The sequence below is a fragment of the Hemibagrus wyckioides genome, linkage group LG16 (assembly GCF_019097595.1).
Source record: "Hemibagrus wyckioides isolate EC202008001 linkage group LG16, SWU_Hwy_1.0, whole genome shotgun sequence".
In the NCBI taxonomy this organism is placed as follows: domain Eukaryota; kingdom Metazoa; phylum Chordata; class Actinopteri; order Siluriformes; family Bagridae; genus Hemibagrus; species Hemibagrus wyckioides.
The window spans coordinates 8,014,630-8,158,808 of record NC_080725.1 but is presented as its reverse complement, the minus strand read 5'-3'; the positions used below and the strand labels follow the sequence as shown (position 1 = coordinate 8,158,808).

Genomic DNA, 144,179 nt, shown 5'->3' with positions numbered 1-144,179 from the left:
GATGCTCTGTGCAATGTTCTGCTAGAAAAACCTCGGATCCTGGCATTCATATGGCACAAGGGGGACCTACACAATATTGGGTGGTTGGTATTAATGTTAATGATCAGTGTATCTTTTAGAATTATGCCCAGAATATTCTACCTTCTACCTATAAAATATATGTTTTGGTAAAAATTGAGGTGGTCTTGGATTTTATTTCTTGTATGCGTACAAAGGGGCTTTCTTTTAAGTATCTTACCAACAACCCAGACCTGTGAATATAAGAGATTGCTCTCATGTGTTTCTCTTTTTTGCTCTTTTTGTTCTTGTTTTTTCATTTTTATATAAAGTTGTTATTTATATTAAAGTAAAAGTTTATTTAGTTAAAAGTTGACTTTTAAAATTTAATGTCACATCTTTATTTAAATTTGACCTGTTGTTTAAAGTTGCCTCCTTTTATTTAAATTTTACTTCTTGACCTTGACCTTTTCAGACCATACATGTCAGTGTATGTATTTGTGTTGCCTGTTTTGCTTGATTGTATCTTTTGTTATGTGCATTACTGTCTGTGTATTAATTTCTTGACTCTATATGCTTTATTCTGTTAATATTCAAAGCTGATGGAGACACCGATAAACACATTAACACTCCTTTTAGCAGTATAATTGGTTGCAGAAGCATCTTCCTGCTTCCTGAAGGACAGATTTATAAATCTTAATGCCTGTGCATTCTGAGAAAGCGAATTAAACTGTTATTAATAATATTATATAAAATGTTAATGATATTTACATATATCAAGGATTTAAAAGATCATTGATATTTAAAACACCTTTAAAGGACCCAAAAGACCTTCTGCAGAATTCATTGTGATTTTGCTTTTCTGAATGATAACTGCAGGTGGTGGGGAAATAACCTTGAAGTGTTGCAGAATTTAACCTCAAACTTATTTTTTTTTACATTTCAGAAACCCTAGCACACTATGGTTTTAGGTGTTTGTTAAATACAGTATGGCAGGGGTGTCAGGGCCAGTGTGAGTGCAGGTTTTCATTCAAATCAAGCAAAAGCTACACATGATTCCACCTGTTTAATCAGTAATCTTGGCTTTCAGTAGACTCAGGTGTGCCTTCTGCTCAGTTGGAATGCAAACCTGCTCCCACAAAAGCCCTTTCTGGATAGGATTGGACACTCCTGTAGTATGGTCTTGTTATAATAGATAATAAGGCCTTTCTTACACTGCTGAAGGTTAAGAAAATTTTCACTTTCCAGCATGAAAACAACACAAAGCACAAAGCACAAATCAACAAAGTTATGGCTTCCGAAGAAGACAACCATAGATGTTTTAAATGGCACAGTCATAGTTGGGATTGAAATCCTTTTAAAAATATGTGGAATGACATGAAGAGGGCTATACACAGACAAGCCCTTTACAATTTGATAGATTTAGATCATTTTTGCAAGGAAGAGTAGAATGCAGTGTAATCAAGATCAGTTGGTAGTCTCTTACCCCCCAAAAACTCAGTGCTCTGTGTTTCCTTTTGCTTTCAAATTAAGATACATATAATTACTTTATGATTTTTGCGATCATTATAATCTGCATTAAAAGATGTAAGGATTAAAAAGCACATATCCTAATGGACAGGTTGACCTGTGTGTGTGTGTGTGTGTATTTGCAGGGTACAGCCAGCACTGTAGAGAGAGTGTGGCTTGCATTGCTCAAATGATAATAGAGTGTAGGAGGATGAAGATTATAAGGAATTTGAGCAGATGCTGTTTTTGTTTATGAAATCCCTTACTTCTATTCTTCACCAGGTGAGTGGAATTATATACTATCCTCATTTGTAACTCACATTCTTTGTGCTTTGTTCAGCCAACTCACAATATAATAATGAAACATTTTCCACACACAAATAAACTCATTTGGGGACTGGTCTCATTATAGCAGGATTCCATTCACATAAAAAAATTCTATTGAACAGTGGCTAGATTGAACTATTCCAAATATCCTTTTAAACAAAAAAAATGTAGTCTTCAAAGGTAAAACACAGGGCTCAAACAAAGAGTAGACATTTGAATCTATAAACGTTTTAAACATTTAATCTAACAGGGCACACCTGGCCAATGAGACACTTTTCAAATATTTTTGATCATAAAAATGATGGATTCAGCAATGCTTTAATGGGTAGCTTTAGTGTATAGTAAAAAAAAAAGAATTGGCCTTGCCTGTCAGTACTTCAGCAGGGGACTGTATATTAGAACTGAGATGCATTTCAAATAAAATGCATGTTCACCATGGACTTGGTACTACGTTTGTGCATTTACCTTATGAAACAACTGAAAATGCAGCAATATAAAGTGATATTCGCTAAAACAGGTTTTTGCTTGTCATTAGGATGGGCTGAAGAGAATTACATGCATTATCATTCAGCACACAGTATCTGCCTTGTGTCTGTTGAAGGCTCCCAAGTTCTATGTGGATGTGAATGCTAGCTAATAGGTGACTACAAAGCTGTTCATTTCTTTGGGTAGCACAATGAAAAGGGGCTCCTTGTTAGACCAGTTAGATAAATTAAGTGATGATGGAAATGATTAAAATGTAAATAATGTTAGTAATAGAGGATCGTGCATTATCAAACCTAATCTAGTCTTCATTTATCCCCCTGCAGTAGACCTCCAGTACTTTCTTGGCTGTCACCTTTATATCCCTATGCAAAAAGTATAGCTATCTGGTAACTTAAACCAAGTTTTAACATTTCACTACATTCCTAGGCTTATAGGAAACAGTCCTGTTCACACCCAATTGGATTAATGGTCTTAGGACACCAAAGACACAAGCCACTTTGCTATGGGTATTCAGCATCCAAACTAGGCAAACTAGTTTTACTAGTAGTCACTAGCTCCACTCAGTTGTACAACAACAGTTAACATACTACATAAGCCCTCTGTTTAACCATGTTTAATCTCTTTTTAAAATGGAGATGTTTTATTGTATTTTTGTATTGTATAGCTCCTAAATTGTTATCCTAAAGCATTTCTGTTTTTCACAGATATTTTATGTCATGATAAAAATCTTGTGAATCCAGCAATTAAAGAGTTAACCTGCCCCTGACCTAGACACAAACAGGATTAGTGGGTCTGTGAATTTTCAGTAGCCAACTCCCAGGCAAGTATATCTGGAACTGGACTGAATGGCGTCTGTGCTGGATAGTGTGTGTGTGTGTGTGTGTCTGTGTGTGTGTGTGTGTGTGTACACCTCCCCCTGGCCCCTACTCCACTCCTCCTCCCAATTCTGTGGTTAGCCCTGCCCCTGTTCATCACATGACTTCTCTGAAAGGCCCCCTCCTGCTGCCTTCCCCCATGTTTCCAGTAAATTGCTTGAAAGGAGGGGGTGAGTCAGACCAGCTTCCCTTTAACCACAGCTTGTTAAAGAATTTGTCAACGTGGACTCCAGGGCACACATGACCCCTCCCCTTTCCTCTTTGCAAAAGATTTGAATGTTTTGCTCCTTTCTTTGGAACGGTCTTTAGATCGGATTACGTCAGGTACCCATAATCACTCTACTTCCTGTGACACACTGTAAAAAGGGTAGGCATGAAGCATAGAGAGAGGGGAGGGGTAATGAGAGAAATAAAAAAGTGTGTGTGTGTGTTTTGTGGGGGGGCACTAGAGCATGCATCTGACTAATCCAGAATTAAATGAGTTAAACAAGTTGATTGAGTGTTTAGTCAATTCTATCTTTTGTCTATATGTGTAAGTTTTGGCATCTTTCTATCTATGGCAGCCTGTTGCAAACTCACTCTTCTGCACTGCTGGGTACAACAGCTTTTGTTCAAGTAAGTACAAAAGGGACAAATTTATAGCAAATCAGATAGGAATTAAAATTCAGAGATTTTTTCACTTACATAAGGTGTTTTAAATAATACTTGAGCACCAGAAACCTTGAAGGGAGATTAAAACAAAGGAAAATAGTTGCTCCAAACTTGTATCAAACAGCTAAGACTGAATCCCATAGTGTTAAATACTAGTATGCTTTTGACAAGATATTCAGTCATAATTGCTACCCAAAGGGATGGCAGGATGGATGATGGTTGGCAGCAAAAGGTTCTTTCAAGATGAGCACAAAATAAGAGTTCATGCCTATTTTGTCAAATAAAATATGTATTACAAAAACACTGATATAATAACATTTTTGTAATAAAGCATTATTTTTCAAATAAAGCATTAAAAATAATTTAATTAATTAAATAACAAATAAGCTTATAAAGGTGTTGTAATAAAACCATTTTCTGTAAGCTAATGAATTATGCATGATCTCAAAGGCAGAGAATGTGAGACTTGTGATTGAATTGAAATAGTTTAGATTTAGTTTTAACTTTACTCAGAAATTTCTTATGGCTGCTTACTCATGTGACATTTGCAGTGAGTGCTTAATGTAGTTCATTTATAGGGCTTTTGCAGTGCATGTTTTGCCCTGATCAGTTGTTTGTACAATAGTGGTTTATTTCTTATTGGGGATATCTATCAATGTATTAGAGTGAGATAAAATCTTTAATGATTGGAAAAAACTGCTTTTTAAGATTGTCCCATCATAATAGTGCCATGTTTCCTCCATCCACCTTCCCAAAATAACTTTAATTTACTGTCCATATTAGGTTTGATTTTGTCATATCCCCTCCCACATCCAAACCAAGAGACCAGTCAAATTTCAAAGCACTTTCAGGATCTTGAAATCACAAAAGCAAAGCACAGAAATTAATTAGGTATGAATTAATGTATGATTTGCTTGTCCACACATCACTGTTGTCTTCGCTTTTCATAAATAATAATCATAATGAATTAATTTGCAATTTTCATAATTTGTAAACATTAATCATAAAATAATTTGAACGTAATTGAAAAACTGTAATGTTTGCACAAATATTCAATTACAACAACTGTTTTTTATAGTGTGCCATTTTCTTTGTCATTTTCTGTGATTTATCATAAATTATAAATAATTATATCTACCTATCTATCTAGTTTGATATGTGTACCATCTAAAAATGCAGACACAAAAAATATTATTGTACATGGTACATATTAATCATTAATTTTTTGTGAAAAATAAATCTGGATAAATATGTTGGAAATAAATCTGACATTACAAACTACTTCACAAAATAAGAAGACTACTTTAAAACTGGAAATTAGAAAATTAGAAGAGAATAAATGATAATATGTGGCAAAATATGATTTGGATCTCTGTAGAAAAAAAAACACTATTATGTATTATTTAAGAACCAACATTTTTGTCATTTAGGACAGATTTCTATGTTCCACATTTATAATGTTTTGCAAAAAATATGAAAATGCGCAATAATTAGACAAAATGACCTATCCAATTTTCTTCGGTGATCAAATTAATTGCTTATTGCTTAGTAATATATATATATATATATATATATATATATATATATATATATATATATATATATATATATATATATATACAATTTTGTATCACAGAATTAATACAGCAGTTTTGTTGTAAATCTAAAAATTCTATATATTTATAAAAATGCTTGAAAAATGGATAACAAAACTGAGAATCTTTAAGAGACAAAACTTTAAGGTTTTAAAAAGGATTTTTTACTTTAAATTGTATTGTACACAAATAATTACAATAAAAAATGGTTCTTATCAAAACTATGCTGTTGATAAACTTAAAATATAATTTTATAAATAAATAAAGTAAGAGTTATGTTTTTCTTTTCAAACTACGACTAAATATATTTATATATATATTATATATTATATATTTTTTATATTTATATGTATAAATATAATTTGCTACTAAAGCTAAACTTGCGGTGCAGAAAACTGTCCACAAAATGGATTTTTTTAATTACTTGTCCCTGTGTCTGTTATTTGTTCTTGTTAAATTCATGACATTCATAATGTCACAAAGTGTATTTACCTGTTACTAAGAACTTTAATTATGACATATTTTTCACTGTTTTCGTGTTAAAGTTTTTGTAACCTACATATTATACCTCAATATACCTGAAATATTATTTATTCAGAAATAAATTATGTTTTAAATATCATAAATGTCATAATGATAATATCATTCACATATCTGTATGTGTACTTTCCAGCAGGAATAATATATATATATATATATATATATATATATATATATATATATATATATATATATATATATATATATATATATATATAATAAGTACATATTAATATTAATATATACAGCTCTGGAAAAAAATAAGAGACCACTGCAAAATAATCAGTTTCTTATGTTTTTTTGCTTACAGGTGCATGTATTGGTGAGATGAACAGTTTTGTTTCATTTTTCGTGAACTGCTGACAATATTTTTCCTAAATTCAAAATATAACTATTTTTATTTAGAGTGTATATTTAAAGGAAATGACAACACATCAAAATAACCCAAGATCATGCAGTATTTGCAGAGCTTTAATAACTCAAATAAAACAAAATGCAAATAATTTGTAAACAAATTGTGTTAATGCTAATGCTTGTGTTAAAGCTAAATAACATTAACAAATCAGTATTTGGTGGAATAACCCCGATTTGCATGCATTTTGGCATGCTCTCCACCAGTTTTTCACATTGCTGTTGGATAACTTTATACAACTCTTTTTGCAAAAAAGCAAACAGCTCACCTTCTTCCTCTTGATGACATTGCAGAGGTTTTCAATAGGGTGTAAATCTGGAAATTGGCCAGTGGTCTCTTATTTTTTCCAGAGCTATATATATAGACTGTGTGTCAGAACTGTGTCAAAGGTTTTTTTAAAAAATATTTTGTTACTGAAATTGAGGAATTGCAACTATGCCATTAAACCTGTTGTTCAGCCTGAGGGCAAACATCTCTCATGTGAGGTAAGGGTATGTGAGGACCATAGCTGCAAGATTCACAAAATGGAGGTCAATAAAACACAAAATGGCTGCCTCCAATAATAACATAGACAAAGTTGAGAATTACCAGTTTTGCATCAATGTTCTTTATGAATTAATATATATGGTAGGATGCTAAGAATATGGTCACTGAACTCACTGTCATTTTGTCTCAACCATTTTGAGATAACTTGCTTTGTGACATTCAAATAATGGTCTACTATGACAATAAATCACCATCAGCAATAGCATGAACTGTTGACCTAAGACAGGTCCATGAATTTATGCTACTAATTCCAAATTCTGTATATAAATGTCAAACGTTGAGATTTGACCAGGTGACCAACTTTTTCAAACTTCAACTGTCCACTGTACCCTCAGAAACCATTTCTTGAAACCTGAGGAGGTCTTCTGTGGTTGTGGCCCATCTTCCTGAAGATTAGATGTGTTTCAATGCCATAACCTGATAATCAGGTTAGATAAGACATCTAATACTGTATGCAAATAAAACATTGTTTCACATACCCTCACAGTTTAATTATTATAATGTAGATTATAATAATCTACATTATAATTTGTGTTACAGAACATATCTATTTAATTTTGTGATATACAAACCAATCTAAATAGTCTAAATACATAAAAAAATCTTGTTAACAAATGTACCTCAATCAAATGTTATATATTTTTATTTGACAGATTAAAACAATTATCAGCATGGTTATTGTAATTTAAAGAGCTATATGTAGTTAATTAACTTTGATTAGCTTTTATTTTATTTCTGTTTAATACATTCCTCACAGTTTGATTAAAAAATGAATAGATAAAAGGCAAGAAATACATGAAGATACATCATTATTAGAGTGGGATCTAATCAAAAATACACATATATACCTTTAAAAAAAAATTTGCACACTCTTCTTTTAAAGTACTTATACTCAGTGACAGTGCACTAAAAGTAACTAGTGGCTAAATCTAACTACATTATTTATTCCATATTTAAAGTACACTTACTCACAGAAAGGATTCCAATAAGTGTAGAAACATCATTTCAGTTCTTATAAATAAATGATTCATTTAGTTTCATTCAGTTTCATGGGTTGCCCAGTGGTACAGCCTGATTATGTCTCTGTGTTAGGCAGATGTACAATTTAAATCAGCATGTGCAATTTAAATCTAACTAATAATCATTGCTATGTTATAAAATACTTTTATGTCTATCAACATGTATGTCTTCCCAACAGGAAACAACTGGATGCACTAGAACACTGGAAAGCTTCACACTTGAACAAATGATTCATAATGGGCCTCACTTTAACACAATGACTCAAGTGATTTGGTGAACGAGAGATGCACATGAATCACTTACCCATGGAGAACAGATCAGGTTCACCATACATGCAATTTAATAATACAAGCAAAAAAAAATAAGATAAACTGAATATATAACATAATAATGGAATGATTAATTTAAACAGTGACATGTTGAATGGAATTATAATTGTGAAGCCAGTCAGCAACATCTGAACAAAAGAAATGACTCAATGCATATCAGTGCCTAAAAACAATCCATTTATATTAGTGACACATCAAAAAAAACAGAATTATTTAGTAATGAGATAAGTCTAATTCCTTTTTTTGTAGGCAAACACAGATAATATTCATAGAGGACAATCTTATTTGATACGGTCATGGCTGTTTGCTTTGGGGAAAAAGTAATGAGAGAAAAATAAGAGATTTCAAACTTATTAAAGTCACACTAGTCCACTGCCCTCTGAAATTTCAGTCTAAACTTCAATGACTAGTTAAGGTTTAGATGGAATAAAAGTTAACTCTAATCTTGGTTTATGTAGAGCAACAATAGAAAACATAGGAGCTTGTATACAGCCATTTACATATAAACTATGGGTTAAGAATCCAATAATTATCATTTATCTATGAATAAAGTCCATGTACATTTTGGACTTCAAAAACAAATATAATCTTTACTTGACAAGAGTAAAACTGAGAAAGTGTTTTGTAATATTACATTTCAGATGTTTTGTGGAAGAACTCAAAACGCATTAATTTCATTAAATTTACAGTTTAATTTGCCAATAAGTTGTCAAATGATTTTGTACATAATTCTGATTAATGTTGGATGGTCTTACAGATAGTCACCAGGACAATCAGGACCTCAGAATCCGTGTGAAAAAAAAAATTAAAAATTAAAATAGCCGAGCAATGGCAAGTAATGGTGGGAAATTCCGACACCAGTGAACTTAAAGTACACAGAGAGTAAATTTAACATTTCATGATAAAGATTAGTAGAGTTATTCTGCTTTCTCCTTAACTCATTTGTTCATCTTCAATAACCTCCTCCTTCTTAGAATAGACAAAGACCTATTTTTCTGTTTAAACTTATCTAAAAGAAATAATGGTGTGTGTGTGTGTGTGTGTGTGTGTGTATTTGTGAGGACCAAAAATAACAAATGTCCTCACAATCATCTAAAATAAAAAATAGTATTTTCACTACTTGATTTCTTTTGATTGATTTTTGAGTGTAAAGGTAAAGAAAAAAATTAAGGGGCTAGTTATGGAACAGTTATGATAGTCAATAATTATTTGAAATGATCTTGTCAGTAATTGAACAAATTAAATTTTCAAACAAATGAAAGGTCAAATGAACAATAGAATGTACAAAGTTAAGTCAGTAACATTACATTACAGCACTACTGAAAGTTTTTAAATGCCCAGGCTATTGTTTGAGTTGTTTGTTACTCTCTTGGCAAGCTTGGATTGATTGTCTTATTGTATGGGCTGAGATGGCAGCCCGAAGCAAGAGTACTGTGCAAAAATCTTAGATACCCTTTATATTTTTAAATACATATTTTTATGTATTACGTGCCTATTTCATGACTTAAGTCATTTAAAAATAGTTCCAAACATTACTTTTCCAACAAAATGTGAACTGTAGATAAAATAAATTTGTATATCATTACAAAAAATACTATGGCAGGTTCTCCAAGATGCTTAGAAAAAATGTATCAGTCAGAATTCTCATAAAATGTACCTGTACATGGGAGTATATGCATTTTTATAGGTCTGGGCTGTCATGGCAAATATTGACTATGTTTATTTTAGTGCAGATTACTACTCTTTATTGTTGGTTTTTTAATGCGAAAATTGTTTCATTTCATTATTTTTAAAGGCATCTTTGCATTACAGCATTTATTTATGTGACTTGGACTTGCACACTACAGTGTGTAGCAAATAAATGGCACATACATGTATGCACTCACCTTTATATTATATAGTCTTTTATGTCCAGAGGGTAGTACACACATTATTATAACATTACTAAGACAAAGAAATCATAGATCACCCTCTCCGGCTTCCACAGAAGACATTCTCTGAAAAGTAATGATTGGGGGTGGGGTGGTATGCCTAGGAAGAACACAAGACAGGAAAGACACATCCTGATGACTGGCAATCCTTTTTCAGTGGGAACTGTTGCCATGTTTTTTCCAGGGCCTTTTGGCTGAGGCTTATCAGAATTTCAGGGAGATACGGTACAATGTATTCTTGTGATAGGTCAATCTACAAAACAGCAAATAAATGACCATCATGATTTCCACACTTATATAGTGCATATGATTTTGTGCACTTATGAATTTGGCTATCAAAAGGAGTATATTATTTCTGTGATCTATCTATATCATTAGTGTGATTGGGTATACAACAACAGGACAGTTTTCTTACTTATTTTTCTTATTTTCTCTTATTTTGATGTGTTGTGTGAGAGGGAGATTAACACTTTAGGGATCTAAATCCATAAATAGATTTATGTAAAGCTGCTGGGATAATGTCCATTGTTGACAACCCTCTCTGTCTCAGTCTGTGAAATCTGATATCAAGGAAGTGGATAGTGTGGTAGAGAAGCATTAACATTAACTGGTCTATAGTTTAATATATTATATTATTTATATAATATATTAATTAATTAACAAATCATAATTTTGGATTATTAAAATGTTTTTGTTGACCATGGATGTTTTTATTTAAACAGGGAAAAGCTTCATGGAAGGTTCACCTAACAACCAAGCTTGATTAGGTTCTGCAAATCAGTTATATACACCATTAAGCTCACCTTTGACTAGAGTACTCTTCTTTATTTTATATAGTCACTATTTTCTGCAATATTTTATCATCTAGCCAGTTTGTGGGTCCTGATGGCTTCCCAAGCCTTATTCAAGATGCATGTGCTTCTGTGTATGTATCAACAGAAAGCAAGCTTAAATGCAAATTTTTAAATGTATCATAAAATGTATTTTTTGTTTAATGTTTCTTGCAGCTTCAGTTTCTCTCCTTTCACATTGTCATCTTCTGGGATGAGTTTTTTGATGAGGTTGTATCAGCATTTATAATCTTGAATCTACAACAGATCATTCAATAAAGGAAATTGAGATGAAGCTAATTTATTATAAAATTTTCCTCATATGCATTGGCGGACTTAACCAATAAACGAGGTAAGCAGCCGCTTAGGGCTTAGCAGCCCTTAGGGGCCCCCAACCAATACCAAGAAGCCTATATAAATCATATAGTACTTATTACTTTTCTATCATATATTGTATGGTCTGTCTATAACCATTAAGATTTTAATGTCATTATTACATCTTTTCAAATGCGCCCCCCCCCCCATTATTCATGAATAGTGGAAAGTTCCTACCGTACTGCACATGCGCGAGATTCCCATACCTGGAATCGCTTAGGGCCCTTAAATCACTAAGTCCGCCCCTGCTCATGTGTCTATATTCATTTCACACACAAATGGTCTTAAACACAATGTTGCTTCTGCACAGACATTATGACATAGCCCATGGCTTCAATCAATACACAGTATACACAATGGCCCTTACACACTTTTTTTTCTCTCAACTTACTGACATAATTTAAAGTTCTCTTTTACACACTGCACATCATACTTGTAACATCCTCACCTAGAGTGTGTGCCAATACCTCAGGACATGTATCTGTTTAATTTCCTGTACTCCCATCAGATCATGAATATTCATGTGGTACAGTGTGTGTGTACTCTATGTATTTGTACCCTGAGTCGATTTTATTAACTATATTATTATTAAAATACATATATAAATTTCATAAGGTACTCAGTAGGTGTTTTATTGTTAATTTGTTACTTCTTTTTCTTCTTCTTATATTATTACTATTATTAATATTATTATTATTATTACTACTACTAGTAGTAGTAGTATAGAATAATGACTATAAATCACTTCCCAGTACAGTCTGAAAAAGGTCATACAGTAAAATTAACATTTTAATGTTTTTAAATGTTACAAAGACAATATTTCTATTTTTAAATATTTGTTTAAATTGATAGAATTTGTAAAGGTAAATTACAAATATGTAATGTAATATGGATACATGTTTTAAAATGTGAATATATTTGTTATGGCAAATTCTATATATTTTTAATATAATGTTTCATATAGTTCATTACATTTTTTAAATCACAGAGCTTAAATCTAAAAGGTATTAAATCAATTTTTTATTTTACAATTCTGACCTAGTCAAAACATCAACTATATATATGTTTAAGATAATGTACCGAAACTACTAATTTTCTATAATTCACTAATTTTATATTTTAAGTTTTGCATTTAATTAATCCAATATGATATATAATTATTAAAATCTGCATTTAAATCAGCTGTGTTATAATGAATATGAATATGATACTGATGGGAAGACTTTATCCAAAGTAAACTAAGATGTACATTTTGGAATTAACTGTAATTTGTGTTTGACTCTCACGCTGAAACATTGTTAATAACATGCTTAAATGAGTGATCATGATGATGTAAATAAAAGCAATAGCTTTTGGCAGAGTAAGAATAACACATTGCTCCTATAATATAATATGTATTGCAAGTCCCACAGCACCTACACTTATACTGTCTTATCTATATGTAAATATCTGAACATGAATTTGCAATATATCACAACCACAGATTTTGTTTTGTTTTTCATTATATATACTCGGTTCCAGAAAAATATTAATATAATATTATTATAATAATTTTTTTATAGACAAAACATAAATGGTGAACCTCATGTGATGGAAGCGTGTTTCAGATGGTGGTTTGAGTTTATCCCAGTTCATAGGCTCACTGTTTGGCTGCCGACTCATTGTTGCTCATATCAAACCCAGTATTTCTCCTAACCAAAGATAAAAAAAAATCCTTGGTCTAAGTTTTTCTCCTTGGGATTTTTTTTTACCCTGAACAGGGTGACAGCAAGTTTGTAGGGTATACATTTGAACTTCTTTATCTACCTTTTTCAAAGATACATAGTATAAGTTTTTGATCATTGTTTTCATTTATTAACCATTATAAAACAAGATACATAATCCATATATATATCTTAAATCATATATAATCCACTCAGTCATTCAAACCTTGTCAGGCTTCCACTGTCTTAACTGTTTCACTGTTTGACAGCATGTTATGTTATTGATCAAAGAAATAGCCAGTATGATCTCATCTATAAGCACTTACAAGGTACTGACATACGTAAAATATGCACAAAAAGATATAAAGAATATTTATGTCTTTCTAAAAGTTTTTTAAGTATGTACAACCACAAAACACATGACCTGAACGGGTAAAACAAAGGCATGCTTGTCCAGTGTAAATATTTATTTTACATAATTGCGATCATGTGGGCATTGTATATAAGCTTTAGTTTTATGCTAAAGAGAATATTGCTCAAGCTTTTTAACATGAATTTGTGAGATTTGATTGATTGCTTACTCTTAACTTACTAGCAAGGGGCCATGTCATACCATGGCAATCTTCCTTTTTTCCTCTTGCGTGTGCATGCATTTGAATGCACGTGTCTTTGGGGGTGAGGGGAGAAAAGAAGGGTGGTAGTTGGTGGCTAAATCGTGTAAAAGGGTTTTCCTAATATGGGCTGTCTCTCCTGAGACTCCTCCTCTTCCCTATAAGTGGGCAGGACTTTATACTCTTATTCAGCCAGTGATGACACAGCTACAACTCACTTCCCCATTAATTGGCTGAAACCAGTTCTTACAGGAACTGTCGGTGATAAATGTGAGAGTTCTCAGAAATCATTCATTTCTTCCTTCTTCACAGCTAAGGGACACTCCAGGGCATTTCTTAAGGACACCCTCAATTTTTAGATCATTTATTATGTATTTTTGTGATTATTTTTCTCGATCCTTTTTTTAATCTGGTAAAATTTTCTACCTGGGGAAATGTTTTATATTGCTAAGCTCACATACTGGAAGAAGTAGAGAAAGGTGTGAAGCCTTTTTTGTCTTCTTAACCTCTGTTACACAGTTTGTCACTTCTCTCTAGAAAGCATACCTTTAGGTGTTGGAGCCACACGGGCATGTGAGTATCACTACTTTTTAATTCCTTTTGTTTTACTGCTCTTTCTTTATCACTGTCTGCTAATGCATTGTACATTCATAATTTATTTACAAATTGTAGTGCTCTAGTGGTTGTTCCTGTCATTCGTTGCTGGGAGAGTGCAGTGTGGCAGCTTTTATTGTGTGTCTAGGGTTAAAATGGAGTGGTGATTGTGGCCTATTCAGGGTCTGACTCCTGAGGGATGCTGAGTCATGCTCAGCAGGTGGAGCTGCTATGACTGAAGTGTACACTCCCCCGCTTCACTCACAACCCCCACCCTCCATCCCCCATCCCCTCAGAGAACCCTGTTGAACTCGATGCAGGCTGACCTAGACAGGAGGGGCCCCCAGAGGCTGAGAGGGTGGGGGAATTCTACTCCCAATTCCTGCCACTAATAATCCCTTACAACTCTGTGGAAACAAAGACACTACACCTTTTACCTAACTGCTATTGTAGGTTGGTCTGCTTTTGACTTCTTCCATTTTTTAATCTGAATCCATTTCTTTCTTTTAAACTTAACCACCCTACTTCAAAAAGCTTTGGAGCGAAAGTTATTTAACTGGAAATAAGAAATAACAGTTTGTATCAGAAGCCTTAGGTGTCAAGCTACAAGAAAAAGGATTGGTTGCGAGAGAGAGAGAGAGAGAGAGAGAGAGAGAGAGGCAGTAATAGTGGCAGAAATATTCAGGGGTTAAATTAAAAACTTTGTGTGGGTGTTCATAAAAAGAGTGAGGAAGTGAGTGAGTGTTTGACTCACATACTACCTTAGTCTGTATTTCTCTCTTTTTTGAGACAGTTACTTTAGTCACACAGCAGAAGTGCAGGAAGGTATTGACCATAAAGGTCAACAGATTATGACACCTAGACTCATAGTCTTAATAAATGAATGTATATAAGCAGTGCCTAATTTATTAGCAACTTTATTTAGAATGACTGGACATGATACTTATATACTTGATTACATGTTTTATTAAGGGATCTAAAGTAGAGTATTTTGTCATTTTATACTATTGACTTCTGAAATAAGGTTGGTGTTAAACACTGAAACTATAGCAAGGATCAATGAACCATACTGTAGTTTGATTTAGTTTTCCGTAGTTATTGTTTACTTTCCAGAGACTGAGACATATATCATGTTGGTCAGTCCAGGGCTTCACAACCAATGCAAATGCACTAATATATGCAATCACATGAATTTTTGTCAGATATTGTGGATGAGCAGATGTTGGCTAACCTTTCTTGAGGAGTTTTGTGTCTTAATACTCCTTCATCAGAACTGTGCTATTTGTATATTGGAAGCAGAATACTGATTATTGATGTTAATGAGATTGGCTAATAGTATGTCTTAAACTGGAAGTATTTTTTATGTTTTTCTTTTGGCAATGTTAGTGTTATTCAATCAGTATTTTCTAAACAATGTGAAAGATTTTTGTTTTCTTTTATGCCTAGTCTTGGTATGTATAATACAGCTTACATTTAATGAAATATTATGTCATAAATAGATTTTTTTTGGTCCTTGATATAGCAATGGTTTCTTTCTTTCTTTCTTTCTTTCTTTCTTTCTTTCTTTCTTTCTTTCTTTCTTTCTTTCTTTCTTTCTTTCTTTCTTTCTTTCTTTCATCAATGCTTGTAAACTGTTTTCTCCCTCATCTGTGCTCTTTTGTAAGACTGCCCTGGTATGCTAGCCTGGAAGCTTCAGGCATATAAAAAAATGGAACAGTGTGGGGTTTCTTTTCTGTTACCTTAGCTGAACCCTAGGCTGAACTCAATGCACTGTACTGCTGGCAGAAAGGATATGAAGAAGAGAGAGAAAGGAGAAACAGGGAAGAAGCTTGAGCGTGTTTAACTAGCAGGCATGCTCATCAGTGAATAGGAAACACATTTTGAACTGTTATAACAGGACATATTCTGTTACCAAATAACAGAATATGGATTTTGACAACCACCTCCATTCTTGTTTTAGTAAGTATTTTTTCTTTTCTTTCCATTTTTCTTCATGTGTGAAAAAGGCATTTCCATGCATCTCTCCCAGTGTGTCAGATAGCTTATCAGACTGGTGTTGGCTGTTTCATTGCATGGCGACAACAGTCTGTAGGCTGTCTGACATTTTGGGCTTTTTCATCCAAAATTAAATCTTATTTGTAATTTCACAATTTCTTTTAGTGTTATTTGTTGTCTTATCCTTAAACAGTATTCCATGGTTCAGTTAAGTCAGCTGACATTTTCTTTGAAATTATAGGACAAGGTAATACAGTTTTAATATGTACATTGGAAATTACTGCTATATTTTACACATTTCTACACATTACACATCTTTACACACTTTCTTGCATAGAGAGAGAGAGATAATGGTTGTAGGGGTGGGGTGGGGTTTTGGGTAGATCTAGATCTTTCCTTCATCTACTTAGGTTTCCTACAAATCTAGAGCACACCTTATTGCAACATACAGTTTTATGACACACTTTTGCTGTCTGCTTTTCCCTCCCCTCTCTGTTTATTGCCTTAATGAATACTTTTTTCTTGGGTCTGCAATAATGTCTTCATTCACAGGCATATAGTCTTTTTTTCTTTTGTTTTTTTTAATCTGGTTGGCATGCAGAAAATGTATGTTTTTCTAGTTTTAACCCCCTTGCTTTGGTGTATTACTATATATATGATTTTAATTCTGTGAATAAGTAAAATAAATAAGTTTGTTTTAATACTTTGTCTCTGTTTCTTGTTGTGGCCTAATAGATCATCCATTATCAAATGTCTAAGAAATCTTTATATAATTACATCTCAGTGTCATCTCTCTCAATATACCCCCTCACAGTTACATATTAGATAAGTAATTTCTTAAGTAAAGCAAGTAATATCTTTTTTTCCCTCGAGAAATATTTAGTTTCACTAGGTTCTTAACTGAACAAATCTAATGATATCTGATGAGATAAGACTAACCTTAAAAAAGTATCTCTACTCACATAACCCATTGAGTCTGTCTTTACTCATTTCTCCAAAGTGTTTTTTTGTGACCTTTTTATTGTCATTTGTGCAACCTGCCACCTTTAAAATGACTGTTAGTAATCTTAATATTATTAAATATATGCACGTGGACAAAATTGTTGGTACCCTTCCATTAAAGAAAGAAAAATCAACAATGGTCATTGAAATAACTTTAAACTGACAACAATAATAATAAATAAAACATTACTGAAAATTGACTAATAAAAATCAGACATTGCTTTTGAATTTTGGTTCGACAGAAGCATTAAAAAAAAAAACTAATGAAACTGGCCTGGACAAAAATGATGGTACAGGACAAGAAAAGATTGAAAATAATTTGACCATAGGCACATGTTAAACTAAAGCATGTCATTTAATTAGCATGATTGTTGTCTTCAAACTTGTAATCATTCAGTCTGCCTATTTTAAGGGTGAAAATTATTCACTGTGCTATCATGTTGTGCACCACACTGAACATGGACCACAGATACCCAAGAAGAGAGTTGTCTGAGGAGATTAGATGGAAAAGTATAGACAGGCATGTTAAAGGTAAAGGCTATATGACCATCTCCAAGGAGTTTGATGTTCCTGTAACTACAGATGCACATATTATTCAGAGGTTTATGGTCCACGGGATTGTAGCTAACCTCCATGGACAGGGCTGCAAGAGGAAGAAACCGATAATATAAATGTTAACCAAAAATGCCAGAACAACCTCCAAAGTGGACTTAATGGAACACGACTGAGGAGGACTGCACTGTTGAAAGCAAATCATAAAAAAGCAAGACTGGAATTTGCCAAAATGCATATTGACAAGCCACAAAGCTTCTGGGAGGATATCCTTTGGATAGATGAGACAAAACTGGAGCTATCAGCTCTATGTTCACATGCGCAAAAATGAAGCATGCAAATAATACTGTACTTACTGTGAAACATGGAGGAGGCTCAGTTATGTTCTGTGGCTGCTTTGCTGCATCTGGCACAGGGTGTCTTGAATCTGTGCAGGGTACAATGAAATCTCAAGACTATTAAGGCATTCTGGAGTGAAATGTGCTGCCCAGTGTCAGAAAGCTTGGTCTCAGCCACAGGTCCTCCAACAGGACAATACCCAAAACACACAACTAAAAGCACCCAGGAATGGCTAAGAAAAAAACACTGAACTATTCTAAAGCGGCCTTCTATGAGCCCTGATCTAAACCCTATTGAATATCTGTGTAAGAGCTGACACATGCAGTCTGGAGAAGGCACCCTTTAAACATCTGGAGCAATTTGCTCACAAGGAGTCGGCCAATATACCTGTCGACAGGTTTTTATCAATTAACAAAATGAAAAGTAAATTAATAGAAGAGAAATCCAAATCAAATCAATATTTGGTGTGACCAACCTTTGCCTGCAAAACAGCATAAATTCTTCTAGGTACACTTGCACAGTTTTTAAAGGAACTCGGCAGGTAGGTTGTTCCAAACATCTTGGAGATCTTCTGTGGATGTAGGCTGCCTCAAATCCTTCTGTCTCTATAATGTATGGAAGCCGGCATGTAATCCCAGACAGACTACATAGATCAGGGCTCTATGGGGGCCACACATGATTTCCAGGACTCCTCATACATCTCTACACTGAAAATAGTTCTTAATGACATTGGCTGTATGTTTGGGGTCGTTGTCCTGCTACAGAATACAAGGTATTCCTAAAGGTACTGCATGATGGATAAGTATCTGCCTTTATTTCTCAGCATTAAGGACACCAATGACTAAATGACTAAATCGCTAAATCCATTTGCAGAACAGCAGCCCCAAACTTGCAAGAATGCTCCACCATGCTTCACTGTTGCCTGCAGACACTCACTATTGTACAGCTCTCCAGTCCTTTGGCAAAGAACTTGCTAAGATACTGCTATAGCCAAGTATTTCAAATTTTGACTCATCAGGCCAGAGCACCTACTGCACCTACTGTAAGCATGATGTGTCTTTCATCTGCTGCATTAAGTTTCCTTGGCCAATTTGTCTACTGTCCTCAACATTGACCATTTATTTGTACTTATTCAACATAGCTTGAACAGCACATCTTGAAACCCTTGTCTGCTTTGAAATCTTTGCTTGAGAGAGCCCTTGCTGATGCAGGTATAACTACCTTGTTGCTGTGCCTTGCCATAGTATATAACCTGTATCATGAAACTGTCTTCCACAACCTTAGTAGTGGAGTTTGGCTGTTCCTCACCCAGTTTTAAGCCTCCTACACAGATTTCTATTTCAGTTAATGACTATGTTTCAACCTACATATGAAATTGATGATCATTAGCACCTGCTTGGTATAATTGGTTAGTCATACCTGACACTGATCTTACAAAATCCCTGACTGTGTGTAAGTGTACAAAGTGTGCAAGATGCTGGTTTGAAGCCAAAGCATAGTCACACCAAATATTGATTTGATTTAGATTTGGTGTACATTAAAGTGAAAACAGGTACACTGGAAAGTGGAGAGGCAACAAGACAACCCCCAAAAAGTGAACGTTTTGATGGGGTTGCAACAAACCATTGCTCTAACCCAGGGGTAGGCAAGTTCGGTCCTAGAGAGCCGCAGTCCTGCAGATTTCAGCTCCAGCCCTGAAAAAAAAACTCACCTGCCTGTAGCCATAGTAATCCTGAAGAACTTGATTAGCTTGTTCAGGTGTGTTTGATTAGCGTTGGAGCTGAACTCTGCAGGACTGCGGCTCTCTAGGACTGAACTTGCCTACCCCTGCTCTAACCTTATCATTCCTGACTGATTTGTCTCTAGTATTGTGTTTTATCAGGGTCTTTTGTCACCTGTAGCATGAGGAACCCATACCAATCAGGTAGCACAGGTAGACCAGTTCCTCCTGGTTGGCCTATCCATACTGTTCATGCAGTTTCATGGAGGTTTAATGGGTCCTCCAGCACTGCTTGAAGAGCATGGAGGAGGTACCGGAACATGGGCATGAGGAGAGATGGACAGGATCAAAGAAGGGCAACAACTCAGCAGCAGAATCAGAATCTTTGTGTGAGGAGGAACAGAAGGAACACTGCCACAGCATATTATATATAAATATAGATTTTAGTATTAGGATCATAGAAGCCATAAGCATCAGAAAGTTAGAAGTGCAAAGAAGTGCAAAGATAATCCACAACAGTTTGAGACCATAAATAGTGGACTGATAAGACCAAGAATTAATTCTATCCAAGTGATGGAAAGTGTGGATAAAGAATATGTTCATAATGCAAAATATAGTAAGTTTGATGAACAAGCATGGAGGAAGTATGGTACGCGTATATACAGTTCAGAGATATATGCTAATGTGATGATATAATTAACATGAGGAGATATATGCTTAGTGATCTGTGCATGATTGGGTAACAAAGATTGTGTTTCAGTGAGAGGCGTGAAGAAATAAAAGCAAAAGCCACATGATGGAGATGAACTGTACTCAACACAAACACAGGTGAGTGTCAAGCTGGGTGGCAAAACCCAGGATCCTGAGAAAGATACGTTGCCATGGAGCCCTTAGCCCTCAGCAAGATCATCCCATTTACAGGCCACAGCACGACACCAGGTCCTCCCTGAGTTGCACCTAGTATTGGAGCAACCTGTCCCCAGATTTCTGGAGGGAAGAGTGAAATAGGCCCAGTGCCACCAGCAGGTATCTCTGGATCTACAACTGGCTGAAGACCAGTTGGCAACATAACTGGCTTCAGGCAGCCCAAACATACCATCATCTGTTTCTTCATCTTCTCCGTGTATATTTCCTCTCCCTGCTTAATAGAAACAAGGTTTAATTTTCCACAAAACCCATGGCTGATTTTAACACTGGGAAGACAGTGGTTGGAGTTTCTCCATGTGGATTTTCCCTGGAGATGACACAGTGAAGCACAAGTGAAATTTATTGGTATTCATCTTGTCGAGCCAAACATTGTGTTGTCCTATCCTTACCTTTCTATTATTAAGGATTATATTGATTCTTTAAAGAATCTCCTAGGCAAGTTGTGAATAATAAAGAGACTCATTGGAAAAAAACCCACATGAGCACATGTCATGTCATGCCCTTGGTTGCTGTTGTAGAAAGGAGTTAGTTACATTTACATTATTTACTGTCCAGTGTCACCAATGAGGATGGGTTCTATTCTGAGCCTGGTTCCACTCAAGGTTTCTTCTTTATATCATAACAGGGAGTACCAGTATACTCACTCTCCCTCTTCTGAACATGTCAAAACCATTTTAATCTGGCCTCCCTAACTTTGTCCTCCAAACGTCCAACATGAGCTGTCCCTCTTATGTACTCATTCCAACCTTGTCACTCCCAAAGAGAACCTCAACATCTTCAGCTCTTCTACCTCCAGCTCTGACTCCTGTCTCTTCCTCAGTGACACTGTCTCTAAACCATACAACATGGTCAGTCTCACCACTGTCATGTACACCTTCCCCTTTATTCTCACGGAAATTTTTCTAACACACAGAACTCCAGACACTTTCTCCACCCATTCCAACCTGCCTGTCCCTACCTCTTTCCCACACTCTCCATTACTCTGGACTGTTGTCTTCAAGTACTTAAACTCCTGTACTTTCTTCACTTTTTCACCCTGTAATCTTACTGTTCTACTTCCCATCCTTTCATTCACACACATGTACTCAGTCTTACTACGACTGACTTTCATTCCTCTTCTCTCCAGTGCAAACCTCCAAATCTCCACGTTTTCCTCCACCTGCTCCCTGCTCTCACTAAAGAACACAATGTCATCTGCAAAGATCATTGTTCAAAGAGACTTTTGTCTGACCTCCTCTGACAACTGGTCCATCACCATAGCAAACAGGAAGGGGCTCAGAGCCGATTCCTGATGCAGTCCCACCTCCACTTTGAACTCCTCTGTCTGACCTACAGCACACCTCACCACTGTCCTGCTCCTCTAATACATGCCCTGCACCACTCTGACATACTTCTCTGCTACTCATGACTTCCTTATACAGTACCACAGCTCTTCTCATGGCACCCTGTCATACGCTTTCTCCAAGTCTACAAACACAAAGTGCAACTTTTTCTGATGAAACCATACTGCTGCTCACAAATTTCCACTACTTTCCTTAACCTAGCTTCCACTACTCTTTTCCATAGCTTCATAGCATGGCTCATCAACTTTATCCCCCTATAGGTGCTGCAACTCTGCATGTCACCCTTATTCTTAAAGATCAACACTAATACACTTCTTCTCCATTCCTCAGGCATCTTCTCACTCTCTAAAATCTTGTTAAACAAACTAGTTAAAAATTCCAATGCTGCCTCTTCTAGACACTTCCAGACCTCCACCGGGATGTCGTCAGGACCAACTGCCTTTCCACTTTTCATCCTCTTCAAAGCCTTCCTGACTTCATCCTTTCTAATCTTATCTACTGCCTATTCCACAGAGTTCACCCCTTCTACTCCTTTTCCCCCCTCATTTTCCTTATTCATCAGCTCTTCAAAAGTACTCCTTCCATCTCCTCTGCACAATCTCTGCACCGTTCCATCTCTATCCTTAATAACTCTAATTTGCTGCACATCCTTCCCATCTCGATCCCTCTGCCTAGCTAACCTGTACAAGTCCTTCTCTCCTTCTCTAGTGTCTAACCTAGTGTACAACTTGTCATATGCCTTTTGCTTGGCCTTAGACACCTCCCTCTTCACTCTGTGCTGTAACACCTTGTATTCCTGTCTATTCTTTTCAGTCCTGTCCATGTCCCACTTGTTCTTGGCTAACCTCTTCCTCTGAATACTATCCTGAACTTCCTCATTCCACCACCAAGTCTCCTTATCTTCTTTCCTCCTTCCAGATGACATACCCAGCACCTTTCTTCCTGACTCCCTGATCACTTCTGCTGTAGTTTTCCAGTCATCTTGGAGCACTACCTGAAAACCCAGAGCCGGCCTCAACTTCTGTCTGAATTCCTCACAACATTCCTCCTTTTTCAGCTTCCACCATCTCTATCTTTGACCTCTTCTTCTTACAGACCATCAAAGTCATCCTACGCTGTCTGGCTACACTCTCTCCCACTACCACTTTACAGTCAGTAATCTCTTTCAGATTGCCTCTTCTACACAGGATGTAGTCTACCTGTGTGCTCCTCCCTCTTCTGAAAATAAGTGTTAACCACAGCCATGTCCATTCTCTTAGCAAAATCCACTACCATCTGTCCTACAAGGTTCCTTTCCTTAACTCCAAACTTGCTCATCTCCTCCTCATCACCTGTGTTCCCCTCACCAACATGTCCATTAAAATCTGCTCCCATCACCACTCTCTCACCCATGGGAATACTCTCTATCACTCCAGAATCTCTCCTCTAACTCACAACCTACTTGTGGGGCATAACCACTAACAACATTCAATATCACCCCTTCATTCTCTAACTTCAGACTCATCACCCTGTCTGACATTTTCTTCACCTCCAGAACATTCCTCACAAACATCTCCTTCAGGACCACACCTACCCCATTTCTCTTACTATCCACATCATAATAAAACAGCTTGAATCCTGCTCCTATACTACGAGCCTTGCTACCCTTCCACCTTGTCTCCTGTACACACAGTATATCCAGCTTCCTTCTCTCCATCATATCAGCCAGGTCTCTACCTTTCCCTGTCATAGTACCAACATTCAGAGTTCCTATTCTCAGTCCTACACTCTTACCTTTCCTCTTCTCTCTCTGTCTATGCACTCTCCACCCTCCTCTACTTCTTTAACCAACAGTAGCTTAATTTCTAGTGGTGCCCACAGTGGGGCCAACAGTGCTTGTCGTTGTTAATCCAGGCCTCAACCAATCTGGTATAACATTTAGGAAATTCTGGTATGATACTCCTTCTCTGTTTCTGTGCTTTAAGACAATTTCCATTGTTAAAAGTACTATACAAATAAATTAACCCTTGTATTTTTGTATTTACCTCCCATTTATTATACACTTATTCACTCCACATGCCAAATTGACCGGGTCTGTTTTGACCGCTTATAAAAAATTAGGTATGTATGATCATTAACATATATTTTGAAAGTCTAACTTTTAATTTTTAATGTTAACACAGATGATAAAAGTAGCCTAACAAATGTATGTTGTGTCAAAAAGGAGACCCACTGTCTTTGATTATGAAAACCCCTCACATAAGGACCGTTTTGAATATTATTCCAAACCCAATATGTACAAAAGCCTTAAATTAAGTAAGCCTAAAGATAGATCTAAATAAAATATAAACTGTTAAAGCTATAAGACATTACAGTCTGAACATCATGACTTTCTATTATTCCACTAAAGCAGTATTTAAGTTAAAATACATACATGGCTTAGGTGAACAATGGGCCAGAACAGACTCAATCATTCGGCTGTTCTGTCAATTGAAAATGGAATTCTCTGCACTATAAATACTAGTATAGTGATTAACCATTTTGCTCAACTCAAGTCTCAGAGATACTCTCTGATGATTCCACCCTCAAAGAAATAGGATCGAAAAGTCACCAAGAGCATGAAGTAGACAAGATACAAGCAGCAAGACAGATCAGAAAATGAGAGATGAGAGGACAATAAGAGAAGTGAAGAGAGACTGTAAAAAATAAATAAAGAATAATACATACAGTAGTGCCAGCATAAATGAGGAATAAAATAAGAGGTGCAAGTATAATATAGATTATTGTAAAATGATAATAATAAAAAAGGATCTACACGGCACTGCTTCACATACAAGCTGTAAAAGAGATAATATTGCATGGCATACCTGTGTGAGAGAAAATGAATTTAATGAACTCCTTTTTAGTAGCAAGGCTCTGAAATGATGGGAGGAGTCAGAAAGTTGCATACTGTTTGTGTTCATTTGTGTTTATTATTAAACAATATTACATAAAAATGCTCTTACAAAACGTATCATTCTTGCTTACCCTCATTCCCTAATTAGCCCCTGATGTTTCAGGCTCAGCCCCTGATGTTTTCAAATCCTAGAAACGCCCCTGGTGCGAACCACATGATTCAGCAGTAACTTATGCCATTGCTTTCATTCTGACAATTTAACAATTGAAAGAAATGTGGTTACCATTTTACTAATGAAACTGATTAAATACTATTACCATAATAGAGAAACTAAACCTGTAATATTGGAACAAACAATAAATAAAACATGAATGTCTCTCCTACAATTAATTCACACAGTGGTGTCTCTGATTAAGAGTTGTGACAGTTCGTGACCTCCCTCTGCCTCTACAATAAATGACCTACTTTTGTAAAGCAATATACTTATAATTTCTGATATTATATACTTATGAAATATACTTATGATAATTTCTGAATAAATACTTTATAAAAACTTGAATGGATTCATGGAACTAACAACCAGGGATTCAAACTTTCGCTCTATTTTTAATTCGCTGTTTTCAAAGCAAAATCCGTCAGTCATCAGTCAATGATTCTCAGAGATCTGAAGAGTTTTTGTTAGGAAGCATTGTTGAGCGAACATATTTGATAGTAGTCGTTCTGTTTGTATTACAAGAAAGATGTACATCAATTTGGTTGTTAGGAAATGAACCCTGATATGGTGATCTGGACACCGACACAAAGCGGCGCTGAAGGGGTTGATCTTATGATGACAACCAACTGGATCTACATTATCCTGATTTTTACAGCTACTTGCTATATTAGTGAATAATTGGATATTAAATATTGATTTAATTTTTTAAATCTCATTTAATAAACGCATTCCACACAAAACCTGAAATTGTTTTAAACTCCTGTTTTACCTGTAGGCCTATGCTTATTTGCAAGCATTCAGCTGACGACAAAGATAATCCATTATACAACAACCAAAATGCAACACTTAAACGTCCTCTGATTTACTTTCCAATACAGTCAATAACTCAGACGCAAGATGGCACCATTTGCTTTTGAGAGCAAGAAAGCCATGTGATGCAAGAGACATGAAATTATATAGCACCGGTTTCAGTATGAGCAGTGTGATATGGTGATAGTGGTTGTTTTCGGGAAATATCAGACGCGATTCAGAATCAAGTATTCCAGTGTGACAGACGTACAGCCAATGCACTGAGAAAGGATACGTAAAATGGTATCTTCGTGGTTAAGGCATTGAACTACTGCTTAAAACATTTGAATCCCCTTTTTTACGAGTGCGATTATTTCGTTCTGGATAAGGGAGTCAAAATAAATGGCAGAAATGTAAACGTAAGTTACGTATATAGATATTAATACACAGGTGCATTTCAAAAAATTATATCATTGAAAAGTTCAATATTTTTTTGAAAAATCATATTCATGGCAACTTGACTGGAAGGGCCTACCTTTGGTAGGAAAAGGTGGTCAAGCAACAGGATGACTGTAGCCTTCAGAAGATTGTCAAGCAAAGCTGATTCAAGAACTTGGGAGAGCTTCACAAAGAGTGGACTGAGGCTGGAGTCAGTGCATAGAGCCACCACACACAGACATGTACACTCCTGAACCAGAGACAACGTCAAAAGCATCTTACCTGGGTTAAGGAGAAGAAGAACTGGAGCATTACTCAGTGGTCCAAAATCCTCTTTTCAGATGAAAGTAAATTTTGTATTTCATTAGGAAATCAAGGTCCCAGAGTCCAGAGTCCAGAGATTCCCAAGAATCCAAGCTGCTTGATGTCCAGTCTGAAGTGTCCATAGTCAATGATGATTTGGGGTGCCATGTCATCTGCTGGTTTTTATTAAGTCCAAAATCAATGCAGCCATCTACCAAGAGATTTTAGAGCACTTCATGCTTCGATGGTGCAGGTTTTCATTCCAATCAAGCAGAAGCCACACCTGATTCCACCTGTTTAATCAACTTATCTTGTCTTTTAATAGACTCAGCTGTGACTTATACTCGGTTAGAATGAAAACCTGCACCCATACTGGCCCTTTGTGGATTGGATTGGACATCCCTGCACTAGTAGCACTTTTGATTTTCTGTATAACTAAAAGGCACATCATTTGTCTCTACCCTCATGGTTGATCTGTGTTGTCTGTTGCAGGTAAAGCACCTAAGGATATCCGTCTACCACCCCCAAATAGTTAGAATTGTCGAAAATTGAGGTGGATACTCTGGAGGGTGGTAGATGAGAATGGGAGGAACTGGGGCTTCCTTCTGTGCTATGTCCTCTTTGACATACAGGCCTCAACTGGTTTCACCCCGTTTGAGCACCTCTTCATATGGTGACCTCAGGGTCTACTGGCCTGGCCTGGGAAGCTTGGGAGGAGCAGCCTTCACTGTTCTGCTTTTTCATTATGTCCAGGAGCAGCTCAGCTGAGTGACCCAGCTTGTCCGGGAACATGTGAAAGCTGCTCAAAGGAAACAATAGTGGATTTACACTGATCAGCCATAACATTAGGACCACCTGCCTAATATTGTGTTGGTCCCCTTTTGCTGCCAAACAGCCCTGACCTGATGAGGCATAACCTCCCCTAGATCCCTGAAGATGTGCTTTGGTATCTGGCACCAAGATGTTAGCAGCAGATCTTTTAAATCCTGTAAGTTGGAGCAATGGAATGTGTCCTGGGCTGATGAATCACATCTTTTACATCATGTTTGAGGACAAAATGTTCACTTGCTCCCTAATATATCCCACCCAGGTGCCATGATGAGGAGATAATCAGTGTTATTTACTTCACCTGTCAGTGCTCATAGTGTTATGGCTGATTGTGTATACATATGTACAGAGTAGGGATGAAATATACAGTAGCGCAAAGATTGTATTATAAGTGATGTGTTGTGCATAGATGCATAGTTGTAAGTAAACTGCACTACTACTACTAAAATGCACTACTACATCACCTGACCCCCTTAGCTAATTAAAAATTGGTATGTATTCAGACAAGCATCAGACACCAGCCCCAAGTAGGCAGCTCCCATAGCATCAAGCCAAGATGCAGTATCTCGTTCTCATCTTAGGGAACAGGGTACATATGTAACCTGAGGTTTCCCAGGTATTTCTGATAACAGGTTCCTCATGCATCTCTTTTTGTACACGAACACCAAAAGGGTCTACCAAATTTGTAACAGAGAAGTGGACAATGGGATTCTACCATGTGTAAAAAGATCCCATATCTGACTTCTTGGAAGCAGGGCATGCATGCAAGAAACCATCTCAGAAAAATGCTATGAATCCAAAGCTTCAGGTATGCAAGGCCATTATTCTAAGTATTTAGAAACCAATTGTCTGCCCACTGCATCAAGGAGCTAACCCCAAAGTTCTCACATACTTAGTTAATATTCAACATTAGTAAAAAAAAAAAAAAAGACAAATAAAACCGGGTGTGTTAGAGTCAGTCCAACAGCATGCTGGAGTACCTGGATCTGAAGTTAGATCTGATTGGATTTGATTTTGCAGTTAGTATGTTGCAGCCAGAAACAGCATCATGCATTAAGGATGCCAGCATCCTCTCCCACTCTGTTTCTCACTTCTCTCATCGCTCACTTAACCACCAAGATCCATAACCACCCTTCTACTCTCCATTTACACACAGGTGTTTGACCACGCACCCACCTTATTCAAGATTCAAGAGCTTTATTGTCATATGTACTAGTACAATGAAATACTTACTTTGTTTACTCTTCCTGAGAATGACAGGGTAGAAGGGGTGGAACAAGCATTATCATTATTATTATTATTATTATTATTATTACTACTACTGCTTTGATTTTTTCATTTCTTCTCATTGTCTGTAAAAATCACTTGAAAAGTGCTATTTCTAAGAATGACTGACAATAATTTGTTAATAATTTAAATATGATTTTTAAAAATTTATATTCATTATTATAAAGTAATTTTAAGCCCATTAAAACCTACTCAGAAAGAAAATGTTTATTTTAAAAGCATAATTGAGATCAGACTGTATTATAAATAGGCATGAGCTAAAAAGACAAATGTTACATTACTTAATTAACTATTAATTAATTCATATTTAATTAAGCAAACTGAATTGAGTAATACTTTTGTGTGTATTTACCTTCTTACCCCACAGAACTTGATCATGTGTATTGGCACAACCTAGACAATGAGGCTCCACTTAGAAAAAAAATAATTACAGAGAAATCACTAGCACCTTGGTATAAGGGTACCACATGCAACTTAAAACAGACCACTAAAAACATTTTCATGTAAATGGCTGAATCTAAATTGTCAGTATTTCAGGTAGCATGGAAGGAGAGCCTCCTGATTCACAGAAAATCTATTAGTGCTGCTAGATCAGCATATCCCTTTACTCTTATTAATTGAAGATGAACAAAAATGTCTATCTTGGCCACTTTATGTCCCAGGACACCCTCGTGTCTGTGTCACATATGCCTTTTAGTTATGCTGTAATAGGTAGTCTCACCAGAGTCCCTGCTAGCACTTTTTTCAATGTTCTTAACCATCATGTTATTACAAGCAGGCTTAATTCTCTATCTCCCTGTCTCTCTCACTTTATCTCACACATGCTACTCCTGAGTTACCAGTTTTTGGGACTATTTCTGCTCTACAGACCTGCCTGATCCATTCTGATGCTCTACTTTTGGTTAGAGTCTCATCACTGCTGCTGAGGATGGCTCATTGTGGACAGTCTGGAGATACCTGGGACTGCTATGGAAAGTACCATTTCAAGACCATGGCAGTGGCTTTGAACTCCTGTTGCCACAATCAGTTTTGTGCTCAGTTCCTCATGATTGAACATTTGATGCCTTTGGCACGAAGGAATTTATGTTAGAACTGTACTAAATTGAGAAATTATGCTGATGCTCATAAGCTCCTGGTTAGACAATTGCACCTGACTATATAGTATACAGTTATGTTTTGGTTCTTGTTCTGTTTTATGTTCTTTTAGAAATATAAAACTACATGAGATTCCAGGGATATTGTGTACAATGTACACTTCAATGCATTTATACAGCATTGGTTCAGCACAATGACTACAACTTGGTGTCATTATCTTATATTGTATGTTTGAAATGTGAGTCGACATTTGTCAATAACTGAGTCTGCCAAGTAAATACACAGTCTCTGTGTAGTAAATACAGCCAGAGGGTCCATCTATCACCTGCCTTTATTAGATTTAAACATGTATTTATAGACAGACCACAAAAGAAACTGTACAAATTCATTGTGCCAGATACAAGACAAAGGGTTTAAATTCAAACTAATCAAAGGGAAATCTCAAAACAGGTGAGACTAATCATGACATATTAGGGCAACAACCAGTGACAATATAGTAAATGATAAGGTAAATAATACAAACATTTAAATACATAGAACAAAGCATGCTAAACATGCTGCACAGCTTGGCTCACAACTTTCAGCATGCGGAAAAGATTTATGGTACAATAATATCTTGTGCCATCACGCCATTCATTCACATTGGATTGACAATGTTAACGCGACATGAAAATTTTCAGGATACTTTACAACAGAAAAAAACATGGCTTTACTACAGTACTGTCAAGAGCTTTAGATCCATGTTGGATTGTTTTGTGTGGTCATAAGTTTGACTGTGATGTCTGAAACCATAACTCATGTCATTGACAACACCTGTATACCCTTTTTAGTGAATAAACATTTCTCCAGGACATTTAAATTTTTAAAAAGTGGACTTTACTTTGAGTTCATCCTGCCTGACTTTTCACCTGCAAACGTTACACTGGTGATGAAACCTGGGATAAGTGGAGAAAATAGCAGTCATGGAGTCCTCACCACTGGCCAAGATAGTGAAGACCCTCAACAGAATCCACCAGTCACAACATCATGTGCTCCTGTAGCTGTGATGGAGCAGGAGCAGAGCTTCTAGGCCCTACTCCAGGCCCATTCAGCAGACAGCGAGCTGCTCTGAAGTTACTCCAGCAGCAATCTTGGTGGCAGGACACTACCAAAGGCTTCCTGGAACTGTTTGAGTGGATGGCTGATGTGTGGGCTGGCTGGAGTGGGCAGCTCGCCTACATGTCCACCATGCGGGAGTACCTGGACCTGAGATGGGCGATACTGCTGCAGGTTGGTCGGATGTGGGTTACTCAGTCACTGTGACATTTTCTTCTCACATCAGCCCGACACATACATGTTGCTGCTCACCAGTAATGCACTGCAACCCAGCTTTTCAAGCTGAAATGGCCTACCATGACGAGGACACTACCCTGTCACAGTACATTACACTGACCACCTGTCTAGATTACCTCATGCAGAGCTGGCATCCCAGTTATCAGGTTCTGCCATTTCCCGCATCACTCTAGAATCCCCTCCTATGCTGGAACCAATGCAACTTGGCAAGGCATCTCTGCTGAGGATCATCTGCATTGTCTGTGACTAGAGCTGTGTTTCTATTGTAGACAGGCTGGACATCGCTGTGCAGTTTGTCTTGAGAAACCAGACTTTTTCCAGTCTTCATCAGTCCAGTCTGTGCACATGACAAGCCTCAGTTTCTTGCTTTTGGCTGACAGGGGAGGACACAATGTTGTCTTCTGCTGCTGTAGCCCATACACCTTGTAGAATATTGAAAAAAAAGATCATGCAGAATAAATCTTGTCATTTAAATCATGTTTAACTTAAAATTCATATGATTTTATTATTCAAGTTTACAAAATAACATTTACAGAATTGGTTTTATAATTTATAACATGTAATCATACTTGGTGGCTAGTTCGTTTGCCTCACACCTTCAGCATCCTGGGTTCGAGTCTTGCTCCCGCTCACTGTATGTGTGGAGTTTGCATGCTCTCCCTGTGCTTGGTGAGTTTCTTCCACAGTCCAAAGACATGCTACTAGCCTGATTGGAGCCTCTAAATTGCCTGTAGTGTGTGATTGAATGAGTGTGTGTGTGTGCCCTGTGATGGGTTGGCACTCTGTCCAGGGTGTATCCTGCCTTGATGCCTGATGACACCTGAGGTGATGGGTACAGACAATGAAATGAAAAAAAAATATATATACTTCCACATCTAGTCTACAAATAAGACCTGTTTCATTGTTTCCTGACTTATTATCAGGATCTGAATTAACATATGACTTAGGGTGAGTCTAAGAGTCCATCCTGCCATACACTGCACCTTTCCCATTTGATACTCTGGTTATTATACATTTCAAAGAGGCTCAGGTATTCATTATACAATTGTAGGAGATGCAATACCATTCACATTAAGCTATTATATTTAAGGCTTTATAAACGTCCTGTCTGTTTAAACCAATCTGGCTATTCTCCCCTTATCTCCATTATCAAGGTGTTTCAGCCTGCAGACCTTCTTTGTTTGCACCATTCCGTGTAAACTTGCTGTGTATGAAATTCCCAGGATAAACTAGCCCTTTCTAGCACCAACATCCATGCTAGAATCAAGCCTCAGAGATCACGTTTTCTTCAATTTGGTGTTTGATGTGAACATTAACTGAAACTGTTGACTTGTATCTTCATGATTTGTTGCTTTGTGTTGCTGACATATGATTGGCTGCATAAATTTGTAAGTGTACAGGTGTTGAAAATGGATGAGTGTACATTTTATATATTTGTGTCAATTTTCATAGCCCTGTTAACCTTGTAACCACAAACGTTATCACTTGTTTTCAAATTTTAAGTTCTATTTAAAAGTAATTAGTATAAACACCTATGAACCAGATTCTCAGGTACACACACACACACACACACACACACACACACATAATAATTGCATCGAGATACATGTTTAAACTAACATTGCCCAATAGTTTTCATGATATAATTTAGAATCTACATTGCATAGGTACAGTTACTTATTCCTAATAAAAACACTTATATTTAAGGATGTTTCTAGTGACATTGAGCTATTACACATGAATTTCCCACATGTACCCAAACTTGTTGGTCAAGGACATTGAGTGTGATCATTCAAAATTACACTTACATTTATGACATTTGGCAGATGCCTTATCCAGAGCAACTTACAACTATCTCATTTTATACAGCTGAGCAGTTGAGGATTAGGAGGCAGTGCTCAGGGGCCCAGCAGTGGCAGCTTAGTCCTTATTCCTGGGATTTAAACTCACAACCTTCTGATCATCAAACCAATGCCTTAACTACTGAGCTACCACTGCCCATTTGCAAAGGTAATTGGTGTCATGATAGCCTTAGACAAAATTGTATTATCTTCAATGTTTGAGAAGTTTAGTAATGATTTAGGCATCATTTTTGCAGCTTAACAACCATACAGGATAATGACTTTACAAAACCATACAGCACTTAATTATTTACTATCACCACAAGGATGTTCAGACCTGGGTTTTGAGTGCTATAGATTAAAATTAATCACCTCTGTACCTCATCAGCTAAAGATATCCTACTTAAATATTTATTTCTTGATCCTAGGGGTTTTGCTGTTCCACAGAGATAACATTTCTACAGACAAATAACAATTAATCTCCACTCACCAGCAGGTATTTTGTTTTTTTGCTGGTAGGGTGACAGGGTGGAATTTTTAACATAAAACTGGCCATAACTGAACAAAACCAGGCTAGCATAAAAGTGAAATCAGACAGAATTGTATGCTTTTGAGCTCGAACAACATGTCAATACAAAAGATGCCTCTTTATTTAAAGAGAGTAGTCAGACATAAAAAGGTGGACATTTGAGGGACATACAAAAATTAGAAAATAAATAAACCTCAGTATAATCATTGATAAAATGAATCCCATTGAGGAAATAAAATCTAAAAAGAGGACATAAGCAAAGTTTTTAAACAATATTAAAAAACAGAAACTTATATTTTAAAACAGTTATGTATTTGCTAAAAACTGGTATTGAGTGTACAACTATATATATACACGACAAAATCAAAGGAAAACTACTAAAACCATGGGAAATCTAGTATATCAAGGAATATTTGAAATATTGCTTATTATAGCGTTTGTGCGGAGTTTATATGGCATTATATGGGACAGCTGTTGATTATTGTGTAGTTGTTTTATACTAGTTTGAAATGACTTTTTTTCTGAAAGGGTGTCAGATTGTCGGCCATGTTGGAAACGTTTGCCATTTTCGTTCTGCAGTTGTGGAATCTCGGGTATTTAGCGAGTCTAAAGTCGCTAATTTGTTAGTTCGTTCATTTATTTTTGTTTTATCATTGACCACTTACTTCTTCAATGGAAGTCAGTGGGTTGTTATGAAGTTCCGTCTGCAGTATGGCAGGTAACGTTAGCTATTATTGTCTGCTTTTCTGTTTAAAGCACTGGCAAACCGTGTGCTAATATTGACTTCATGTTAGTTAACTAATACTAGTGCGCTTGTTAAGTTACGCTACCAAATAACTGCACTTGTTAGTTGTATATAATTCATAGCATAGTACAGAATGTAGTTACGCGCTGATTTTTTTAATTGACTTAAATAGCTGTTGTACGACAGGTTGTATCTTCTAAACAAATAAAACACCCAAGTAAAACAGCAAATAAATATTGCAGGAGAGCATCTCATGTGTTCAGAAGAGAACTGACATCGAGGGAATCAACTGTAATGCCGACTGAATCGTGCTCTCAGGATGGCACTGGGTTGTCATTCACTTTGCAGCCTGAGCTCGTGACGAGTTCAGAAACCTCCAACGCTGTGGAGAACGCTGACGGCAGACTCTCTATTTGCAGCTCGTTAACAGGAGAAGAAAACGGCACTCGTTCAGCTTCCCGCAGGCTTAGACCTGCAGGCCTCAGCCACTCACACTCACACAGCCGTAGCCGCTCTCGCATGCATGCTGAGGCTGCCTGCTCACACACCGATCTGGAAGCCGGTGAATCCAGTACTTCAATCTCAGAGTTGCGCTTCCTCTTTTGTTGGGTTCAGAAAAGTCTCCCTTTCATAATTATCCTTTGTTCAAAACTAATTTCACAGCATGCCTTGGGTAAGCATATTAGAGTATGAGCACAATATGATCATTCATGGGTGGTCTCAGTCTGAATCAATTTACTCTATTGCAGGTTTGGCGGTTGGAGTCGGTCTTTTTACAACCTTTCTACATGTAAATAAAAATATCCAAGCACAAGTTGTTCTCCAGGTAAGAAACTTAAAACATTTTCCTATAGAACATTCCAATGTATAATAACAAATGCATTGCAGTACAATAACAAATAACAAATATATACAATAACAATACAATAACAAATAACAACAATAACAAATGCATTGCAGTACTACTGTGCATGTAGGGTCCTGAAGCATTTCTTGTGCCGTTTTTAAATCACAGATCTGTCAAAACAACATGAAGTACTTTTTAAGCTCGTCTCGATCTGAACAGTTAAGGTATTTGCAAAAACTAAAAAATAAATGATTAATTGGAATGTTAAGAGCCTCTAAATAAGACTTTAATGCAACAGTTTTTCAGTCAAAGCCTAAACTGTTTACCTCAAGTACGTATCCAGATGTGTATAATTCTGGTTGAAACTGAGTGCGTCTATATGACAGAAGCTTTAGAAGCATATAACAGTCTGGATGCTTATAACTATTTTGTGAGTGGAAAAGTTGGGAACATTTGCTTGTGCAGTGTGGATATCAAACAATGTAAAATCTTATGGTGACTGGGGAGGTACTTGGATTTGCTTGGCTGGTTCAGTCTGTATATCTATGCAAATAAAAATGACATTACTAACCGTATGCCAGTAAAATAATTGTCATTATCACCTATTGCAAATGAATTATTTTATACATTCTGAAATGTCACTGAATGTTTGGCATGTTGCTGCGATCCTTGTTGCTGTGGAATAGTGTGTGAGAGGGAGTTTAAATGCTCCATCTGAGACTTGAGAGTGGTCACAAATAAACAAGAAGGTGCATACAATTCAGTGTTAAGTCTTTATTTTAAAAATCTTAATGCATAAACCGGTGTTGCTGTTTTTAAAATGTCTTGTTGGTAAAAGTAGTTTAGTGTATATATATGTATAATGCCAATTCAGTTTTTAGGCTGATGGTATCCTAAGTCTGTGACCTATTGAACCAGTGTTAATGTATTAAATGAACAATCATAATATCAGTGTGTATAAACGGCCTCCTGCAGACGTTTTGAATGTGTGCAACCACTAAATGGAAATATTCAAGGAGCAAAGATGTCACTTCCATAAATCTGCGAATAGCCGATTTGAAATGGTCTATAAAAGCTCTTGTTTGTATGTAAGCTTTAATGTGAAGGCTCTCTTGTTCCTTGCAGAACCGTCGGTCAAAACTGCAGTGTTTCTGGCATTTGTCCTTCCTGATGGCCTCCTCCCTACTTTTATATTACACATTTCAGATGGATTCACTTTATTACTGGTTTGTAATATATTCCATGTATTTATTTGGCTGGAATAGTATTTGTTATATCTGAAAACAAGGCTTGTAAATACTTAAACTAGACCCTGTGTGATGCTTTGTTTTCTTTTTCCTCTCATAGCCTCATCCTTATCAATCCCCAAGTTGAGCCTATGGATATCTGGGAAGTTTTATGGACTGTGGGAGTGACCAGTTTTATTGTGAAGTTCCTCTTTATGGGATTAAAGTGCCTTATTCTTCTTCTCCCTACCTGTGTCATGGTGTACAGGAGACGAGTATGAGTTTGATTTGCTATAGGATAATTTAATTTGAATTGGGTAGTGTTTTGAGTGTACTCTCTCTGCCCTTGTCAGGGTCAGTGTTACATGTTCATAGAAGAACTTGGGCAGTTTTATCAATTAATCACTCCTGTGCCTCCTTGGTTCCACTACCTGCTTACATCCAAAATGGTTGATGGCTCTGTGGGAGTTACCATGGACATTCTCTTAGCCTTGCTTTACATCATTCTGAAGGTAAGAATTGAAAATATTAGGCTGCATATATTGATCACCTTCCAAAAATGGAAGTAGTTAATTTCTGTGATTATGTAAAAGGATTCTTTCTTTGTTTAAAACAAAAAAATCCATTGTCAATTTTTGTTGAATTGTCATTTGTTTACATAGTAGTTATTACAGATTTTATATGCTTTTTTTTTTTTTTTTTTTTTTTAAAGTTCCATAGGAAATAACACTGTTATAGTGTAAGTGTAGGGTTGTGTTTTTATCTCTCTTACTGTCAAAAAAGTTTTATTATTACAATTCCATCCAGCTTTTAGAACTTTACAGTCAGTGGGGATCCCTGCAGAACACAGTACAGAACTTTCTCACTTATGAGGTAATACTAATTTTCACTGTTTTAATATTGGTACTTACACTTAGAATTTTCAGATTCTGCTGTTTGGTTTCTTCTCTGACTTTTGTAGTATGAAATCATTCTGAACCAGTTTTAACACTTAATTTTCCCTTGTGTAAAGGTGAACGGGGCTCCTGCAACTCAGTCCCAGTGCTGTAGTGCTGGGGATCTTTGCCTTATCTGTCAGTCCAAGTTTAAGCAACCTCGGGTTCTGTTGTGCCAGGTAAGTCAATGAACTTCATGTCTTTTAAACCTTCTGTGGCTAGCTTGCAAAATAGATTGACCAAGGCAAATGATCTATCTGTATCTAATGCACAGAAAGATATGTTCATTATAACGAGGTCATTTACAATTTTACTTTTCTTCTTTTTGAAAGAAATGGGCCAATAGTCAATAAAGTTGTGTACAAACAAACAGAAATCAGTACTCATGAAATGAGGTATTGAATCTGTTCTATAACATCGAAATGAGCCGTAATTTTGAGTGCAATAAATAAAAACATCAGCCTCAGATGTGTGGAAACTCAGTTATATGACAGGTGAGAATGGGAAATAACTTCTCTTTGACTGTTCTGTTATATGAAAATAATGCACTTGGATTGTGCATGGTGTAGTATGGCATCAAGTTAGTGCCATAAGTATCATACTCATAAAAAAAAATACATGTTAAAAAAAACCCCACATGAATCACAGAAATAACATGTAAAAATAAAACACACGAATCACAGAATTGAAAACACAATTTAAAAAATAAAAATGCTAGGAATTAAAAACAAACTTATTTTCTGTGCTTAACCCTTTTTTCTCTTTGAAAGTGTTCTTGTAAATGAAATTATATAGCAACCCAGAAAAAAATATGTACACAAACGGGAGACAGTTATCTTTCCAAAAGGTTTATTGCCAAATAAATGTTTGTTATTGAATTAATGTTAAAAATAAAAAACAAAGGTATGTCAAATTCTCGTCTCCACACTCGCCAGAGACCCGCCCCCCGCACTTAGTGCTCAATTCACATGCAAGATTTATGTAAACGACTCTATTCGGATGTAAGTAAATGCTAATTGCTGTGTTGTTTGGGGGGAGTGACGTGCTGATACATGCCCGTGTCTAACAGAATAAAAAGGGCTTGAATGAAAAAACAAACAAAAAAAATCTTCCATATCGTTGTTTGTGTCCAGCATCGAATAATTTTGACCGTGAATGTCTGGAATGTGGTTGTGAATTTATGACTGAAATAAAGCTGCTCACATTGGCGCATGCTTTCACTTTTCAAAAGGCAGTGTTTATTTAGCGAGTATATATTTGTGCTATGTTGTTTTTCTAGAGTACCATGATTTTATTATTATGTTATATTTTGTCTGCTTTGCAAAAGTTGCCACTCTGATCTGAGTATATAATGACTGAAATAAAGCTGCTCACATCGGCGCGCACTTTCATGTTGCAAACTGCAGCGTTCTGATCAAAAGTCAGATGAAAGTGCGCACCGATGTGAACAGCTTTATTTCAGTCATAAACAGTGGCAACTTTTGCTAAGCAGACAAAATGTTAAATCAATAATAGTACCACAGAAAAACAACATAGCACAATATATAGCTAAATAAAAGTGAAAGCCTGTGCTGATGTGAGCAGCTGTATTCTAGTCATCATATACTCAGATCACCCAAAAAAGAGTGGCATTTTTCAGAAATTCCAGAAACCATGCTTTATTTTTTTGTTTCTCTCAACAAAACCTGACCTCAGTGTATCCTGTTTTTGTATGAGGAATCTGAATGTATAGGTGCAAACAGCTGAGACATCAATAGGAGTCCTGGGGAAACCTGGTGTCACCTGAGCCAGGTGTCAATAGGTCTTACATATTCATAAATAGTCATGGATTATTCAGTGAAACAGAGGCTCTGCTGAAAAATGTTGGGCACATCAGTCACTTTACTCCAAATAAAAGGTCTTTCCGAGTGTTATAATTTAGCTGTTTTTCTATGGGCACACACCCAAGACTTTCATGAACTCAGTCCTGTGTTCAAAACAATCTGCCAGGTTTGTTTATTCTCAATTTTCACTGTTTTTCTGCTAGAGTTCAAAATTGTATTTTCGTGTATGTGTACTTTGACATAAGCTTAAAAGTCACACATGAATTTAACATATTTACATCAGCCACATTATGAAAGTCCAGTTTGTGCTCTATGTAAATAAATGTATTAGCTACTACATTGGTAAAGATTTGAAATTTACACAAATTTAAGAAGAGCCCCGATTCACTGCAGGTCTTCAGAAAGGGCTTAGGCCCCAGAGGGTTAATTTACTCGGATGTTTGTTCTTTCCAGGATGCTATTTTGTTATTTGTTATCAGGCAAATCACAAGGTTGCTAGTTTGTTATTCCAAAAATCACAAGTAGAGTTTTATGCAGGTTAGGGGACGGGATAAAAGTCTCCATTGGTCCACTGCTTCTCAACTTGCTGCCCTTCTCTAGCCAGTCAGTAAAGTGACATCACTGATGCATGACACTGCCAGTTTGTGTTTGAACCTGTCTTGATCAAGTGAGAAGATTTAATTAATATGCTTAAAACTTCTTATATAGTTAGGGAAAAAATTATTTGAACCCCTGCTGATTTTGTAAGTTTGCCCACTAACAAACAAATGATCAGTCTATAATTTCAATGGTTGGTTTATTTGAACAGTGAGAGACAGAACAATAACAAAAATCCAGAAAAATGCATTTCAAAAAAGTTATAAATTATTTTGCATTTTCATGAATGAAATAAGTATTTGATCCCTTCGCAAAATGTGCTTTAGTACTTGGTGGCAAAACCTTTGTTGGCAATCACAGAGGTCAGACGTTTCTTGTAGTTGGCCACAAGGTTTGCACACATCTCAGGGGGGGTTTTGTCCCACTACTCTTTGCAGATCCTCTCCAAGTCATTAATGTTTCGTGGCTGATGTTTGGCAACTCGAACCTTCAGCTCCCTCCACAGATTTTTTATGGGATTAAGGTCTGGAGACTGACTAGGCCACTCCAAGACCTTAATATGCTTCTTCTTGAGCCAATCCTTTGTTGCCTTGGCCATGTGTTTTGGATCATTGTCATGCTGGAATACCCACCCACGACCCATTTTCAATGCCCTGGCTGAGGGAAGGAGGTTCTCACCCAAGATTTGACGGTACATGGCCCCATCCATCCTCCCTTTGATGCGGTGCAGTTGTCCAGTCCCCTTGGCAGAAAACCCCCCAAAGCATAATGTTTCCACCTCCATGTTTGACGGTGGGGACGGTGTTCTTGGAGTCATAGGCGGCATTCCTCCTCCTCCAAACATGGCGAGTTGAGTTGATGCCAAAGAGCTCGATTTTGGTCTCATCTGACCACAACACTTTCACCCAGTCCTCCTCTGAATCATTCAGATGTTCAGTGGCAAACTTCAAACGGGCCTGTAGATGTGCTTTCTTGAGCAGGGGGACCTTGCGGGCACTGCAGGATTTCAGTCCTTCACGGCGTAGTGTGTTACCAGCTGTTTTTTTGGTGACTATGGTCCCAGCTGCCTTGAGATCATTGACAAGTTCCTCCCGAGTAGTTCTGGGCTGATTCCTCACCGTTCTCATTATCATTGAAACTCCACGAGGTGAGATCTTGCATGGAGCTCCAGACCGAGGGAGATTGGCGGTTATTTTATGTTTCTTCCATTTGCGAATAATCGCACCAACTGTTGTCGCCTTCTCACCCAGCTGCTTGGCGATGGTCTTGTAGCCCATTCCAGCCTTGTGTAGGTCCACAATGTTGTCCCTGACATCCTTGGAAAGCTCTTTGGTCTTGGCCATGGTGAAGAATTTGGAATCTGGATTGATTGATTGCTTCTGTGGACAGGTGTCTTTTATACAGGTAACGAGCTGAGAGGGCTCCCAATGTCAGCTCGTTACCTGTATAAAATACACCTGGGAGCCAGAAATCTTGCTGATTGATAGGGGATTCATTCATGAAAATTCAAATTAATTTATAACTTTTTTTGAAATGCATTTTTCTGGATTTTTTTTGTTATTGTTCTGTCTCTCACTGTTCAAATAAACCTACCATTGAAATTATAGACTGATCATTTCTTTGTTAGTGGGCAAACTTACAAAATCAGCAGGGGTTCAAATAATTTTTTCCCTAACTGTATGTTTGGCTATTGTAGTATCATGTGCAACCTCCTGTTATTATGCTAAAGAGTATTTTGATGAACTGGACAAGTGTATCATTGTACAATCATTAGCATCATAGCATAGTGTTATTGTTGCTCAAACAGTAGAGTAGTGCACTAGCAGAACTAAGCTCATGTTCAGTTTCATCATGATGAAATGTAAACCTTTAAAGTAATGAAATTCGCTCTGTGTTTAGTCTTATCTCTGTATTAACCCAGACTCTGATTAAGAGTCCTGTATCACCACGTCCACAGGTTCAGGTCAGTCAGATACAGGGTCAGGGTCAGCAGGATCAGAGACGGACACATGTACGCACTGATCAGGGCTTGGCCAAATGCATGCTGGTGGTATAATGAAACACAGATTTTCCATGCAATGTTTTCAAGATGACTGTTGTTAAAAGCTAGATTTACAGTTTTATTTGAGTATTTGAAAGTCTTCTGCATTATTCTTTGACATTTTTAGCTCTTTCCCTGATATTTTCAGGAGGCAGACTGCCTGTGGAAAAGAAGAGTAAACACTGCTAAGGCCAGAGAGTGAGAAAGAGCTGTTTATTCATATTATAACAATGGCTTCTTGTCAGAGTCAAAACCTGTCAACTCTAAATAACTCTTTAAATTAGAATTTATTTCTAGACTTTATATTTTTGTCTGTGTGCTAAAGATAGATCAACATCATTATGGAGTTGCATGCCACCATGAAAGCTGCAGAAGGATTTAGGGTTATTAGATGTAAGCATTGTAGAATGATGCTATAAATGTAATTAAAACACATTTATTCCACAATTTGCTGCACATAGTTTAAAACATGAAATAATGACCATTGACCATGCCAAAAGAGTTAAAAAGAAAAGATTTGAGTGAGGAACAGAAGGAGTCAATTCTGGCTTTACTGGCAGAGTGATAAAAGGTTCAAGTGAGCATCAGGTTGCTTCCATCCATAAAATTTCAAAAACAGCGGTTCATAAGAACAAGGTCAAGCCGCAGATATTGGAGACAGCAAAGCTACAGACCGGCAGAGGGTGCAAACGACTCTCCACTGACTGGGATGACCACCAACTCATTCGAATGTCGCTCAACAGCCGTAGGATGACATCAAGTGAACTACAAAAAGTATGGCAAATTGCAGCTGGGGTGAAGTGCACAATGAGGACAGTTTAAAGCAGGCTCAAGAAGCAGGGCTTCTAGGGCATGCAAAGCTAGAACAAAAGCCCTTAATCAATGAGTAGCAAAGAAGAGCCAGGCTGAGGTTTGAAAAAGACCATAAGGATTGGACTGTAGAGGACTGGAGTAAGGTCATCTTCTCTGATTGTGTGAGTCCAACTTTCAGCTTTGCCCAACACCTGTTGTATAATGGTTGGATGGAGACCTGGAGAGGCCTACAAGCCACAGTATCTCGCATCCACTGTGAAATTTGGTGGAGGATTGGTGTTGATCTGGAGATGCTTCAGCAAGACCAGAATCGGGCACATTCGTCTTTGTGAAGGGCACATGATTCAAGCCACATACAAGATTGTCCTGGAAGAAAACTTGTTCCTTGTACTTGTTCCCCAACTCTGAGGATTGTTCTTCCAGCAGGGCAATGCTCCATGCCACACAGCCAGGTCAATCACGGTGTGAATGGAGGACCACCACATCAAGACTCATGGCATGGCCAGCCCAATCTCCAGATCTGAACACCATTGAAAACATCTGGAATGTGATCAAGAGGAAGGTGGATGGTCACAAGCAATCAAACAAAGCTGAGCTGCTTGAATTTTGTGCCAGGAGTGGCATAAAGTCACCCAACAACAATGTGAAACATTGGTGGAGAGCATGCCAAGATGCATGAAAGCTGTGATCAGGGTTATTCCACCAAATTCCATCAGATTTTTATTATTTTTTTTAAGTTAAAACGTTTGTCTTGTGTTGATAAATGAATGAACTAGTTTTCTTTGCATTATTTGATTTCTGAAAACACTGCATTTTTTAAAAAATTTTGACCAGTTGTCATTTTCTGCACATAAATCAAATTCAAATTTTATTGGTCACCTACATAATCATACACAGTATGATATGCAGTGAAATGCTTACACGACTATTGCTTTGACCCTTGAAAAGGAAATGGAGTAAGGACAGAAAAGACAGGGATAAAATGTAAAATATAAAATACATAATATAAAATATAAAAAAAAACTACAATTATAAAATATAAAAAAACTATAATTTACAGTAGGTAAATAAAAATAGAATATAATATAAATAAAAATATAAATAAAGTAAGGTAGGGTATCTGTGTTTACAGAATATGTACAAAATATAGAATATATATAAGACATGTAAAATGTAAACAACTGTATTACACTATTATACAGAACTATATAAAGTGTATAGTGTGCAATAATGTGCAAGGTACAGACTCTAAATGATTTAAATTTATTAAAATGATTAGCTTTAAATGCTCTAAATGAAAGTATATCTATTTAAAATTTGTAAGAAATGTTGTCAGTAGTTTATAGAGTAAAAGAAATGTTCATTTTACTCAAACACGTACATATAAATAGTAAAGCCAGAGAAACCGATCATTTTGCAGCGGTCTCTTAATTTTTTTTTTTCCAGGGCTGTATATCCAACGCACCTACATGAAGGTCTATGTGGCAACATTTCAAGCTTTGCAAAGTAAATTTCATGTGTTATTGCATTCGAAAATATATCCTGGCAAAAATATATATTTTATATTTATTGTTAGTGTTACAGTGTAACCTCTGTAGTCAACTAAGATCAGAGGTTATTCCCTGTTAACTATCAAGGCTGAACAGCAGTTCTTGAAGAGCTAAATCAGGTATATAAATGAAGCCTATATGGCCAAGAATTTGTGGACACCTGATCGTCACACCTGTATTTAGGTTGTCATTGTATGCTGTAGTATTACAATATGCTTCTAAAGGAAACTCTTTACTAAGGGACCTAGCTCAAACATTTTCCAGGGTAAAAAAAGGCCTTATGCATTTTACCAGATGAGGACAGTCTTCGACACTCTTGGTTACTCTCAGTAAGGGTGGATGCATTTCTTAGTAAGATAGCATGTAAATTTGTAAAATGGCATACAGAATATTTATACATGTGGACAAAATTGTTGGTACTCTTCCATTAAAGAATGAAAAACCCACAGTGGTCCCTGAAAGAATTTGAAACTGACTAAAGTAATAATAAATCAAAATTTACTGAAAATTGACTAATGAAAATCAGGCATTGCTTTTGAATTGTGATTCAACAGAACTAAAACAGACTAATGAAACTGGCCTGGATGGTACCCCTAGAAAATAATTTGACCATAGGGAACTAAAGTTTGTCCTGTAATTAGCATCACAGGGGTCTTTAAATAGGCAGACTGACTGAATATAATAAGTTTATGAATAAGTTTAAAGGGTGAAAAGAAGTCACTGTGCTGTTTGGGATCATGGTGTGCACCACACTGAACATGGACCTCAGAAAGAAAATGATAGACAAGCATTGTAAAGGTAAAGGCTATAAGACCATCTCCAAGCAGCTTTCTTTCTTTAATGGAAGGGTACCAACAATTTTGTCAATATGTTTATGTAGACTTCTGACTTAATTCTGCTTCATGAGTGATCTGGATATCTGGGAAGTTTCATGAGAGGTTAATTTGCTAGAACTTTTGTGGTTCATCTGTGTATTTTGGGCTTTTCACACTTGAATTGTTAACCCCGTTAACCCATGACCATCCTAAACCCTGGATGAACGGAATCCTGGGTTATCTGTAATCACGTTTCTCATACTATACTATAGTCATACTATACCTGGGGTTAACTGTTAATTCTGGGTATTCATTAACAGAAGTTTTACACTGTACATTCCTAAACCCAGGTTAACGTTCTTATTTGCATATTTGCGGTGTCACTGTCACTGATTGGACGAACATTAGGCAACCTGTTTTCCCACGTTTTGCCAGTTATTAAAAAAATGTCACCACGTAGGTCTTTAACTGTTTTAAGCCTCATGAGATGCAAAGGCAAGAAACCAAGGAGCAAAGTATGTGTATTTCTTTGAATTTCTTTTAGGTGTGCAGAGACTAGTGTTTACTTGTACAGTAGAGTCATTGTTTACAGTCGCATCCTCATCTCGGAAATTATAGGTCGCTCCCAGAAGTCATCACTGGTGGCGTTTCATCGTAAGCATAACTAACTGGATGTGCCACTTTTGAATGACACGAACAACTTTTATGTGTTTAGTAAACTCTTTGTGAGACCACATTACGAAAGTCACCACTTCTCTATGAGATGCTATTGATGCAGAATAGAGAGTCGCAGTTACATTGGTGCCTAGCAACCAACGTGGAGTACAGCTAATTTGTTAGTCAGTTCCTTAAGTAGTCTGTTTCTGACCGAGCCGTGCAAACACCGCTCCATTTCACACTGAACTAACTTGGCACCACAATGCGAGGTTAACACCACAAATGTGGTGCTAACCCTGCTCCCGAACAGGGTTTCATAACACCGCTTTCTAATTACAGGTGTGAAACATCTCTTTACCTGGGATTAAAAGCGGTGTTTAGAACGACGATAACCCGGGGTTAAGCGCAGTGTGAAAAGCCCTTTTGAATTCCAAACTGACCTTCTGGTTCTGTCTGCTGATCATTTGCAGCTTGTGGTATGACTTATATTTCTGCTTTAGAAATCTTTGAACAGTGGAGGATGTTGATCACTGACTGTTGTTTTTGGGTTGTTTCTATACAACTCTTGCGGTATTTCAGATTGTTGTTTTGACTATGCCAGTGCTTGTGCAAATGGATTTTTCTCTAATTTTTTATCATCTTTAAAATGGCTTGCATTTCTTCTATGGATGGCTTTCTGATAATTGCCGTCCAGAAAAAAAACAATCTGTCCTAGGGGCTTGAATCAAGTGCATGTCATCAGATTTATTAATTGTAACAAATGTAGCAGGGCACAGCTGGGCAACTGTTCCAGCACCTTTGGAGGACACAACATAACCAGCTATAACAGAATCTTTGACAGGTGTATAGTAAATAACATTGTTCTCATTATTGTAGCACCTGTTAAGACATTTTGTGCCACCAAAATAACTCAATATATTGGGAAGTCCATGCCTCAACAAGATATTAACATTTCTGGCATTTCACAGATGCTCTTGTCGAGAGTGATGTACAAAAGTGCTTTGAAGTCTCTCACAGACAGACAGACAGACAGACAGACAGACAGACACTTTATTCATCCCAAAGGGAAATTTACAGCTTCCAGCAGTATCCACAAACACAGGTAATAGATCAAATGAGGAATATAACAAAAAATACTAAAATACCCGAAATTAAGGGTACAAAAATATAGCAAAAACTAACTATAGAGCTACTACTAAAAAAATTACTAAATATAGAGATTTAAGGAATAAATATAGAGAATTAGAGGAATACAATATCAGTAATGTGCAAAGTGTATTGAAGAGTTCTGTGCAAACTGGAGTGTATTGTGCGTATTGTGTAGTTTATTGTACAGTCCAGGACAGAGAGTAGTGTCAGCACTGACTTTTCAGGACAGAGTGTAGTGTCAGCACTGACTTCTCCCACACAGAGTGGAGTTAAAGAGTCGCATGGCATGGGGGAGGAACGACCTTCTGTCAGTGGAGCAGTCTCTGTGGAATGTGCTGCCTTGAAGCCAGATTGGCTGGGATCTTGGAGGTTGTTCTGCAAGAGATAGTTGGATAGTTGAACAATGCGTTCAAGATTTTTAGAAAGAAACGAGAGAAGTGATACCGGTCTGTAATTGCTGATGTCTGATGGATCCAGAGCAGATTCCTTCAGTATGGTACCCTTGCTTTCTTGAAGGTAGTTGGTACATGGCCAGATGCTATAGATCTGTGGTGATGACTGTGGTGATGAAGGGCAGGAGGTAGGGCTGGGCGGTATATCAAGTTTTGGTGATATATATCTGTGGTGATGACTGTGGTGATGAAGGGCAGGAGGTAGGGCTGGGCGGTATATCAAGTTTTGGTGATATATGGATATTATTGTTCAACGCGATAGGGGATTAGACAACACCTGTTCATATCGATATGGGGTGTTCGACTTGAACTTCAAGCTTCGTCTTCTACAACCTCAGCCATGAAGTCTAAGCAGCCCGAAAAGTTTTCTGACTGAAAACAAAGCTTGTTGGAATCTTCTTTTAGGTTTTAAAATGCTGCTAAAAACCATTGACCCGCAATATCAATTACTTTGCAATACTTTGTACATTTCTGACAGGGCTGCTGTTGCACTGATGTCAGAAGGAAGCTTTCAGACCAGCTCTGAAAAGTTACTCATTTTGCACTGACGACCGATATATGGTCATATAGAACATGTGAGCCATATATGAGAATATATACACAGCCACATTAAACACAGGTGATGGTCTTCCTATTTAGAAAAAAAAAAGAAAGAAAAGAAAAAAGCTTAAAGTTTATATATAGACTATTATAGAGATTATATACATGTACAACTGCTGTTATTGTTTTATAAATTATAAATAACTTTCTTATAAATAAATTTCTTCTTTCACAAAAATCTTTTTGTGCATTAATTATTCATCTTCTGACAGATTCTCATTCTGTCAGCGCGCGCCATGGATGACAACCGCATCACCCGGGTTATTTCTTTGTGTAAGAAAGTTGTCAGCAGCTTCTCCTATAGCTGGAGGAAAAGAAGAGAGCTTGCTGAGGTCCAGATTCAGCTGGGTCTGCCAGCTCACCAATTCATCACTGAGTCAGCCACATGTTTGGAATCATGGCAACAAATGATGGAGAGGTTCCTGGAGCAGGAGGTAGCAATCACAAAAGTCCTGTATGCTGACAAAAAGTCCAGGCATCTTGTTCCTACGTGGCAGACCATCGAGGTCCTGGTGTCGATCCAGAAGTCTCTGAAACCCCTTCAGGACAACACTGATCTTTATCACTGAACACTGAATTTATCAAGTGAGGAGTATGTCACCATCTCATATGTCAAACCTGTACTACACGTTTTCAACACAAGTCTCTTGTCACATGAAGGGGGTGACACTGAACTGTGCAAATCAATAAAGACCTGCATTGTTGATTACCTTAATTCTAAGTACACTGACCCAGCAACTAGTGACCTGTTGAACATAGCCGCACTTTTGGATCCACGATTCAGGGACAAATACATACCAGTTGAAAAGATCAATGCAGTGAAAAACCAAGCTGTTATGGAGGCAATCTCTGATGGCTGATCAGGGCAGCTGTTAGCCTGATCCAGCAGTGCCCTCTGTGCCTATGCCTACAGACCAAATAGCAATAATGCCAGCAACAGCAAAGAAGTCGTCGTCACTGTCAAGCTTCTTCAAGCAGAGCACAACTACAATCAGCACGGAACTGACAAAGCTGTTGATAGACTAGTTTTTCTTTTACAAACCTGTAAGAGAAATATACTATTTATACTTTGATTATTAATGAAGTTCTATGTCGAAAATAACCTACTTAGGTTTTCTACTGTTCTGTTTAAATTATTTGCACATCAGAGCTGTGTAATTTTAGTTAAGCAGGAGGAATTGTACTCCATTTAATTTTAGTTGTTTTTGCACATCCCGAAGAGAGATAAATGTAGATTTTTTTAAATTCATTTATTATTGTTGTTGTTGTTATTATTATTATTATTATTTATTATTATTATTATTATTATTATTAGTTTTACAGTTTACATGTATGTTGTGAAGCTGTATATTTTCAAATAGGAAAGAAAATTTTTGTATTTTTTTTTTTCCACAAGCTGTTTTAATAAAGGTGATTGTGACATTTTACATGAGGCTTTGACTTGCAAGTAAACATTTCTTCCACTTTGTAACTATAACAAGATAAAATAACAAGATGTATATCATATATCACTATTCATCCCAAAAATAATAGATATGAATTGTGGTCAATATCGCCCAGCCCCAGTAGGAGGTCAAGTGAGATGTTCTGGAGCATAGTGGAAGGGATTGGATCCAGTGGGCAGGTGGTAGGATTGCAAGACTAGATGATTTGCAAAACCTCTTCTGCTGCTACGGTTGAAAGTTGCCTCAGTGAAGGAGGCAGTCTAGCCATCACAATTTGGCCCTTATCAAAGTTGCTCAGTTCCTTTCACTTTCCCATTTTTATCCTGCTTCCACATTAACTTAAAAAAACTGTTTGCTTGCTGAATAGTCCCCTTCCTTGACAGGTGCCACTCTACTGAGATAATGTTATTTGTCACCTTTCAGTTGTTTTAATGTTATATGTTAGTTATATTGTATGAAAATTACTCAATTTCCTCTTCTTAAAATCCGTTTAAACCATTGTTATTCCATTAAAAAAAGCATATAATTTAATGAATATCTACTTCAAATTGATGCTAATTGTTGTGGTTGTTGTGGAGAAAAACAACAGATATTATTGCAGAACATTCAACTTTGGGGTGATACCAGACCCCATCACACCACCCTCTCCTTGATTTAATTTTCTTTAAGAGACTTGAATAATGCCCCCCTCTCCATACTTACTTATTTAATGCCCTATGACTTCTTCGGACTAACCCAAAATTTGTACAAATTAAAGTGCTTAAAATATGTTAATTACTCATTGGCTTGTTTATATTTACTATATTTTGATTGAGTAAAACCAAATGCATTCTGCTAGCACTGTAATAATTTGAACTAATTTTGCTAACTGTTTTTTGACAGCATATCTTCTGCGAGGAGTGCATAGTGCCATGGTTCAATCAGGAAAAGACCTGCCCTCTCTGCCGTACCATCATAACAGATAGGGTACACAAATGGAAAAGTGGTGCAACCTCAGCTTATTTACAAATGTACTAATAGAGGTCATATCTAAATATCTAAGAATGATAACTCAACCAAAAAATACACTAAGGAGAGATGAGTAAAAAACATGTAAGAATAAATGTACATTCATAACAAGGGGAATGTGCCTTAACCAGTTTTTTCCTCAGGTTTTATGCACAGTGGGCCTCGTTTTATCAAGCTGGGTATGAACATATATGCATAAATAATTTTGTATGAGCATTTGTATAAAAATGTGGTATTTATGAATCTCATGAATGTCATATTGAACTCCTGCTCCTAAATCACTTATTTCACACAAAACACAGCAACAGCATTTAGTCAGTGTTACACAGCTTTGTCTCAGATTAGCCTCCCCTTTTAGCAGGGGTACTATTATAAATTACAAAACTTGTACATCCGGTATAAATTTTTAGATCAATTTGGCTTACACAAGCATTTATACACAACTTTATTTAAATATTGCTGAGGCCCACTATTATGAAACACATTTTGGATGAACTGGTGAGCGCATTGTGATGGTAGGTATACATGTGCTGTTTGCATTATGTTTCAATCTTTTATATGTATGACATTTTTTTGCTTTACACTGATTTGAGTAATACTAGAGAACACGCATTTATTCTAAAAGACAAGAAATAGATAAATAAAAATAAAAGTTATTGATTACAGCATAATTGTAGAATTGTAGCATGCTGCAGTACCCCTCTGATAGTCATTTATTAACAGCCATTTTAAAGCTATTTGGGGTTTGCTCTTTTTGTTTTTAAATTGAGGATGATGTCATTCCAGTGATTCCTTTTTTATGGAATATTTGTCAGGTTTTGCAAAAATATTTTTTGATGAGAAACTGGAACCTTTATGTATTTCAGTAACAGTAGTTAAATCTTTGAAATATTTATAAATAATATACTGGGATATGACCATCAGCAGTGCTACAGTAACAATTGTTTGTTGTATTTTTTTCTGTCTTCATTTGTCTGATGTACAAAATAAAATGTTTGATTCACTGCCTTGCTTAAATGTAATAATATGCAATTATTTTCCAATTGTTAAAAGAATATTCAAATGTTTGTATTTCCAAGAAGTAGATTTTAAAGCAAATATTAAAATGAAATACATTGTATAAAAATGGAAACAATTCAAAAGCCACAGTGTTGAGGAAAAAATCTTGCAATTAATTGACAATTTACACTGTGGCAGCAAGGTCAGCTACAGATGGAATTGAGGTGGGTTAAACCACCAAATAAAACATGGTTGTCTCACATGCGATCATAGCAAGTTTGATTGATGAAATTTAATGACATTCAAAAGGTCATGTGCCAAATAAGTCAAGCATTTCATGGACAGATATTTCAGCATGTTTCTGACACACCCATAACACAGCTCATCTTAAGTGATTTATTGGGATCATGACTGTAGATCACATCTCAATTTTAAAGTGAAGTTTAATACACAAATGAAAGGCTATACTATATGTGCCACACAATGGCTAGATGACAGAGGTCATGTCAAACAGCAAGTCCATGGTGTTCCTGGTTTTAACGGTTGGAAGGACAGCCAGTAAACCAGTGACAGGATCCGCAAGGCTGAATGTTGCTAGATTGATGGTAGTAAGGTGTCAACACCACAGCTTGACGCGTATGGGGTTGCGCAGCCGCAGACCTATCAGTGTGTTCATGATGACCTCTGTCCACTGCTGAAAGCACCTACATATTCAGCATCAATAGACCAATTAAACTTTGAGTGGCAATGTAGTAAACGGATGTAAAAAATCAAATCAAGACAAACTACAGTTCCTGTCTTGATTTGATCATTGATCTCTGTTTACTACCTTATAACTGTACTCTAATTTGAGTGCACTATTTTTTGGATATTGCATAAGTATGCTTAAGGAAACACTACATTACCGACAAAGTCTCCCACTGGGTTTCAATGGCCAAAACATAGAGATGCTATCTAGTCAAATGAGAAAATAATCCAATATGACAATCAAATTTAACCTGCTGCTCAAAGAACCACAACAATTATTCTTCTTTGCAGTCTGACTCATGAAAATACCTTTTAAGCTCAAAACAGTATATCAGTGAAATCAAAGTGAGCAGAAATGTCTGCATGGTAATATGGATTAACTATTCGCAGACGGCTACATAGTAATATTTTTATCCCTCAATCTATATGTTGACATTTGTGTTACAAGTATGATTAAATTGAAAAACTCCATGGCACAACAGTAAAATACAGTCAGAAGTTTTCTGAGGAACAGTTTAAATATCGTCATTTCTTTGAAAGCAGACATTAGCTAGACACACATGGTGGGTTGGGGTAGGGAGCTCTTATGAACTTGGTACAGTTCTGTGTTTAGAAGGACTCAAAATTCAGATGGAACACTTGACAGGTCTCAGCTAGTTGTAAAAATTTTAATAACAGTCATTAAACCAAACCAAGTCCTAAACATAATGTAAATAGCAAAATGTAATAACATTTAAAACATAGTGTAAACATCAACCTCTTAAAACATCAACCTCTTAAAAGACATATATGATAGAAATTGGTCATGGTTATATGTTTGTTAACCCATTTTTTAAACAGTGTATTAATAGTGCCATGAAATGGCTGGGAGTAAAGAATTTTCAATTTCCATATTTAAGCACAATCTATTTAGGAAGCAAATGCAAACACCATTCCCAAAGAAACTATTAAATTGTATGTTTTATTTTAAACTAGCATGTTACAGTATAAAAAAACAAAGGAAAAAAAACTAAGTGGAAATGTAAAAAAGAATAATAAAAAAAAAATCTTATATTCAAATCAAAATCACAAAGGGATTCTGTTTAATAATTTTTAAATCTAAGAAGAAAATGCCTCAGAACAAAGAAAATATTCTTTGTAAAGTAGTCTTGAAAGCAAACCAAAAACATCTGGCCAACACAGACTACTAGCTATTATTGCCAAAGTTACTTTTAATTGAGTGATTGTTTATGCTCCATTTTTACATTTTACATAAAGTAGTTAAATTTAACCTTGTAAAAACTAATTTTGAAGGACCAAAGCAATTTTAACAAATGTTACTATATGTTCTCTCTTATAATTTGCTTTAACTCATTGCATTACATTATTTGTACTAATTTTATGGTTAGTTGCTGCAAGACATGCTTGTCATGTCAATAGAATACTCCAGTTAGTTACATAATATTTAACTTCCTCCTGTCTTTAACTTTGTCTTTATAATCACTGGGTACTGGTACTAATGATGTTCATGAAAGTAGCTTCTATACAGTAACACAGCTGGACATCTGGGTCAGCTCCACATAGCTCTTCAGCAGATCTCTTAGGCACAGCCACTTTGAATGATCCCACATGTGGTTCCAGTTTATTCTGCAGACTCTCCTGCAAATATTGAAGCCCTGAGAAAACAAGATGACCAGTTATAAGGCAGCCTAAAATACATCACTGATTTATTTTACAAAATTTCCTCCACTTGGAGGACCCTTGTGTGACACTAAGACACAAACAAAGCTTTGTTTAGCTGATTACTGCATAAGAAAGATTTCATGTGATGAATTTTGGGCATGAGACAGAAATTCTCATTACAATAAAATTTTCAAAAGCAAAATAAAAACAAATTTATTTATTTATTACTGCCATTTCTTAGGTTAATATTTTCAGCTGTTTTTCTAGATGATGATGATGATGATGATGATGATAATAATAATAATAATAATAATAATAGATTGGGATAATGACAATATGCAGATCCAGAATAATAGTTACACAAATGAAAATCCCAGTAAAAACAGCATACACTAATATACACTGATCAGGCATAATACATTATGACCACTGACAGATGAGGAGATAATCACTGTTAGTGATATTTACTTCATCATGGTATGTGTTAGTGGGTGGGATATATTAGGCAGCAAGTGAACATTTTGTCCTCAAAGTAGACGACTATCAGAGCATCTCCAAAACTGCAGCTCCTGAGGGGTGTTCCCGGTCTGCAGTGGTCAGTATCTATCAAAAGTGGTCCAAGGAAGGAACAGTGGTGAACCAGTGACAGGGTCATGGGCAGCCAAGGCTCATTGATGCACATGGGGAGCAAAGTCTGGCTCGAGTAGTGTAATCTAACAGACGGGCTCATGTTACTCAAATAGCTGAAGTAGTTAATGCTGGTTCTGATGACAGAATACACGGTGCATCGCAGTTTGTTGTGTTTGGGGCGGCATAGCAGCAGACCAGTCAGGGTGCACATGCTGACCCCTATGCACCGCTGAAAGTGCCAACAATACGCACATCAGAAATGGACCACGGAGCAATGGAAGAAGGTGGCCTGCAGGGACGATTCTAGGATTTTCATTTAAGGGGGGCTTAGCACCCAATGAGGGTATAATAGATAAAATAAAATAATAAAATAAATAAATTAAAATAAAGGTTTGACTAACAGGGTATGATGGTAAGCTCATTGCAGCATTCCACTGTATTGCATAGACGTGTATAACATTTGAGAACTGAACAAGCCAAAGATCTTCCTGATCTCTCCCTCTCACACACACGCGTCCTCTGATCCTCGCTCTGCGATGCCGTGGTCTGCGGATTGAAGAGCGCGCTGAAAGACGGGGAAGAGCCAAAGTCTGCTGCTGTTTTCATATTAAATTTAAAGGGGACTGAGGTGATCACCAATTTGTGTAGAGTTTATGGAGAATCGCAGAAGAGGCTGAGTTAAAATGTTAGGGGGGCTAAAGCCCCCCTCAAAATGGCTTAGTGACGCCCATGGTGGCCTGGTCTGATTAATCACATTTTCTTTTAAATGATGTGGATGGCTGGGGAGCCCGAGGAACACATGGCACCAGGATGGTGCGATTTCCCTAGCCACCATTAGAAAGAAGTTTGAGCTTTGCGGGGAAGATCTTGAACAATCATCTGAGTAGTCTTGAAAGACTTTGTATGTGGTTCTGTAAAAGTTTTTGCTTTGGCAGCATTGATGTACATGTTTAGAAAAAGCAAAATCTGAAGAGCAACACCCAGCCACCTCCACATTTTCCAGTCATCTATGATTATAGAATTCAAGAGAAAAGGTAAATACTGTGTCATACACAGTACGACATGTTATGTTTTACAACTGCCCATGTACAAAAGAAATAGAGATTCAAAAAAGTCTTTAAAATAAAATAGATAATAAGGAAATGCAATCTACTGTACAATGACTTGGGGAAAAAAAAGAGAACATTTAGTTCTCTTATCATATCAGTGACTGATATGTTGATATGAGTAAAATGAGTATGAGTATACTATTGAGTAAAGTGCAAAGCATGTGCAATGGGTGTGAAATGATTGTCTTTGAAGTGAGTTGTGCAAAAGTCCATTTGAGGTATTGGATGTTATGCAATCAGTCCAGTACAAGCTCTCTATGTTTTCTACTGGTTGAGGGCCCGGATGACCTATGGGAAGAAGCTCCTCCTCATGCTGTCTGTGTTTGCATTCAAGGAGCAGAAGTGCTCCCCTTGTCCATTGTTTGGATGACTAAGGTCCTTTCCCTATCTTCCTGGCCTTGCTCCAGCACTGCTTGCTGTAAATCAATTGCAGGTTAGGGAGCTCAGTGCAGATTGTACACTCAGCTGATTGCATTACCCTCTGGGAAGCTTGCCTTCCTGCTTTGTGCTGTTCCCACACCAGTTGCACAACATACAACCCTGGGGCCTTCAGTGCTGAGGGTGAAGGAGGATGAGAAATGATTGCCTACCTGTACTGCTTCTGGTCTGTGTAAGGAAATTGGAGATCCATTGAGTGCAACAGGCTAAGTCTCAGGACCCTCAAACATGGTGGCAAGTATGGAATGAATTATGCTGTTAAATGCTGAACTGTAGTCGACAAACAGCATTTTAAAAATTCCTCTTTCTGCTGTCCAGGTGACTCAGGGCTGCTAAAGGAGGTATGTGAGGAAAAGATTGAACAGACTTGGCATCCTATATAACCTGAACACCAGTTCTAGACAATCATTCTCAGTCTCTGCCACAGGCACCTAGAGCCACTATGTTGAAACTGTGACTCTAGTTTCCTTCTGTAGTTCCACTTAACCTCCTTCACTACTCTGTGCACGCAACCTTATGTTTACTAATATCTACTAACTGTTTAAGCAATAATATTAAAAAAAAAAAAAGAAAAGAAAAAAAGAAACTTTTACAATTAACAGTTCCCAACAAAATACACTGCCTGACCAAAAAAAGTTGCATACTAATATTTCAAAGCCTTTTGCTTTTGATGCCAACTTTGTGACTGGACATTACATTGAACATCAATCATTCAAGATTCTTTTCTGACCACATTTTTCCTCGAAGATGATGGTCTCCACTACAGTATTCTATAATGCATTTGACAGTTTCTAACCCAATTGTAGTAGCTTCAACAATCCCCTTATTTGTTTTCTTGGTGATGAGGACAACAATTTGACCCTTTTAAAACAGCTTAACAGTGTAAGCTACTGCCTCAATTAGGGTTAAATAACTTGATGTGCACATGCAGTGGAAGGTGCTTACCTATTTGCTTACATTTACAACATTTGGCAAATGCTCTTATCCAGAGCGACTTACAATTTATTTCATTTTATACATCTGAGCAATTGAGGGGTACGGGCCCAACAGTGGAGTTTGGTGGACATAGGATTTGAACTCACAACCTTCTGATCAGTAGTCAACACCTTTAACTACTAAGCTACCACATGCTTGGTTAAATCGAGGTGGTGACAGTGCACACGACTAAAGCAATATGTTTTCCACCTACATAAATATGAACAAAAACAGGAAAGCTCATCTTGGTGACTTCGTGTAAAACAAAATCCTATGTCCCCTGCCATCCTTTTTTATTTTATTCTAACTGATCATAAAGAAAATGCACCATTATGTAAGCCTGCCAAATGCTGTAAATATCATTGCAAATCACATCATGTCAATGTGCATTGACACTTTGCAACTGATGACAGTGCTAAAGCCATCTAGAGTTACTAAATAATTAGATGCTTAAATTTTAGCATTGCTTATACTGCTATAGTCTATATGATTGTCAACTCTATTTTATTTGGATTTATTGCCATGTCAGCTTCATAGGCTATTTAATAGCAAATACAGATTAACCATTAAAAAATATAAACAATATACTATAATAGATACAATATAAAAATAAAAGCATTTCATAAAATTACCCTGGCAAAAAGAATTTCTGGGTCCATCTTACAAGAAAAGTATTTCTGGGTCCATCTTACAAAATAACTATAAAAAAAATAATTTAAAAAAATTGTTCTGATTATAATTCTCATGACATTAAAATTAGGCAAAAGTATATGTTTTACAGACAAGTTGGTGCTACAATAGTGACATTTTGGTGCTTCCTCACCCTTCAATAAATGCCCATGGGTCAACATAGTATGGCCTGCCTACATGACACCTTATAACTTGGTCATGTCTGGATTTGAAAGGATGAATGCTTTTTCCCACAACTAGGCTTGCTACTAATAGATTTCCCCATTCTTCCCATTCTGCTTGCCATTTCTCTTTGTTTTTAAAAATTCCAGTGCTTGAAGCAAAATTTTGAGTCAGAAAACATTATGAAGTTCTGTTCTCTTCCATTTTCAGTACGTTTCAGAGCAGCTAATAGAGCACTGGGTTCTGCTGTATAAATGAAAGTTTGGTCTGGGATTTGAATTCCGTAGTGCTGGTGAATGATTATTGCTGCTGCAGATATGTGGTTGTCTATTTTTTACCTATCAGCAGGGGCGTAATTTCCACTGGGGATGGGCACAGAGAGTCGCATCTGCATCCAGGAACGTTGCATGCACACTCTAAAACTATCTCACTGAAAGGTGTAATGAACAGGTATCACAGTTGCGGCACAGTCAGTGATGAAACACCAGATGCAGCAACAGATGACTTTAATATCATCATTATGAAAAGAAAGCAAGGAGATGTGAGTTGATTCAGTAAATTAGCTCAGGTCAGGATAATCATATTTTCTGTCTACACCTGTTGATGTTAGCCTAATGTTGACTGAGCTAACGTTAACATACACTGTTGTTGCAAGGTAACTTCAGATTGTTAGCTAAATATTTAATGTAGAATAGAACATTGTGTGTACCATGAAAACGAGTTCACTTTAAACCGCGCATTTTCTGTCAGCAATGTATGACAAGCAGACTCTGGATGCTAGTTTAATGTTAGAATCATTATGATCATAACTCAGTCGTTTTCATATCAGAGGACAGATGAGGTGGATAGTTAGGATACATGGAGAGATGGGATTCTTTATATTATTTTTGTTTGTTTGTTTGTGAGATTGTGTGAGAATCTTACATCCTGTGTACTAAATAAGTAGTGTATCTATTGTGCTATTAATTTCCCTTTTGGATTACAGAAGTAAGGATTACAGATCATTACTTCTTACCCTGCTATAATACAGTGTTGGATACAGTGTCTTTAGGTATTTATGCCACAGAAAATTAGAACCAGGAATGGAAATATTTTAATTTGTTCATTAACTAAGGGTGGTTATTTATGCATGAACGACAATAATTAATGATCAACATTTAATATCACAACATCTAATATAACATCATCATATAATTACATATTAATTTTTCTGCTGTCTATCTGCAATTGATATTAAAAAATAGTGATTCAACACAGTTCATAAAAGCTTTTTGCTTTTTCTATTCTAAACACCTGTGGTTTGGTGGATGTGTCTCTGACAAAAGTCCTGTGCAACAAGTGATTTATTTTACATTTTCAGGTGCAGAGGTTAGTTTTAAATAAAAGTTTGTTTAACAGTGGAAATCTCACATTATTTAAATTTTATTCACACACAAAACATTAATGGCGAACACTTTTGACTTTATAAAATAATTCTCTCAATTCGGCCCTATTAAACAAAGAAAGTAAGACTTTTTTATATACATAGTTTAGTAGCCTACTACTCTTTTGGCAGAATTTATCATTATAATCAACTGAATTATTTCCTGGATTTTGTATCACCATAGTCCGTAAATATATGTAAATGCTGGAAATGGGATTCAAATCAAAAACTTTTTTTTTCCTAAAAAAAGGAAAAAAAACAAACAAATAAGCAGTAAACTTACTGGCAATAAATGGGTCAACATCCTGGGCTTTAGCAGCAACATCAGCTGCACAGACCTGGCCCAGTTGCACCAGCAGGGATGCCACATCATCATAGAGTGGAGGAAAAGCCCAACAAATGGACACCAAACATGGTAAGGTGGGCATGAAGAAAGCAAAGCGCTTGGCACGTGTTAGGACTAGGTACAAGAAAAATAGCATTTCAGAGTTATACATTTATAGATTGTTGTAGAGTGCTCAGCAAAGACCAACACGATGAGAAACTAAAGAAAAGAAAACAAATATCTGTTTACTTGTGAGTAGAGTACCCATCACACTGATAGCTAGGCGTGCCACAGTGAGGGATTTAGGCAGGGCATACTGTGTGCAAAGGCAAGAAAGAAGCTGGATTGCAAAGATCTGAGAGGAAAAAAGTACACACAACCATTATCAGTAGACAGAAAAACAAATGATAAAATTAAATGTCATAACTGAGTCTTACTTCTTCAGTAATTACAAGCCACACAGCAAAAAGCCTGAACAAATAGAGAGAAGAATGGATATATGTGACAGTCTACCTGTTTCTCAAGCTGAGGCTGTGCCAAGAGCTCAGGAATAAAGTCCAAACAGATGTGCATGGAAGGAATGCCAGCTACAGTCAGAGGAAGCAGAGCCTGAGGATAACCCTACAAAGAGAAGCAATCAGGCATGAAACACTAGAACTCTTTTTATTGTCAGCTAACCTAACGTTCTTGTTTTGAATCACATTTAAACAATAGACATCACACAAAGTGAAGGCCACCTTCTAAGACTTACCGACCCATGAAAAATGTCAAACACTTTAATTTGAGGAAGAAATATAGAAGCAATATCTTCTACAGTCATGCCCATAAATATTTAGACCTAAAGCTATTAATTATTATTGTTATTTAAGTATCTACCACACTAGCATCTATGCATTTGTTTATTAGAAAGTATTTACATACAAATTGGGTAAATGTTGTAGGAATTACAGCACATATCTTCAAATTAAAACTGTATACTCTTGTTTATACCACGAAAAGGGCACTAATACAATGGAATGGATGTAAAGCACCCAATTATAACTATAATGACTTTATATTACTAGGCTTGTTCTTTATAATGTTATCAAGTTCATTGGTAGTAGTGATGAAAATGTGTCTGTGTTTTGCTTTGGTTGTTTTCATCATGAAATGCTATTTCATATTACCTAGTGTTCATTACATACCATCACCTGGTGCCATACTAACAAATCATTTTAACTGATTTTGTTTTTGGCCACCAATCTACACAAAACACACAAAGATAAGGCTAAAACAAGTTCTATATATTTGTATATTTTATGTTTTTTTATTATATTTATAAATTTATGCAATTTAAAAAGAAATCAAAATCTAGATCTATAAATCTAAATATCTCACCAGTTAAATATTCAGACCATTTAGTCGTAATTAGTGTAAACAATTTTTTTTTTAATAAATATATTTCTAGTAATGTTTTATTTGGCACAACTTTCTTTCATTACCTGGAAGTGTACTAGTTTGGCGATGTTGGGATCTGCAATAAACATCTGGTGCAGCAGAGAGCAAATGAGGCACTGTACTTCCCTGATGTCACTGAGCAATCCCCCCTCAGTCCCCTCTTTGTCCCCCACTGGTTGATTCTTGGCCTCCTGTGATGAACAGGATGACCACAAGGCTCCAGCTTTTCGTTTTTCCTTTTCAGGGAGAATTGAAACAGACTGAGGAGTCCTCAGCAAACAGGAACCTATAGAATAGACAAAATGACAACAATAATGTTCATAAACAGGAAGACTTTATTTTACACATATTTACTGTATATACACACACTCACTCTGCTCTGACAATTTTTTATACATACCTACCCATAATCATTCAATTTATAAGGTAATGGAATGGCAGTATGTGCTACTGGTATAAGTTTATCAGTATAAGCAGCACTGCACATGAAAAAAGATGACCGAGTCTAAATAACTGTACCTACAAGGACGACCAAATGTTATTTCAAGACATCAAATCCTGCAAAGCTTGATGCACTTGATGCCACATGTATCAAGTATATGTATGTTATTGTCAATAAACCACTACTCAAAGAACATCTAGATCATCAACAGTTTATGACTCAGAGAAGGCAGGAAACCTGAGTTCTAAACAAAAAGATCAATTCTATTGCAGTTTTTCAGTTCTTTTAACAATAGACTGTCACAAAACAATTTTACAGAAACACAGATGAAGACTTGGATTTATGTAACTATAAATATATATATATAAAAAGCAACAGTCACATTTGAGGTCACCGGCCTGCTTTGGATTATAGTGTCAAACAAAAATAACACATACAGGTCCCAATGCAACAGAACTTCACATATCCTTTTTGAGTTCCCGTGTCAAGTTCCCATTGCATAATGTTACTTTTGATAGAGGCAGAAGCTCTCTGGAGGGTGTAGGGGACTAGTACTGATTTTATTTCACATTATATCCTTCACACATATTCTGTAGATGACACATATTGACCTTCACACATATTATGTAGACAAAAGCCTCAAATGTCCTTGTAGAAAAAAGCTCTACTGTAGTATTCTTCAGTGGGAGAGTGCGCAGTGATAGTCCACAAGCAATGTTCTTTGTCAAAGGAAAGCTGAAATGCAGATATACAATTTAAAGGACTAAGGCCCTAATTCTACAAAAACATGATACATAGCCGTCCATTTTCATCAGTTCTTCACTTCCTGTCTTTGAAGCGCGAGTTCTTGCCTGTTTCGGCGTTTTTTTATTCGAAGTTTATACAGTCTAATTTTTTCCCTTTTGCCTGAATATTTTACACTATCATGTTTCGTTTTCTAAATCTTTACTTGCACATGGCAGTTAATTGTTCTATTGTTTTCTCTCGGGAGAAGCCTTTTTTTCCGGTTTTCATACAGGAAAGGTACGTGATCACTCAAAGGTACGTGATCATACAGTATGACTAACTTTCAGCTTGTACAGTGTGTGAGCTGCAGGATGTTTAGTAATTCTTCCTCTGTCATTAGTGTTAATTTTACCTGTGATAAGTGTATGCTTTTTAGCTCTCTGACGGAGAAGATATTAGCTTTAGAGGTGCGCATCCAGACACTAGAGAGGGTTAGTGACAGTGAGTGCAGTGTAGTGTCTGTAGGGGGAAGTCTGGATGCCCTAGGTGGAGTTAGTAATCCCCCAACTCTGGCATTAGAGCCCTCACAGTGGGGCAAATGGGTGACGACTCGGCAGCATAGTTGCGTAGCCAAGGCTAACGCCAAGGCTTGCCCATGGGAGCACCACTCCTCTCCGCTTCACATGTCCAACAGGTTTGCTCTCCTCAGTGAAGAACCCGCTGAGAAACCTGAAAGAGCTCTGGTTATAGGAGACTCCATTTTAAGGCATATGAAATTAGCTAGGCCTTTAGGGGCTCCAGCAGCACAGGTTAGGTGTATTCCGGGAGCCAGGGTGCTGGACATTGCAGGTAATCTTAGGGTCCTAGGCAAGCACAGGTTCTCGAAGATAATTTTCCATGTAGGAGCTAATGATATACGCCTTTGTCAGTCTGAGGTTACTAAGAGTAATGTTGTAGACGTGTGTAAATTAGCGAAGGCAATGTCCGATGCTGTAGTATGCTCTGGCCCCATCCCAATGCGGTGTGGCGATGTAGCTTGCAGCAGGTTATGGTCGCTGAACTGCTGGATGTCCAGGTGGTGCTCCAAAAACAATGTGGGCTTCATAGATAATTGGAGCTCTTTTAAGGGCAAGGCTGGCCTGTTAGGACGGGACGGTGTCCATCCCACTCGGGAGGGTGCTGCTCTCATTTCTTGCAGCATAGCACATAGTCTTAGAGCAGATCTAGTTAATCAGTGACAATCCAGGGCCAGGGAGCAGACAAGCAGGCTAATCTGACTGTCTGCTGGCTGCAATGAGTCGTCACTCAGGGTTCATAACATTGAGACTGTGTCTATTCCCCGAGCCAAACAAAAATGTTTTAACAGAAATCAGAAAATTTGTTTTAGTAACCTGATTAACATAAAACTAGATCATAGTGAATGCACAGCCAGCTCCTTTGATCTGAATCTAGGACTGTTAAATATAAGATCTCTGTCAACTGATGTGAACTGATCACTGATCAGGAGTTCGGTGTTCTTTGCTTAACAGAAACATGGATAAACAAAACGAGTATGTAGCATTAAATGAAGCTTGCCCGCCAGGTTTTAGCTATATCAATTCAACACATTTGAAGTTCTTTATACTAACCTAACATATGCAACTACAAATAATAAGTTCACAGAGTCAATTCCACTAATTGTTGTTTACAGACCCCCAGGGCCATACTCAGTGAATTTGGAGATTTTACTTCAAACCTTATTGTTTCTTTAGACAAAGCATTAATAGCAGGAGACTTCAACATTCATTTTGATAAGCCAGAAGACCCTCTGAGAGCAGCAGTTGTATCCATCTTAGATTCATTAGGTGTTAATCAAAATGTAATAGGACCCACTCATAATGGAGGTCACACTCTGGATCTCATTTTTACATTCGGATTAAATATAGAAAACATAGTCACTCTTCCACAGTCGGAAGCTATCTCAGATCACTATCTTGTTTCATTTAAAATGCGTCTTAGACACAAGATGCTCGATTTGCCACATTAGCATATGAAGCGTACATTTACGTCTGCTACTGCAGAGAGATTTACCAAAATTATCACGCATGATTGGTTCGCCGTCTGACCCCACAGAACTTGACCAGGCAACTGATTACTTGGAGTCAATGTTTTGGAACACCCTAGACACTGTAGCTCCACTTAAATGGAAAATAATTAAAGAGAAGAAACTAGCATCCTGGTACAACGACCACACACGAGCTTTAAAACAATCAGCTAGGAAACTTGAACGTAAATGGCGTCAAACTAAATTAGCAGTATTTCAGTTAGCGTGGAAGGAAAGCCTTCTGAGATACAAAAGTTCTCTTAGTGCTGCTAGATCAGTGCCCTAATCAAAGATCAAAGATTTCTGCCCTAATCAAAGGTGATAAAAACAATCCTAAATTTTTATTTAGCACTGTAGCAAAACTAACTAGGAGTAAAACCACTGTAGAAAAGCGCACACCATCTATATTTAGCAGCAATGAATGCTTTTTCACTGAATTTTTTCAGTGAAAAAATTGACAATATCAGGCAAAAAATTCAGACTATTAATTTAAAACCAAATTATTTGTTAGATAATTCTTTAGATGATATAGCTATTTCTGATCAGAGCTTAGAATGATTCACTCCACTTCAAGAGTCTGATCTAATTTCGCTAATTTCCTCTTCAAAACTTTCTACCTGCATCCTAGATCCTTTATCCACGTCTTTCCTTAAACAGATACTACCAGTAGCTACCGAACCCCTTCTAAAAATCATTAATTCTTCCCTAAGCACTGGCTATGTGCCTAAATCTTTTAAGCTAGCAGTTATCAAACCCTTGATTAAAAAACCGGACCTCGACCTCTAACTATAGACCAATATCAAACCTGCCCTTTATCTCCAAGATCCTAGAAAAGGCTGTAGCATAGCAGTTATGTTCAAACCTACATAGAAATAACATTTATGAAATGTATCAGTCAGGATTTAGGCCTCATCATAGCACATTCCTATCCTTTAACAACAAACAACCATGATTTACAGCAAAACAGTTTTGTCGTGCCAAGCAGGATGCATACAGGAATGGGGACAAAACCTTGTATGATCAAGCTAAAAATGCATCAAAGAGATAAGGAGATCAGAGTGGTTGAAAGAAGCTATTCTGATGGAAAAAAAACAGCCAACAATCCAGCATGTGTGGAGAGACCTGAAGAACATCACAAACTACAACTAGCAACCCCCTGCTCTGTAAAAAATCAACAACTGGCTGGTGATCTGATGGTGTTTTCTTGCAGGTTTGAAAAGTCCAGTCTCACACCTGTAATGGAACAGGTGTAATGGAACTTTTAAGCAATGGAATGTAATTCAACTCCCAATGACCTACTAGTTCCTCAAGAGCTCTTGGTTGCTCTTGCAGAAAGGACATTATCAACATTTACATTATTTACTGTACAGTGTTACCCAAATGCCACCCTTTTCAGGCTTGCTCATTAGGAATAAAATAGGGATAAAAATAGTAACTTAATCTTTATATATTTTTTTCTATACTTCTGTAAAGTAGTACTGAAACATTGCTTTGAGACAATGTCATTGTTAAAAGTGCTATACAAATAAACTGAATTGTTAGCTAATTTATGCACAAAAAAAAAACTGTAAAATAAGGCATTCCTTTTTAAGTTTAATTATGTCTGTTTCATGTAATTTCCAGTTTTCATTAAAGCTCATTTTATTTCTTTATCATCTTTTTAGATGACTGATTTGGTAATTAGTTTGACAGGTTATCTTAATTAAAAGGAAACCTACTTAAAGAGGTCTTTCCACATTATTAAGCAGGTCACAGTTCTCATACAATATGGGAAGGATGAAAGATTTTTCTGAATATAAAAAGTATGAAATAGTGCAACAGAAGTCTTGCAAAAGGCATGAAAATAACATTTGATTGTGATTAAGATAACTGATCTGTGAAAAGAAATGTTTGTGTCTATGAGATTAGAAGCACAGACAAATTTGCTTAGATAAAGTCTTTTTAAGAAAAGTTTTTGTCAGGTAAAAACAGGCATTATTGAGCAGCAAAGAGATATTTGAAGCTGCTGGTGTCTCTGGAATCCAAAGAGCCTTTTGATGTAGGATCCTCCAGAACATTTACATTTCTGGCATTTGGCAGATGCCCTTATCCAGAGCAACTTACATTTTAATTTATTTTATACAACTGAGGGTTACAGGCCTTGCTCAGGGGCTCAGCAGTAGCAGCTTAGTAGACCTGGGATTTGAACTCATAACCTTCTGATCAATAATCCAATGTCTTAACCACGAAGCTACCACATCCCCTCCAAAAGCTTGAAGTTGTTTGTAAAGCTGTATTTTGTCCATCCCAAAATACCGCTCACAATGAGAAATGTTTTCAGTGGGCTCAGAATTACATGAAGACTAATTGTCAAACAGTTTTATTAAATGATGCATTGCTGCATTGGTGGCTGAGATGAATGGAGTTCAGGATGGTTGGTGAAACAACAAAGCTGCAATGTCAGCAAGGAGGCGGCAAAGTGATGTTTTGGGCAGGAATACTGGAAGTGAGATGGTAGGTCACGTCAAGGACCCTAAGGAGGTCAATTTCCTGCCATGGCATGAAAATAAGAATCGTGCCTTCTGGAAACCGCCTTCTATTGTCATGCAGGACAATGCACTATCCTATGCAAAAAACAACATTGATTCCTTGGTTGTTCTAGGTACAAAAAAAAATATCATGGTGGGGCTACAATCATTCCTTGGCCTGAACCCTATTAAGAACTTATAGAGGACGATCTATGAGGGTGGGCAGAAGTATACCTCAAAACAGCAGCTCTGGGTGATGCCGTACTGGCATCCTCAAATGAACTACTGGCAGAAACGATACATGGGCATAAAAGTTCAATGGATGAGAGAATTATAAAGAAGGGCTCATTAAGTAATATGTAACTTGATCTGTAAGTATATATTTTGATTTAAATTGCAATTAGCTTTCAAAAAAATGATCCGTTCATTCAAGAAATACGGCAGCTTTCTTTTTCAAATTCATTATTTTATGCACAAAGAGCCCATTACTAATTGAACTCAGATGTTTATATATAAATCATTATATTGTAAAATTTCACATTTCGTATTTACTATTTATTTATTTATTTTTGTAAAAGGACACATGCAAAGTAAAAATTTCATTAAATGAAAAACAATTTCAATGACAATAATGCACATGACAAACTGTGTTATGCATAATACTTTGAAACAACATACAATTATATTGCCAAAAGTTTTGGGACATCTGCCTTTACATGCACATGAATTTTAATTACACCCCATTCTTAATCCATAGGGTTAAATATGGAGTTGGCCCATCCTTTGCAGATATAGCAGCTTCAACTCTTCTGGGAAGGCTTTCCACAAAGTTTAGGAGTGTGTTTATGGGAATTTTTGACCATTCCTCTAGAAGCACATTTGTGAGGTCATACACTAATGTTGGACGAGAAGGGCTGGCTCACAGTCTCTGCTCTAATTCATCCAAAACGTGTTCTATCAGGTTGAGGCCAGTCAAGTTCCTCCACACCAAACTCCCTCATCCATGTCTTAATGGACCTTGCTTTGTGCACTGGTGCACAGCCATGTTGGAACAGGAGGAGGCCATCCCCAAACTGTTCCCACAAAGCTGGGAGCATGAAATTGTCCAAAATGTCTTGGTATCTTGAAGCATTAAGAGTTCCTTTCACTGGAACTAAGCGGCCAAGCCAAACCCCCCAAAAAACTTTACACTTAGCACAATGCAGTCAGGAAAGTACCGTTCTCCTGACAACCACCAAACCTAGACTCGTCTATCGGACTGCCAGACAGAAAACAGTGATTCATCATTCCAACACATCTCCACTGCTCTAGAGTGGCAGTGTGCTTTACACCACTACATCTTATGCTTTGCGTTGCATTTGGGGATGCAGCTGCTCAGCCATGAAAACCCATTCCATGAAGCTCTCTACGCACTGTTCTTGAGCTAATCTGAAGGCCACACAAAGTTTGTCTTTTTGTTTGTAAAACGTCTATTTATTTCTTCTTTTTGTAAGTTATTCTTTATTTTAGCTAGGATAGTACATGTTCATTTTGTTTTCTATCCTTGTGGTGCTACTTAGCACGAAGCAGCAACTTTTTTTTCAGTCACGTACTCAGGCATAGCTGCCCTTTGTTTACTAGGGTTAGGGTTAGTAATTGTGATTCCGTAACCATTCATTCAAACACTGGTTATCTAGGCTCTGGAATATACTCGTTAAGGATACCCGTGGACTTATTTGGACATTAATATGCCTGCAGTGGCTTCTTCTTTGGGAGTTAGCATCCGTCGTTGCAAACAAGCTACCCATGGACAACATATGGATCAGCTACACCAGAGATCTTCTGATGCAGCTCGGACTTCAGTTACCTCATGCCGTGAACACGGACAGTTTTCCTAAGGAAATACTCCGTAGGGACTTCTCCGACCAACACAACTCCACTTGCAACAAACATAAGGTAACCAGAAGGGGAAAGAAGAAGGGTGGTGTCAGAGCCAGACTGAAACGGAAAACAAGTAAACAACAGGCGCTCCTGTCCATCATCATGGCTAATGTTCGCTCTCTTCGACATTAAACAGATGAGCTGCAAGCTTGCGTTAACCACATGCATGAATACAGAACTGCCTCTGTTCTTGCTTTTATGCAAACGTGGTTAAATAAGAACGATGATGATAGTACACTCCACATTGATGGCTTTAATCCTCCACTACGTCTTGACTGGAACAATGAACTCACTGGAAAACATGGTGGCGGTGTGTCTCTGTATGTAAACAAAAGTTGGTGTTCCACTGTCACAGTGAGAGAGAAACTGTGCACTACAGACACTGAGCTTCTGGCTTTTTCACTACGCCCTTTTTACCTCCCCAGAGAATTTCCACAACTCTCTCTCATTCTGGTTTACATCCATCCTAGAGCCAACGCTACCACAACCACTGAACACATAACCAACACTCTGAATAAGATTGAACAGTTATCACCGGACTCTCCTAAGTTCATCCTAGGGGACATTAACCACTGCTCTCCTGACAAGTCCTTAAAAGGTTTTCAGCAGTACGTTACATGCACTATGCGCCAGGGGAAGATACTGTTAAACTAGTAAATACTGGTAAATGCTATGGCTCAATTCCAGACGCATATAGAGCTCTCCCCCTCCCCCCTCTTGGCTCTGCTGACCACCACACCATTCTGCTTGCTCCTGCTTATATTCCAGTCATCAAGAGGGCTAAGAAGGTAGTAAAGACCATCAAACAGTGTACAAAGGATAGTATCCAAACTCTACAAGGATGCTTTGAATCCACAGACTGGGACAGCCTTCTTTTTACCTCCAGCAACATTAACAGTAGACACAGTTTTGTCATATATCACCTTCTGTCTTCCCCAACAACAAGCCCTGGGTCAACAAAGAGCTTAAGGAGATCCTGAATAAAAAGAAAAGGATTTTCTTCACTGGCTCTGAACAGGAAAAAAAGGAGGTCAACAGAGAGGTAAAGCGAGCAATTAAAAATGGCAAGCTGAAATACAGGAACAAAGAGGAGCTGAAATTCACCAACGGGAACCTCCGTTCAGCTTGGCAGGGCCTAAAAACCATGGCCTCTGTGAACACTGCTGTCACCAACCCCAGAACCATCCGGTTGGAGGGTAGCAGCCACACATCCCTCCCTGACGACCTCAGCTCCTTTTATACCAGATTCGAGTCAGATAACACCACCCAGCTCGAGGAGAGGACATCCGAACTCAACCCGGACAATTCACCTGTGGTGGTGAACCCAGGACGTGGTGAGAGCTCTGAGGAGGACCAGAGAGAGCAGCTCACCTGCACCAGACATAATCAGTGGATGCATCCTGAAGCACTGTGCACAGCAGCTAGGGGGTGTGTTCTGTGTCCTGTTTCAGAGCTCCATGGACAGTAGCACAGTTCCTCAGCTATGAAAACACTCCAGTCATCCCTATCCCCAAGAAAAATACAACCAAAACTCTGAATGACCTACGAACCGTGGCTCTCACCTCCTTAACACTGAAAGCTATGGAACGGATAATCAAATATCATCAGAACAACAGAATCACTGATGGATCCGCTTCAGTTTGCATAAAGGGCAGGCAGAGGCGTGGATGATGCAAAAACATTCAGCACAGACACCGTACACAAACATCTGGAACACCCCAACTCTTCTGCCAGACTCCTATTTGCTGATTTCTCCTCAGCATTCAACACCCTGCAGCCCCACATACTGGCTACCACACTCTCCTCCCGCTTTTACTTGGGTGACCGGCTAATTCTATGGATTTTAACCAACAGGTCACAGAGAGTTCTGGTAAACACCACCTTCTCTGGCCTGCACTACACCTCAACTGGTTCTCCACAAGGCTGTCTGCTTTCACCGCTGCTCTTCATTCTGTACACAGATGACTGCAGTACCTCCTTAGAAAACTCAGCTCCTTTGAAGTCAGCAGCGACATTTTGCTGACTTTTTACTACTGCTTCATAGAGAGCATCATCATGTTCTCCATAACCTGTTGGTTCTATTCCACCAGCCTACAGAACAGGAACTGGTTACAGAGCACTGTCTCAGAGTGCTCCAAGATCATCTGCCAGCCTGTCAGATCACTCTCGTACATCCACGACCAGCAGGCACTCAGGTTAGCAGGCAAGATCGTCGATGACCACATGATGAGGACATGTTCTTCACCCTGCATTCGAGTGGCTCCCATCCAGACAGCTGCACCACCTGCAGAACCCAGAGAAGGAGAGCCACCTTTGTCCCAAAAGCCATTCTGCTTCTGAACTCCAATCTTTAATGCCTCCCAATCTTTCTCTCCCCTACACATAAACACACACAGGGACTCGGGTATCCAGCTGGGGATTCTCTCCTCAGTTATTATGCACCTTAAGGACTCTCTCACACTGCACATTCTAGCACCCAACAGGACCAGTTACTTGTTTATATTATTTATTTATTACTCATGAGTGCAATAACTTGTGACTTACTGCAACTTGTATATATAAAATTATTATACCTGTATATTACCAAGACTATTTGTATATTTTCACCTACATATCATCACTCTTCTCATTGTTTTTCTGTAAGTAACCAGTGCAATTTTTTTGTAAATATCAACCTTTTTAAATTACTGAAAAATAATGAATTGCTTCTTAGTAAGCTGTCTGCACTGTATCCCAGTCACATGTTTACATCCTTCTGAACCATTCACAGTATTTGGGTCAATGGCACATCTGTATAACACTATTTATTGCAGTTTATTCTGTACTTTATCATAACTGTGGTTTCAATTTCCTTTTATTAATAGTACTGTTCTTGTTTATATATTCTATATTTTTTAAACTGTATTTTTATTACTATTATTATGCCCTAGCTTGGACTTATTGCACAAGTGGCAACCTATCAAGCATACCATGCTTGAATTCACTGAGCTCCTGGGAGTGACCCATTCTTTCTCAAATTTTTGTAGCACTCTGCATGCCTAGATGCTTGATTTTATACACCTGTGGCCATGGAAGTGACGGGAACACCTGAATTCAATGATTTGGAGGGGTGTCCCAAAACATTTGGCAGTAAAGTGTATTTTAAGTTCTTTTCAAAATATTAGAAAGTCGTCATCAGCAGTACCAACTTTACCATGTTTTGCTAGTACCAACATCCACATTGTAATATAATATAAAAAAAATCCTTGATTATATTAATTGTTTAGGAAAAACAAAACTGCATGTATTTAATAATTTGGAACACAGTGTAGATTAAATAAATAAATAAATAAATAAATAAAGTTTTTTGGATCATATCCTACATCTTCAGTTCCACTTTCTGCATGAAGAATGTTTACTGGAATGCCACAAAATTTTAATTATATTTGCAACTGCTCTCTTAATTTATGCTTAGTTTTTGTGAGATGTGATGAAAGTTTATATATCATTTTGTATTTGACAGTTGTCTAGTCACCTCTTCTGTCCAGTTGTTGCTCTTCCTGAGGGGAGGGTAAACACACCTCCAATAAGATCTGCACAGCTGCACTGTCCTACAGTGTTAAATAACAGGTCAAAATACAAAGTCAGATATGTTACTTTCCTTCTTACTAATTTACTAAAGTGTTACCAAAATAAATGAGAGTGAGAATTCAAAACAAATGCAAAATTCTATTAACAGTCTAACTTGCTTGCATGTCAGGACATACCTGTGCAGCCAATAGAGCATTCTTGAGCTCCTCTCTTGTGACCTCTGGTGTATCTGGCTGGCCAGCAAGCCCCAGATTTGAGATAGTTAGATTTTGCCTCTCGAATTCAGCAGTCTCCTTCAGGTGTGCATTCAAGTAGGCCTTGGATGCCTTCAAATAGCCATTCAATATGTGTAACATGATATCCATCAGGGGAGGACACCTGCAAAGAAACAAACATGCACAATTCTTTAAAAAGAGATTTATAGATGGCTCACAACAAAATGAAATAAATAAAAACAAGTAGATAACAGTAGATAAATCATATATATAGAAGAAAAGCAATGTAAGAAAAGAAATCATCTAATACCTTAACACTCTGGGGTCACATCGCAACACGATCAGAGGGTCCACTAACAGGTCATTTTGAGTGTAGCATTGCTTCCTGAGATGCTTAACAGATGGCTGCAAAGCATTTACTGTCATCACCCACAGCCTCAAAGAAGAACAGAGAGGAATGAGAACTGTGATTAAATTAATTTTCTTTTAAAGTTACATTTACACTGTTTCACAAAAGACATCCTCGCAATAATGGCCAAAAAAGTGGTCAAAAAAGAAATCAATTTTAAGTCTACATCTTGTAAGGTAAAAGATGGGCAATGGGCAGAGTCGAGAAGCTGTACCAAATTCAAAAATGTGCACTAAATTACAAATTTAGCACTGATGTAATACCTTCTAAATATGCAAATATACTATTCAAATCTCCACCAGGCCAAAACAGACAACTGAATACAGAGCATCCTCAATTATCCACCAACATGACCTGAACTTCACAAGTTCACAAGTTCCAGCACCAATAGACAAACACAGCACAGGAAGTCAAGCCACATATTCAGTACTATACATTATCTAGGCAAAGACGATACAATCAAATGAAAGGAAGATGTGGTCATAAGAGCAAAGAGAGAATGTCATTAGTCCATGAGATTATCCATATAAATGAAACATAAGTCATGAAAGCATAAAAATTTCCTGAGGTTAATCATACAGAAGGCCACTAAGCAAAACCATTTTAAAATACCAAAAAGAGTCTGGAGAGCAGCAGCAGACAAACACAGAGTTCACTCAACCGTAAACAGAAATGCATTTAAATGCAGAAAGGCTACAGAAACTCAAATAACCAAGAACACCCTCCAAGAGATTCAATATTCAAATGTCAAATTCAATATTCAAGAGATGATGTTTCAATGACATGCAAATCTTGTTAGCACTGTCGTGTTGTAGAGAGTGGTTTTCCCAGTATGGCTGGCAAATATACACAAAACAACATTTATGGAACTTTCTAGATTCATAAGCTCAGTAATATATGAGAATGCTGTTACAAGAGCAATCCACTTCATTTTCACTAACAGGTTCACAAGCTGCCACTCCTAAACAGCATGGAGCAACAGAGGAGATTCAGCACACTGAGGAATTTATCAACAAAATCATATCATCAAAACAGAAAAAAATGCCATTTAATAGGAGTCCATAACCAGCTGTGAAGATAAGGTTACCAGTAGGTTTACTTTCTGTAGCTACAAAATTTTATAGCTTGAAAAAAAGCCTGACAAGTGTACAAGGTGAGAATAAAGGGAAAGTCAGGTGCTTTCAATGCTATGCAAAATACTGCATCATTGTAGTTACATCTACATTAAGCTATCCAGTTGTTAAAACACTACTACTGGCATTTAGGATGGGTGGAACGGAATATTTTATTACATTACCACATTGATAATCAAACACACATCACCCCCCCCCCACACACACACACATTCATTCCCTCAAATCACCTTCGAGGCATGACTGTATTGAGTACCATCCAGAGCTTGTTAACAGTCTGCAGCACTCTTCGAGACACAATATCCTCTAGCAGCAAGCCCACATTTGTAGTCAGGGCCTCTGCATAGGGGATCAGATCCCCTGCACTCAGTAATGTCAAATACTCCAGGATCTGCAGCAGTATGTGCCCACTCAGTCTTATATTCTGGAAGGCTAAGACACAGGGAAAACAAAACCTTCACAGTAACTATCACCAAAACGGCAATTGTTTTGGCACAAATTCTGTGATTTGCAGCCATGTCGATTTCTTGTTCCTTTGCAACCATGTCAAAATACCTAGCTAGCTAACACTTTAAAATGGTCCCAGCTCGATATGGCAACATATGTGGACCATGCACAGCACACACTGCAAACATAAATTTTGTTTGATATTTTATTATGAGCCTTACAGTATATATGTGTGGAACACATACAAAGTAATGTAGAATACATACAAAGCAAAGAATAGGCTGTTACATACCTATAAACGTAAATAAATTTGATTAAATAATTAAATTGCACAGGATTAGAAATGCGATTATGTTTCAATGAACTGAGACACCAATGAGCAGAGCAGCGCCAGGCATACCACCTCATTTTCTGCAAATTATTCTGTGACATTGTACGAGGTGTTAATAAAATACTGTAAAGAATGTTTGTGCAGAAGTAGCATTTTTATAAATGGGGGATATTCAAGCAAACTGCATGACATTTAAAATTTGTTTGAAATGTAATTTTTTTAAAAAGTTACAGCCCTAGGTACATATGTGCTCAAACTGTTGATGGTAAATCAGTGGTTCGCAGGTTTAGGCCACTTAGTTCCAAGTGAATGGAAATCCTAATGCTATAGCATGTTAAGACATTCTAGACTTCCAACTGTGACAAAAGCTTGGGAATGCCCACTTATGGCTGTAAGGTTCTGGTCCACATATGTTGGCCATATAATGCAGATACATGTTTGACAAAAAGGTTGTAGGGATCCACATATCATCAAAAACTAAGAAAATAATTCACAGCTGCCCAAGCTTTTATGAGACATGATATTTGCAGGAAGTATAAAATCAGCTTTTGCAGTTATTCTTGTTTTGAAAAAAACACATATAGCTAAACCTGAAGCATCTAATTTGCTGGACTGCTTTCTTTGACAATTTTGTTTTCAAACATATTACAGAAATTTCTTTAGGATTAAGTTAAAAGCATCTCACCCTTGTGCAACTGGACAGGTGAGTACTTGCATGCTGGGCTAGTGAGCAACATCTTGCGCATGAGAGGAACAGTGCCAGTCACCTCCTCCTCACAAATCCAGTCTTCCACCATACACAGATGAGGATAGTTAGTAGCCAAGAGTCGCAGCAGTGCAGAATGCAATCCTGAGGAAAGAATAAAAGGTAGCAATTATAATTATCTCATAAATTCATTAAAAGTGGGTTGTCTAAATTGCTACATAATCACAAACAGTGCAATTATAAATGCTCATCTTACCCCCCAATTCATGATGCAAGCCCTGAGCCTGGCAGATGAGGTATTTAATAGGGATTTGGTCCATTAGGGTAGCAGAGTAGGACTTTGGCTTCTTCTGCATCAGGACTGAAGAAAAGCATGGTTGGTTAATTATTTAACAGCAAACCATGCATAATTTTCACTTGTTATGTGGTTCAGTGATTAGCATATTTCGCTGACTGCTGGTAATGCTTGACCTCATCTATTGAAACTCCTTAGAACGCTGTATACCACTTAAATTTTGTTGAGCTTTTGACATGTATACTGTATATAAGATTACTTGTATATGGATTTCACACTGAAATATTTTCTACCATGTCCAGCCCAGCAGCTCGGCATTCACATACCATCACAATTTTCTTACTTTATTGTAATTATATTATATTATATTTGTTAAGTGTACTTATTTTACAAGTAGTTGGTGCACACACCATATATGAACACTCTGAACTCTAAGACTAAAGACTAAAGTCTAAAACTAAGATTATACTTTCAAAAACTGCAACTTCATTGAGCCAGAGATTATATGCTCTGCATAATCTGCTGGAGTTAACACCATCCCACCTGAAGGTGATGCAAAAAGCAGAGGGAAAGAAAACAAAAATGATGAAAGAGAGCTGGCATTCAAGCAATGCTGAGCTAACCCACACAAACATCCCTGCAGAGACTCTTACTCACAAACTCTCAGTCACTCGTGAACAAGATGGACAAAATTTGCCCAACAATTATTTCAAACCATTTATGTAGCTGCGTGGCTGTTATCACAGAGACCTGGGGAATGGACAGGGCAACAGACGCTGGTAAGAACAGAGGTGGTGGAATATGCATACATGTGAACAACGACTGGTGTACAGCAGTGTACATAATTGAGAAACCGTGCTACCCAGACTTTGAATATTTGATGGTAAAATGTTGACAGTTTTTCATACCCAGGGAGTTTACTGCTGGCATAATCATGGTTGTATACATACCCCACAAGCTAATGCGAAAGCAGCACTAGAAAAACTACACTCTTCTAGGTAACTAGCTAAATTTTCATCCGAATGGTGGATTGTTAAGTCATGTTGAATACTTCCAAAATTACACAAAAATGTTAAAATACCAAACCGAGAAAGTAATATCCTGGTCTACACAAATTTTCCAGGAGCATACAATGCCATCTCCACATCTGGGTTAATCAGATCACGTTTCCCTGATGCTGAGTCCGTGCTATAACCTCTGGTCTGGAGAACAAAACCAGTTGCTAAGACAGTTAAAGCTTGGAGTAAGGAAGCAACCTCATGACTGGAACACAAACAGACTGGGCTGTATTTGCATAAGGAACTGATTGCGAGGAATACAGTACATCAGTCCTTGCCTATACTGACTTTTCTAACTGACTGAGTCTGTTATAACAAACAAAACCATCAAAACATTCCCTATAACCAATAGCCATGACTTGACAGTAAATAAACAAATAAAAACAGTACATTGAAGGACATTTTGAGAACAACAATACCCACTTCATAAGGACAGGAATTAAGGCCATCATTGGCTAAAAGACCCTCACAACAAGAAAATGACCACCTCTCTACATGATATCCTGCTCTGATGACCAAAGAAACAGAGATGGAGCCCTCCTCTTATCAACAAAAGACAAGCAAGTACTCTCAAACAAGTGGACATCTGATTTGGTGGTGTATAGACAAGAACTTGGTCCTAAACCCCACAAAAATCACAAGAAAGAGATTATTGTAGACTTCAGAAGATACAGAACAGAGAGGCTCAAGGTTTTGACAAAATGTTATCACTTGACAACTTCATTTATATTTATGTAAATGTGACGAACATTTCGTGCTCTTTTGTTACTTTAAAAGACATTAATTTGGCATTCCGAACATGTTATAGACGTCACAAGAAAAAAAAGAAACTAAAATCATTGTGCATATCTGATATAAACTGTGTTCCAGCTACTGACAGCATGCAGTATCAACACATTACTCCTCCAAGCTTCAGTGAATCGTAACACAGCCTAACACCATTAGGCTATAATCACAATCATGGGTAAACATTAGCAAAACAAATGGTAACTCGATGGAGATATTTATAGTGTATTGAGATATTCATGATGTGTTCTTAAATGATCAACAAACAATAATAAACTCAGGTTTTGACAGCTCTGCCCAAAGATAACATTAACCTTAAGAAAATTAATTAAGAAAATATTAAAGCTGTTAAAAATGTTTGGATTTAAGTTTAAAAAAAGCAAAATAATACTTAACACTTTTCAGAAAAAAAACAACAAAAGCTGCTATATTTGCATGCAACCTGTGTCAAGTATCCAGGAAAACTGAGGCAGTATTCTCCAGGATCCAAGGACACAGTACTGTGTAAAAATCTGGACATTCAAAGAAATGTTGCAAAGATGCCTTAAAAGTAATGAAATAAAAATTAAGAACAGAATTCTATACATGTTTGCAAACGTATTTAGTTTAAGTGCCTCCCATTTCTCTTGACTGTTGCTCAGATGATTCTACACCTTTATTGGAGTACACCTGTGGTAAATTAAATTTATTGGACATGATGTGGAAAGGCACACACCTCTCTATAAAAGTCCTCGCAGCTGACAATGCATATCAGAGCAAAAACTAAGCTATGAGGTCACTGCATGCAGAGCTCAGAAGAGACAGGATTGTTGCTTGGCATAGATCTGGGGAAGGATACAAAAATTTCTGCTGCATTGAAGATTCCCAAGAGCACAGTGGCCTAAATAATTCTCAAATGGAAGAAGTTTCGCACAACCAGGAGTTTTCCAAGAGCTGGTTGCCCAGCCAAAATGAGCAATCGGTGGAGAAATTGCCCTCCACCAATCTGGGCTTTATGGCAGAGTGGTTAGATGGAAGCCTCTCCTTAGTGCAAAACACACAAAAGCCTGCTTGGAATTTGCACAAAGCACCTGAAGGACTATCAGACTCAGTTTCTAGTTTGATGAAACCAAGAGTGAACTGTTTGGCCTCAATTGTAAATGATATGTCTAGGGGAAATCAGGCACCACTCATCACCTGCCAAATACCATCCCAACATGGTGGAGGCTGCGTCATGCTGTGGGGATGTTTATCAGCAGCAGGGGCTGGGAGATTGCTCTATTCAGGTTTCCCTCAACCCTGACCAATGTACAGAGATATCCTCAATAAAAAACAGCATTCAGTACCTTAGCCTGGGCCAAAGATTCACCTTCCAACCTGATAAGGACTCTAAGCAAACGACTTAAACTCTATTAAACATCTATGGAGAGACCTGAAAATGGCTGTCCACCGATTGTCCTCATTCAACCTGACAGAGCTTGCTAAGTAGAATGGCAGAAAATCCCCAATCCATTAAAACCACAAGAAGTCCATACTGCTGAAAAATAATTCCTGCAATAATAAAACTAACAAATCAAGGTTCCAGACTTATGCCATCCCATCATCCCAGGAACAGTAAACATAGGGTATGTTACAAAGTAAATCTGTCTGGGAAAACTTTTGGGGGTGATGTGGTTGTACAAGTTTACACACAATGCCTATAAAATATATAAGTATCATGTGAATTAATGATAGACCACAGTAAGTAGGCTGGGACTTTTTTGTCTTCTAAGGATCACCAAAACAGCTGATTTCTAGAAATATCAATATTTAACAGAGTAATAAATCAAACAGTATAGTGAACATTTACATTTCTGGTATTTATCCAGATTGACATACAAAAATAGGACAGCTGACACAAAGTTTTGGGATGATTCTAAAAAATTAAGTCTGGAGCCCCGCAGCAAAATATAAGTAAACAGATTAATAAAAAATATAAACAAGCAAAGGTTTTTGCTATGTACAGACCAAGAGCTTTGCTGTTGGCCAGTAGAGCCTCTTCATAAGACAGAATATAATAGAGAATTAGAAGCTGAGTGGTAATGCTATAGTGAAAATGTCCTTTCCCTGCAGCTCCCTGTAAGTAAGAGAAAGAGAAAAAGAAAAAATGGGACATCAGTACAGAACATATTCACTGCTCCCAAGTGATGGGAGTGGTAAATCAGCAAGGCTGCTATAATAGGACATCAAGTTGCTGGAGATTATCAATTTGTGTACAGTAATCACTAGAAATATTTTGGGACACTAAAATCAGGGAAAAAACACTATAACCTTTAAAAAAAAGTCACTATCCATACACAAGTTACATACTAAAGTAAAAGTAAAAATATGCCCCACCCACCCATGTCTGGCCCTCAAAAACATTAAGAATCTCCTGCTCTGTAATTGGTTGGTTGGTAGCCTCTGGGTGGGCCTTAGAAGCAGGAGTAAGAATGGACGTAATGTAAACATCAATGAGAGGAAGGAGCTGAGTGTGAAGGGGTGTGGTGGTCTCACACAGCTGCCTAAAGATCCAATCCTGGAGAGAAGAAGAAAAAGAAAAAAAAGAGATGCTCCATTAAGAAAACTAATTTTTCACCAAACTTTCAAGCCTGTATTATAAGTCAATGCCTTTAAGAGAGCAACGTTAATGACTTTAATGGAAAGCACAACAAACAACTTAGAACTATGTTATCTCTTATATTATCTGCATATTATTATGCATTGTGTGTTGTAGTTGTCTGTGATGGAGAGAAGAGAAACTCTAATGATCTCCTCGGCTGTCCTTACTATCCACTGCAGGGTCTTGCAATCCGAGACAATCTCTATGGAGAATCTGGGAGACAGGCAGGTGAAGTTGCCTTGTACTTAGTGATCGTCTGGATGCCCTGCCACATTTGCCAGGTGTCAGTGCTGTCATAGAAGTGGCTGTGGATTCTTTGGGTGTGTGCATTCTTTGCCTCTCTGATGGCTAGGGACAGTTAGGCCCTTGTTGTTCTTAGAGCCGTCTTGACCCCGGCTCTGAAGACAAAGTCTCTAGACCATAGCAGCATATACACAGTTTCTGGTTGGGGCTTGTGTTGCTGGTCTTGGAGCTGGTCACGTCATCAATGCACTTGCCAATGTAGCTGGTCACTGATGCCATGTGCTCCTCCAAGTTAATGGAATTGCCTTTGGTTGCAGATTTTTACCTGCTTCGGTGTCCGGAACTCTGGCGCTGACCCACGTCTCCATGAAAACAAGGATGCAGCATTCTCTAAACTCTTGCTGTATGGATTGCTTAAGTTAGATGAAGTCCAGTTTATTGCCCAGGTAGCAAACGTCAGATTACTAGGAACGGGAGAGCCTAGCATGGATACCTGCCCTCTTGTCATGGTACTGCTCCAAGTACCACTTCTGATGTCCCCTCTCCCGACCACTGGCATCAGGCAACGCTGAGGACTGAAGGCCTGGTCTTTGCAGCAAGCATATCGTCATGCAGGTTGGTTGTAGCATGATTACTGTATTACTGTACTGTAATAACATCTGGTGGACATATACATGAACACCGCTTTCTTTGGCGTTCATGTACCTTGAAAAGAATGAACATTTTGGAACTGGAGCGATGCCATATTGGATCAATATAAATTATTACACTGTAATTATGAAGCTCCACTTCATATAGCCTACCAAGACCACATCTAGTGAACAGGGCGAAATATAGTCTCCACTGAATCTATTGGAACAGTAAGGCCAATTATTTATTTGTTTCTGCTTTAGACAATTGGGTTTTAGTTCAAAAGATGAATATGAACAGAAAATTCAAAATTTCCTGGTGTCAAGACCATAAAACAGAAAATTTTGGATAAGACCACCCATTTTTAGGCAGGCAAAAATTACTGGAACAATTTCACCTATATAGACTGTATTCCTATTAAAAAGGACAAGCCAACATGAACAATTTTGCCAGCAATTTTGAATTTGGGATAACAGCATCAATCAGAGGCATTGCCATTAAAAGAAACCACTGGTGTGCTGAGAAACAGACATCAAACAAGACCAAGGAAAACAACAACAGCTGATTACAGAAATATGGTGGGAGCTGTGAAGGAAAAATGCCAAAACATCAGACAGTGAGATCAACAACATGGGAGAAGTGAAGGCATCACAACCCACTGTTTAAAGAACACTTTGAAAGCAGAAATACAGAGGTCATACTACATGACACAAACCACTCATCAGCAGTAAAAATCAGAAGGCCAGAAGACATACAGAGATGAGTGAGTTCTAGAACCAAGACTAACCTCGACAAAAATTATGGAAAAGCCAAAACACACAAGCTCATCTGTGAAACATGGTGGCAACAGTGTCATCACTTGAGCTTGTAACAGGCTCATTAATCTATACTGATGATGTAATGTATGTTAGCAACAGAATGAATACAGATGTTTTCAGGAACATTCTGTCTTTTGATTTACAGACAAAGGCATCAAATCATGAGAAAGTTCATCATGCAGAAAGACAAAGCAAAGCAAAACAAGTGGAAGGTTTTAGACTTGAGGCTTGAAACCAAAAAAAATGGCTCAGGTAAAAGCCTTAAAAACATCAAAAATAAAACAATTTGGTGAGGTCAATGAGTAGTAGTCTTGATGCAATTACTGTAGGCAACGGGTCTGCAACAAAAAAAAAGTGCTTTTTACTCATCTGTACTTATTCTTTCACTCTTGAGTACAATTGAGTAATCTGATGCAACAGGCTATATGTTCTATGTTGCTTAACACATCTACAAGACTGAAATAAGCAAGACAGTAGAAATGAGCAAAATAAACTTTAAGAGATGCTAAAAAATTAAAATATAAAATATCAATCATACAGTTTGTTAAAGGCACAAGCTAGGGCTGCACAATTATGACAAATCATAACTGTCGATTATTCCCTTGAAATTGTAATTGCGATTATTAATTACGAGTATCACAATTTACATTAAATGGTGTTTTGAAATGCTTTATACCATTGTTTGCAGCAACTGCATGCCATATTTTATATAAAATTTTTTTAAAAAGCTGAAAACATTCTTCCTGAAAAAAATACTATTACATAAGACTCAAATGTCAACTATACATTGCTTTTCATTGCTTCGGTTTCTTTAAAAAATAAAAAAAAAAGGAAAAAGGAAAAATATGCATGCTATAAATAATGTTAATGTTACTAAAAAATAAAATTAATTTATGAATTCTAGACTAAGTAATTGTGGGAGGGGTTGACATCTCTTATCCAGTGTGTTTACGAGTCTTTTAAGCACCACGCTATAAACTGTATTAATGTCTTTTGCAATGAAATGAGTAATGGCTTCAGTTATCTCCATTTGTCGTGGAGAACCTGTTGCATACGGAAAAGCACAAAACAATGACGTTGTGATGGGTGTCTGTATTGCAGTTCTTGCATGGCTTGTTGCTTTTTTTCCACGCTAAAACATTGGTCGAATTGCACTCTGTGGCTGAATTTTAAATGATTGAATAAATTTGTGGTGTTGCTTGATGGTGCAGAAACAGTTGTTCGACATAACTTACACACTATAACATGCTGCTCGACATCATGCTCCACTGACATTTTCAACCTGTCACTGGCCCAGGCCACTGTTCCCACATGTCTGAAGACTACAACCATTATATCAGTGCCCAAGCATTCTTCTGCAAAGTGCCTGAACGGTTACGGCCCTGTTGCATTCACCCCCATTGTTATGATGTGCTTTGAGAAGCTGGTTCTAAGTCACTTCATAGCATGTCTCCCACCTACACTGGACCCACACCAGTTTGCCTACTGTCCGAGTAGGTCAACAGAGGATGCTATTTTCACTGCTAATCAGCTAGCTCTCACTCACCTGAACAACAATACATACATTCGAATGTTGTTCATTGACTTCAGCTCTACTTTTAATACAGTTATCCCTAGTAAACTGATCGCTAAGCTCAGTGACCTGGGTATCTGCACATCCTTATGTAGTTTGATTACATACTTCCTAACAAATTGGGCTCAGTCTGTAAGGTTGGATAATCACATATCCTCAACCCTCATTTTGTACACCGGCGTCCCACATAGAGCGTGTCTCCAGCTTTAAGTTCCTGGGCATCCACATCTCTGAGGATCTATATTGGCATCAGAACACCTCACATTCTTTCCAAGATGGCGGCGCGGCAGTAGCACGCAGCGGCCACTCCGGAACCAAAATGGTGCTTTCTTTTTGTTTTAGCGCTAAATTTAAAGTGCATGGACGCCAAAGACAGTGGTGTTCATGTATACGACCGCCAGACGATATTACGGTACAGAAATCATGCAGTTACTAACTTGCATGATGAACTACTCTGCAAACTTCGCGAACTTGGCTTGCTGCGAAGTCCAGGCCTTCAGTCCTCGGCGTCGCCTGATGCCGGTGGCCGGGAGAGAGGACGTCGCAAGCGTTGTTCGAGGAAGCGGAAGCGCGGTAAAAGAGCGGGTGTCCGTGCTAGGCTAACAACCAACCCTAGCCGGCCGGCACTCCCTTCCATCATCTTGTCCAACGTCTGCTCACTGGATAATAAACTGGACTACATCCGACTCCAGCAAACTACACGGCGTGAGTTCAGAGACTGCTGCGTCTTTGTTTTCACGGAGACGTGGCTCAGCGACAGAGTTCCGGACACCGCCATTCAGCTAGCCGGACTAACCGTGTTTCGTGCCGACAGGAATGCAGCTCTGTGCGGTAAGACTCGCGGTGGCGGTGTGTGTGTTTACATCAACACGGCATGGTGTAAGGACTCTGTGCTTGTGTCTAACTACTGCTCATCGGTAGTGGAGTTTGTAACTGTTAGATGCAGACCTTTTTATTTACCCCGGGAATTCACCACTACTCTCATTATCGGAGTGTACATTCCACCCAGCGCTAATGCTAAGGAGGCTCTGTGTGAGCTGTACGGAGCTATTAGCGAGCTGCAAAATGCTCACCCCGACGGACTGTTTATCATCGCCGGAGATTTCAATCATGCAAATCTCAGAACAGTGCTCCCTAAATTCCATCAGCATGTGGACTTTGCTACGAGAGGGGCGAACACGCTGGATGTTGTTTATTCAAACATTCCCGGCGCGTATCGTGCGGAGCCCCGCCCCCACCTCGGCTACTCGGACCACATCGCTGTTATGTTGATTCCAGCATACAGACCTCTCGTCAGACGCTCTAAACCGGTTCTGAAACAGGTTAAAACCTGGCCAGCAGGAGCCATCTCTGCTCTTCAGGACTGTTTTGAGTGCACTGACTGGGATATGTTTAGGGAGGCTGCAACCAACGGCGACTCTATTGACTTGGAGGAATACACGGCATCAGTGACCAGCTACATCGGGAAATGCATCGATGACGTGACTGTCTCCAAGACCATCACAACACGCCCCAACCAGAAGCCGTGGATGACTACGAAAGTGCATGCTCTCCTGAAATCGAGAGACTCTGCCTTCAGATCGGGGGACAGGGCGGCCTTAAAAACAGCAAGGGCCAAACTGTCCCGAGCCATCAGAGAGGCGAAGTGTGCACATGCCCAGAGAATCCACGGCCACTTCCAGAACAGCAGAGACTCCCGGCGCATGTGGCAGGGCATTCAGGCGATCACCAACTACAGGACAACTTCACCTGCCTGTGACAGTGACGCCTCCCTTCCAGATGCGCTGAACGACTTCTACGCTCGGTTTGAGGCACAGAACAACACAACAGCGAGGAAGACCATCCCTCCTCCTAATGACCCAGTGCTTTGTCTCACCACGGCTGACGTGAAGAGAACTCTATACAGAGTTAACCCACGGAAGTCCGCTGGACCAGACAACATTCCTGGCAGAGTTCTCAGGGAGTGTGCGGAGCAGCTAGCAGATGTCTTCACTGACATCTTCAACATCTCGCTGAGCAGCTCCATCATCCCTACGTGCCTCAAGACAACGACCATCGTCCCTGTGCCAAAGAAGTCCACGGTTTCCTGCCTCAATGACTACCGTCCCGTTGCACTCACACCAATCGTGATGAAATGCTTCGAGAGGCTCGTCATGAGGCACATCAAGTCACAGCTACCACAGCTGGACCCCTTGCAGTTTGCGTATCGTCCTAACCGTTCCACGGAAGACGCCATCACCACAACCCTGCATCTGGCCCTCACACACCTGCAAAGACTGCAAAGACTCCTACGTTCGAATGCTGTTCATAGATTTCAGTTCAGCATTCAACACAATCATCCCTCAGCAGCTGATTAAGAAGCTGAGTCTCCTGGGCCTGAACACCTCTCTCTGCAACTGGATCCTGGATTTCCTGACTGGGAGACCTCAGTCAGTCCGGATCGGGAGCAGTATCTCCAGCACCACCACACTGAGCACTGGAGCACCTCAGGGCTGTGTGCTCAGTCCATTGCTGTTCACTCTGCTGACTCACGACTGTGCAGCAATGCACAGCTCCAACCACATCGTCAAGTTCGCTGATGACACGACCGTGGTGGGTCTCATCAGCAAGAACGACGAGTCAGCATACATAGAGGAGGTGCAACATCTAACAGCCTGGTGCAGAGCCAACAACCTCTCCCTGAACGTCGACAAGACCAAAGAGATGGTTGTTGACTTCAGGAGAGCACAGTGTGACCATTCTCCGCTGTCCATCGATGACTCCTCTGTGGAGATCGTCAAGAGCATCAAATTCCTTGGTGTCCATCTGGCGGAGAACTTCACCTGGTCACTCAACACCAGCTCCATCACCAAGAAAGCCCAGCAGCGCCTCTACTTCCTGAGGAGGCTGAGTAAAGCCCATCTCCCTTCCCCCATCCTGACTGTGTTCTACAGAGGGACCATCGAGAGCGTCCTGAGCAGCTGCATCACTGCCTGGTTTGGGAACTGCACCGTCTCAGATCGCAAGACCCTTCAGCGGATAGTGAGGACAGCTGAGATGATCATCGGAGTCTCTCTCCCCTTTATCACAGACATTTACACCGCACGCTGCATCCGCAAAGCCAACAGCATTGTGGCTGACCCCACACACCCCTCACACACACTCTTCACCCTCCTGCCATCTGGAAAGAGGTACCGGAGCATTCGGGCCCTCACAACCGGACTGTGTAACAGTTTCTTTCCTCAAGCCATTAGGCTCCTCAACACCCGGGACTGAACTGTTCTACACTCTCACACACACTCTCACTCAGGACTGAACTGTTCTACACTCTCTCACACACACACACACTCTCACTCAGGACTGAACTGTATACTAACTCTCTGTCTCTCACACACAGATACACACACTCTCTCTTGACTGTGTGGACACAAACACACACACAATTTATACTGTTCATTACTTACTGCACTACCTCTACCTGTCATCCGCTGCTATAGTTATATTTATGTTTATTCTATTTGCACTACCTCAACCGCTGCTATGTATTCTTGCACAATACTTTTTTTTTTTTTTTTTTTTTACATTTCACTTTATCTATTTTATTTCACTTACATTCCAGTACACGTTCTTTTATTTCTTTTCAGCGCTAAGTGTCCTGTGTTCTTTTGTGTTGTCTTCATTGTATTTATTGTCTTTTTTGCACTGTCTTGTCTATGCTCTGTTTGCATCTAGCTGCACACTGTGCACTTTACGTGGCTAAGACAAACTTCTGTCCTAGCTCTGTGGTGGTGTTTGTTGTTTAGTATTGAACTTGTTGTTGTATGTTTATGTAGCACCAGGTCCTGGAGAAACGTTGTTTCATTTCACTATGTACTGCGCCAGCTATATGTGGTTGAAATGACAATAAAAGCTTCTTGAATCTTGAATCTCAACTCTGGTTCAGATGGTGCAAAAGCATCTTTACTTCCTGAGAAGACTAAAAAAAAGTTCACCTATCCCCCAAGATCCTGACCAACTTTTACCGCTGAATTACTGAGAGCATCTTGACGAACTCCATCACAATGTGGTATGGCAGCTCCACAGTGTGTGAAAAATCACTGCAAAGGGTGGTAAAAACTGCCCAACGCATAATCGGCACCCAACTACCTGCCATTGAGTATATTCACCACAGTAGATGTCTGCGCAGAGAAAATCCTCAAGGACTCCTCCAACCCTAGTTCACAAACTGTTCAACTGCCTCCTGTCCAGGAGGAGATCCATCCGCATCAGAACCAGCAGGTTCAAGGCAAGTTTTTTCCCTACAACCATAAATCCCCTGAACTCTACACTACACCACTAGGGCACTCATGTCTCACTACACTTCACGAGCTTGCAGTTTTGCTTCACCCTGTACATTGTGCTATAATATAATTATATATATATGTATACTATAATACATATACATATATATGTGTATGTACATATACATACACAGGGGTTGGACAATGAAACTGAAACACTGGCCAATTTAGTGTTGGAGGTTTCATGGCTAAATTTGACCAGCCTGGTGGCCAATCTTCATTGATTGCTCATTCCACCAGTAAGAGCAGAGTGAAGGTTTAATTAGCAGAGTAATAGCACAGTTTTGCTTAAAATATTGCAATGCACACAACATTATGGGTGACATCAGAGTTCAAAAGAGGACAAATTGTTGGTGCACGTCTCGCTGGCGCATCTGTGACTAAGACAGCAAGTCTTTGTGACGTATCAAGAGCCACGGTATCCAGGTTAATGTCAGCATACCACCAAGAAGGACGAACCACATCCAACAGGAGTAACTGTGGACGCAAGAGGAAGCTGTCTGAAAGGGATGTCCGGGTGCTAACCCGGATTGTATCCAAAAAACATAAAACCACAGCTGCCCAACTCACTGCAGAATTAAATGTGCACCTCAACTCTCCAGTTTCCACCAAAACTGTCCTTCGGGAGCTCCACAGGGTCAATGTACATGGCCGGGCTGCTATAGACAAACCTTTGGTCACTCGTGCCAATGCCAAACGTCGGTTTCAATGGTGCCAGCAGCGAAAATCTTGGGCTGTGGACAATGTGCAGCATGTATTGTTCTCTGATGAGTCCACCTTCACTGTCTTTCCCACATCTGGGAGAGTTACGGTGTGGAGAAGCCCCAAAGAAGCGTACCACCCAGACTGTTGCATGCCCAGAGTGAAGCATGGGGGTGGATCAGTGATGGTTTGGGTTGCAATATCATGGCATTCCCTAGGCCCAATACTTGTGCTAGATGGGCGCGTCACTGCTAAGGACTACCAAACCATTCTGGAGAACCATGTGCACCCAATGGTTCAAACATTGTATCCTGAAGGCGGTGCCGTGTATCAGGATAATAATGCACCAATACACACAGCAAGACTGGTGACAGAGTGGTCTGATGAACATGAAAGTGAAGTTGAACATCTCCCATGGTCTGTACAGTCACCAGATCTAAATATTATTGAGCCACTTTGGGGTGTTTTGGAGGAGCAAGTCAGGAAACGTTTTCCTCCACCAGCATCACGTAGTGACCTGGCCACTATTCTGCAAGAAGAATGGCTCAAAATCCCTCTGGCCACTGTGCAGGACTTGTGTCTGTCATTCCCAAGACATGCTGTATTGGCCGCAAAATGAGGCCCTACACCATACTAATGAATTATTAACCAGGCGTTTCAGTTTCATTGTCCAACCCCTGTATGTATGTATGTATGTATGTATGTATGTATGTGTGTGTGTGTGTGTGTGTGTGTGTGTGTGTGTATGTATGTATATATATATATATATATATATATATATATATATATATATATATATATATATATATATATATATATATATATATATATATATATATATACATACACACACACACACTCACTATCTGTATATACACGGTATATTATCTCTATGCACATTTTGACATCTATTGATGTACATATTTATCTGCACTTGTTCATTTGCACAATTTCTACTATTTGCATTTCTGGTAGATGCTAAACGGCATTTCATTGCTATGTACCTGTACTTTGCAATGACAATAAAGTTGTATCTGTTTATCCATCATCGCTAGTGAATCCAAAATAATTCCACAACACAACGTAACATGCAATACACACCCCTTAAGCACGCAGAATAACATACGTTGATTTTTTTTTTGTAATCACAGCTTTAAACTATTACCTAATCGTGACATCTGTAATCGTTATTGTGATTAGAAAATCAATTAATTGTGCAGCCCTAGCACAAGTCTAATGTGCTGTACCACATCATGGTAAGGGAAAGAATGGACTCAATTTTCCTGTCAAGTATTCGAGATGTGAAATTGCCAAAATACCAGTGGTGGGCAAAGTACACATCTCCTGTACTTGCTACTTAAGTTAAAATGTTACTCCGGTAAAAGTAGAAGTCCTCAATTTGAATTTCTACTTGAGTTAAAGTATAATGGTAATTGTATCCAAATGTACTTAAAACCTGATAAAACACTTTACCCTGCAGCTGTTGAAATGGCATGTGTGTGTGTGTGTGTCACTGTTTACAGGGAACAGGAATTTGAGCATGGACACTACACAAAAAAAGGACCCTTGAACAGAGGTGGACAGTAACAAAGTACATTTACTTGAGTACTGTACTTAAGTACACTTTTTAAATATCTGTACTTTATTTGAGTATTATTTTTTCTGGGAACTTGTTACTTTAACTTCATTTCTTTAAGTTGTACTTCTTACTCCACTACATTTCTGTCAAGGACATTGAGTAGAAAGTAGTTACGTTAATCAGAGGATGATTTTTTTTCACTCTTGTAGCGCCACGTTTCATGAAATTCAGTGGTTTTCCGTCCTTTTCTGAACTCTGATCAATTGGTGGCAAAATGGACGAAGACAGATCATTGACACAGTGCGCACACCCATGGCCATACTTAGACAATATGTTCCAGTTTTTAGAAAAGAGTAAAGATTCTTTTCGTTTTAAATGTTTGCTTTGTTTACCAAAAACAAACCACATCACAGCCTACAAAAACAACCATCCAACCTGCAGAAACATATGGAGGTATACAGTGAGGGAAAAAATTTGATCCCCTGCTGATTTTGTACGTTTGCCCACTGACAAAGAAATGATCAGTCTGTAATTTTAATGGTAGGTGTATTTGAACAGTGAGAGGCAGAATAACAACAAAAAAATCCAGAAAAACGCATTTCAGAAAAGTTATACATTGATTTGCATTTTAATGAGTGAAATAAGTATTTGATCCCCTATCAGTCAGAAAGACTTCTGGCTCCCAGGTGTCTTTTATACAGGTAAGGAGCTGAGATTACAGTAGGAGCACTCTCGGGGAGATTCACCTGTCCACAGAAGGAAGCAATCAATCAGATTCCAAACTCTCCATCATGGCCAAGACCAAAGAGCTGTCCATGGATGTCAGGGACAAGATTGTAGACCTACACAGGGCTGGAATGATCATGAGAATGGCGAGGAATCAGCCTAGAATTACACTGGAGGATTTTGTCAATGATCTCAAGGCAGCTGGGACCATAGTCACCAAGAAAACAATTGGTAATACACTACGCCATGGAAGACTGAAATCCAGTACCGCCTGCATGGTCCCCCTGCTAAAGAAAGCACATGTACAGGCTCATCTGATGTTTGCCAGTGAACATCTGAATAATTCAGAGGTCAGTCAAACATGCGTGAGGTGCATGAAATTGAACTACTAGAAGTTACTGTTCTGGTACTGTTTTTTCAGTGATGTTGCACTGTCACAACCGACAGCCAGACTGGTGACTTACTCAAAAACTCAAATTCCAGTGGTCGGGTGTTTGTCAGCGAACGTTTCGTTACATGACCACACAGCTTTTGCTACTTTCTTCATTGTGGAAAAGGCACACCACTAATGGGGAGGGACTTGATGTCTGCACTGCAAGTGAAGATTGAGAATAAATCAAGTGTTATCTTCTAATACCCTTCCTGAGCTTACTTCTCCTGTGTTACAGTGCACTGTTGCTGACTCAACTGACTTTGGATGTGCTAAAAATTTTGTACACCGTGTAAAGCTGGATGAAATGGTCACACCATTGCGTCAAAAACCACCCGTCTACCTCTTTCTGTGTGAAGTGCTGTGCCGGAGGAATTAAGTAGCTTACAAGCAGCTGGGGAAAAGTCAGGAAAAATCAGGATGTGTGTGCACCTCAGAGGGCCAAATAAAGCAGTAATTGTGGATTCTTTTCTGTTGCCACACATGGATGAACTGCTTGCTTCTCTCAAAGGCTCTGCTGTCTTCACCACTACTGACCTGGCTAACACGCTGCATGAGGACAGTCGCAATCTGACTACCTTTATTACCCATGATGGACTGTACCATTTCTGCCGTGTTCCTTATGGGTTAGCTTCAGCACCTGCAGCGTTTCAGAAGATGATGACCATCATCCTTGCTGGATTGTCAGGAGTTGAAAATTATCTGGATGATAATATTGTCCACGGACACGACATGCCTACACACGACAGAACACTTCAAGAGGTCTTACAGCATTTGGAACTCAATAAAGACAAGTGCTGTTTTCGGCAAACTGTTCTGGAACTGTTCTTAGGCCATACTGTGTCCACATATGGAAGGGCAAAGGCAACGTAGCTCCAATTACCACCCAATTCAACTACTATGCCACACCATGAAGATTTTTGAGCGAATCCTCGATGCTAGGCTCTGAGCAATCGTCATCATCATGCCGAATCAATGAGGATTCATGAAAGGATGCGGCACCACCGATGCCATTTATGCCGCCTGATTGCTCCTGGAGAAACATCACAAGAAGAATAAGAAAGTCCACATGGTATTCCTCGATCTGGAGAAGGCTTTCAACAAGGTGCCCCATGAGCTGATCTGGCATGCCCTATGGTTACGCGGCAACTGTGAACTGGGTCAAGCTGCTCTACCACGATGCCAGCAGTACCGTCCACACCCTCGTTGGAACCTCGCCGCCATTCACAACCAAAGTGGGCATCCACCAAGGCTCCGCCCTTTCACCATTCCTATTCGTCCTGTGTATGGACGTGGTGACCGCCGACCTCCAACGGCCCCACCCATGGTCTCTCCTGTACGCCGATGATGTCTTCCTCTCAGATGAAGACCGAGGAGACGTACAAGGACAAACGCAACAGTGGAAGACTCGCCTCGGTGAATTAAACACGAAGAAGACCGAGTACATGGAGTGTGGTCCGCAATCAGACGGCTCCATCACTGTTGATGGAGTGGACCTGAAAAGGGGTACAGAATTCAAGTACCTCGGGTCAGTCATCAGCAGCAACGGCGACCTGCTTCCCGACGTCCATGCCCGCATCACTGCTACATGGATGAAATGGCGACAGGTCACTGGAGTCCTCTGCGATCGCCGAATCGCCTCAAATTCAAAGTTTATTGGACCGTTGTCTACCCAGTTGCCTTGTACGGATCGGAATGCTGGCCAGCCACTGCCAAGCACGAGCAAGCCCTCCATGCGATGGAGATGCGCCTGCTACGGTGGAGCCTCTGCCTGACAAGATGGGATCGTGTCATGAACACCAAAGTCGCCCATATTACAGACAAGATGCAGGAAGCTCAGCTACAATGGTACGGACACGTGGTTTGAAGCGCTGACAGCTCTGTAGCCAAGACAGCCATGCAAATCAGCCCAAGGAAAGAGGCCACATGGGAGACCAAAGAAAAGCTGGATGGACAATCACCGAGGACATGAAACGCACCAACGTCGCCCCCGAAGATACCCTCGATCGCGCCAAATGGAGAAGACAATGCAAAAAGGCGGACCCCGCGACGCAGTGGGACTGAACGCCAGGAAGAAGAGTAGCTCCAGTGTGCGCATGCCTATAAGCTCCCCCAGGAGCTATGGAGCCCCCCAGGGTTGTATTTTGAGCCCCCTGCTGTACTCTTTGTACACGTACGACTGCATGGCCACTACCAACTCCACCAACATCATCAAGTTTGCTGTTGACACCGTTGTGGTCGGATTGATCTCCAACAACAATGAGACGGCCTACCTGGAGGAGATTAAGACTCTGGAGGACTGGTGCCAGAGGAACAACCTCCACCTTAACGTCAGCAAGACTAAGGAGCTGATAGTGGACTTCGGCAAAAAGCAGGAGAGGAACTACCAGACCCCTGTGATCAACAAGAGCCCAGTGGAGAGAGCGGACAGCTTCAGATACCTTGGTGTTCACATCACGCAGGAACTGTCATGGTCCTGTCACATCAACACCGTGGCGAAGAAGGCTCTTCCACCTCAGATGCTTGAGAGACTTTAGACTGCCTGCTAAGGTGCTAAGGAACTTTTATTCCTGCACCATAGAGAGCATCCTGTCGGGAAACATCACAACCTGGTTCGGGAACAGCACCATGCAGGACAGACGAGCTCTTCAGAGGGTGGTGCGATCAGCTGAGCGCATCATCCGTACCAAGCTCCCTGACCTGCACTCAATCTACAACAAGCGGGAGGACCTCAGCCACCCCAACAATGGACTTTTCTCATTGTTGAGGTCAGGGAAGAGCTTTCACTCCCTGAAGGCCAACACTGAGAGACTGAGGAGAAGCTTCTTCCCGCAGGCTATACGGTCTCTCAATCAGAACTTCACATAGGACTCAACTGATTAGACCTACTATGCTCCTACACATGTGTTGGAAAACTCCAACCAACCACACTGGACATTTGCACATTACAGGACTGTGGCACACAATAAACAACACACAAATGTACATCTGCACATTTGCAGATTTCAGGACTGTGCACACAATACAAAAACAAACATGCATGTTGCACAGTCTGCTCCCGTTTACACACAAAGAGGACTTATGCACATCTGCACTTTAAAGATGGACAATACCACTGGTCTCATCACCTCATCACCTTAATCCACTTCATGACCACCCCGTACTGCTGCTGTCTGCACCTTGGACACTATTGCACACTACACACTATTCACTTTATATAATTTTGCATAACACAGTTGTTACATTTTACACTTCCTATATATATTCTATGTTATATACAGGTTATACAGGTTGGAATCTGCGGCCATTAGGAAGTCACCGTGTCTCGGCCCTGGGCGTGGCACACACCCGTTACAGCGCCCCCTGGAAAATCTTGCTGCATAGCTGCTACACACTTGCACGTATCCATGTAGAGCTTGGTACACACTTAGATCTCATTGAACTGAACAACTTTCACATTACATGTCATTATGTCTAATCCACAGGAAGTGAGTTATTTTGAGTTGTTTGCAAAACGCACCCAATGGAATTTGAAATACTCCTCCTAGGGAATTGATACAACCGCCACCAAACCCAGGCTAAAATGATCTCAAGACATTGATAATGCAAAATTGATGAGGAATTTTTGATATCTCAAACGGTTCAGCCGTGAGAAGCCCTTAAACTTATGGCGAATAAAACGAAACAGGAAGTGGCTAATAACTTCTGTGTACATTAAGTGATCTCCATGAAACCTTAGGATTATGTTAAGCATTGAAAGCTGATCACACTGATATGACAACTGTGAGTCTCTGTCATAGCGCCACCAACTGGCAGCAGGAAGTGTGTCACTTTTTGAAATATCTAATACACTATATTGCCAAAAGTATTCGCTCACCTGCCTTGACTCACATATGAACTTAAGCGACATCCCATTCCTAATCCATAGGGTTCAATATGACGTCAGTCCACCCTTTGCAGCTATAACAGCTTCAACTCTTCTGTAAAGGCTGTCCACAAGGTTTAGGAGTGTGTTTATGGGAATTTTTGACCATTCTTCCAGAAGTGCATTTGTGAGGTCACACACTGATGTTGGACGAGAAGGCCTGGCTCTCAGTCTCCACTCTAATTCATCCCAAAGGTGTTCTATTGGGTTGAGGTCAGGACTCTGTGCAGGCCAGTCAAGTTCATCCACACCAGACTCTGTCATCCTTGTCTTTATGGACCTTGCTTTGTGCACTGGTGCACAGTCATGTTGGAAGAGGAAGGGGCCAGCTCCAAACTGTTCCCACAAAGTTGGGAGCACGGAATTGTCCAAAATGTCTTGGTATGCTGAAGCATTCAGAGTTCCTTTCACTGGAACTAAGGGGCCAAGCCCAGCTCCTGAAAAACAACCCCACACCATAATCCCCCCTCCACCAAACTTTACACTTGGCACAATGCAGTCAGACAAGTACCGTTCTCCTGGCAACCGCCAAACCCAGACTCGTCCATCAGATTGCCAGATGGAGAAGCGCGATTGGTCACTCCAGAGAACGCATCTCCACTGCTCTAGAGTCCAGTGGCGGCATGCTTTACACCACTGCATCCGACGCTTTGCATTGCACTTGGTGATGTATGGCTTGGATGCAGCTGCTCGGCCATGGAAACCCATTCCATGAAGCTCTCTGCGCACTGTTCTTGAATTCTTGAGCTGAAGGCCACATGAAGTTTGGAGGTCTGTAGCGATTGACACTGCAGAAAGTTGGCGACCTCTTCGCACTATGCGCCTCAGCATCCGCTGACCCCGCTCCGTCAGTTTACGTGGCCTACCACTTTGTGGCTGAGTTGCTGTCGTTCCCAAACACTTCCACGTTCTTATAATACAGCTGACAGTTGACTGTGGAATATTTAGGAGCAAGAAAATTTCACGACTGGATTTGTTGCACAGGTGGCATCCTATCACAGTTCCACGCTGGAATTCACTGAGCTCCTGAGAGCGACCCATTCTTTCACAAATGTTTGTAAAAACAGTCTGCATGCCTAGGTGCTTGATTTTATAAACTGTGGCCATGGAAGTGATTGGAACACCTGATTCTGATTATTTGGATGGGTGAGCGAATACTTTTGGCAATATAGTGTATTTTCTCCCTTAATTTCACCTGATTTGGTTCAAAATCAGTCAGAATAATGACAAGACATGGCTGATGTGAAACTGTGAAGGAATTTTTGATACCTTGAATTGTGTTACTATGGCGACGATTTACATGAGAACATAATAGAAGAAAATGAATCTTCTCATATCTTATGAGTGGAAAGGCCTAATGTTCCAAAATATTTCCCATAGAGAGTGTAAATGGGTATGAGAAAGTCCAGTGTGGGTGGTCCCCAGGCGTGGCACAGGGCTGTCACAGCGCCCCCTGGAACTTTGTCAGAAATATAGCTGCACAGCTCATATTCACTTGCACGTATATGCATGAGACGAGGTATTCATTTAGATCTCATTGAGCTAAATGACGTTCATCCACCTGTCATGGGATCTGATTAACAGGAAGTCAGTTATTTTGGGATGTTTGAAAAATGGACCCAATGGAATTTGATATACTCCTCCTAGGGGATTTGTATGATTTTGACCAAACAGGGTCCAATATGATCTGAAGACATTGAGGATCTAAAATTAATAAGGGATCTTTGATATTTCAAACGGTTCAGCCGTGAGGAGCCCTTAAACTTATGGCGAATAAAAGGAAACAGGAAGTGGCTAATAACTTTGGTGTATATTGAGTGATGTACATAAAATCTCAACTTTATATTAAGAGACGAAAGCTGATCACATGGACATGACTATTGTGAGTGTCAGTCATAGCGCCACCAACTGGCAGCAGGAAGTGTGTCACTTTTAGAAATCTATTGTTTTCCCTTACTTTCACCTGATTTGGTTGAAAATCAGTCAGAATAATGTCAGGACATGGCTGATGAAAACTGAAGGAATTTGTAATATTTTGAATGATGTTGCTATTGTGAGTAAATCATAGAAGAAAATTAATGTTCTTATATCTTAACAGTGGAAAGTCCTAATATTTCAAAATATTTTACATAGAAAGAACAACTGGTTGTGAGTAAGTTTGCTTAGTTTCATGATTTTGTGATGCTTAAACGGCTCACAATAAATTTTTACATTCATCAGTCCACTGACTAGACATTGTTTTGGCCTGACTCCTGCAGTACTATACTATGTCCACTAGAGGCTCTTTCCCTTTTTTTGTTTTTTTAAATATGGCTCCTTGTTCACAATTTATATACACAGAGTCAAACAAAAAATGTATATACACTTCAGAAAAAAAAACAGTATGATGTATATTACATTAGTATAATATAATTATCATATTATCATAATATCATATTCAGCTCTGGAAAAAATACGAGAGCACTGCCCAATCTCCAGATTTGAACCCTATTGAAAACCTCTGGAATGTCATGAAGAGGAAGATGGATGGTCACAAACCATCAAGCAAAGCTGAGCTGTTTGCTTTTTGCAGAAAGAGTGGTATAAAGTTCCCCAACAGCAATGTGAAAAACTGGTGGAGAGCATGGAGCCAAAACACATGCAAATCAGGGTTATTCCACCAAATACTGATTTCTTAATGTTATTTAGGCAAAGCATTAACACAATTTGTTTACAAATGATTTGCATTTTGTTATATTTGAGTTATTAAAATACTGATCTTGGGTTATTTTGATGTGCTCCTTTAAATATACACTCTAAATAACAAAAGTTATATTTTGAATTTAGGAGAAATATTATCAGCAGTTCACAAAAAAAAAAATCAACAAAACACTTCATCTCACCAATACATGAACCTGGAAGAAAAAAAGACAAGAAACTGATTATTTTGCAGTGGTCTCTTATTTTTTTCCAGCGCTGTATATCAATAAATCACATATCAATACATTTAGTAATAAAATACTTATACAAATTTTTCTTTTCCTGAAATGTGTATACATTTTTCTGGGTGACATATACATATATATATATATATATATATATATATATATATATATATATATATATATATATATATATATATATATATATATAAATATATATATAAATAACTTCATATAGTAATATAGTTTAGAGGGAGAGTCATTGTCCCTTTGGATATCACTGGACATTGCTATGATCTATTTCATTACACCCAAACTGTCCTATTTGTCCTTATATAGTTTAGAAGGAAAGTCAGTTTTCTTGTTGCCATCAGTGGACATTGCTGTGATCACTTTCATTACACCCAAATTGTCACTCTTGTCCTTTTGATATTTCCCCTTTTAATGCATGTACCCACTGTGCTCACTGTGTCTGGTGTGCCTGGGTGGCGATGGCACCGTGTAGTGATGGACCATAGTGCGAGGGCCCGTCATTGCTGCTTGCAGCTATATTTCTATTTTATTTTTACCTACTGTGAACTTCTTGTTTTTATATTTTATATTTCGTATTTTTCGTATAATTCGTATTTTTATGTTTTATATTTTGTATTTATATATTTTTATCCTTGTCTTTTTTCTGTCCTTATTCCTTTTTCAAGGGTCAAAACAGTCGTGTAAGCATTTCACTGCATATCATACTGTGTACGATTATGTATGTGACAAATAAAATTTGAATCACAATGGATTCAGCTGGTCAAAAGAGGCAGAACAAAGTTTGATCAAAGTGAAACAATTGCTGGCAAGCAACCCCTCCTTGGCATTATTTGACCCCACAATGTGTACCATCGTCTCTACAGATGCTTCTGATTATGGCCTGGGCGCCATACTCTCCCAGGTTAGTCCAGATGGCATTGAACGTACTGTAGATTTTGCTTCATGCACGCTGATGGCTGTTGAGCGTAAATATGGCACAGTTGAAAAGGAAACACTAGCATGTGTGTGGGCCATAGAAAGGTGGCGTACTTATCTATAGGGCCATCGTTTCACTCTACGTATGGACCACCAGGCTCTGACAACCCTACTTACCACTAAAGGTGTTGGTCGTGCTGGACTCCGTGCAGCAAGGTGGTCTGCACGCCTCATGTCATTTAACTATGATGTGGTATATTGTCCAGGTTCCCAAAATGCCCCTGCAGATTACCTGTCACATGTGCCCTTACCTGACGATGCTGCTGATCTGGCTCATGATGCTGATGATAATGTGGATGAAGAGTTTGTTGCATTTCTGTCTGCACTTGTACTTCTCTGTCTGCTGCTGATGTTGCTGCTGCATGTGCTTCTTGTCCTGTACTAACCAAACTTCGTGCACAGATTACTGATGGCTGGCCTCCTTCACCCAAGGGACTGAATGCTGACTTGTTGCCATACTATCAGCTGTGACTGGAATTGTCTGTCAAGGATATCTTTGTCTTCCAAGGCTCACGGCTGATAGTACCTGCTGCTCTTCACTCTACGCTGGTCTCTATAGTGCACGAAGGGCACCAAGGGGAGGTGAGAACTAAACAGCGTCTCTGCGATCTCTATTGGTGGCCAGGGATAGATGTTCAGGTTCACGACACTGTTCGTTCTTGTTATGTATGTCGACTCGATGACAAAACAGTGAAATCACATCCTGCCCCTCTTCAGCCAATACCGCTCCCAGATGGACCATGGCAGAAGGTAGCTATGGAAATAGTCGGGCCATTTGACACCACCGCATCTGACGGCAGGTTTGCTATAAAATTGACTGATTATTACAGCAAATGGCCTGAGGTCTCCTTTGCTCACACTGTTACTACAAGTGCTGTGATTTCATTTCTCTCATTGGTATTTAGTCGTCATGGCACTCCACTGAGCATCTGCTTCCTTTGCTGCCTTCCTAAAAACAACAGAATATCTGGCCCCATCGTTCTTCTCTCTACTATCCAGCAGCTAATGGTGCCGTAGAGAGGTTTAACTGTGTGCTCAAACATACAATTCAAATGGCCATCCAGCAGCATCAACAATGGAAACCTGTAGTAACTGACTTCTTGCAGGTATACCGTGCCACTCCGCGTGCCACAACCGGTACTTCTCCCTTTCAATTTCTTTTGGCAGGCAAATACGCACAAGGCTGTCTATTCTGCCATCTTCCCCTGTGTGCACACCCACTGAAATTACTGTCTGCCAAAAGGTTACACGGATGCAACAGAAAATGAAACGGTATGCTGATGGTAAGCGCAGCGCACGCAACCCTTGCTTCTAGGAGGGAGACAAAGTGAGAGTTCGAAATCATCTGTATGTTCTTAAGGGACACAGTAAATTCACAGATCCGCTCACAGTGAACAAAAGACGGGGTGGGTACATACGTCCTTAGTAATGGGAAAACTTGGAATGCTTCCAAGCTTACTGCATTTCCATGCCCAACCACAGTTCCTGCTGAGAACACAGATCACTATACACATAACCATACGTTTAGACCTAAATGTAATGCTCACAAACCTAGTTGGTTAAAGGACTATGTCACTTAGACCTGATGTACTGAATGCACTGTGTTCATTGGTATGCTACCAAGTTGTGCCATTTTGATTTAATAAGTTCTAATGATACAAAATTGGTATGGTCTGCATCACTACTGTTATCAGATATGTGTTACAGTGTTATATACTCGAGAATCAAAAGACCAGTTAAAGCTACAAGATGAATGTGTTTTAGATTAATAATTACAGGAATGTTCTTTAAAAAAGGGGAAAATGTGTTCATGAGTAACTGCACTGTGACTACTATTTTGAAATAGGAGCTCTGAACTGTGTAGTTAAACTGGATGTGATGTAAGGAGGAAAAGGAGGAGAGAACGCGAGTTAAGTAATAAACCGGATGGATGTTCGCTAATCTATAGTATCTGTACTTTCACTCAAGTAAGGAGGTTATGTACTTTGTCCACCTCTGCCCTTGAATAAAGACAGGATTTGTAGATTGTAAATTGTTTTCTACATAAAGTGCTAAAAAATGAAAATATATACATCACGGCAGAAGAAAATATTAAGTACTACAGCGGGACAGTCTGACTTATAAAGAAGAAAATGTCAACTGAACATTAGTAACTCATACAGAATAGCTAATGTGTGCAGAGCATGCCTGTCTACTGGAGAATCAGTTTAAAACAAATGGCAAGCAAGGATCTACGCAGATTCACTTTAACAGAAACTTGCTGCTCTACAGATTCAGAGGAAAAAATGTTCGAATTCAGCAGTCAATATTTCAGTATTTAGTAACTAATGCTTTGGTGTGTGATGGGCAATTATCTTATCTTAAGTAATCTTATTCTGCTTTACAATAAAAAAAAACGATGAAAAAGAAATTTTACTTCATGACTGGTCAAATAACAATAATAGTTGAACTATTGGGTTGCTGTATAATATCAGTAATATAGACTGCTGTTTAAGAGTTACTGATTTCGTTAGCTTATTTACCTAACTATAGCGTAACTATCCATGCACAACATAATTAAGATAACGACAGATTTATTCACATACACAAGAAAATCCTTCAATGCTGTGAGCTAACAGATTTATATTTAAAAAATCGTCATTGTGATCATCACAGGACATGCTCACCTCTACGTTTTTGCAAATATGATGGAGAATTCTTGTAAGACGAAATCATATGTCACTGAGGCATTTGAATATGAAAAAGTCTTTCTTCTGTTCTAAAACTTAAAGCAAATCCTGCAGGTAAGGCCAAAGGCCATGAGTGTGCAGGTGACAGGATGGGGTCAGGGTTTTCTTACATTGTAAGCTACAGTATTTCAGGCTGTGGCAATTTAGTTTTAATGCTCTACAGGATCGTTTGCACTCACTGTATTTAATGAAACCAAAAAGATACATTGGTTTAAAATTAATGTGCACACTGTAGCTCAGTTTGCTTGCTATGCTGTAAATGGACAACTGCTTTGTTTTTTTTAACATACAAGTAATGAGAGATGTGGGTTAATGTAGTGGAGTAGAAAGTACGATGTGTTACTTCAAAATGTAGTGGAATTAAAGTAAAAAAATCTCAAAAAATCTTTATACTTTACTAAAGTACAGATACTGGAAAAAGATACTTAAGTACATTAATGATTTACATTTACTGTCTTTACTGTCCACCACTGCAAAATACACACATCTGTATAATTATTTAGGCAAATAGATAACATTAAAAATGTTTTTCTATGGGTGATGCATGTGGAGATTGCACCCTAGGGGGGGTATACATACTTTGGATATCAGTGAAGAAGACAACAACAAACCTCAAGAGCATGACAGTGGAAAGTGTAACAGAATTAAGTTTAGCAGTAAAGTAAATAAGGAAAAAAAAAACTCCTCTGTACCTTGATGGAGACTTTATGCTTGGTGAAGGCCCTGCTTTTGAGAAGCTGGTGAATGCAATGGATGGGTAAAAAACCAGTAATATTGGCACTCAGGTTATTGGTGACAGCCACTCTCACCGCATGGGCAGTAACCACCTACAACATAAACCAAGTCGTTTTACAGAGTTCACAAATTGTCATTTTACTGTCATTTAATAATAAACTGTTACTCATTCATATTAAATCAAATGTGACAAAGGTAATAGGCATGAGTCATGATAGGCTAGCAGTCAATCCTAATCATGCTTACGATAAAGGACATACATGCTACTTTGAAATTGTGAATCTGAGAATTTCCTATTTTGCACTGTACCTGCTCAGTGAAGATCTCGTGGGTAAATATGGTCTTCATTTTGTTTAGAGAACTGGGCTTAATGGCAATCTGTGCAACAAGATAAGGATAACTCTTTCACCTCAGTCTCAGCAAATACAGAAATCACTTTTGAAAACACAAATACTAAAATTGCAACTAAGCAGGTCCTGGGCATGAATCGTACACCTGTATAGCCAAACCAACTGTACTGTATAGTGATAGTGGTTTAGGAATAATGGATTGTAAGAAGTAAGTAAATACATTTAGAAGACATCTTAGACAAACAGTCTTAGGAAAATCAGTCACTAACGTACAGTCAAACAGCGATTCATCCAAATACGGTCCAAGTAAGGTCCAGATTGTCCTTTTCTTTACGACTTAAAGCAACATATTAAAAAATAAACTCTATTAGTTTTACACTAACTTCACAAAGAACATTAAGAATTCTGATGAAAAAAGGCAATACTTCAGAAGATCTTTCAAATCTGTTACATGAGTGACCAAAGACTTCGGGTGAAAGTCAATTCAATAAGTTCATACACTGTAACTGTCCTCTGCAAATAATCACAAAAAGAACATTTCTGAGTTCACATTGATTCCAAAAGATGTCATAATTGTTCATAGAGGACACTTGTGACAACACACTTCTGAGGCCTAAAATAAGAAATGGGACACATTAAGGCCTCACCTAGACTGGACAAGAGCAAATGAAGAGCGCAATGCTACAAATGTGGCATTCGGGACAGGGTCTAATTCTAGCATTTACAGTAAAACATACCTAGATATTCTGCAATTGTGCTTGTAGAGTTTACAGCTAGCCTAAACCTAATGACACAGTCAAAATGCTCACCTTCATTCCTAATGTGGAGCAGACTAGCTCAATAATGGCACTGAGCTGGTTGGTATGGAAATACATAGCAACAAGCAACAGCATCTCTCCAAAAGAAGCAGAAACACCAGCTGCACTGTATGAGAAGAGGGAGAGGGACAGACTGAAGCAGGGCTTTGTACATTTCTGACACATTGTACATCCAAGAAACCAATTTATTTGAAAAATACTCAAACAAACAAACGTTTCACAAAGCTTTGTAATTAAATATATATTGAAGCTAAAAAAATGAAATCTCATATAGATACAAGTATTCAATTCAGTATTATTTAAATAATGCTTTTAACAATGGACATCTGGGGTCTATCATCATAGGTCTATCACCATTTGTTTTTATTCTAACATTACAGTGGAGCAATATAGTTGTTAGAGTTACATAAAATAATGTGAAAAAAATCTTTCAATTCTATGTTTATCTTTCAATAACAATGGTATGAACCCCACCAACTGCTAAAAACAGATTTCAAAGTGTAAATTTTTCTCCAAAATGTAAGTCAAAAAATCTGAAAGCAAGTTAGTAAAAATTACATTATAATTAAACTTCAACTGAACTTTGCCGTTTTCTTCTTTAGCCATTCAGATGTCGATTTGCTTTTGTACTTGGGGTGCCCCAAAACTTTTGAGCATTGTTGCAGATGCAAGTCATGCTGACATATTTAATGTGATTGCAAAGGCCTGTAGGTCACATGACGTACTACCTGGATTTTTCTATATCTGTCTCATCATTAAACATGGGATGCCTACTCCCAGAAAGAAAGGCAACTGTCTTGAAGTAAACAATGCTTCAGAAGGTTAATTTAAAATTGGAGATTGCTAAATAACCATGATGACTACATACTGAAATCTGCTGGGGGTTTTCCTGTTGTCAGAAGAGGTTATTTCTTTGTTTATAGAAGCTGGTAAGAACCAAAAAGATGGGAATTCATTTTAAATAAACTGCCCAATCATACACCTTCATTAGCCATAAACCATAACACCATATGCATAAGACAAAAACAAAAACGCTTGTAGGAACAAAATAAATTTTGTTAGAACCAGTAATTCACATTTCTGCAAACTGAATGCAGATTAAAAGTACCTTTCAAAGTACTCTTCCTCCTTAATCATCCAGCTGAGCCACATCACCATCAGCTGTTCCTGTTCTGGTGTACTAAATGAAAAGTGGGTCAATTGGAGACGTACATTATAGAGACTCAACTAGTCTTAGGTTTTATGTGATGTTTAACAGATAACTGCAATACACAATGCATTTACTCTAATAAAATTATTGTCTTACTTGTTTTACTGTAGTAAACCTCATATTAAGATGCAATGCCTAAAGCAGGCAAATGAATGATGTACTGGATCATCTGTAATAAAAAAGCTTGCCTCTAGATCCTAATTAAATTAATGTGAGACAAGCTAGTTCCTGCAGGGTTGTTTTCTACAAAATTGGAAGTACACCCAGTGCTACAAGTGCTATAACCAATGCTAAGCTAGCATTGTGGATGACCCCTCTTCTCATGCACTCCTCCTCCCTGCCATCTAGCAGAAGGTACTCCATTCCAACAATCAAATTCCAAAACAAACTCCCTCTCTTACAGAAAATTTGTTGTATTAGATTTTCCTTTTCTGTCTAGGTACACTGTCCTGTGTATCTATACTTTATGTAATCCTGTGTACTGTTACACCATGGACCTGGAGAAATGACATTCTATTAATTTAGTCTCTGACAAAATGATTAGATTGGAGTGAAATGTACTTAGAATCTTCATGCTGTGTGTTCAATGCCACATGTAATGAGTGAATACCACACAGAAAATCATTGTATCACATTTTAAAATGAAATTACATGAAGGTGTCCTTTACCATTATAATGACTCCTTAAAAATAAAAACACCTATGTTTCATACCTATGCTACTATGAGTCAAGGATGCTTGCATCACAGATAAAAACTATCTGAGAAGTACAGTCAACCAAAAATACAGAAGGTAAAAAGTATGGGGAGAAAAAAACACAAACATGGCTAATGTAGACTGAAAAATAAAATAATAAAAATAATTAATTTCAATAGCAGATGGAACATGAGAAGTACCTGACAAGTGTAGGGAATGCGAGTAATTTGCAAAATGACAGAGAGACAAAACGGACTCCAGCAGGTGTAGCAGGGGGGCGGCTGGTCATCAGCTGGAGTAGCTGCTCAGCCTCCTCATCTGTGGGTCTAGAAGAGGGGACCAAAAAAAGAACAATTAAATGCCTCATGCTATGAACATATTCACAGCTTCAACCAGCAGCATGTTAAAATACTACAGACTAAAGATTCAAGGTCTGCATCTACAAACTAACAAATGTTTCTAACCTCAATTTATATAGTGCTTAGTGCTCCTTCTTGATCTTTTCTATTTTTAAATATATGCCACACTTAAAATTTTTAACATTTGTTTAAAAAAAATCTAAACAGTATTTGAGCTCAATGAATATGAGACAATAACTCAGAATTTTAGCCTTCATTTCCTGATATTTACATCTAGATCTGTTATATCATTCTAAGAATGGCACCTTTGGTGTCAGACTAGCCAAGAGGTGAGAAAAAGCATTAGAAAGAGACTAAAAAGAGAGCAAAAATTATATCTATAAAAAGAAAAAAACCACTGGCAATCAGAAAGATCATAAAGCTTTATGTACATTTGCTTAAAGCATAGGAAGTGTTTGAATTCAGTAACTGCTGCTAAAAGGTACATAAAAGTTATTGAGTTTGTGTTTTAAATCTTTTGAACGAGATGAATAATACTTTTACAAGTTTGCATATAGAAACAAGGAGACAAATACTTTCCAGAGCACGGTATGTATAAATATATTTATTTGTGGAAGTGATATTTAAACAAATTATCCATATTGTCTGGCTGCAATCTGCATGAGGCCAATACCTGAGGCCAGCAATGCCCATAAGAGCACAGTAAAGCCTGAGTAATGAACTGGCTTTGACCACATGCTCTTCTCTTAGGCTTGAGTATGCTGAGCTGCCCTCTATTTCAGGACTGAGCCTTGCGTCATGAGGTGCACGTCTGATGTGTGAGCAAGGCAAGATGGCCACCAGTTCCAAAAGCAGCTGTCTCCGCATTTGCCACAAAACTGAACTACTGTGACTCTTTCTCTGATGCCAAATCGAGGGAAGAAAAACAGAGATGTAGAAGGATGCAGGTTAAATACACACACACACAATTATTTTCCAGAATATTTTTAAAAATTGCAATTGCTTTTTGTAAATCTGTAAAATTTCAAATGGAAATTTTTGGTCATCAGCTGTATCTGACATCACTTCCAAATACAAAAACATACCCATAGTATACTCCTATCCCCATTCACTTCCATACATGACCCCAAAGAAGTGAAATAGCAAACAGGGTAATTGCTATTGCTATATATGACAGGGTCATAACTCGTAAGACAGGGGAGCCACAACTGCAAATAGACTTTGCTTTTCTATTGCAATTTGGCAGACACTGTACATTTGTACGCGTACATGTATTTCACATACAATAGTCTATAGTGTTTAGTACAAAATGGTGAAAAAAGCAAACAAGGTCAAAGGTCACATAAATCCCATTTTGTTCATGTTTGATGGATTGTTTGAGAGTTTGTGTAGATGCCCATGTGTACACAAATGAGTGCAATCTCTCACCTGTTGCCCATTGCGAATGAACATACCAAACCATGTGCGTACTTTGCTGTTTGTACCCAGGAGCAGACCACTGACATAAGACACTAGAGGACTAACAGCTTTGTCTGCACTGCTTGGCTTATAATCTAAAGTCAGCGCGACCCCTAAGCCCGGTAGGTGGCATTCCTCTACCTGGGGAGAACAAGACAGGATGATTAATAATAGTATTCAATAAAAATGATTTGTGTAGCTGAGGTTATAAACCTTGATTCATGGTAGCCCTAAATGTAAGCTGCATTTAGCTTAGCTGTGAATTCGCACCACCATGGCTCTGATGTTAAAGGCTTGAGATGGGTTCATCTGGCACAGCTGCCTTAATGCCTCAGTCCTGTGTCTCCCAGCAACATTCTCCTCATCTTGGCGTTCACCACTCTTTATTAGACCCCGACATACTAGGAGATTGGAGACACATTTCACATCCTTTATTTTTGTTAATATGTTCATTATCATCATCATCATCATCATCATCATGATAATTCATCATGACTGTTTTCATTCCACTGTGATTAAGAATATATTATTTACATTATACATAAGGGTACATGAGAGTTTTTGAACTGCTCCTTTGTAGTAACCTTGAAAACAATAGCCAACAATAAGCGGTGGAGATTCCTTTAAAAAAAATAATCTAAAATAACAAGTAATTATTAAGTAGCTGCAATTCCTCTTTGTTCTGCATCTCCATGCCCAACTCACATGGAAGTAAAAAAACCCCAATGCCAACAACAATTTCATCAAAGATAACCTGACCTGCTGTAATTCTGATTTTACCAAGTAGGCTTAAAAAGGACCATGACAGAAGTAATTGGTAGGAGAGTCAGAAAACATGACAATAAAAATTAAATGTAAGATATACTAGACTTTTTTCCCCACACAAATTCTAAAATATCACAGGCTATTTGGTGTCAGAATCAAAATTGTTCAGAAACATATTTGTTTTACTGCATACTATCAAATGAGACAAGTTCCAAGCCAAATGAAGATGGTTGTCCTTACAGGTAATTAGGAGGGATGATTGGACCATCATTGCAGTGTCCATAATATAACAGCTATGTAGCCAACTACAATTTCAAGTTGGAGTGTAATATTGGCTAACATGCCTATATTGCTTTAACAAAACTATATACACTCTATGGTTAAAAGTTTATGGACACTTGACCATCAGTCATTTTCTACCCTCCCACACCAGACATAGTTTAAAAGAAAATCTCAATTTTGTTACTTCATCAACCTCTTTTGCACAACTTTAATATAAGCGCATAATGTTTGGGAGTAGCGCAGGTTGTGGAAGGCTCTATTTATGTGAATGGAGGGCAGAACCAAGGAAGGCAAGTGGTAGGGATCACACACCTGTGCTTAATTTCCCTGAGGACTGTTCTCTGTTGTAGTTGAGCTGAATACAATAGAAAGATGAGAGTTGAGTGGAGAGAGAGCCAAGGTTTGTTTTTTTGTTTTTTTAAAGTCTCTGGTAAAAATAAGACAATCAAGTTGTGACCTCAAAGCCTGCCTCCAGTTTTCTCTTTTTACCGAACACTTTAAAAAAAAATGCTACATGCCCAGCATTAACCAAATAATAAAGAATCCAAGATAGTGGCATGGTGGTAGCACGCTACTATTCCAGATACAAAATAGTGCTATTCCCGTTTTTAGCCCGACATTAAGGTACATGGACACCAGAGAAAGCAGTTCACCTATACAAACGGCATTAATACAGCACAGAAATCGCATAACAGCCAACCCGCATGATGATCTGCTGGAGAAGCTTTATGATCTTGGCTTGCTGCAAAGACAAAGTCCTCAGTGTCGCCTGATGCCAGTGGTTAGGGGAGGGGATCTTTGAAAGCAAGAAAGCAGAAGAGAAGAGAAAGTACCAAAAGACCAAGAGGATGAGTGTTGGTGCTAGGCTAAAAACAAACCCTAGCCGGCCGGCTCTCTCGTCCATCCTACTTACCAGTGGTTGCACCCTGGACAATAAATTGGACTACATCTGACTCCAGTTTGCAAATCTCAAATCATTGATTTCTCAAATTTCATCAGCATGTGGACTTTGCAACGAGAAGGGCAAATGTGCTGGAAATCCTTGGAACACATTGTTTGGAGCCACGCATCCACCTCATCTACTCAAAACATGTTATGTGAATTTCAGCATACAAGCTGCTCATCAGATGCTCTACACCGGTTCTGATTTTGGCCAGGCAAAGCCAACTTTGCTCTTCAGGACTGTTTTGAGCACCACTAACTGCCACATATTCAGGGAAGCTGCAACCAATGCCAATTCCACTAACTTGGATACACAGCATTAGTGGCCAGCTACATCAGCTTTGACGACTGTCTCAAAGACCATCATCACATGCACCAATCAAAAGCGACCAGAGACTTCACCTTCAGAGCAGGTGGCTCTAGGAACAGCAAGGGCCAAACTGTCACTTGAAAAGCAGAAAGTACGCACACACCCACCATACTCTGTCTCACCATGGCTGATGTGAGGAAAACTATGCAGAATTAACATACAGATTCCTGACCGTGTGCTTAGGGAATGTGCAGACCACTGCAAAATTGGCTAGGGGATGTCTTCACAACATTTCCCTGTGCAGCACTCTTGTTCCAACGTGCCTCAAGACAATCATCCCTGTGCCGAAAAAGTCTACAGTGTCCTACCTCAGTGACTATCGTCCTGTTGTACTCACGCCCATCATTATGAAGTGCTTCGAGAGGCTTGTCATGAGACACATCAAGACCCTGCTGCCACCCTCACTGGACCCCATGCAGTTTGCATAACTGCTACACGGACGATGCCACTGTCACCGCTATCCAACTGGCCCTTACACACATGTACAAATGCTGCTCATAGACTTCTGTTCAACATTCAACACAATCTCTCAGCACCTGACTAAAAATCTGAGCCTGCTGGGCCTAAATGCCTCCCTCTGCAACTGGACTCCCTGACTGGGAGACCTCAGCTTGTATGGATCAGGAACAGCATATTGAACACCCCCACACTGAGCACCGGGGCCCCTCAAGGCTGTGTGCCCGGGTGCCTGCTGTTCACTTTGTTGACTCACAACTGCGCAGCAAGGCACAGCTGGAGCTACAACATCAAGTTCACCAATGACATGATAGTGGTGGGTCTCATCAGCAAGCACAAGAAGTCAGCATATAGAGAGCAGGTGCAACAGCTAACAGCTTGGTATAGAGCCAACAACCTCTGTCTAAACATGAACAAAAAATTGATGTTTGTTGACTTCACAGATGGACAATTCTCTGTTAACTCTCGAGATCATCAAGAGTACCAATTTTTATTGGTATTCACCTAGTAGACAATAACCTGGTCATTCAACTTTCCATGAAGGCTTAGGAAAGCCCATCTCCAACCACCCCATCCTAACCACGTTCTACAGCAGGACTATTGAGAGGACTGTCTTCTTGTATATGGTATTGTCTGTTTCCACTACCTCTTGTCGTGCACCTTGCACCTTATGTAAATATGTTAACTGTACTTTTAGCCTTTAGTTCTCTGTTGTCTTAAGTAGCGCTGTGTCCTAGAGGCACATTGCTTTGATTTACTGTGGACTGCAAGTATGGTCGAAATGACAATAAAATCTTCCTAACCTAACTTATTATAGTCCTCCTTTGCTTTCATAACTCCACTTATCTGGGAATGCTTTCCATTTGATTTTAGAGCACAGCTGAAGGATTTGTCCATTCACCCACAGAGTATTATTAAGCTGGGCAGATATCAGGCAAGAAGGCCTGTGGCACGTCACTGGTCCAATTTATCCCAAAAGTGTTCCCTGGGGTTGAGGTCAAGGCTCTGTGTAGGCCACTCGATTTCTTTCAAACCAATTTTGGCAACCCATGTCTTCATGGCCCATGCTTTTTGCATAAAGACACAGTCATACTAGAACATTTTTGGGCTAGACTTCTTAGTTCCAGTTAAGAGCAAGTGTCACCTGATGCCGGTGGTCAACTCTCTGGCAAAAGTTTACTGGGGAAAATTAAAGCCAGGTGTTTTCAATCTAGGTGTGATTGAGCACCCTGACTTATTTAGAGAACAGGGATCCATCAAAAGTCTAATCTACACAATACATGTTTGTGGAAGTGCATCAATGGCACAAAAAGGAGATTTATAAGGAACAAGTGTTGTTGATGTCATCAGGCTAGAAAGGGTTACAAACCATTTCTAAAGAGTTTATCCACAGTCCAACACATCAAGGACACAAGGTACCTAAAGGCCCCTCTCGCATGGGTTAATGTTAATGTTCACAAGTCCACTGTGAGGAAAACGAAACAGTGGTGTTCATGGCAGGGTTGCAAGGAGAAAGACGCTGCTTTCCAAAAAGAACATTGAAGCCTATTTGCAGTTTGCTAAAGATAACATGGCCAAAACATACATTTTCATTGTTAGTTGAAGTAGATGCTGAATAAATTGAATAACTGAGTTAGTGTACTTACAGCATCATTTAAAAATGTAAAACAAATACATTTTGTATGCACATAAACCAAATAATTCAAATCATAACCATTCAGAAACACTGCCTGCAGAATACATGATAGACTACAGCAAGCTCAGTGACTAGTTTTAATTTTTCTTGGAGGAAGAAAATACTATGGCAATATGATAGAAGAGTGATTTGCTTTTCTTAATTTGATTCAAAAACAGGTCACAGCTTTCACAGCTTTCTGTTGAAACAAGTGTGGCAGGAGAGGCAAAATAGGGCACATCATCTGTTACAAAGTTAAACCAATTTTGCAATTTCTGCAAAAACACAAAAAAGAAAACAACTACAAACTACACAGGGTGAAGGTTAACACACACTTTCTCAAAAACATGTGAAGCCAGACAACTTAAGTTTTGCAAACTGCTATGTCACAGGACAGAATAACGCACTTGAAAGAAACCACACTCTAAGCTCATGCACATCCACAATTGGCTAGATTTGCAAGACACACGAGTGCCCCTCCTACCAAGAGAGCACAGATCATTTCACCTTTGGGCCATGGATGCCTGTAGTATCAGGATTTGAATTTGACTGATTGCTTTTTTACCTGTGCCACACTTATATGTACAATGTTGACAATGAAAAAGCAGATGCAAACTGGGTTGTTATTTTTGGCATTTGAGTTGGAGCATGAGGCTAAGCATGGTTTTTCAACAAGGAATACTAATATGCTTTAAAAAACTGCCAAAGAAATGTCAAACAGACTTTGCATTTGCAATTTAATATTGGCAACCACTGTGCATTGATCAAACTAAATTTCAATCCTAGTCAATTTGAATGTGACCAAGTTTTTATGCCTATTGTATCAATAACTGTGCATATATTCAAATAAGTGTCACTGACTGTATGTTCTTTTGTGTTTCACACCATTGTGTGTAAACTCTAGAGATATGAAAATTACAGAAAATTAGCAGTTTCTTAAATACTAAAACCAGACCAAATGACAACAGCAGTGATGCCATAAGCCACTAATGCCAAGTTCACACTGTACATAAGAGGTCGGAAAGTGGTCACGTTTGCTTTCAGACTGCATGACTACATGGGGGAGCATTCAGTCGCTGCTGTGTTCACATTGCACGATGGATCTGCGACAGGAGGTTACACACTGCAGGACATCACAAAAGGAAGAATCACCGACAACTCTGCCTGGTCCGCAAACTGCGTTTCTCTTGAGAAATAATAAGGAAATAATGCAAGATCAGACGTGAGATCAGAGTTGTCGTGCGAGACTGGAAATGGTACCACGCAAAAAGTTCTCAATCCAAATGGTCTGTGCAGGGAACAAGGATTGTGCGTTCTGCATAATTGAACAAATGAAAAATTTTGCAATGTGCTGCTGCTGATTTCTGCTTTATTTCTGTTTGATGCTATTGCAAAGCTTATTTATTCTGAAATAACTATATTTAAGACATTTTTAAGACATTTCTAATAAAAACCTGTAAGCTCTATTAAACTATAATATTGTGCTCCAACTGAAGCCATGCTTGCTGATATTGTGGTTTATAACTCCTCCCCGAACTGACCGCTGCCCTGTATCTTGCTCTCGTTGGCTGTAGGTGATCGCCAAGGTATTTTTCAGTCAGAACTCCTTTCACACTGCAGGATTTTGAGTCACTGACCGCTCCAGATATTTAGCATGCCAAATATTTCATGGCCATCGGCAACTTGCTCAGATTTGGTAATTCACATTGCATGATTGTCACTCGCGTGCATGAGCTTCAATTTGCCATTGATTTTGGGCATTTGTTGGCAATTTTGCAAAACTTGTCACCGACTGAAAATCAGGGCTAAAATCATGCGGTGTGATCTCGGCATTACACTACATTCTTTCACCCATTTGGCCATATGCTTGGATGCAGATAGGATAAGTGATGCAGGTGTTCCTAATAACTTTCTACTCTGCTCACAACCTTGGGATAACCATGGACAATCAACTGTCCTTTACCTCCCATTCTGCTAATGTCACACGCTCACGTTGTTTTTTTCTGTCCACTCAGGCTGCCCAGGTGCTTTTTCAGTCTCTTGTCATTTTGACTGGACTACTGCAACTCTCTACTGGCAGGTCTACGTCAGTCTGGATGCAACTTCTACTCTGCAAATGATCCAAAATGTAGCTGCACAATTAGTTCTCCCACATCACCCCACTACTGCACCAAGAAAGGACCAACAGCCTCTTACCTCAAAGCTCTTATTACTCCTCGCACTGCACCACACTCCTTCCGATCTACTAGCACTGCTCAACTGGTCTCACCATTACTCAGGTTAAGAGGTAGGTATACATCAAGACTCTTTTCTGTTCTGCCACCAAGGTGGTGAAATGAACTTCCCCAAGATGTCCAAACAGGCTAACTGGCTGTCTTCAAACAACAGGTTAAGACCTACTTCTTCCTAAAACACCTCAACTGGCTCTTATTTTACCAACAATCATACCAACTGTACTTTTTCCCAAAGTTTTAAAGTAAAACTAATAAATGTCAGAAAATGTGAGAAACTTTTATCATTGATGTTCACTGTGACTGAAAGGTACATATGCACAAAGGCACATTTTGTAGAATGTAGACAGAATTACATACAAACAGATAATGCATTTAAATAGTTTTCCATTTAATACCTTCGTTAAAGCTGTCTGGGACATTGGCGACAAGGAGGCAAAGAAACCACACTCCATTTCGCACATGTAGTAAGGCCTCAGCAACATCTACGACAGGCAATAAAGAGGGCAGTTCTGCAAGGGAAAAGCAGTTTACATAGTTTTCAGAAAGAATTGTTTTTCAATGGAACTGTTACTAGCGACTAGAGCAGGGGTAGGCAAGTTCGGTCCTAGAGAGCCGCAGAGTTCAGCTCCAGCCCTGAAAAAAAAACTCACCTGCCTGTAGTAAGGCCGGGTCACACTACAAGACTTTAACCGTTGGCAGATCGCTTTGCTGTTCAGACTACATGACTTCACTGTATGTCTTTTTGTCCTTGTGGTGTTCACACTACATGATGCTTCGTAAATGATCCACAAGAGGGGGTCACACACCACACGATCTGACCAACTCTCGTCACTCAAGAGTCAGCGAGCCTCTTTGATGTGTTGTTGAGTAGTTCACACAAAGATTGCCGAGCGCTGATCACCCGCTGATTTTCCCACGATCACAGCCCGATCTGTTGGTGAGCTCGTTACTTTGCAAATCGGGCTTAAAATCCTGTAGTGTGAACTAGGCTTTAGTAATCCTGAAGACCTTGATTAGCTTGTTCAGGTGTGTTTGATTAGGGTTGGAGCTGAAATCTGCAGGACTGCGGCTCTCTAGGACCGAACTTGCCTACCCCTGGACTAGAGATATCACAATGTGAAATTTTGATATAATGATAATAGATTAAGGAACAATCAATGTTAACCAGTTTAAAAACTGTGACAGTTTGTTCTCAATCATATGCATAATATTACATAATACATAATAAAATAATCTAGTTACTGCTCTTAATCCAAACTATGTACTGTGTCTTTCTTGTATTTTGAAAAATTACATTACTGAAATTACACTGCAGAATCATTGCAGATATTTTTTGTCACAAACTACTATACATTGCAAAAGCAAACATGTGACACTTTTGCAAACATCTATGTTTTGTTCTTTTGTACTTTGCAGGGCCTACTAATTGGTATTTAATGCTGTGCTGTTGTTTGAATAATACAATCACTTATTTTTGCTAAACAGAAAAGGTATTATATTTGTAAGAATAAATTTGGTGGCTGAATATTCAGTACAAAAACTATTTTTTGCTATCAAGAATGTTTCTATAAAGTCAGAAAAGATGTCATTTTAGCTGTACAAGAACCCTCAGACATATTAAACAACACTTGGGAGCAACACTTTTTGTAATCACTTTATAAAACATTAGATCTTAGTTCAGACTTAGTAGCTGTAATCACCTGCTTGAAGGATGCAAAAAACATCTGCAACCTCCTCCAGGTATACTGGACTTTCAAACAGCTCAGAGGACTTGAGAAAAAACTCCCTGTTGGGGTCAGCTACCTGTACAAAAATATATAATAGGCTTTAAAAAAACATGTACAGATACATAAAATAGAGACACAAAGATATATAGTCACCTTGTTCATGATGGCCAGAAGCTCACTGAGAACCAGTCTAAGTCTCCTAAGAGGGTCACTGTGTTCAAACTCCAGGGCTAGACCATGTTGTAACTGAGAGACGAGGATACTTTCACTGTTTGCCGCACCTGCCTTATGCCTGTATTTAGACAATGAAAAATATGTAATCTGGGCTAGGACATCAACTCACCTACTTTATGATGCAACCAATCCTGAAATATGAAACATAATAATATGAACATACATAATATTATTATATTGTTAAACACATTTATAAATAAATCAAATCCAGTAACATGTTGATGCTGTCATCCAAGTATAACTGTTCATCTGTAAACAAATGTTTACACTATGACAAGCCAACAATTATGAGCCCCTCTGTTGTACCTAAGCTGCTGCTCTTTCCTGGCATCTTGTTCCAGAGCATGGAAGTCCACTGAAAGCAGTGCCACTATAGAGTTCACTGCCTCCACACCAGAGAGCAGGCGCAAGATTTGCTTCTTTTCCTGGGCCCAAGCATTGCTTTGATCAGCAGGAGCACAGAGCGCCATCCTCACCAGACACGGCAACAAAAGCCTCAGTTCCTGATCACTTAGAGCTGCCAGTCGCATCACATCCACCTTCTGAATGGCCTCAAAAGCATAAGAGCTCACAAAGTGCAGCCCTGAACTGTCTGTCATTCTGTTGTGTACAGATCAAGTCAGATTTAGCTTAATTCATTTCATTTATAATGTTTACAGTGCTGTTTATATGGTATATTAATGTGTTACTGGTTACACAAACAACAAAAAAATGCAATTCGAAAAATTAAACAATAGAACTCATTAACTGGAAATATAAATACTGTTCGCTTAAAAAATAAATGTAGAGATATTTTAATACATTTAAGATGTATATCTTAAATTTATGCATTTCTGTAAAGCTGCTTTGTAAAAATGTGCATTATTCAAAGCGCTATACAAATAAAATTGAATTTAAAAAAAGACGCTGTGTATGTGCAAACGGTCTTGCAAAGCTGGATAAACAGGTAAGAAGGTTTCAGTCGTATTTAGCTAATATTTAGGTACTATCGAGCTTACAAATTGTACACGGCGCGGTTGCGTAAACTTCTAAAATTGGCCAGTAAAGACAGAACTACCTAAAACAATATCAGCACAATTTTCAGATAGCTGCAACGGGGTGCTAACACGCTTCCGGTAGCTATCTAGCTTGAAAGGCGAGCAGTGCTCTTAGCTTGTAGTAATTTACTATTGTGATTATTAGCTACTAAATAACAATGCGCTGCTTTCTTGAGTGTTTCACTAGTCAGATTTAAGTAAATAACAGAATGCGTTTTACCTGAATTTTAACAAGAACTGACGAAGTTATCTGAGAAAGAGATCCACTGAGACCTCGAATCTCTTCTTCGCTAGATTGGCTACCATGAGTTGGAGCGCATTATCGCCACCTTCCAGATCTTTGAATCGCAGCATCAGACAAATCACGAAAGCTAAATTTCCACACACCTTTATTGCGCTATTCTAGCTATTGTTTGAACGTTAAACGTAATCACGCCGCAAAAGAGAACTCCGCATCTTTAGCCTTGTTACAGCCTTACCTCCTGTAATTTTAACAATCAGACAATCGCACACTCAAATACGGATACCCATTCTGAAAGCTGTCTGAAAACTTGCATAGTATAGCTTGGAACTTGGATGTGGGAAATAGTTATAGTTAAATCAATAGACTGACAATCAAAGACTTACTGACTAGTATTTTAAAATTCCTAATATTATAAATTTATGGCTCATTGATGACACTGATGAATGAATATATTTCGTAAACAGACTTTAAATATTTACTGATGACTGTCACTTTAAGTTAATCTTTAAATTATTAGGTTAATCATTTTTTTACAGCCTCAATGACAAAGTCGAGGAATAATTATAGTTCATGACAAAAAATAAATGAGGCATGTTGTCTGTACAAAAAGAGAGACATCAGAAACCTGTCATATCTGACCATAAGTTTGGAGTAGCCAGGAAAGCTCTGACCCAGAGAGAAAGAGATAGCACAATGTGACAGAAAGGGAGATCTCAAGTCTAGTCAAGAAGATTTTAATGTCATTTTAACCATATATAGCTGAGGCAGTACACAGTGAAATGAAACAACATTTCTCCAGGACCATGATACTACATAAAACAACACAGAGCTAAGGACTAAAAGTTGTCCTAGCCACATAAAGTGCATTGTGTGCAACCTAGCGCAAACAGTGCAAGACAAAAAGACAGTGTAAACAGACAATACAAAACAAAACACTACAGGACAGTTACACAAAATAGCGGCCCGACCAGTATACATTCTGTATACTATGTTATACAGTACATTGTGCAAAAATAAGAGAATTGTGAACAAAGAGGGTTCTTGTAAATATATACACTTCTGTAATAGCAGCAGTTGGTGGTTTGTTGAAATGTGTGCAAAAACAGCAACAGCAACAATTGAGTTAATGTGCAAAAAACAGCATGTAAACAGTTATAATATGGATGGTGCTATAGACATGGATAAATATTGAATTGAGTATTTGAGTGTTTGTTTTAGTTCAAGCTCTGAACAGTCCAGTTCACACAGTTGGGTGAGTGTGTGTGTGTGGTCTATAACTCCTCCCTGAACTGACCGCTGCCCTGTATCTCACTCTCTCATTGGCTGTATGTCATCGCCAAGGTATTTTTCAGTCAGAACTCCTTTCACACTGCAAGATTTTGAGTCACTGACAGGTCCAGATATTTAGCATGTCAAAAATTTCACGGGTGTCGGCGACTCATCTGTGACTCGCTCATTTCCTTGCTTGGTACAGTACTTTGCTAAACTGCTGAGAACTTTGCCTTTATCAAGACCCAGATGGTGAGACATGCCAGTAATAACAGTGTAAGCACTCCTGATCTCTTCAACAGAGAGTATGCTTTTCTTATACTTTGGGTCCAGCATGTACGCTTCTGCATGTATTGGTTTTATGCAGAACTGTTGGCGCTTCTCCATTGATTTGACCACTGCAGTTTCCTATGCTTGCAGCAGCAGGAAGGTGACAAGATGGCAGTATCACCTTCTATCTTGGCAATAGCTGCTGCTATTGGTTTGAGGATACTCAGGCTGCTAGTCACTCTTTCCCAGAACACATCATCCAACAGGATTCTCTTGATGACACTTTCAGTGGCTGCAGTCTGGGATATGGATATCTTTTTCCCTCTATCCTTTCCCTCTAGCAGACAACCCCACCTCATCGAGTGATGCCGGGGAGCTTCAGTGTGGTGTTCTTGTTTTTTTCTTTTTGCTTGTAGAGGTAGATTGCTACCTGTTTGCCCTTCACATATTTCACTACATCTTTTGCTGTCTTGTACAGTGTGTTCATTGTATTCAGAGCCTTGATGTCCTTAAGGAGAAGACACACAGCCAATTGTTGTTATGTGAAGGTAGGTCTCCTACATGTGTGCCCAAGCAACCTTCATGTTTGCAGCAATGTCAGTTACAAGTGCAAAAACCTTCTCAGGTCCAAGGTCATTGATGACTGCTTTCAGCTCATCAGCAATGTAGAGGTGTGTGTGTCTGTTGTCCTTTCTGTCTGTACTTTTATAGAATACTGGTTTAGGGGTGGTGACAATGTAGTTGATAATTCCTTGTCCCCGGACATTCGACCACCCATCAGACATGATGGAAATGCAGTCTGCTTTGTCAATGGCTTGCTTGAACTTTGCTTGCACTGTTGAACTCTCTATCCAGCAAATAAGTAGATAAAGCATGCCTGGAGGGAAGTGTGTAGGCAGAACAAAGAACATTCAGGAATCTCTTTCAATAGACACTGGCTGTGAGAATTAGGGGTGAGCCAGTTGCATACATTGCCCGGGCAAAACATTCATCAGCATTTCTCTGGCTACGTTCATCCAGTCAAAAAATCTGGTGATTCGGTGCTGCCGAGAGTGTGTCTGAATCAGAATAATTTTCACATCGAATGGAAGCAGATGAACTCTTGTCTGGGGTTGCTTGTTTTGAGCTCTGTGAAAACTTTGGGCACTTGGCTATATGCTCCTGCATTTTTGTGGCATTCTTGACATAGGTATACACAGCCTTTCCTTCCACATTGGCTGAGGTGAAATGGATCCACACATGAGATGGTGTGCATGGCATTGTTCTGCAGAATAAGATTAGAAAAAAGGTTGTAAAAACACTTATGCAATGCAAAGATATAGCTAAACAATTGGAATACGCTGGAATGGTAAACATTTTACAATTGATGCAAATGAATAGAAATAGGCTAATTGAATAAGTACTTCTCAATCAGCATGCTTGCTAAAACAATATCTTACACACAGCACAAGAAAGTTTTAAATACAAATTTATGTAATATTTATGTAATTTACGTAACTACATACCAAGATGGACATATTTTGAAATTATTTTGTGTGCAGGTTTTAATAAATTATTAGTGCATGTTATGGAGGAATGCACAATGCATGAGGAGGTGTTGCCTCAATAGCTGTGCAGTGCTGTGTGCTCATGATTGAGGAATATACAGGGTAGAAATTCAACTGAAATTGCATTAAATCTGATTGTTTTAACCAAGATTATGCTGCAAGATATTTTTTCAACTACATTTAAGTTCCCTGTTATAGTCTGACCTGCAAATTTGCAAATTCCCAGAATATTGCCATTAATTCCTGTTAATTCCCATGGAAACTTTCCAGCCTTGAAAATTCATGGAATTTTGCAACCCTGATAAAGACACAGTTACGTCCAGATGAAAGATGTCCAGCAGTGCCATCAGCAAAGAACTGGCAGAAACCAGTGAGACCCAGGCATACCTAATGGCCAGAAGTGGTCTTCGTGGAAGAATTGCGGCCTAAAACACATACCTCCAACCTGGAAACAAGGCCAAACCTGGACTAATGAGTTAAAATTTGAAAAATTTGGATTTAGCTTGAGGCAGGTTGTTTGCTGAAGGACTGTAGAGCCATACAATAATGAGTATCTACAGGCAACAGTGAAGCATGGTAGAGGCTCTTTGCAAGTATGGCTGCATTTCTGCAAATTGAGTTGGATATTTGGTCAGGATTAATGGTGTGCTGAAAAATATAGGCAGATACAGTACTTGCAGATACAAGTTTTGTGCCTAAACATGCTCCATTATGTTAAGGTTTTGGCTTTTTAAAATTCCTATTATTTTCTGTTTTCAGCTTTTTTAAATTCCCCTTATTAATTATCCCGTTATTGGCTCGTCAAATTCCTTTATTTTCAAAATCAGATAAGAGGCACCAGCTTAAAGTTGAAGACTATGTAAAGGACAGTAGATAATTGATGCTTATTAACATCCTCCTACTTAATTCTGACTCCCCTACTCTCACATGTTTCTTCCCCACTGCAGTCAGCCTGCTGAACAGTGCCTCACTTACCCCCAGATGACCCCCCCAACCCGGACACTCACTTCCACATTCCCAATTGCACTACTGTTCATTCAAACTCACACTTTTGTACACAATACTTATCTCCTTCTACATTGTGTACATACCTCATATCTGTATATATGTTACAGTTACTTTCACTTTTTACATTTTTCTATTGCACTAATTTTCATACAAGTCACCTTATACAGTATTTATTTAAATTATTTACCTGCGTATATGTTTGCACCTGACACCAAGACAAATTCCTAGTACTGTAAAGTGCTCCTTGCTGACCCTTTGCTGTACCTGGCAATAAAACTTTTTCTGATTCTGATTCTGATGTTCACTGAGGTTTGATGACAATGGACTGGATGGCTGCTTTATGTTCCACGATGCCCTCATGTCTGTGTTAACTTCTGGCTCTCCCTTAGGTCAGTCCTGCCAGAGTCCCTGCTTATACTCTGTACACAATGTACATTGTCCTTAACCATTATGTGCTCACAAGCATTCCTAATACTCTATCTGTGCATATCTTTGTCAAACTACACATGCTACTACTGAAATACCCATGATCCTGACCATTACCTGATGAATCCATTCTGATGCCCTACTTTTAGTTTGCATCTCGTTACTTGGAGGACACTCACTGCTGCTGCCACTTGGAGACCATGGAGGTGGCTTGGAATTGCTTTTGCTGTGGTTGGTTTTGTAGGTGAACATTTGATGGCTTTTGTAGAAAGTAATTCATTTTAAAACTATAATGAATTTAGAAATTATGCTGATGAGCATACGCTTCTGGTTACACAATTGCACTGGATTATATAGTGTACAGTTATAGCAGCATCAGTTATTGCAGCATCTGGTGACACTTTTGAGTCTGGTTAATCTCAAGGTGTCTTCCTAATATCATTTCAGGGTGTTTTCCCTTGCCATGGTGGCTTGCTCATTAGGGATAAATATAACTTTAAACATTTTTATATTTTATAATAATAAGGATTTTTACATCAATGTAAAGCTTTTTTGCAACAATGTCTATTGTTATACAAATAAAATAAAATAAAATAAATTTGGCTGTCTGCATGTTCTGCAGTTGAAGGAAATCTAGTGACCTTGTTGGAGCCAGAATGCATGCACCCACCGTTGGTCAGTACGCAACAGCCAGAACGCAGTGGTTGAACATAACCTGCCTTATAATAGTTCGGCTTTATTTATTTTGTCTTACTGTTACTTATCAGGGAGAAGCAAGAAATGAAGATACTTTGAATGTTGCAGAAGTAAAAGTAAATGCTTTACATAAATTATAGTCAGTCCAGTGTTTGTAGTTACTCATGCACTTTTTTTTGATTATTCCACAGAGAACTTGTAAAAATTATATTTGTGAAAGATATTAGGTGTCATTTGTGAATGATATTAGGTGAAAACAGAATATCAGGGCACTTTATAAAAAACACCCAAATACTTAGTCATCCAAAAAAAAACATTAGACAGTTTATCTTAATAAATTTATCTTATCAGTTTATAATAACTTTTATCATGCAACATTTTAGTCTCAAGAGTATGAATATTACACAGCCCTCTCTCTCTAAATAAAAACAAATAAACAATTTGAGACCTATTTGACATGCAAGTGAAACTGTGTGGTGATGGCAAAGTTGATTATGTGGTGGTGGCACCTGCTCCTTTCTGATAGTGGCTACATTGGGCAAGATGGCACAACTCTAACCCTTTCTGGTGACACAAGTAAGTGACTAAGACAGTTGAATTTTGCTCTAAAAATCCCAAATGTCATCGTTATCATGACCCATGATTATACTTAGTGCCACATTGATACAGTTCTATGGCGTTATCTGAAGGTCAGCATAAAGTATTAGCAAAAATCTTTTTCATGCATTGTCTCTCACTGAAAGTTCGTCAACTAGCCCTGTCCTAGAACTAAAAATGTAAAATTACCATCACCATCAGTCAACATCTCAGTCACTGTTCCTATAGGTACTGTACATGGGGGTTGTGGATTAACAAAAAGAATTACTTGGCCGACAGTAAGTTCCTTGTCATCCATCCTCCATTATGATGTTCCTGTAAGCTTGTGAGGTAATGGCAGATGAAGGCAGTACAGACATTATCGGCTAACACTTCCCTGTGTCTCCATTTTCGGCTTCAGAGCAGGTTGTTAGTCATATAAACTTGTGTTAGGAAGGCATTACTATGACCCATAAAGAATCACTGGGTCCAAGTCTGTGTCATCGGAGGATACACAGCCAAAGATGGGTTGGCATTCTGCAACTTCCACTACCAGGGTTTACAGTACTGGCTCTGGAATCATCTGCTCTCATAGGATGTTCTCCTGAAATGCAGAGCACTCAGTGGGTTATGGTGGAAGCAAATCTTTTGCTCCGCAGCAGCTCCTGAACATTTGATGCCATGACATTTAAGGTCTCTAGTAGTTATAAAAGTTGGTGCCAATATCACAGAGCAGTTCCATGGGCCTGTCTCATCAAACTATGAAGCGACACAGAGAGAGCAGGAATGCATCAGTATCTAATTACTCCAACAGGTCTAGATGTAGACATTGAGTAATCATACATGTGTAGAGAACTCCCCATCTTTTCTCATGGGAACAACAAACTGATGAAACAATTTACACACTTAGAGTAGAATGGTGGCTAGTAAAACTGCAGTCCTTAATCAACAGCTTTGTAACTTCATCAGACTGCACAGTCTTTAAAGCCTTGATTTCCAATGGAAATGAATAATTTTTGGCCTGTGTCAATATAATCATGCTTCAGCTGCCTCACTTGAGGTAACAAAGCTCTTTAAACTTTACTGAGACCAACAGAATCAAAGTGTAGTATTCTGTGTTATCTGTATGCAACACTGATAAACAAAAGACATAATCAGAAACAGATGTGATGGTTAATGCATTTACTAATGGATGGACGTGTTTGTTACAGCGTGCTGGGCTCTGCAGTAGGCTTGGAACTGTGACAGTGGCACCAGCCTCACCACCAGCAAACAACCAGTAAACACTCAATGCACAACTTTCACCCAGGTGCTGAAGGGGATCTTCTCTTGTCAGAAGACCACCACACTGTACTAAGCAACTATGCCTCTCTGCACTTCTTCACCCTTCACTTTGTGACTAGCATTTGGTATGGTCCTTAAACAATTCTCTAATTATATAAATATCTATTGGATAATAATTAGCTAACAAAGTTTGTGCATATTCTATGTTTTTTTAATTAAATTATAGAAGAGCTTGAATTCATCACTGTTTCAGGCCTAGTTATTAATGAAGTAATTACAGACGTTATGAAAAAATATTGATTCTATATTGATGATACTGTAGTCTCAGAAATTGTGACAAATTTTTGCCAGTTAAACCCTGTAAGTTCAACTTTAGCAGTAAATGGACATTTTAGCACATCCTAAAGAAAAATAACTTAGTTCAAGGAACTTATCATAGAACCGGTTGAATATGTTCAAAGAGCAAAAAAAACCCCATTTCAATATGTCACAATTTAAGAGGTACTCTTTGAATTGAATTTGTGAACGAAAAATACCCAAGGTAACATATTCCAAATTTCAGCGGGGTAACTGTCATTTCATGATGTTTCACACTATTAAGACAATGTGAGGATTTTAAATTGTCAGTTACATTTTATTTTAATTATTTTGAAGTGTGTAACCCACTGGGAACATCACACAAGAAGCACACTTTTGGGTTTGGGGGATATCCCTGCTACTCTGAGATCTATACTCATATCTTCCTTGCTGTACTTTGTAAGGCAGATTATGTAAAGGGATATGAAGTGGCACTGAATGACCCTTCCTAAACCCATTGTTTTGGTGTAAAATGGCAGTGTGCCATCTTCGATATACTTAGTTATTCTTTGGTTTCCCTCGAGATATTTTTGCATAATATGCTTAAAGGAATTGTACCATTTGAACTTGCACAATGTCTCAATATTCCTATAAAGAAGTATTTTTCTCTGGAGGAGTTATATTGTTTCATCAGTCAGTTTCTGTACAAATCGTCTGAAAAATCAAGTGTTCCACCAAAATTTGCTTCACAGAGAAGCATAAGTTTTTAAGCAAACACCTTTGATCTGAAGTTAGAACTGATAAATATAAGATCTCTTGTAACAGCTTTTGGACTTGTAGTGGCTTTATGGACCATAAGGTACAAAGGAAAGAACTTCTCCTTTAGATTGTATGGCAAATAGATGACAAAACTAAAACAAAAATTCAGGCAAACTCAAAATTCAACTAGAGTGGCTGTAGAGGTGCTCAAAATTAACATTAGTATATAGTCCATAGCAATAAAGATAGCAAATAAAGTAATAGAAAAATAATGGCAATATAGTGTAAGAAAGGCAGCACAAAACAAACAAACAAAAAAAAAAACCAAGACATAAATTTAACACATTTAAAGTTCTTTATACTAACTTAACACCTGCAGCCACAAATAAGTCTACCAAGTCGATTCCAATAATAGGTATTTTCAGACCCGCAGGGCATAAATTCCCATGTAAATTTGCAGATTTCATTTGAAACCTAGTTGTTTCTTCAGACAAAGCATTAAATATGGGAGACTTAAATATTAATCTTGAATTCAGATGAAGTGAGAAGAACAGCAGTTGTATTCATCCTAGATTCAGTAAGGATTAATCAGGGCAAAGTAGGACCGAGTACTGAGTACTGAGTACTGTGTCCCAAACGAGAACTGAACTGAACTGTGCTGGACACAGACAGACACACGCATACACACACACACACACACACACTAATTATCCTGTTTGCACGCACATGTCACTTTACATTTCACTTTACATTTTTATATTGATCCTGTGATCCTGTTTACATGTGTCACTTTAATATTTGCACTCACTGTCTATACTGTTCTTTTGCACAAAGTTGGTCTATATTATGTTTGTCTGCACTGTCTTGTCTTGTCATTGTGCACTTCTGTTGTATGTCTAGTTTAAACATTGCACCTTAAGTATAGTTTAGTTTTATCTCTATGTTTATCTCTATGTTTGTCTGCATCACTGTACTTTGTCTGTGTTATGTGTAGCATCTTTGGCCTAGGAGGAACGTTGTTTCATTTCACTGTGTACTGCATCAGCTATATATGGTTGAAGTGACAATAAAGCTTCTTTGACTTTGACTTGACTTTGACCCACTCATAATGGGGATCACACTCTTATTTTGATCTTAGTTTAACATTCAGATTAAATACAGAAAATATAGTCACATTTCCACCATCTCAGAGCTATCACAGATCATTATCTCTTGTTGTTTAAAATGTGTCTTAGACATGATATACAGTATGCATTCTGTCAGAATTATTATTAACTATTTTTAACTAGGAGTAAAACCACTGTAGAATTGTCCACTATAAATATGCAGCAGCAATGACTTCATGGATAATTTCAGTAGCAAAATTGAGATCAGGCAGAAAATTCAGACGATTTGTTTAAAAATTTGAAAGCTAATACTGTATATAATCTTGTTACTGTTTTCTTCAAGAGACTGATTTCATTTCACTAATTTCATCTTCAAAATCATTAACCTGCATACTAGATCACTTACCTACATGTCTCTATAAACAGATAATACCAAAAGATGTTGTAATCAATTCTATATTGAATTCTATAATGAACTCTATAGTCTATAAATCAACTCTTCTAATCATTTTTTCCATTAGCACTGGATATGTACATAAATCATTATCAACATCTTGATTAAAAAACCTGACCTCAGCCCCTATCAGCTGTCCAAATATAGGCCAATACAATACTCATCATAGCACAGAGACAGCGCTGGTTAAAGTGGTAAATGACCTGTTACTGGCCTCTTTGCTGGTGTTGCTTAATCTTAGTGCAGCTTTTGATACCATTAATCATACAGTACTACTTAATAGGCTACAACATATTGGTGTTAAGGAAACAGACCTCTCCTGGCTCAGGTCTTATTTGTCTGATCAATTGGTATTGATCAATTTGAATTGATTTGTCATCAATTTGTAGATATAAATGGTGACTTCTCTATGCATACTAAGGTTAAGTTTACAAGGTTCTGTTTTAAGCCCACTGCTTTTCTCCTTGGTACAATTATTCATAAACATGGTATTAGCTTCTACTCTTATGCTGATGACGCACAGTTATGTGTTTCAGCTAAGCCAGATGATAAGCTTAATATGATTTAAGAATGTGTAAAGCATGCACAGTGGATGCACACTGGAAACTTCCTCCTTTTTTATTCTAACAAGACAGAACTGCTTGTAATAGGACCACATGCAGCCAGAAATAAGCTTTTGGATTAAAGAGTAACTCAGGATGGTCTTTCTGTTTCTTCATGTGCAGCAGTAAAAGACCTTGGTGTGATTATTGACTACAGTCTTTTATCTAAAACTCATGTAGATAGTATCACTACATGATGCAGAAATTCTAGTTCATGCTTTTCCTACCACTAGTTAGGATTAATTTAATGCCTTACAGTCTGGATACGCAAGCTCTATTAAGTCCAGAATGCAGCTATAGTTCTAGAAACAGAAGATATGAACACATCAATTCAAATTGAACACAGCCTTTCAATTAGTGTTCGTGACTCAGACTTAACCCCAGTGTTTATGTTCTGGCTGAAAACACATTTGTTTAGTCAAGCATTTTATAGATAGTTTTTCTTAGGTAAATGAGTAGATCTGGGGGGTTCATAGCCAGAGTGTTTGGTGAACTGGTATGTTTGGATGTTGTTGCCTTACCACTCTTGCTGAATATTTTACGCTGTCAGGTTTTGTTTTCTAAATCTTTACTTGCATATCGCAGTTAATTGTTCTTTTGTTTTCTCTTGGGAGAAGCCTTTTTTTCTGGTTTTCATACAGCAGTCGGAGGAAAACCCTCTCTGGATCTCTTAATTATCCAGGATAAATTCACTCAAAGGTACATAATCATACAGTATGAATAACTTTCAGCTTGTACAGTGTGTGAGCTGCAGGATGTTTAGCAATTCTTCCTCCGTCGTTAGTGTTAATTTTACCTGTGATAAGTGTACGCTAGTTAGCTCTCTGACGGAGAAGATATTAGCTTTTGAGGTGCGCATCCAGACACTAGAGAGGATTAGTGATAGTGAGAGCAGTGTAGTATCTGTAGGAGGAAGTCTGGATGCCTTATGTGGAGTTACCAACTCACCCCCAACTAACCCCCCAACTCGGACATAGCAGGTAATCTTAGGGTCCTAGGCAAGCACGGTCTTCCATGTAGGAGCTAATGATATACGCCTTTGTCAGTCTGAGGTTACTAAGAGTAATGTAGAGGTGTGTAAATTAACAAAGGCGATGTCTGATGCTGTAGTATGCTCTGGCCCCATCTCAATGTGGCATGGCGGTGTAGCTTACAGCAGGTTATGGTCGCTGAACTGCTGGATGTCCAGGTGGTTCTCCGAAAACAATGTGGGCTTCATAGATAATTGGAGCTCTTTTGAGGGAAAGGCTGGCCTGTTAGGATGGGACGGTGTCCATCCCACTCGGGAGGGTGCTGCCCTCATTTCTTGCAGCATAGCACATAGTCTTAGAGCAGATCTAGTTAATCAGTGACAATCCAGGGCCAGGGAGCAGACAAGCAGGCTAATCTGACTGTCTGCTGGCTGCAATGAGTCGTCACTCAGGGTTCATAACATTGAGACTGTGTCTATTCCCCGAGCCAAACAAAAATGTTTTAACAGAAATCAGAAAATTTGTTTTAGTAACCTGATTAACATAAAACTAGATCATAGTGAATGCACAGCCAGCTCCTTTGATCTGAATCTAGGACTGTTAAATATAAGATCTCTGTCAACTAAAGCACTTATTATTAATGAACTGATTACTGATCAGGAGTTTAGTGTTTTGTGTTTAACAGAAACAGCTATATAGCTATATACATCAACCGCGTCTAACAGGCAGGGGAGGAGGTGTCACAGTTATTCATGATAATAAGCTAGACGCCACACAAAAACCCAGACATCAATTCAACACATTTGAAGTTCTTTATACTAACCTAATGTATGCAACTACAAATAATAAGTTCACAGAGTCAATTCCACTAATTGTTGTTTACAGACCCCCAGGGCCATATTCTGAATTCCTCAGTGAATTTGGAGATTTTACTTCAAACCTTGTTGTTTCTTTAGACAAAGCATTAATAGTAGGAGACTTCAACATTCATTTTGATAAGCCAGAAGACCCTCTGAGAGCAGCAGTTGTATCCATCTTAGATTCATTAGGTGTTAATCAAAATGTAATAGGACCCACTCATAATGGAGGTCACACTCTGGATCTCATTTTTACATTCAGATTAAATATAGAAAACATAGTCACTCTTCCACAGTCGGAAGCTATCTCAGATCACTATCTTGTTTCATTTAAAATGCGTCTTAGACACAAGATGCTCGATTTGCCACATTACCGTATGAAGCGTACATTTTCGTCTGCTACTGCAGAGAGATTTACCAATAGTCTCCCAGAATTATCATGCATGATTGTTTCGCCGTCTGACCCCATAGAACTTGACCAGGCGACTGATTACTTGGAGTCAATGTTTCAGAACACCCTAGACACTGTAGCTCCACTTAAATGGAAAATAATTAAAGAGAAGAAACTAGCATCCTGGTACAGCGATGACACACGAGCTTTAAAACAATCAGTTAGGAAACTAGAACGTAAATGGCGTCAAACTAAATTAGCAGTATTTCAGTTAGCGTGGAAGGAAAGAATTCTGAGACACAAAAATTCTCTTAGTACTGCTAGATCAGCGTATCTTTCTGCCCTAACAATCCTAAATTTTTATTTAGTACTGTAGCAAAACTAACTAGGAGTAAAACCACTGTAGAAAAGTGCATACCATCTATATTTAGCAGCAATGACTTCATGAATTTTTTCAATGAAAAAACTGACAATATCAGGCAAAAAATTCAGACTATTAATTTAAAACCAAATTATTTGTTAGATAATTCTTTAGATGATATAGCTATTTCTGATCAGAGCTTAGAATGCTTCACTCCACTTTAAGAGCCTGATCTAATTTCGCTAATTTCTTCTTCAAAACTTTCTACCTGCATCCTTGATCCTTTACCCACGTCTTTCCTTAAACAGATACTACCAGTAGCTACCGAACCCCTTCTAAAAATCATTAATTCTTCCCAAAGCACTGGCTATGTGCCTAAATCTTTTAAGCTAGCAGTTATCAAACCCTTGATTAAAAAACCGGATCTCGACCCGTCAGCTGTCTAACTATAGAACAATATCAAACCTGCCCTTTATCTCCAAGATCCTAGAAAAAAGCTGTAGCACAGCAGTTATGTTCATACTTACATAGAAATAACATTTATGAAATGTATCAGTCAGGATTTAGACCTCATCATAGCACAGATATAGCACTGGTTAAAGTGGTAAATGACCTGTTACTAGCTTCTGATCAGGGTTGTGTCTCCTTACTGGTGCTACTGGGTCTTAGTGCAGCTTTTGACACCATTGACCACACTATTCTACTTGATAGGCTAGAACATGTTGTTGGTGTTAAAGGAACAGCCCTCTCCTGGCTCAGGTCTTATTTGACTGACCGACATCAGTTTGTAGATCTAGATGGTGACTTCTCTATGCATACCAAGATTATGTTCGGTGTTCCACAAGGTTCTGTTTTAGGCCCACTGCTTTTCTCCCTATATATGCTACCCCTTGGTGCAATTATTCATATATTCATATTCATATATATATACAGTAGGTCCTTGACTTACGTCGGAATTCCATTCCTATGGTGCGTCGTAACGCGATCCTCGACAATATATATTGTTGAATTCTAGTATCTCTTGTGTATGACCTGTGCCTGTTCTAGTGTTTATGAGTTATGGTTTTGCGGTTTTGGTTTCTGTTTATTCCGAGTGTGTTTGATTTCCCGGTTTTTGACCCTTTTGGCTATTACGTATCATTTCCGATTTTTGCCTGCTGATTTGGAAGTTAATAAAGATCTGCATTATGGATTCTACTCCGCATCCGGCACATCCTTACAGTTTTAACCTTGACAGTTGACAAATTTATATAATGTGGTTTAGCTGTCTGTCGTATGCAACATATAAATACCTGACAGCATACATAGCCTAAAAGTAAAATTAATAGAAGGTAACTGACAAAAACAGCGGTTTCTTTAATCCATGACCATGATTGACCAAAAAGGCCTCCAAACCATAAGGAATTTTCCATTGTCATATTATGAAGTTTTATAGATATGATGCTAATATCTTTCCGTAGTTTATCTAAATCCTTGGTTGGATCAGATAGACCTGTGCAAAATTCAGGACTAATAACTGTGCAAGCACCACCTTGTGAAGCAAGAATGTAATCTAGTGCTGCTCTATTCTGGAGTATCATCATTTTATGTGAGGCCAAAGTAATGGTAATGCTGCCAATGGCAAGAGCTGTGTCAAGTGAGGCCTGGAATGCAATTACTCTCATGTCCACTGAAGGGGGCTGCATCAGATAGATGTGTGTTTATATGGTCTCAGGGTAGAACTGTTAGGGTGATATTACTTAAATATTCACCAACCATTCCAGTTATAACATATTGCCCACTTTGCTGTAAAGAAACATTTGTTTTCTCCCAAACTTTTCCTTGTTGTATGTGTACTTCAGTGAAGTCTACTTCATATTTATCAGCTCTGGAGCATATTTTAGAAAAATGTATAGCTACTGTGTCCCCTTCCCATGCCCCAATACGTGCATTTCGCTGACCACTGGGTACTATTCCCATAGTGAATACTTGAGGATTAGTGTTAATAGGGTTGTTTCAGATTGGGACTGTTATTGGAAAGGTTTTCTCTCTAATGGCCGGTAAAGCATAAACTAAGGTACATCTCCCATTAAAATTAGCTGGTAGCTCATTGTAAAGAGAAGTACCACATATCCATAGTGTGCCTACTGGAGGAGGAATTCTACACAACTGATTTACCGCCAAAAGTTTAAACCATGCATTTGTCTGGCTAATACATGTTTCTACCCTAGATTCACTTGCCATGGTTGGCTGACTTATGTGGGATACCCATCTCATACACAAAATCACATCCTGTATATGGAATTTCTCCTAATGGGGGTGAGAGTACAGAGGAAGATTCAACACACCACTGAAATGTTGTTGGCAGAAGTAGATCAGTCATAATGGGTGTGGCATATGTCATATTGCAGAAATCTGAGCCTGGCATACAACACTGTACAACTGGTGGAATTGTGATATTGTGACATGTATTACTATTGAACTGTCTGATGGTAGTATGCAACAAGGCACAAGTGTCACAGTCAGAAATTGGGTGAGCTACCCATGGAATACCTGCCCCTACACTCGGGATATATGGCATGCATATGTCTTTGCCTGAGAACAATGCATTCCTTGACATTCATTAAAGAGATAAACACATTGGCTTTGGACTCCAAACCCTCAGTCGACCTTATAGTGATCATTAGCAGGGTAATTTTATACATTATGTAAGTCATTAGTCCAAGTAAACTTGAATCACTATGTGGCAGATTTTTCAACTTTTGGTGTGCTAAAGTGTCAGATGTCTTCGGTAGCTGCAGATTCCTTCTTATAAGGTTCTCTTCCTCTGTTTATGGTGGCCCTCTATAGATGTATGCGGTGAACTTCGCTTGTAGGTGTAGCAGTGATGAGTTCTGGAATGAACACCTGCAAATACAAAATGAAAAACAAAAGAAGAAAACACGAGAGAAAAAAGTCCAAAACACAAACAGACCAACAAACCAAAAAAAACCAAAACAATAAAAATAATTAAAAACTCAAACCCAAAAACTATATACATAGTGTTTTTACATCTAAGATGTTATGCTGCCTTTGATAGTATAGCAGATTGTGTCTGTAAGAGTAGTTCCTTGCCCTAATCTCCAAATATACCCTGACACCTATGGACCAGTCAAGGTGGGGAATAATCTAAAAAGGGAAAACTTATTAGGGAATCTTCACCTTTGGGTAAACCCTGAAGCCTATTGCAAATCGGTTCTTTCCTCTGGCTCCTTTCTGGTCCGTGTGTCCTAGTCTGTCCCTACAGGTGGTTGAACTACCTTACAGTGGGAAATGTGAGTCCATGTTTTTTTCCCACGACACAATACTGCTGTTGCCATTACTAATCACACTTGATATGGTCCCTGCCATTTAGGTTCCAGTGCCTTGCTCTAAAATGATCTTATCATTACCCATTGTCCTGGAACAATAGCATGACCGCCCTCGGGAGGTGGCTTCCAACAAGCACCTACTCTGTCTCTGGCCATGTCTACTGCCTTAGAAAGATTTTAGATACACAGTATGTAATAAGAGCATCTGATACAATGTGTACATTGGCACTTCTAAGATCAATAGCTCCTGGCATAGACATAGGACGCCCCTGTTATTATTTCATGAGGGCTAAGCCCAACAGACTGGTTGGGGGATGCTCTGATGCTGCAGAGTACTGCAGGAAGAGCTTCAATCCAGGGTATTCCTTCTTGATGCATTTTACTCAGTCTGGTCTTTATTGTCCTATTAGCCCTTTCAACTTGACCTGAAGCTTGTGGTCTATATGGACAATGCAAATTCCACTTAAACTTGAGCATCCTTGCCACTTTTTTTACTACTTCACCTGTGAAGTGTGTACCTTGATCAGAGTCAATAGTGTCAGACAGACCCCATCTAGGGATAAAATCATTGACAAGGCATTTAGCTGTATGTGTGGCAGTGGCTCGACCAGTGGGATAGGCTTCTACCCATCTGGAGAATTTGTGTACCACTATCAAGACATCAGTTTTTCCTCTGCATGGTGGTAATGATATGTAGTCAACCTGCAGTTGCTGAAAAGGCCCTGGTGAGGTTGGAGTGTGTGTTGCTGGGACATCATTGTTCTGCTGACATGCAACACATCTTTTTATTGTCTCTGTTGCTACTGCACTGAAAGCTGGGTTCCACCACTGATTTGAAAATCAGTGAACCATTGCTGTTGGATTAATGTGTCCTAAGTTGTGTAGCTGTTGGGCCAGATAGGGTATCACAGACTCAGGTGTGACATATCTTCCCCCTTTGACCCAGCAGCCTGATGAATTAACTTCAGCCCCCTTGTCTAGCCATGTCCAAGCTTCATAAAGCGGAACATCTTTATACAGATTACTGAGTGAATCTGGGGGCACAGCAACACTTTGAGCTGTCTTGCCAGCACACACCTGCACAGTATCACCTAAACAGGCTTGTTTAGCAGCTGTGTCTGCAAGAGCATTGCCCTTTGCTTCTTCAGAGTTAAGTGTAGCATGTGCTTTCACTTTTATTACAGCTAGATGTTTAGGAAGTGTCATAGCAAATAGTAGGTCTTTGACTAATTCAGCATGCTTTATAGGTGAAGCAGAAAGAGAAGATGTGAGGAACTGACTACTTTGCCATATAATCCCAAAATCATGAACCATACCAAAAGCAAATCTAATGTTAGTATAAACATTTGCTGTTGAGCCTGAAGCTAACGTACATGCTCTGGTCAATGCTATCAATTCTGCAGATTGTGCAGAAAAGTGATCTGGCAACCAGCCTGAAGCTACTACTTCAGTCAAAGTGTCAAAGGCATTCTTTAGGGGTGTCTCTGCAATTATACTCGGAGATGAGTATGTAAGCGTAACACAATCATGAGTCACCTTATTCTCATCCTCTTCAGAAACATCAGTCCTTGCGAACATCATACAAGAGGAAGGATTAGTGACTGGGGCACGTTGCAAAATTATATTCGGGGCTGTGACTGTGGCTAACCAATTTCCCCAATGTGAGGAGGTGACAGAAGTAATTTTAGCTTGATAATAGCAGATATTGCATGTGGGCATCTTACAGTTAAAGTCTGTCCTAACACAATACCTGAACAGGCTAGTAAGGCTAGGTGAACTACCTGTACTGCTGTAAGACATGGACCCATACCCTGTGTATATTGAGCTTACTAGAAAAATACTGAACTGGGCGCAAAATTCCACCATGATCCTGCATAAGGCATGCTCCCATGAATCCTAAGTTTTCATGGACATACAAAACAAACGGAATGTCTGTTTGGGGAATCCCTAAAGCAGGTGCTTGACATAAAGCACTTTTTATGGCATGAAATGCCTTAAGCTGTTTCTCTTCAAGACAAATAGAATCAGTATCTTTAACAGTTACTTTTAACAAGTCATAAAGTGGTTGAGCTAATAAGGCATACTCTTCAATCCAGGGTCTACAGTACCCTGCTGTGCCTAAAAAGGATCTGAGTGCTTTTATGGTAGTGGTGGAGGTATTGTTTTAACTGCAGCTGCTCTATCAGGAGTTATAGCTCTAACCCCTGCTCCAATAGTTTGTCAAAGGAAAATGACCTGTTCTCTAGCAATTTGTGCCTTATGAAAACTTCCTTTATGTCCTCGTTTATGTAAATAGTCTAACAAACTTCTAATTCAGATTTATGTATCTCATCATCTGGTGATGCAATTAAAATATCATCAACATACTGAATTACAGTAGACTGTTTAACCGGACACTCTGGGTCAGATAAATCATGTCGGACTGCCTGACGATAAATGCTGGGTCTCGTCCATTGGTATTGTTCATAGTCAACTATAAATGTTAACCAAGGTTGGCTGTCAGGATGTACAGGTACAGAGAAAAAACCATTGGACATATCAATTACAGAAAATACTTTACAGTTTAACGGTAAATCATTGCAAACGGTGGATGGATCTGCAACTAAAGGAGTAATCTTTTCAATGTATTTGTTAGCTATATTGTAATCAACTGTGAGTCACCACGTTCCATTTGCCTTCTTTATGGGTCATATTGGGGAGTTACATGGGCTATGTGTTTTAACAATCACTCCTTGTGACAACAATTTTTCTATTACAGGCTGGACCCCTTGCACAGATTCTTTACTTAATGGGTATTGTTTGGTTGCAGGGGGAGAGGTTCCCGCCCACCTAACAAGTTCTATTGAGGTCAAAGGCCACAGTCATCCTTATCTTTAGCCCAAATAGGACGATCTAGAAAGTGTTCATACCCAGGGGGCAATGTATTACTAGTAGATGTTTGTGCTGAAGCAATTTTAATTGTGGCAGACTCTGAGGACATATCTAAGGTTAGATGTACTTGCCTTAGCAAATCCATTCCTAGTATAGGTCCGGTATTTAATGGAGCACATAGCAGTGATGACACTAAAGACTTCGGGCCTAATTGTACTTCAATGGGGGAAGTTCCATACAAATTAGCGTCATTGCCTACTACTCCTGTTAATCAAAGTTTAGTTTTCTGGTAAGGAATTTTCAGTTTATTTGCTAGGTCAATCGGAATTACAGTTATGTCAGCGCCAGTATATAAAAGAAAATCAACCTCCTTTTGTTGTATGGTACCTTTGACAAACAATCTTTTATCATTATCTTACATAAATGGGGAAAGGTAAGCACTCACAGCCCCAACAATTAGTTTTTTTTCTGCTCTGCCTGTCCCTGCTGTGCTCTCAGAAGCACCTGAGCAAGTTGTCCTAGACTTTCAGTTATAAGCAGGCTGACTAGGCATGCGATTATGCTGCAGATTTCTCCTAATGTCCTGCTGCTTTTTCCTACAGTCTTTTGCCCAGTGGCCACATTTACCACAATAATTACACTTGTCCTTTTTTGGTAGTCTCAGATCTTTTTTTCCTTCTAGATTGGGTTTATTTATAGAGGCTGCTGCAATTTTTACCTTGGCTTTCACATCTGAATCTTTTTCCCAAGTCTTTCCAGGTTTGTCATTATGCGTGCAGTGGACCATGTTAGGCCAAGGAAAGGCAGTGCATTCCTGTACCCTGCTAAAAGTCCATCAAACCATATACGAACTAATGGACTTCTGTCCTCTAACACCATATCAGGTGTGTCAGCAATACCGCTGTAAGCAGCAGCTGCTTAGCAAAACCTTTCTGTATATTCGCTAATAGATTCACCTTTTTCTGCACACAACTACTCACTCGTGACCAGTCTACTTTTGGACAAATGACCTCTTTCAACACAGACAGAACTCCCTCCCGAAGTTCCTCTTTACTAAACTGTGAAACTCAGTCTCAGTCAAAATCTGTGACATCAGTTGAATAATTTCAAGCAGAGACATGTCATATAGACACATCTTCCTTGACAATGCTCTCCTGAACTCCTGAAAAGTTAACCCATGCTAATGGTAAACTCTGGGCTAATCTCACAATTATCTCAGGTCCTACTGGTTTGATAATTGTTTGGACCTGAACTATGGAAGGTGCAGAGGGAGCACTTTCAACTTCATTGAATCCACGTGGAACCTTTTCCCATGCTCCACACACTTCAACTCCACCACCTACTTTTCCTGTACATGCATTACCATCACCATACACACAATTCTCCTCACTGTTAAACAGAGACTGCAGATGCAGTTTGTACCTACATAGAAATAACATTCATGAAATGTATAATTCAGGATTTATGCCTCATCATAGCACAGACAGAGCACTGGTTAAAGTATAAGTATAATAACCTTTATAACCTATATAAAAGTATAAAGTAAAATAACCTGTAAAATAACCTGTTACTGGCTTCTGATCAGGGTTGTGTCTCCTTGCTGGTGTTATATGATCTTAGTGTAGCTTTAGACACCATTGACCACATTATTCTTTCTATTAGTTCCTCAAGAGCTCTTGGTTGCACAATTCTTTGTGACTATTAACTGTTGAAGATAGGACATTATCAACATTGTCATTATTTACTGTCCAGTGGCACCCAAATGAGGATGGGTTCCCTTCTGAGCCTGGTTCCTCTCAAGGTTTCTTCCTCACATCATCTCAAGGTTAAGGGTCCTGGACATCGCATGGGACAAGTCAGAAGATGCCGCTGCTGATCGATCTCGCTGGAGATACCTCGATGCCCAATCCGCCGAACAATGCAAGTGAAGGTGAGATTGAGATTATCTCAAGGAGTTTTTCCTTGCCACCATTGCCTCAGCCTTGCTCATAAATAAATGTCAGGGATAAATAGTAATTTAACTTTAAACCTTATAATTTTGCTATGTTTCTGTACTTCTTTAAAGCTGCTTTGTTAAAAGGGCTGTACAAATAAATTAAATGTTAAAAGTCAAAGTTAATCTTGCTGGAATTCCTGCCTGCACTTTGCACCTAACTATCATATGATTACACAAGCATTTAGTTTCTGGCATACTTTTGCAAACTTTATGGTTCTCTTTTCCCTCTGTACCATCCTGCAAAAGAATACAATTAGTTTGTATGAAAATACATTTATTTCACTCATTTCACCTACATGGGTTGGACAATGAAACTGAATCACTGGATATATAGTGTTGGAGGCTTTATGGCTGATTTTACATTCCATAAATAAGAGCAGAGAATAATTAGCAGAGTAATAACACAGCTGTACAAGAATACTGCGATTATTACAAGAGAAAAGTGCAGCTCAACTCTTCCACTCAGAGGTTTCGAGGCTTGTATAAAAAAAACTAAACATCTCACAGTGAAGCACTGTCCTAGAATCTGATTCAGTTTGCCATAACCATGTGATCTATGATGTTCAAAGTTCTAGGTCCACACAAAAACAATGTCACTGCTTCATATCCCATTGCAAAAATAGCATAAACAGAATGTCACTTACCTAAGGAACATACAAGTTTTTAAACTTTCTATTACTTTTAGTTTTATATTTCTATTTTCTTTAAATCTTATTTTATCTATCTCCCTAAATTTATGTCTATTTCTCTTGAAACAAAGACAGTCGTAAAAAAGCATTCACTACATGTCGCACTGTGTATGATTTTGTATGTGATAAATAAAATTTAAAGTTTTTGGAAATTACAGTGGGTCAGTGATGTTTGGTTTGCACATGGTTCAGTGCATTTAGCACTGTTGCTGTTGGTAAAATAGATTTAATGGGGATATATTATATGCAGACAGTGATGCTCTAGATCATTTTTGCTAAAACAGATTACATTTATTATCTTTGACATATATTGTTACAATTCTTCTTCTGATCATAATAATTTATTTAAAAGGATGTAAGGTAGAATCTCACATTGGTAACTAAAGTATACAATAGTATCAAGTCAATATAGGAGGGGGTTTTATTGTCACTATGGATAACACAATATATATAGATAGATGGCCTTCAAGGAATACTTCCTCAGCTAATTCAAGATTAAGAGTGTTCCTGGACAAATTCAGCTTTATTAATATTTGGAGGGAACACCGGACTCGTCAACACACTTGAAGTAACAAAGATTGTTCTCGGCAGTCCAGAATTATATAGGTTTTTAGTTGATTACAATATTTTGTTAATGTTATTAATACTCCTCTGACTGATCATAGGGCAATTTGGGTTTCTAACTTTTTTTAAAATAATATTCTCTCCGAAAGGCATCTTTATGGAAATTAAATAATTCACACCAATTTCAAAAGTGAAGGAGACCATTGCTTTTCTCATTAATAAATACTGGTGTAAAATGTGAAAAATTAGGCACTAATTGGGAATTATGTAAATATGAAGTCGAAAATTTTTGCAGACAATTTGGTAGAAATTTAGCCAAAACCTGAAGGGCAGCTGAGGATGATATTCTTTTTAAGCTTTCTCTAGGCAAGAAAATTGACAAGTGTCAGAAAATAAATTAAAATGAGTCAATGATTTAAAAATAATTTAAATAATATTTATTGATTCAAGCAGAAAATGATTTTATTAGATCTAGAAATAAATTGATTGAAGAAGGTGAACAAAATTCTGATTATTTTAGATTTACTTTAGACTCGGAAAACATTTCTCAAAAAAATTGCACTGAAAAATTAAGAATGGATAAGATTATTGAAGAATATCACATCACTTTATCAATCTAGTTATTGCAATGAAACTACTTCCTCTTTTTTGGATTATATCAATTACTGTAAAATTCTTACTAATGAGGAGAGAGTATTGTGTGATTTCTATCCTTGAAGTTGTTCATCGACCTAAAGACTGCTTGAAAAATAATAAGTCACCAGGAAATGATGGTATTACTGCAGATATTTATAAAATGTTTGCACAAAATTTATCTACATTCTTGTCAGAAGACTTTAAAGCAAGTAGGGCTGCATGATATTGGAAAAAATTGACATCGCGATACATGACCTGTTATGTTTTGCCTTAATTTGGGTTGTTTAATACACAATTTTACTCACCTTATTCACTATCAATTAAGGCAAGTCAAGGATCTAATATATTATGATATTAATAATTAATGTTGCTTCTTACTCCAAAATAAGGGAGCTCATTTGTGAATGAAGGATATATTTGTGTTTGTGTGTGTATTTCAGGTTAAAACAGAGCACTAAACTAAAGAGGACACTTCACTATCACATTAGCGAAATGACAAGATCGACAAAATAAGTATTCTTTTTTATTCAACAAACAAACATTACAAACCTCTTTTTGAAAATAAAAAGGTAGTAAACATCTTTTATTACAAAATTTGAACACTAAAATAGCAGCTATACCCCCTGAGTGGTTTATAAAATAAATATTTGTTATTAAACAAACAAAATATAATAAACAAAACTTGTAATAATTAACAACTGTTAACTTATAATAATTACAATGTAAAACAAGTGTTGGTCATCATAGTTAACAAATAAAAATTAAATTGAACTTCTCAACAGCTGTATAAAAATAAATCTAGTTTCTTATTCACAACTGTTGCATACAGTAACTATAAATATTCCAATTTGACTTGTTAAGCTTCTGTTTGCATTAATTTGCTCATTCAACTTAGAGATTTTTGGCCAAGAACACCAGTCTATCCACCATTGCTGGCTTGAGGCCTGAATGTTTGCAAGTGATTATGTTGCCACTTGCACTGAAAACCCTCTCTGATAGGGAACTTGTACTGGGAATAGAAAGATATTTGCAGGCAAGCTTGGCAAGATGTGGAAAGCTCTGTGTTTTCCACCATGCAAGTGGATCTTGCTCTTTGTCTATTGAAGGCGTTAGGAGGTAGTTGCTTAATTGTGCTTCCACAGTATCCTTAAGGGTCAGAGAGGAATCACCCTTTGCTGCCGCTTTGCTCAGTTTAAAGAAACTTCCCAAGGACTTCTTAGCTTTTTTTTGCCAGGGATGTTTCAGCAACTTTGTGCTCCACCTCAGTGCTGCAGCTATGCTATCTCCTCCTGGCATCCCATCATCTCTGATGCAACTCTGGCCTTCACTCTGGGCTTGTTGTCTGCATTAATGAAGTCCATCTTGAATCGAGGGTCCAACAAGGAAAGGGTTCAACAAGAAGCCACATCTAGCAGCTCCTGAGTAGCATCATCTATATATTTCTCATTGATGTAGTGCAACATCTCCTTCTTCAAGGTCTTAATCAGGTCTGTCTCTTCCTTGTTGAAGAGGTGAAGAACTGGTTTCACATAGGAGACACTATCATAATCTTCTCCTGAGAGTGCATCTGTGAAATCCAGCAGTGGGCCCAGTGTCTTGCTGACAGATTCCAGGACATTTATATCTAGCCAGGTTGGAATCAGATGCCTCGCCTTCTTGTCCTCAGACAGGACCTGAGTTAAAGCCTTCTGCTGCTCTAAAATCATGCTGATCATCTTCTGTCTGGAACCCCATCTTGTTTGGCATTCTGATATAAGGGAATGTGCCGGTAAATTCAACTCCTTCTGGGCTTTTTCAAGAGCACCTCTGGCTTCCATCCTTTTTCACTGCATTCTCTAAGGGAAAAATAACAAAACTATTAAGTACATATTAATAATTAAATTTAATGTGATTAAAAATAAATTACTCAAACTTATCATAACTGATTATTTACTGATATTGTATAGTTTCTACAGTGTAGCTCTAACTACTTTACCCCATCAGAACCCAAATATAGGGACATATTATTAAATTGTTTTGTAAACAAATGCAAACATTTGAAAAAAAAAAATTTCTTCCAGAGTTTGCAAACAGCGACTTTTTAGCTGGAAGTCCTAATTAATAAAATATATGGTCAGACTTGTGTAGAGCTCTGTTGTTCGGCTGGACCACAAGTCCATTGTTGCTGCATAATATTTCACGTGTGATAGCTCAACTTCCACTTGTGACTTGCATTTGTCATACAGCGCCGGTATGGCAACTTGTGAAAAATAAGTGCATGATGGCTTCCTGCGATGTGACTATTGCACATGTGCACATCGCGATTTCGATGCTGAAAAGATAGTAAACGAACGATAGTAAACGAGGTATAGAAAAAGTCTCTTTCAAAAATGTCTATTGAGAATTTGCATTCTATAACTCTTCTTAATAATGCTTATAACAAGTTATAGCAGAGAGTGCTGCACTGGTCTTCTTCGTGAAGTCACCAGTGCTCTTTGGATGACAAGAACTAGATAAAGTTATATGTTGTCTAAGATGCACAAAAACTTAGACTCCACCAGGTAGGCCTATAATCAGCGGAAATGCATCATTGACTGAGTCTGCCTTGCAGTATGTTGACTTTTTTTTTTAAACCATGTGTATTCATGCTTCCCTCCTTAATTCAAGACAGTACTTATGTGCTCAATATGATCATAAAGAATGTGGGTGAATCACTATTGGTAACAATGAATGTTGAATTGCTGTATACTAACTCTTTGTTTTGTTCAAGGAGTAGAGTCTGAGCCACTACCACTGATTATCCAGCTGTCTGTGTTACTGTTTAAGCAGAGTTTGGTGCACAGTGGATTTGTATCCTGAAGAAGGCTATGTAAGCCGAAACGCGCAGATCTACCTTTTAACATTTTTATATTATGTAGCCCAGTGAATTAAAGGATCTTACTTCATCATACGAGTGCCTTGGAGAATTTCATTTTTTAATGCTTATAAAATATTGGCCTTACTATTTTCTAAACTAGTCAAAATGTGTTCTAAATTCAATTATAGATAAAACAGCATGATTTTATAAATATTTGACATATAGTAAATGATATTTGGCTTGTTTTAGATTGTTTGGGCTATTGTGACCTTACTGAAACCGACAATTTATTTATTTTAATTTTTTTTTTTTTTGCATGATTTTCATAAAAGTGCTTGACTCTGTTGAGCATAAATTTATTCTAACAACATTGGAAAAAATGTGGCCTTGGGATCTTTTTTTTCTGCAAAACAATTAAAACCTTGGTTGGGTCCTCTGGGACGCAAGGGCGGCACACTAAAGTCAACCTTTTAATCACAAGATGTCACTTCTGTGCACCATGTCAAAAAGCTTCCAGTAATTAACCATCTCAGGACACAGTAAAGGGTAAAGCCTCGGTGCTTTTTCAAAGCTTTATTTTACCATTATTATCATAGCTGGCTACACAAAATAAGACTTTTCGCTAAATTCGTTAGAGGTCAGCTAATGTTTAAAAAAAAATGCAATCATTTTAACTTACCACCGAGTGTTGTTGTAAAACACTGAAATGAATGGGGTTTCATGCGAAAAGCGTCACTTCCGCATTTAACTATTACGAAAGGAGTCTTCTTCTTGTGTTTATTGGCGGTTTGCAGACCGACTTAAAGGGTACATTTCCGCCACCTACTGGATTGGAGTGTGGAGCCCAGAATGACGCAGAAAAAAAATTAAAACGTTATTCCACATTACTGTAGTACTGTATC

At 38.3% G+C, this 144,179-nt stretch overlaps 2 protein-coding genes and 3 long non-coding RNA genes across 10 annotated transcripts in view; 3 read left to right on the top strand and 2 right to left on the bottom strand.

The window, feature by feature from the left end:
• LOC131367315 (uncharacterized) overlaps positions 1–12,037 on the top strand; it is a 17,640-nt gene extending 5,603 nt beyond the window's left edge. Inside the window, exons 2-5 of the long non-coding RNA XR_009206924.1 lie at positions 1,653–1,788; positions 3,024–3,809; positions 7,274–7,366; positions 8,137–12,037. This is a non-coding gene — a long non-coding RNA (uncharacterized LOC131367315). The remainder of the gene's footprint in view (positions 1–1,652; positions 1,789–3,023; positions 3,810–7,273; positions 7,367–8,136) is intronic.
• Positions 12,038–13,310: 1,273 nt separating this feature from the next.
• On the top strand, positions 13,311–17,029 carry LOC131366529 (uncharacterized). Its single transcript, XR_009206833.1, has 2 exons — positions 13,311–14,310; positions 14,480–17,029. It is a non-coding gene; the product is annotated as an uncharacterized LOC131366529 (long non-coding RNA).
• A 13,376-nt stretch (positions 17,030–30,405) lies between these two features.
• Positions 30,406–33,801, bottom strand: LOC131367188 (uncharacterized). The gene is made up of 3 exons (XR_009206897.1): positions 33,702–33,801; positions 31,940–32,190; positions 30,406–31,792 (listed from the first exon to the last, which is right to left on the bottom strand). It is a non-coding gene; the product is annotated as an uncharacterized LOC131367188 (long non-coding RNA).
• Positions 33,802–34,278: 477 nt separating this feature from the next.
• rnft1 (ring finger protein, transmembrane 1) lies at positions 34,279–51,447 on the top strand. 4 transcript variants are annotated; one of them, XR_009206861.1, is made up of 10 exons: positions 34,280–34,458; positions 34,728–35,158; positions 35,235–35,311; positions 36,458–36,558; positions 36,680–36,833; positions 36,912–37,070; positions 37,366–37,431; positions 37,571–37,672; positions 47,869–48,009; positions 48,203–48,221. XR_009206861.1 is itself a non-coding variant. In XM_058411656.1 (9 exons), exons 1-9 carry the CDS (start codon positions 34,433–34,435, stop codon positions 48,557–48,559), a joined length of 1,473 nt encoding a protein of 490 aa, XP_058267639.1. In that variant the 5' UTR covers positions 34,279–34,432; the 3' UTR covers positions 48,560–49,256. The 4 variants fall into 4 exon arrangements, 3 of the variants coding, with proteins under 3 accessions (XP_058267639.1, XP_058267640.1, XP_058267641.1); XM_058411656.1 differs by lacking the exon at positions 47,869–48,009 and having other exon boundaries at positions 34,279–34,458; positions 48,203–49,256; XM_058411657.1 differs by lacking the exons at positions 47,869–48,009; positions 48,203–48,221 and adding an exon at positions 50,318–51,447 and having other exon boundaries at positions 34,282–34,458.
• A 1,398-nt stretch (positions 51,448–52,845) lies between these two features.
• Positions 52,846–117,607, bottom strand: ints2 (integrator complex subunit 2). 3 transcript variants are annotated; one of them, XR_009206860.1, is made up of 27 exons: positions 117,459–117,607; positions 116,508–116,801; positions 116,121–116,259; positions 115,941–116,043; positions 114,636–114,749; positions 107,787–107,917; positions 107,487–107,657; positions 106,732–106,958; positions 105,900–106,025; positions 104,903–104,974; positions 103,786–103,900; positions 102,936–103,004; positions 102,584–102,718; positions 80,028–80,204; positions 79,655–79,763; positions 75,786–75,890; positions 75,509–75,673; positions 74,276–74,477; positions 72,814–72,939; positions 72,465–72,666; positions 72,233–72,308; positions 61,085–61,326; positions 60,117–60,224; positions 59,853–59,958; positions 59,562–59,738; positions 56,181–56,360; positions 53,707–53,844 (listed from the first exon to the last, which is right to left on the bottom strand). XR_009206860.1 is itself a non-coding variant. In XM_058411654.1 (26 exons), exons 2-26 carry the CDS (start codon positions 116,798–116,800, stop codon positions 53,669–53,671), a joined length of 3,666 nt encoding a protein of 1,221 aa, XP_058267637.1. In that variant the 5' UTR covers position 116,801; positions 117,459–117,607; the 3' UTR covers positions 52,846–53,668. The 3 variants fall into 3 exon arrangements, 2 of the variants coding, with proteins under 2 accessions (XP_058267637.1, XP_058267638.1); XM_058411654.1 differs by lacking the exon at positions 56,181–56,360 and having other exon boundaries at positions 52,846–53,844; XM_058411655.1 differs by having other exon boundaries at positions 53,702–56,360.
• Positions 117,608–144,179: the final 26,572 nt, after the last annotated feature.

Excerpts from the sequence above, each read along its gene's own strand:
- ints2 (XM_058411654.1), bottom strand. The coding sequence starts at position 116,800 with ATGACAGACAGTTCAGGGCTGCACTTTGTGAGCTCTTATGCTTTTGAG. Across the intron at positions 106,959-107,486 it reads TCATTCGCAATGGGCAACAG|AGAAAGAGTCACAGTAGTTC; the intron begins GTGAGAGATTGC and ends ATTTGGCATCAG. Across the intron at positions 74,478-75,508 it reads ACCTGTCCAGTTGCACAAGG|CCTTCCAGAATATAAGACTG; the intron begins GTGAGATGCTTT and ends CCTGTGTCTTAG.
- rnft1 (XM_058411656.1), top strand. The coding sequence starts at position 34,433 with ATGAAGTTCCGTCTGCAGTATGGCAG. Across the intron at positions 34,459-34,727 it reads TTCCGTCTGCAGTATGGCAG|GAGAGCATCTCATGTGTTCA; the intron begins GTAACGTTAGCT and ends TAAATATTGCAG. Across the intron at positions 36,559-36,679 it reads ATGGATTCACTTTATTACTG|CCTCATCCTTATCAATCCCC; the intron begins GTTTGTAATATA and ends TTCCTCTCATAG.